At 39.4% G+C, this 118,741-nt stretch overlaps 1 protein-coding gene across 4 annotated transcripts; it reads right to left on the reverse strand.

Annotated features, from left to right (window-relative positions):
- Positions 1-1,961: 1,961 nt before the first annotated feature.
- On the reverse strand, positions 1,962-99,714 carry flnb (filamin B). Of its 4 annotated transcripts, XM_062969842.1 has the most exons (48): positions 99,024-99,714; positions 64,611-64,859; positions 62,819-62,916; positions 60,904-61,051; positions 58,716-58,834; positions 57,166-57,243; positions 55,983-56,145; positions 54,197-54,394; positions 51,392-51,529; positions 49,244-49,370; positions 48,484-48,620; positions 47,068-47,261; positions 46,488-46,601; positions 45,006-45,149; positions 44,424-44,547; positions 44,016-44,176; positions 42,439-42,529; positions 41,800-41,969; positions 37,849-37,966; positions 36,491-36,753; positions 34,122-34,719; positions 33,526-33,699; positions 33,048-33,210; positions 32,462-32,622; positions 30,954-31,121; positions 28,659-28,751; positions 27,747-27,870; positions 27,108-27,264; positions 25,927-26,116; positions 23,702-23,949; positions 22,379-22,456; positions 21,660-21,762; positions 20,852-20,992; positions 19,795-19,923; positions 18,800-18,973; positions 17,977-18,135; positions 17,468-17,671; positions 16,328-16,480; positions 15,365-15,487; positions 13,553-13,783; positions 11,833-12,099; positions 10,950-11,087; positions 10,740-10,855; positions 8,082-8,214; positions 6,169-6,345; positions 4,476-4,694; positions 4,056-4,259; positions 1,962-3,602 (listed from the first exon to the last, which is right to left on the reverse strand). In XM_062969842.1, the coding sequence occupies exons 1-48, from the start codon at positions 99,487-99,489 to the stop codon at positions 3,415-3,417; spliced, it is 8,313 nt and encodes a 2,770-aa protein (XP_062825912.1). In that variant the 5' UTR covers positions 99,490-99,714; the 3' UTR covers positions 1,962-3,414. The 4 variants fall into 4 exon arrangements, with proteins under 4 accessions (XP_062825912.1, XP_003217807.2, XP_062825913.1 ...); XM_003217759.4 differs by lacking the exon at positions 13,553-13,783 and having other exon boundaries at positions 99,024-99,713; XM_062969843.1 differs by lacking the exons at positions 13,553-13,783; positions 28,659-28,751 and having other exon boundaries at positions 99,024-99,713.
- Positions 99,715-118,741: the final 19,027 nt, after the last annotated feature.

Consider the following 118,741-nt stretch of genomic DNA (forward strand, 5'->3'; position numbering starts at 1 on the left):
ATCAAGTTTATGTATATATTTAACCAAACTGAAGTGGGAAAGTTTCCAGTTCAAACTTTGCTGCAGTGTTCGTTTCTATAGCAACTGGCACCTCAATCATTAACCTTTGATGGAGACAAATTCAGTCATGTGTGAACCATCTTACCAAGGAGAATACATGTGTTGCAAAAATTAATCAGCATGCTTATCCTCCTATTCTAACCCCCCCCCCCCCATTCCATTAGGCTTTGTAGCCTAGCAATTCAAAATGATTGTGTCTAGTCCCTGTTGGATATGTTGAGTTGGACCAAAAACATCTGTACTCCCACCACTAGACCAGAACAGGTTACACTATTTAAATATAACCCGAATTGAAACACATCATTATTATAACACCAACAGAAGAGAGTCCTAATTTGGATATTGTTTGGAGAAAAGGCAACTAAGAGAGGACATGATAGCCATTGTTTAATCATTCACGTTGAAGAAGGGGGGCAGGCTTGTTTGCAGCTGTTCTGGAGGCTAGGACACAAGAGTAGTGGATTCAAATTGCAGGAAAAAAAGATTCCACCTACATGTTAGGAACCAACAGTGGAACTCACTGCCTCACAGTTTGGTGGTCTCCTTCGCTGGAGGTTTTGTATCAGAGGGTGGATAGCTATCTGTTGGGGGTACAGTGTTCCCTCAGTACTTCACGATTCACTTTTCATGGATTCACTGTTTTGCGGTTTTTCAATAAACTTTAAAAGAATCATTAAAAAATTACAATTTACAGCCTAAGGAAATGAGGAAGGAGAAGCCAAAGGGAGAGAAAAGGAGCCCAAGCGGCAACAGGAGAAGGAGGCGATTTATCAACAATGATTGGTTGATAAAGACTTAAAATAGTGTATAACTACTAAAATAATGTATAAATATTAAAATAAATATAGTGTCCCTACTTTGCAGATTTTCACTTATTGTGGGTGGTCCTGGAACCTAACCCCCGCAATAAGTGAGGGAATACTGTACTTTGATTGTATATTCCTGTATGCAGGGGGCTGGAATGGATGGCCCTTGTGGTCTCTTCGGATTCTATGATTCCATGGGAAATCTCAATGCACCCCTTGAGGAAGTTGTTAAATTAAAAGTCAGCAACAGCTTACAGGTAAAAAGGATGCTGGTAGGTCCATGAACATACCGTTATATCTTTCATCTGATGACACAATTCTACTAGTTACCTAGAGGCTGTTCATGTGTTAAATTAACCATTTGGAAGCACTTTCATTAACTCATTTGAACTTCAGCGGGGAAGATTACAATTGTCTATACATGTATCAGTCCATCTTCAACTGGATTGTGTGTCCCTCCCTCTAGCACAGGTGTTTTCTAGGGAGACCGCCAGCATCTGACCAGGGTCTCAATCAGAGATTTATTATGTCATGTATTAACATAATCCTTCTTTCATATCAACATTTTCAGACCTAGACAATTTGTGAGCTCCAAGATTTGTATTATGGGATTGTTCACCAACCCTAATCAGAACAGTCAATGATGAGAGATCATTGGAGCCAGTCTGATAATATCTAGAGAGCCACATGTTGCCCATTCCTGATCTAGAATATTCAGTATGTCAAAACAATGAGATGTGAGTAGTTTAGGGACAGACTGAGACATCCCTAGGAGTTAGAAGGCTGCATCTGCTGTTATTACCAAAAGCAAGACTGCAGAAAGGGAGGGAGGGAATATTTTTACACTGTATTTAAAAATGTCTTTTCTGTTATTGGGGCTTTTTGTTATCTTATGTTCCTTTAGGAAAAAGATATAAAGGAATCCCGTAGCAAGTACCTTTCAGACTGAGGTGCTACACCTGACAAAGCTGACTGACGTCTGCAAAAGCTTATGCAACAGACTTCATTTTCCAGAAGTTTCACATACTGGTGCAAAGCAATTATTCCATCTGGACATAAACCACAACGAAACCATTATTGATAAGCCCACCTGAATTTGTTTGTTAACATGCACATTTTATTTCATGAAGCAAACAGTCACGATTTTTAATAAGTTATGAGATACAATATTACAATCCTGCATTTATCCAGTTTATTTTGCTTTTATTTAATAGTTTACAATGTAGTGAGTATTTCACATTAAGGCACACAGCACAGTTAAAATCCTGTTACTTTATTTCCCCAAGAAGCTGTGCTTACTTAGTTCATTGATATACAAACTACAAAAATAAAGTTGACCCAGTAGAATTTTTTTACTAAACAGGGAAAGGAACTAAGTCACTTGCAATTAAGTCTTCTCCTCCATTTGAAGCTAAGAAAATTCTGCTTTAAAAACCAGCAGCTTTGTGTAACCATTGAAATTGGTATTTGAAACCCCTTTTGACGTTTTGAATGTTAGAATAGTATGTACTCATTTCCTTCTGCCAAAACAAAGAATGGGGTTAAACATCTGTGCACGAACACCTTAATTTGAGTTATTAACTAACCAGGAAACAGCCAGAGTTATTAAATGGTTAACTGCTTAGATTAGTTTTCACATAGCCATTACTTGGGATTATGATGCTTGAATCCCAATATACTTTTTACTGGACTGGACTAAGTGCCTGTGTTTTAGGAAATGAAGCATTTTTTTTCAAAATAGCCAATCTGAGTTTCCTGAGCTTTCAGTGGGCGAAAACAGTTAGCAATCTTTTGCAGTAAGACTTATTGCAGGTTGTATAGTGGGCATCACAACTGATCTTGAGCACTCAGAACCCTAATTTGGCATCCAGTCAAGAACCATCATAATTAAAAGCAAGCCACCACCATAACAATAGTAATAAAGGCTTCTGGCAACAGCTCAAGGCCCTCTTTTGAGTCCCTTTAAGGAAAAAAAGGCAAACAGTTCTAATCTCCCCCAAATGTAAACAGCCAAGCATCCTGTAAAGCCTTTTAGTGTTCAGCTGTAACATGATTTTGAGTTTTCATTATTAGATACTAAAAAAAAAAACAAGTATACAAAGGCACATTAGGTACCACTTTAACCTCATTTCTTTACAGATGAACCTTTAACTGGCAAATGCCAACGTGATATTCTACAACTAAATGAAATGCTTCCAGTCTAAAAACACCCATCACAAGTCAGTAGTTTAAGATACCCAATCATCCAAGACAAATTCCAGTTTGTAAAATCTAAAATCCACAAAATAAAAAGACAGCATCCTTCAGTATTACATGATTTTTGTACTGATTCAGAAAGGTAGAGTTGGAATGTGACCATTTGGAGCACACTGTATAGCAGTGATACGTAAGACAAAAGAAAGGGGTACTTTAAACACATTGAATTTAATATGGGGAACATTAAAAATGTGCATTACAGAAAGATACTTTGTTTCTTGTAGGAGCGCTCACAGTATTGCAATGTACAATTTCATTTGTAGAGAGTAGTATCTTTTGAAAAGAGGTGAACTTAGGGAACAGTAACATGAAATGGGCTTCCAGGAATGTGTTCTTCACCCCACTTTACAGCCAGAATGTAGTCACCCTTCTCCTTCACAACATATGTTACATTGTACTGATGGTTTCCCAAGTGTTTCACAGATACTTCTTCACAAGGTGTTGTTGGTCCATGGACTCCAACCAACAACATATTTGAACCTAAGACAGAAAGACAAGGTTAGCACTACCGTAACAACAGAAAACACTGCATCTGAAATTAAATAGTTCCAGAACTCAATAAATATTAAGTGTTTTAAAATGCCTACATAATGTATAATTACTTAGTATATGTATGCATGTATATATGCATGTTTGTTTGTATTGACACATTATACAGCCAAGATATACTGACAAAAACACAACATCAGGCCTGTGTGTGCAACTAAAGTTCCAATATTTTGTTTCCATAGCAATCTGTTCATTTACTTCCTTGCTGCATGCAATGGAGTGACTTGATATTCCACTATCAATTGCAATTCAGGCATTTTTTGCCTGTGACATAAATGCCCTAATAGTTCTCTTAATTCTCAAGATTTTCAACAAAAGTGAAAAGTTCAACTTTGGTTACTAAACTGGTAAGACACTCACACCCTTTTTAGAAAGATAAATTACCTGCTTTGCTGCCGTCAACAGAGAAAGAATTTTTCTGGCCCACAAAAGCTCTAGAGAGCCCTGCCCCTCTGGAGGTGACTTTGCTTGCATCAGATGAAGATTTGGGAATGGCACTATAACAAGTATCAGTTGTTGACCTTGTGACAGATTCCACCATGATAGAAGACATTTCATTTGAGACCCCTGGGCTAACCAATCGCTGACCTAAAAAAGGGAAATTAAATGAAGTAAAGCTCAGCCAAGCAGTATACCTACATCTTCATGTGAAGTCAATAATAAAAGAATTGTCTGCTATTGAAACAGGGACCAGAGTCAAAGCACGGATGCTAAACCCCCATCTTCTTCACTTTGAACCTCCTTCCGCCCAAACAATGCACTGAGATCAAAAGTGAATTTTAAGGACCAAGTCACTTATCTTACCTGTCACTTTTGCTTTGAAAGGGCTGCCAGCTATGTGATTAGGGCCTCCATATTTAATTCCAATTAAGTAGTTTCCTGGAGCCATAGGAGTGTACATGACATTGTAGCCCTCTGGAGCTTCCTGGCAATCCATTTTCACCTTTGACGGGCCCTCAATGGTAACAGCAAGGGTACCTGGGCCAGCTTTGGTGGTGTCTATAGTAAACATAGACTGCAATCCTGGAAAAGAAAAGTGCACATTTTTAAACTTAATGCTACTTTTATCTTCAATTTTGGTTTGTATTTAAGTGTACAGGCGGGGATTTCAATGGCTTGAAAATATTTTTCCCCAAAAACCAATCCCAATGATTTTACTAATTTATAAGTGACATAATTTTACTATGCCATTGTATAAAAGGTAATTGAGCATCCATGGATGTTGGTGTCCTGAGCCAAATCCCAGCAAATACCAAGGGTACACTGTACTTCGACTGAATAGTACTGTAAATTGCTTCAAAGTCTATTATTGGGGGTGGGGGGGTGGGAAATGGGCTATAATTCAAATAAATCCATACTAAATATATGGGGAAAACCCAAAGGTTCCACAATTAAGCACACACCACCTTACCTTTTAATGTACATTTTAATGTAAGGTGACACATTTGTGAAATATGTGCCACAGATGCAGGGTCATGAATAACTGTAGTCCTTAAGTGTCTATACAGAAAGATATTTTTTCCACATCCTCTATATTTTTTACTAGGCTATTAATACTGAGAACCTGAACCTGAGAATCAAGAGTTTCAGACTAGGCCATTCCAAGTGTTGTGCCCTGTCACAGGAATACACATGCAAAGTGGAATCATGTCATCTACGGTATTTGTACTGTCTGAATCATGCCAATCATGTGTTTTTTGATGGCACTACAAATGTGCTTGCAAAACCTATTTCGCACTTCCAACTGCTGTTAGACAAAAATGTGAAGAGAAAAGCAAAACAAAACTGGATGCATTTGCACCCCCCTTTCTTTTAAACATAATTGTGAGCCAAAACAAATCAAAGTTTTCATGGTTACATAGAACCCTGCTACAGATCAGATTCAATCAATGATCATTTCTTTAATGCCCATAGAGGAGCAAGGAATAAGCACAACTGCCATCATTTAATATAAGACTAAAGATCCTTGCTCTGCCAAGCATTTCAAAGTCTCGCTGACCCTTTTAATTGGCCATGCCAAGGGGGGAAGATGTGGTTGTGGGCCAGAATATCCAGAGAGACAAAAGTTCTCCACTCTGGCTTTAAAGGATCCTTTGAAAGAAAGCCAATGCACTCAGGACAATTTTGTCCTTCAGAACTGCTTAACCATAGAAATTATTCAGATAGATTTGGTATCTAATTCTACAATTTATTTATTTATTTATTTACAAACAACATTTTTACCCCACCTTTCTCACCCGAGGGGACTCAAGCCGGCTTACAAAACTGGCAAAATTTAATGCCCAAAATAAAAATCAACAACACAATCAAATCAATTAGCAATACATAATAAAAACATTGTACAAAGCTTAAAACATATAAGTTGCCTTGACATTGGCTTTTTCTGCTCCATAGTTCAAATAACAAACTCAGGCTAGCTAAATTCAAGGAACGCAGTCTTCCTGGAAAATAACTTTTCGGTATTCCAATTTCATAAGAAGATGAGGAAAAGGTTTACCTGTTGTGCCGCTCTCAAGGCCTGGGCCATAGGCAGTAACAAGAGCTGGGCTTTCGACTTGACCTGGTTCCCCAACTCTGACTTTGAAAGGACTGCCTACAACATGGCTCCCATTGAACTTCACATCAATAGAATGAATACCATTTTCACGTGGGATGAACCGTACAGCATATTTATCTGTAAAACATATATAAAAATGTTTATTTAGAACTTGCCACTAAGGTGGAGCACTTGTCATCCTAAACTACATGACAGCCTTTTATGTTCATATGCCTGGCACAGAATGCTTCTGACCCTAAGAATCTGCTGCCTGAGGTCTGCACCTTATTCTGCTTAATGGCATGGCCAGCCTGCCTTTGCAGAGGCCATGTACCAGAATTTGAGTTGGCATATTTAAACCAGGCTTTGTGTCTTCACTTTCAACTACAATGAAGTTGATTTGTTTCCAAGAAACAAAAACTACTGGTAGAAACTCAAGGCCAATCTGCCTTGAACAACAGTTGTACATGTGCACTGAGAGCCAGGTTTCTTTATCCCACAGTAAACATTAATACAGTTGGTTCCCCACATCTGCCTGTTTCACTTATGCGGATTTGATTATTCATGGCTTTGATTAATATGTTCTCTCTAAAAAAAACAAAACCTCAAAGTCCTACAGTGTGATGCTGTGGTCAACCTTCCACCACAGAGTTACACTGGAGGATCTAGTTTCCTAGAGAGAGAGCACTTCTCTAGGCACTTGTAGGTCCTTCAGCATGATTTTATGATCAACTTCCAGTGAAGGTTGACCGCACTGTTCTTAGAGAAGTGTTCTCTCAGGTTAAAAAAACTATTCACCCTTTCCCCCATTTTTGCAACAGTCCTACACACTAAACACCAATAAAATGTGGAGGGCTGATTGTATGACAAGATATGTAAGTATTTCAGTGAGCAAGCGTGGTTTGAGTGCTGGATTATGACTCTGAGGGCTCTTTCACACTGCCCTTTATCCCAGGATCGGATCCCAGATTATCAGCTTTAAACCAGAATATATCAGTCCCCACTGCCAGCTAACCTGGGATAAACAGATTAGATAATGTGGGGTCAGATCCTGGGATATAGGAGCAGAGTTGGAAGGCCCTTCAGAGACCAGGGTTCAAATCCCTGCTCAGACATGGAAAATCAGTGGGTGACTTTTGGAAAATCATACTGTCATGGCCTTATACAAACACAGGGGGAAGCTTCCTCTGAAGAAATATTGTCAAGATATTCCTAGAATAGGATTGCCTTAAGATGATATTGACATAAAAACAACAAGAAGTATATCTTGCTGTACAAAAGGTATCACTGGCCTGATGCTTGTTCTGGAAACATAGCTAATATTTTCTAAGAGATGCAAGTCACACTGGCATTACCATAAGAAGGTAAAGACACTGTTGGACTCAATCTGCAAGTTATACTAAAAACAAGAAGGGACACAATGTGGCAGAATGGGATGTGGTTCCAGCTGAGATACTGTTGGCCACAATATATACAGATCAATGGCAAAGTGAAGAAGTAGTTGTGAGATGGCCTTCTATAAAACAGCACATGCCACTGGGCCATCAACATGTCTGTAACCCTTCTTAGCTAGATGGGCGTCTATATGCACTAGCATACTTTGCCTTTGCATAAAACTCAGGGATGAATTGTCGAATAACAGAAGTTGGTTCTACTCAAGCATTTCTTACTTTGAAGCAAGGGACTAATTTTCAACTTCTTGTGAAATACAGCTTCTAGAATTTGAGCTCCAAAATAACTGCCTAATTTCCACTGAGCACGTTTCTTTATTGGTATATGGTGGTATCTGCTCATTTTGTGAAGATTAATGCACATTGGAATGCTGCAATACTTAACACATTCTATGGTTTCACCTGGTTTTCATGCTTCCTTACCTTGCTCCAGTTCAGAAACATGACACTCTTCTACAGCTCCAATTGGGCTGTGCACTTTAGCATCAATCTTGCCCTTTGCCCCATTAAGTCTAATTGCGAAGGCTGCTGGCTGGTTAACTTTCAACCCAGACTCCTAAGAATGCAACATTGAGATTATCACACAGTCTGACATTTCAATCACAAGGAAAACAGTCTGCAACAGTCCAATAATTCACCGTCTCTGAGGGTGAGAGAAGTATTGTATTGTTCCATCTAAAAAAGCACCTCAGAACTAAGATGTGATATATAGTAGGGCCATACCCCATTTGCAATAAAAAGGACTGTGTCATGGAAAATACATAATCCGTGCTCTTCACAGAAGCATCTCTGGACAGGAACTTACGTACCCATCTTGTACATATGAAGGACTTACTCAATGAGTAACCCTACACCCCCACATTCCTTTTTCTCTCTAGAAAAAAATGCAATTTTTCCTTGAAAAGCTAAAAAATATCCCTGGAAGAAAACATAAGACATTTTCTAAAAGTGGACCTTTATAAAAAATGCTCCACAGGTTTTTTAAAAAATGTTGGACCATACTCCCAGAATCCCAAAGTTCACTGATGACATTTCTGGTAACAGTGAAGGAGGAATCAGAAGCATACCTGAAATACTGCTCAATATTGATCATTACATAGAATCATTGAATCACAGAGTTGGAAAAGACCTCATGGGCCATCCAGTCCAATCCCCTGCCAAGAAGCAGGAAAATCGCATTCAAAGCACCCCGGACAGATGGCCATCCAGCCTCTGCTTAAAAGCTTCCAAAGAAGGAGCCTCCACCACACTCCCGAGGCAGAGAGTTCCACTGCTGAACAGCTCTCACAGTGAGGAAGTTCTTCCTAATGTTCAGGTAGAATCTCCTTTCCTGTAGTTTAAAGCCACTGTTCCACATCTCCAGGACAGCAGAAAACAAGCTTGCTCCCTCCTCCCTAACTTCCCCTCACATATTTATACATGGCTATCATGTCTCCTCTCAGCTTTCTCTTCTGCAGGCTAAACATGCCCAGCTCTTTAAGCCGCTCCTCATACGGCTTGTTCTCCAGACCCTCGATCATTTTAGTTGCCCTCTTCTGGACATATTCCAGCTTGTCAACATCTCCCCTTAAATTGCGGTGCCCAGAATTGGACATGTATGTGTGCATGTATACACACATATACACAGATACAGTTCCAGGTGATATACCTATGTGAGTCCTGTTTTTAACTATTGGGAAAATCAGGTTACATCACCAGGGGTGTTACAGCACAATGTTTTGCTTTAGTGCATAGCTTACCTGCAATTCCATTTACAGTTTTACCCTCAAGAGAGAAATAAATTGGAATAAGCTAAAGCTTAAAGCCAAAATTGGACATAAAGAGCATCAAGCAGCTTATGGAAAAGGAACATATCTCTTCCTCCCACCCTTGTGCTCATCAATTTTATTTCCCTCTTCAGGGTTAAATCACATGACACCACACATTCTGTCAGGAGTCTTTAAATGAAACACAAGAAAAACATCAGTACCACAGCAGCTAATTAGCGTCCTTGTAACTCATTGTTGCAGTGGAAATTTGGCTAGAAAGCTGGGCTAGGCTGGACTGACAGTCAGGAGCCAGTGCACAAAAGCACAGGTCCTGTGTGGCTCTGTAATCTTGTAACTACCTATCCATCCCACCTTCAACACGAAGGAAAACGAACACATACTAGTGGGGCCTGACTAAAACAAAGTCTCTCATCCAAAGTCATTACAATCTAGGTTTAGGTCAGGTCTAAAATGTTACTTGCATCAAGCTGGCTGCAAACCACACAAATATAAAAATAACGATCTACATAGAGACTCAAACTTTGAAAGGCCTGGCATTCACCTTACCTTTGGCAGCTACTAAAAATAATTCAAACCACAAGCCTGTGGTTTTGTGATACCTGCATAAGTGTGAATTACTACTTTGTGCTTGTCCCCTGAGCCCAGTCTCTTCAGTCAAGTACATTATTAGAACCTAGCAACCGGCTTCAATATCGGTTCAAGATCCTATCTCAATGTAGTTATGCTGGAGATGGACAGGAAGTGGCAGTAACTGACTCTAAGAGACTATTTCACGAAGGCCCAGCTTCTGGTGTGTTGTGGCACATCTCCACACTAGCTTTCCCATAGTGTCTCTGCTCTGAAGACCCTAGATGTCAACCAGTCAGGAAACAGACACCTTCTTATTTCATCAGCATTTCTCTCCCACTTGTCTGAGCACAGGCTTGTTTCATGCCTTGCCTGTATGTGAATTATAACATTACAAGTGCAATTGCTAAAGGCAACTGGCTATGATTATTTCTGATTGCTGCCAAATACAATCTTACAGACCTAATCTGAACTACCTAAACGGGTAATGTAATATTAATTTTATGAGCTACTGGAAAATATAGCAACTGGCTTTCTTTTTTCCTGAACAAGTGTTTCATAGAACTATGTACTATGAAACTATGAAACACTGATCTAGGTCAGGAGCTGTCCTCTACTGAAAAGGTCTAATTGACTGTCTGCCAAGGATTTCATCCTAAGAAATTCTGCTACAAGATGTAAGAGTCTGAGAACAAGGATGAAATCAGCCTGTGGTAAGCTGCACAGATATTTCCTTGTGTCTCACCTGAAGGCTCATAACAGTGAGCCTACGCGCATCATCTGAAGGAGCTATCACAGGAACCAAGTAGGGGCTCTCAGGAATATGCTCATCATTGAATTTGACAGACACCTCGTAGTTACCTGAAAAACACAAGAACTTCATTAAGCAAACAAGGAATCTAAAAGAACTGTGTCTCAAATTATTAATATTTCAGGTAATTAATAAATTTTATACCAGGTTCTTGAGCAGTATATGATACACCACAAGATCCATCCTTATGATCTTCAAAAGTGATTTCTGCCTTACTTGGACCTTCTACAGCAATAGAAAGCCCTCCAGCTCCAGCTTCTCTTGTCCATATGCTGAATTCAGCTGTTAACAAGAGACAACAGTGAGAAACAGACATACGATCTTCTAGTCACTTTCTTGTAGCAACTAGGAGAACATATCCAACATGCATTGCAACAGATGTGACACGGTTTACCATCAACCGAAGATAGTAAGCCTTACTATTCCTGGTTTGTATTCTTGCACCAAGATCCTATATGGCAGTGGTTCTCAACCTGGGGTCCCCATATGGTTTTGGCCTTCAACTCCCAGAAATCCTAACAGCTGGTAAACTGGCTGGGATTTCTGGGAGTTGTAGGCCAAAAACATCTGGGGACCCCAGGTTGAGAACCACTGCTATATGGCATAGCACAGCATAGCAATTCTACATGTAGGATGACACTATAGTTAGCCATTTAACACCTCCCTGGATTTAGTGTTGACCCATTGTAGTCCCTCACTATGGCCATTCCATGGCCAGAGACATAAAGATTATGTCATTTGATGAGTTCCACCAAGATCCTCCAAATTTTTTAACAGATGATAAAATTATATCATATCTGATTATAGGGATGTTTCTCTGGTTCTACTTCAACTCATTATCCACCACCACATCTGGTGAAGGCTGTAGTAGCTCAACAGAGAGGAAGAAAATATCAATATCCACAATAAACAAAAAAAGACATAAACAGTCATAATGTAGGCTTATGTTACTAACAGACACCAGTCATTATTCCCCACTGCAAAACATCCAAACTCTTATCATGTATGTAGAAGACAGCAGTCTTACCTGGAATGCCTGCCTCTGCTCTTTCAAGTCCTGGACCACCAGCTCTGACTTTATGAGCTCCTCCTTCACCAAGTGGCCCAACAGTGAATTGGAACGGACTGCCTGGCACATGCTGCCCTCTGTATTTCACATCAACGGTATGGACTCCCATTTCTTGCGGCACAAAGCGGACACAGTATGTGTTTTTATCATGCTCTACGATTTCTGCATCTGTAGTTCTCCCCGATGGGCTAGTGACCCTAGCTGACATGTCACCAATATCAATTTCTAAAAAGAAAGGAAAAGAGCCTGGTGATCACGGGGAGGATTTTGTTTTTTACATGCTGCACTGAATGGTGCAAAATATCAAGGTGGGACTCCATTCACACTGACTGTTTCTAGAGCATCCTATGGATTGATTCACAATGTTGAGGTTCTATTCCAGGTGAATTTAAATGACTTCTAAGTGAGAATACTGACTAAGGACAGAGCTTACAGAGTGAATGCTAGCTTAAACAAAACAAAACTAAGTTACATATGTAAAACTCATATGTGTATCAATTCCACCAGATTTATATAGCAGATCAGAATAACATCGTATAGATACCCTGTTTCCCCTAAAATAAGACATCCCCGAAAAATAAGACCTAGTAGAGGTTTTGCTGAATTGCTAAATATAAGGCCTCCCCTGAAAGTAAGACCTAGCAAAGTTTTTGTTTGGAAACATGCCTGCTGAACAGAACACCAGAGCATGCAGGATTGGTAAATATACGTACAATAGATTGTTGTACTTGGAAATAGTGGTAGTTACAAGAAATTCTTGATAGGATTCACAGTTTGTCTGGTTATGCTGGTTTGTGGTGACAACTACTGTACAGTATATAATAAATATTCATTTTTTTGTTCAACAATAAATGTGAATTCTTCTCCATGGAAAAATAAGACATCCCCTGAAAATAAGACCTAGCACATCTTTGGGAGCAAAAATTAATATAAGACACTGTCTTATTTTCGGGGAAACACGGTAAACAAACAAGTGTTTGCTCAAAACCATTGAATACTGGTGAGCACTCTCTAAAAGGTCATCACTTAAGGATGCTCAAAAAGCTGATAGGTTTTTGCATATCACCTGAAAGGAGCTGTTTTTCTGCTGGCAATGAGCAGGAACAAACAGCACCGCACAAGTGTTTTTAGCAGGAAATTTCTTCTTGAATCCCTGCACACATTTTTGTAACACTAATGACATTAGAAAAATATGGGATTTGATATTGTCCTAAAATATTAAGTTTTATTGGGATCCACATGAACATGTGGAAAACAGACTCCATGACAGTATAATATATACTGAAAGGAGCAAGCATTAGACCCAAAATTGGACACAAGTATTCAAACAAAGATTTTACATTTTAGCCTGTTCCCCTTTTGAATGCTCACTCTACCCCCTAAGGAATATAAGCCTACAAGCATTTGACTATATTCCTACTTACACAGATGGTTTTTATTAGCACAGAGAAAAAATGCTTGTATTTATAACATTATTAGCTGAATGTGAGATTTAGCCTCCAAGCATTTTGGAAAGAAAACAGCCATTTTTCTCCTATCAGTTGAGAATTACAGACAAGACACAGTCTTTGCAATAAATACTAAATGACAAATTTACCATTCATGGGGGTATAAAGCAAATTTTATTGTAATATAGGCTCAGGCTGTATATACAGAACAACCTCAATACTACACATACCCACAATCCCTACAAAACCATGCATGTAATACTTGTGCAGATCCCAAAAACAGACTGACTGGAAACTTTTTCTTCTAGTATTAGCTGGGGCATCAGTAAAAATGGGACACGGCAGTTCTCTCAACTGAGTCTGGCAGTTTTCCTCCTGCTCAGCACACAGGAAAATGGGACTGAACTGGTAGGAAAGATAGGACAGTCTCTCCAGACATACAGCCATCTGGAACCATGTAACTATAAGGTGGCAACAGAAAAGAGAAAGGAACAGAGGAAGACAAAGAACAGAAGACAGGAAGAGTAAGCTTTGATTAGAGCAGCAGAGAAAGGAAGGAAAGAAGGTGGCACAATATATAGTAAAAGGGAGCAACAGCATGCTGAAGGATAACATCTAATTCAAATATTTGAAGTAGACTGTGTGATCTTTCAATTTACTCACAAAGATTTTAGAGAGTTAGTTGTGACAAAGGCAAGTTTAAAAGGCAGGAAAGTTTTACCACTGTGTCTTTTTTCCAGTTTTTCCAGTTGGCTCCACATAAAGAAGAGATGGAAAATATGCATTGCTATACTAGCAATTTCCCCCTCTTTCACATAAAAATTGACAAAAACCCTTTCTGGATTACTGTAACACACACTCTATGGGGCTACCTGAAGCCAGTTATAGGGAGCATATAACTCACTAGCTGAAAGAGCTTCAATGGCTATTAATCCATATCCAAGCAAAATGCAAATGGCTGGTTATGTCTTATAAAGCCTCATATCTGTAATACCGTATCTCCCTATGAAAGCCGACCCAAGTTTTAAGGTCTTCAGGGTTGCTCCTTACTCACTCTCCTTCTGTTGCCATCCTAGACCCTTGGATATAAAAAATCCTTCAGTTTTTAACTGGTTGGGGTGGTGCAATGGGTAGGTTTTAAAGTGTTCTTTAACTGTTTTCAACTAATATTCTTAAGTGGTTCATATTTAACACTTTAAAAATATTTCAGAATTGTTTTCATTGTATTGTTCAATGTGTGGTTTGAGCAACTTGAGGTTCCTTATGGAAGAAAAGTATAATATAATCCAAACAAATAGGCAGAAGGCAACAAGAATCAACCCATTTATAAAGTGGGGAGGCAAATTTAACCAATTTACGACGTTGGAATGAGGAAGTGCCATCACAGTTGATGATGAAGCAGCTGCTCCCCCCTGTGGCCAGAATCGAACATCCTCTCAGGAGAAGGTTAAATTGCCTCTGTGTCTGTCTCTGTTTCGGTTCTATGTGTATATGGGCATTGAATGTTTGCCCTATATGTATATAATGTGAGCTGCCCTGAGTCCCCTTCGGGGTGAGAAGGGGGGAATATAAATACTGAAAATAAATAAATAAATAAATAAACCCTGTTCCAGTGCCTGCAGTTAGAGTGTTATTTAATTCTAACAGACACTCCATTATAATTTTGGTTTACTGGATGAAAACACTACACTTTGCTAGATCTAAATTGAAAGTCAAGTCTCTCTGGGAGGCCTGAGAAAATAGACAAGTGACTGTGTGCACTCTATGCTGGAAGCAACAATAAAGACTACGTTTTTTTCATAGCGACTGGCAATGATCAGACCTTCCATTTTCTAAACACAACTATGCTGAATCCCATTCTAGGAAGAAATATGGGACAGAGGTTGAATAAATAAATCCAAACAACTAACTAAACCAAACATAAAGACTTCTTTGTTCATGCACCAGGAGAAATTAATATAACAGAGAATGATAAATGTATGTTTTACATAGCCCACCTTTCAATCAGACGGCATTAAATCATATCAGAGACTGAAATTTACCTGGAATCTTTAAGTTAAGATCACACAAGCTTCCAACGGTGGCCACAGAAGGAGCCCTTCGTGCACGCGTGATGCTTTCCTTCACTCTTCCTTCACCACTTACTTTAACTGTGAATGGACTCCCTTTAATAAGTACAAACAAGATCACATTGAGCTGGATTTCTCAGAGGAGAAGTAAACAAGACATATATATAGGCAGATGAGAATTTTTGATATGTATAGGTAAAGGTAAAGGTTTTCCCCTGACATTGTCTAGTCATCAACTCTGGGGGTTGATGCTCATCTCAATTTCTAAGCCAAAGAGCCAGCGTTGTCCGTAGACATCTCCAAGGTCATGTGGCCAGCATGACTGCCTGAAGAACCATTCCCTTCCTGACAGAGCGGTAGCTATTGATCTACTCACATTTGCATGTTTTCAAACTGCTGGCAGAAGCTGGGGCTAACAGGGGGAGCTCACCCCGCTCCCCAGATTTGAACTGCCAACCTTTCGGTCAGCAAGTTCACCAGCTCAGTGGTTTAATCCACTGCACCACCGGGGGCTCCTTTTGATAAGTATATTAGCTGCAAAATGTTCTTTTCACAGTGGCTTAGAATTCATTTCTGCGCAGCGAGACTGGATCTCTTCATTTGAAAGCAGACAAGTAGGAGACCAGTGAACAGACATGGCCAGTTTCACATAGCAAACAAGCTATTAATCAAACTGGAAGAGTAACCAGTATACACCAATAGGAGACGCTCTCAAACAACATACCTTCAAGTGACTTTACAAATGCACAGATCTTACCATACAGACTATTGCTAATAAACTATTCCTTCAAGTATTTTCAAATTAGGAACCCAAGACAGTAAAATCTAGACAAACAGGAGCACAATCTGTACTACAAGTGAATCATTGCTTGCAGATAAGTGGAACAATGATTGATCTTACCCAGTTATCTGACCCAGTTTTTCCTTTTCTTTTACCTGGGATGTGTTCATCAGCAAATTTAGTTGACACTATGTAAACACCAGGAACCGTTGGGAAGTATGACACCCTGCAAGTCCCATCATCTAGATCTTCTGTCTGGATATCCACTTTGCTAGGTCCTTCCACTGCTAGTGATATCCCACCATAACCTAGAAAAAGTAGCAGCAATGAGAGCCAAAAACTATAAAGAGCTCCCAACTTAAATGATTTTTTAAATTAAGGTGGATGTTACATTATAGGCAAACCAGTAAGGGATGTAACCTTACCAGATATTCTGTTCATGATATACTTCTATGAATCTTAACTTTCAAAAGTTGTAAGAATGAAAGAGCTTTACAACCTGTTCTACATAGTTTCAAATATTATACACACCAAAAATACAACCCATAAACATAGAGCAAAGGATGTGTTATGCAAGTATGTGTATAAAAATAACCAAACAGATGTTCTGTCTATAACTGGAATTTCCAGGCTCTAAATGTTTTCAAACCATAGCCAAATTTCAAGAAACAAAGGACAAGAGATATCACTGTTGTAAGAGTCAACCTGGTTGCCTGACGCCACAATGGTTACATTTATATATCTGAGGAACAGCATATTATCAGGATTCCTGTCATACATGTTTGTTGTCATGTATCACACATTTATACGTTTTTTCCTGCTTACTTTGCTTAATTGTGCAATATGTGTGTGTGTGTGTGTGTGTGTGTGTGTGTATATATATATATATATATATATATATATATATACACCCACACACCCACACACACACACACACACACTCACACAATACAAACACAGTACATAATTTTTTTTTTGAAATACTGCATTGATTTCTGCATGTGTTTTATCCCCATGTAGGCTAAATTTCAAAGGAGGAACTGGAAAAACCACTTCTGAGTATTCCTTGCCTAAGAAAATCTTATGAAATTCGTTAAGTCAGCAGGCAACATGAAGGAAGACAAACACACAGAGTAAAATCTGCAGGTCAAATGTGAATTCTTTAGATAAGATCTAGCTCCCTTCATTTGATGGAATCAGAGCATATTAGGTCCATCACTCACAGAAGGGTCACTCACTCACACAAGAGCGCAGCTTAGCAGTCAAGGTTTGCAGAATGGATTTATAGCACTAACCTGCATCTCTTGTATCTACAATGAAGTCACACATTTCAAATGTACGCCCTTCCACCAAACCTCGTCCATAAACTCTCGCTCTGTTCGCATCACCAATCTCAGACTGAACCACCATGATAGACACTGGACTGTTTGGTACATGACTTCCATTCTTCAAAATACTGACCAGGTGCTCTCCCACTTCCCGTGGAATGAATGAGATACCTGCCAGAGAGAAGCTGGTAGTGAGACAGATTTTACACCATTCCCCTTTATTAAAAGAAAAATCTATCAATTCTTGTCCCAACCCATGGAAAAAAACCCTTTACAAAACCACAATAAAAACCACAGGAGAATATTCTATATTAATATTAAGGCAGCACCTGAAAACCCCCAAACTAATCACATATTTAGGAAGCTTACAGCAGTTTCCAATTATGACCCTGGCTAATGCACTAAAGGCCAACCACTAATTTTCACAAGCCAGAGCCACCAGTGTAGTGACTTCTAGAAAAGGCTGGGAGACTTACCAATGTGGTTATTCGGTAGTCTTTTCAGAAGACAAGGTTCATCTCTGCCAGATGGCGCTTTAATATTTGCGGTCAAGAGGCTCAGATCAGTCTCATTAATGTCCAGCAAGAAATCAGCAGCAGAGCCAAGCTTAACTTGGGAACGCCTCCTATTGTCATCTTTAGAAAAACAGATCCCATTAAAATATACACTAAACAACCTTTCAGCAATACCTTTACCCATAACTTTGTCTTAAAATTTGGATTAAACCAGTTGTGTCTTTCAGCTTAGAATTTAAAAACAAAGCTTCAGTGATGCGCATACGTCTGAGAGATTTGTGGTGTCACATTAGTTATGCTCCAAGAAACTGGAAAGCTAGATGAACAATAACTGAACAATACTTGAAAGTAATAACTCAGAAGCATTTACTACAGGGAATATATTTTATGATAATTTTTATAATGAATCCTCAGTTTTTAACATCACTTTCCACTTGCCCAAGTTGTCACTTCTCAATGTGAACTGGGATTTTTGTTTATTGTTTGTATTCACAGTAAGCAACTTGGACAGAGCAGTATCTGAGTATCAAAATTCGCCTTCCTTACACATATTTACACAGCAATCCACCAGAGCAGAGTATGAACCTGGAGACCAAGGTTCAAGTCCCTGCTCAGCCACGAAAATCCACTGGGTAACTTTGGGCAAGTCATATATTCTCAGTCCCTGAAACCCCTATACATTGTTCATCTTAAGTCAGAAATTACCTGAAGGCACACAATAACGTCAGATTATTGAGCAAGTGCAACACATTTAAGTCAATCCTTAATGAAAACTTGCTCATACCTGTGATTTTGGCAACAAATGGGCTTCCTGCAATATGTTTCTCATTGTACTTGACTAAGATGCTATAGTTTCCTGGAAGAGTTGGCAAGTAAGTGACTGTGCAAGTACCATCCTTATTATCAATACAACTGATCTCAGCTTTTGAAGGACCCTCAATTGCCAAATCCAAGCCACCTGTCAAAAAGGAGGAGGAAAAAAAACAATTCTAGGATTTTGCAACTTTCATTCCCAAGAGATTAACTGCAATCAGGCCGTTCAGATTTAAGAACAATTTGTGGATTTCTTCTGAAAAGGCAAGCTGCAGCTCCAGCTATATGAGATCCTTCTGGAAAGGTATGACAGAGCATCACAACTTGCATTCTTTGTGTGCAATTTGTATTTTAAAAAACAAAGCAAATTTAACAAAAGTCTGTATCAAACTACTTATCAAATAAGCTCTGATTTCATGTATTAAACAGCAGATTTTCAGAATATGGTTCAGTATCAACTCAATTGTGTTTTGACAAAGGACTCGCTGAATATCTTCAAGCTTAACCATGGAACTTATTTTGTGGCTTTAGTTAGCTCCCAGCTTAATATACAAAAGGCTTACTTCAGGTTTACACAGGACAGTCATAATGCACCATATAATGTACAAAGTGCTACAAAAATGCATCACAGTCCTGGCTAGCAATGAGTAAACATTGTGTCAATTGGCTTGTGCATCCCAAAGGTTAGGCATAACTATACTGATGTATTATGGTGAAACTGGGTGAATTTGGGTGAGAGTGTTTCATCAGAGAAACTGATGAATTAGCTCTATTCATTGCTCTGGGATCTGTTTATAGCATTTGGCTTGCAGATTGAGTTCCAAATAAACGTGTTGAAATGGATCCTGCTTGTTTTGGGAGTTTGAACTTCCAAATAACCGTACTTATTTGACAGTTAAAATTCCCCTAACAAGCAGGATCCATTTCAACATCCATGCATTTGAGATCAGGCAGCTCAATGCTTACCTTCACCAGCATCTTCTGTGACTATGGTAAAAGTTGCTGGCTTGTTTGCTACACCATAGACAAGGCCAGGTCCATATGCAGTCACATTTCCACTATTTGGATAGTTGACATAGAATTGTAGAGGACTCTCTGCAGAGAACAAGATATACTATATTTAGCTTACATTGAGATAGATACTTTTAAACAGGCTGTTTTAATTCTCTAAAGGAGGAAAATTCACACATTTGTTTATTATCCAATAATTTTAAAACAGGCTGAGAAATGTATGGTCTTCCATCTGTCAGGTTGTGAAGCCCATCATCCTTCACCATTGGCTAATGCTGGCTTATGAGAATTAGTGTAGTGAGGTTTCTGTTAGTAAATATGTACCTCTCTTATTTTTCAGTAGATGTTATATTTTTAAATGGATATAATACATAATAAGCATGCAGGATTCTTCATTATAGCTGTATCAGTACACCATGACTTTATGCGCAAGTTCTTAAGCTTTTGGGAATTTACTCCCTATTTAGCTATTCTCCCAGACAACAAAGTATATACAATGTTAAGTGCCAAGTGGTAAACCACAACTTAGCTAATACTGGTTGGTTTCAGAGGAAAGAAAGTCAAAAAGATTTTTATTCAACTTTTTTTTTTTTACATAACCAGCCAGCAATATGATGTAAGCAGTCAAAGTCTGCCATCTTAGTATTTTCTCTAATTGGGTTTAGCTCTTCATAGCCTTATTCTTTCTGCAAGCTATCATATAACAGAAGAAGGTTTGAGATTCTACCCATACATTTCAATTTATCTATTCAACTTTCAATAGGTTTGCACTCAAATTATATGTTTGACTTTGATTATACAGTGAAGGGCACAAGACCAATTCCACAAAAACCAATACTGTTTTAAGCTTGGCAAAGGCTGCCAACCCATTAAGAATTCCTGTGGTGGGGCAAGCAATGCAACCCAAAAACCAGAGGACAGAAATGGGTCACCATCCAAAATAAGTATGGCATAAATGCAGTATCATTCCTGCTCCACCCTACCAGCAAATGCTAAAAGGCAATATACTGACCTGGAATATGGTTGCCCATGTATTTGATGTGCATTTCATGCAATCCAACCTCAACAGGAGCATATCTGACTGTGACCGTGCCATCCTTGTTATCCATAATGTCTGCTGTTGCGGTCTTCCCTGAGGGCATGTGGACTTCCCCTCAAAAAAGAAGCATTAAATACAATTCAAATACACAACATTTTTTCTCAAAAAGCAAAACCAGCTCCAAAAGATATTTTTATTCTCAATCCTGCATTTTATTGGGGTCCCTCTTTCAATCTTCCAGATACAGGCGGAAAAAAAAATGATATCCGATGCAAAGATGGTTTGGGGCTTCTGCTTAGATATTTCCTTCTTTTACTTTTCAAGAGTACAGATACATTTATTGTTTTATATGGTGAACAAGAGTACAACTTAGAAAGAACTGCTTTAGAGAGAAATTTAGTGCATTTAGGACAAATAGCATTTGTTATCACTATCATATCATGGTGGAAATCACACCTGGGATTTGCCACAACCTGCCAAGTATTCTTGCTTTGAACTAGGCTCAAGAAAAATATGATGCACCCATAATGCAGGATTAAGGACAACAGCAGCAATTTCAGAAGGGTTTTGTTTTCCTTCTCCTTCCCGCCCACATAAGGATGGTGCAATTCAGTGGAACAATAATGTTGGGTTGAAAGTTGTTTTAAAATTAGTTCCGTACATTAGTTACGTGAGGGCAAATACCCAGAAAACACGCACACACAAAGGGAGAGAATATGCAAAGAATCTTACTTAGAGTATTTCATAGAGAGTAATCAAATGAGTGCAGACAGTTATTTACCAGTTATTTCTCCTTTTCTTACTGCAAAAGGAATGACCATATCAAAGGGTTTAAATCCTATACCATTCATGGCACCATCAGGTACATACGCTTCTTCTGTGACCTAAAACATTAAAAAGTTACTGTCAATTTTTCTGATTTACTAGAGAATAATCTGCTTGACTAAACTGGTGGGTTCAGACACTTGAAACCCAGAATGAAGAATCATTCAACTACAGAGACCACAACACAGGTTTGCTCTCAATCATACATTTAAGTGGAACATGTTCAGAAGAGAATGTTTTAAACACAGAAATGGAAGAATGAAGACGCAAGACCCTTGGACATGTACAAAATGCAGGATAGCTCCATCTGAAAAATTTGATTATGGTCTGAAAAAAGTAACCTTCCAAAGAAGAAAAAACACCAGAATGTAAGGCCAGAGCAGCAACAATACTCCAGAAGGTGCTGCTTACCATCTTATAAGAGAAAAATCAATATGAGGTCCCCTGAGAAAAGAGTCCCATAGCTGGAATGATTGTGATGTTAGAAGTTGTTCAAAACAGCATTAGCACAGCAATGAAGAAAGATCCAGAATCAAATTGGAATTTTCCCTAGGTAGAGTTCTGACCACCATGAAGATATGATAAGAAAGCAAGCACGAGCAATTCCAAGACACAAATTACTTCTGGAATGGAGCATGGAAGAAAATGTTAAAAACAGAAACAAAACTTTTGTACCCAGGGCTGGAATCCAGGGGGACAGGCTGCATTTAGTGGTTCCTGAGACAATACTGCAACTTCATCTGGATCTGTAGCCTGGTTAGTGGCAAAAAGCAAGTTATAGTTTTTTTAAAAAAAAAAAATCTTCCTTCCATACAGCTAATAAAAGCCATCATAAGGTATGTACATATATAAACATATGGTTCTAGGGTAACACACACGTTGAAGAATGGCAACACTTTCAAGCAAACCAGCTGCACTAAGTAAAGTTGACCACACTTTGTAATGGTCTCTGGTTTTGCATACAGTCCCACAGCTGCCTCACTCCAAAACCTCACCAACATTTTGAGGGAGGATGGGAGTAACATGGCTGGGAGTAACATGGTGATGGCAGCACTAAGTTGACAGATATGGTCACAGAACCACTAGCTTCCAAAAGCCAGTTTAGAACAACCACAATACCAAAACTGAACCAAATGCCAGATTTCTTTCTTGACTGACTATTGAGACCAAAGGCATCTTTCACTCCAGTCAGAAAGGAGCTGGAAGCAAAAAAAAATATCTGGAAAACTAATATTTACTCTCTACTACAAGACTGAAAAATGCTTGTTAATTTAGCTTCTGAAAAGAAGTTGCATGGCTACTCAACTACTAAATAGATGAGGAAGGATGCAAACCTTGCTGTCAGACAGCTGGGATGATGTGGATCTCATCTTGAAACTTCATTTCAAAGTCAAGCAAAACTAGTTAGAGGCTATAATTTGAGATGTTCTGTGACAGTTAGAACTGGAGGGGTTGTTTTTGTAAATTCTTTTGTCAGGATTCAAAGTTGTTCCTTGATCTGCTATGGGGATCACTGAAAAGAAATGTGCTTGCTTAGAAAGGTCCAGCACCTTTGGTATGTTTGCTTGTTCTTGTCTTCCGGACTACACTCATCATATGCTCTCAATCAACTTTGTCCCGTTTCATATGCACAAATTCATTGGACATAAAGTTTTGAGCAGACCTTCTATTCACATCCTACTGACAACAGCATTTCTGAGTAGCTGAGGTTACACACAAGTTACAAGGACAGCAGCTTAAGGGAACAATGGATGTTGAGAAAGTGCAAAAAAGGGAAGTGTTCGCCAGTAAGGTTTGGGTGCATTTGTGTATGCTAGATAAATCACTATTTTTGCCACAAGGAATGTGAGCCAAGCACTGAGCTTAAAGGTACTATGAATTTGAAAAGTAGGCTATTTTGAACATGTGCCAAACTTGTTACAGTTATTCTACCAGCCATTTGTCTCTCAAGTGGAGAAACTCTTGTTCACTTCAAAATTTAGCAACTAGTCCTCTTACCACAACAGTGAAAGGGCTGTTTGGAATATCCACTCCACCAAAGCGGACATAAATTACATAGGTTCCTGGATTAACAGCTGTATAATAAATATCGTATGTTCCATCTTCGTTTTCAATGACCTCTGCTTCGGCTTCTGTGCCATCTGGTGTCAGTACAGTGCATGTCACTTTGCCCTTGCCCGCAGATTTAGCATCTACTACAAAGCCAACTTCTTCTCCTGTCTTCACTGTGGCTGCAATGCCAGGACCTGAAAAGCAATTTGTATGAATGTCAGGGAAGCTTCAGCATTCCTTTGCCAAGGAAGAAGTATGATGTTTCCTCTTGGATGTCTGCGCTATGAAAAACACAGCAAGCAAAACCAAAATTCCACACTCAGAAGTAAAAATATTGATATAAACCACTGGAAGCAGGCAAATACACACTGAGGGCCTCTCCAAGGCATAGATCATGTGTCCCACTGTTGCATGTAAAAGTAGAAGGAACCAGGGAGAAATTCAACTGCCCTCAAGACTTATTTCTCATTGAAATGGCATTCCCACTGCTGAATAATTTTGTCAAGAACCATACTAATCACATCCTTGAAAATGTCCAGTCTCTAGATCTATACACTATAAAGCAATGGTGGGAATTATGCAGCTTTCCAGAATTTAAGGGGGTTTCAACTGCCAACATCACTTGCCACTGACTTAAAGTGGCCAGGACTTTCAGTGCAGTAACGTCAAGTGAACCACACAACACCCATCATAATACAGTGGAAGGTACTTTTGAGATGCTTTTCATATGAAGTATTATTAAAGAATCAAGTTATGTTTTTTTGAGAGAGAGATTCGTGATGTGTCAACATTGCAGAAATTATCTGAATCAATTCCACTGTAGCCTGCAGGATTTATCAATCTATATGGGTGATGTAGATACATACTCACACTTTCCAGCTTCCCGTGGGAAAAGGGTTATTGCAGCATAAGTACTCTCAGGGTAAGGGGAACCTTTTGCCATCCAGATGTTCTGGCACAGAACTCCCATCTCCCCCCCCCCCCACACACACACACACACACTAATGATAAAATTTCCTGAAAGCTGTAGCCAAATATCTGGAGAACCAAAGTCTTGCCACAACAAATGAGAATTGTGCATGTGTGAAAAAAAAAGCTTTCCTCATATGAAGGGAGAAGCAAAAAAGCAACTAGAAAGCACTGAAGAACAAACTGCTTGCCTGAAACTGTAGTTCTTCCAAGTGATCATCTGTGAACTTATAGGTATAAATTGTTCTCTGGCTGTGCAAGGCCTGATTGGGAACGTCTAAAACTAAGGATGCCTCTACACAATTGAACTGATGGAATCATGGAAGCTGTAGTTTGGTGAGGCACCAGCACTGTTTGGCAGAGAAGGCTAAAGACATTAAAAACCTTTCTCAGTTGGGTATTTTTTGGCACCAACCCTTATAGTCACAGAGGTCACAAAAAAGAAACACATGTCCTAGCTTGGACATATGAGGAAACTATATTTATTAAACATCAAACCCTGGCTGTTCAAGAAGAGTAAAAATAAATAAATAAATAAGGCCACTAAAGAGGGTCTATGACCAGTGAAGTCCAATTGTGTTTTTCAAGAATTATCTTGAGTTTAGTGAGACATGCAAAATGTAGCTATATTCTTACACTCCTGTAAGAATTATCATGGGGAAAAGGTCTCCACTGAAGCTTTATCATCAATCTTTGTTTCCACAACAAGCCAAATTTTTCAAAATCCAATGACCACAGGGACAAAAAGGTGAAATCTTCTGAACATGCGCACAGATAGCAAAACAAACACTACAGGGACATTAACCCTTCCCTATGCTATCCAAAGCCTATATATATGGAGTTAACTTTTAAAATGTACATGTTCCAACTTACATACAAACTCAACTTAAGAGCAAACCTACAGAACCTATCTTGTTCATAACTTGGGGACTGCTTGTACTTTAATCAAGTTTGTTATATCTACGTAAGGTATAGCAGTGGTTCTCAACCTGTGAGTCCCCAGGTGTCTTGGCCTACAACTCCCATAAATCCCAGCCAGTTTACCAGCTGTTAGGATTTCCAGGAGTTGAAGGTCAAAACATCTGGGGACCCACAGGTTGAGAACCACTGGTCTATAGGATGTCTGCATGGCTTACCTAGCTCCTACACTCTGTGCAAGTTACTTACAAGGGAAATTAGAAGACACCGAGGTAGGAATTTACCTGTTGCTAGACATTTGCTGGCATCTCCAGCTGGTGATACACGAACTCGGTAAGGAGAAAAAGGTATATCATCCCCACCATATTTAATGCCAACAGAATATCGACCCGTCTTGTCAGGAATGTAAGTTACTGCATAAGTTCCATCATTGTTGTCATGGATATCTGCCTTCTTTGGTTTGCCATCTTGGTCCTGAACATCAGAAGTAACACCAGAATTAACAGACAAACCATATTCAGCCCAAAATTATAGTATCAAATATCTGAAGGATGTTTGGGCTTAATCATTTTCTTTTGAAGGCCTGTTGATTTAAGCAGTACAAAGTCAATTTAAGACTTACACTGAATTAACCCATCAAATTAGTTTGTTGCAGTTCATGAAATCCCACCTCATGATCAAAAAGACATTGGGAATAGGCCTTTGGAAGCAAATATTCAGACTCTTCTGTTGTGTAGTTTTAATGCAAGAGCTGTGATAATAAAGCTCCTTGACTGAAATAAGCTAGTAAATAAGCTTGAAATAAGACTTAATTTTTTCCATAAAACATTTTTCAAAGATGTGCATCAGGCAAAGGATATACCATAAGTTGGGGTACTATGCCTAGTAAATATTCGGCTCTTAAATTAGGGAGTTTTGACTCGCTGCAAGGGTTAACTAACATTTATCTAAACCTATGCCTGTAATTCTAAAAGTTTCTAACAAAGCTGTCCTGAAACTGAGCCCAGAACCACTATGATTAGCTCCCAAGCATGTACTGGCCTTCTGGAAAGCCTTGTATATACTCACTCATGGTGAAAACTGCAGACTGGACTAGTTTAGAGAATTTGAAAAGGACAAAAATAGTCCACATTGAAAATTCTTCATCATGTATTGTGTACAGAACACCCTACATTAGGATCTACAAATTTTGCCTGAACAGTTCAGAGCCAACATGCTGTAGCCATACAACATTTTGCTAATACCCAACTTACGCTTTTTAAGGAAATGTCTGGAAGAACTGTTCTCTGAAAGCTATTTAATCCATGTTGATACTTTACAGTTCATCAGGAGGCAATGTTTGATGTTCCCTATGTGTTAGCAGCCAAGCATCTCAAATATTTACAATTCAGCCTGTAAAGCTTGAGCTTATCTGGTGAAGACAGTGTCCATTTTAGAAGAAATACAAAAAGAAAGAATATCTTACAGTCACATTTACTGAGAGAAGTCCTTGACCAGCATCTTTAGCATCAACAATGAAATCAGCAGGCATGCTGGCTGGGACCCCATGGGCATTGAGGCCAGGCCCACTAGCAGTCACTTTACTGGCTTCATACGTAGGAAGCACCTTCACTTTGAATGGGCTGTTGAAAGAAGGACATTATTTCCAGCATCACAAATCATCTACATTTATCATGGAATTGTCATAATAGCAAATGGCATAAAATGAGAAAACATGCAGGTCTAGCTTACCTATCTAAGTTAAATATTAATTAATCCTGTAGTTTTTTAGACTGAACAGTAGCATAGTTACTACTCAAAACTCTTACATGCGCACAAGCTTGATTGCAAAATTAATGTAGGTCTTTCAAGAGAAATCAGACAAATAGACGGTGTGCCATTTTCTATTCCTCATGACAATGCACATCACTTTGGATCTTCTATGTATCATCCCTCTCCTACAACCACTGAGAAAAATGAAGTTTGTGTGATACAGGCCAATTCTTTCAAGATAGAATTAGGCAACATGGATTACAGATGCAACCCATCCCAAATGTGGGAGCCATCCAATAGCTATGTTTCATTAAAATTGTTCCAAAATTAGGTTTGACTTTCTTCCTCTTACCTTCTAGGAATCTCTTCATCTGCATATTTTACTGCAATTGTATAAGGACCCTCCTGCGTAGGTGTGTATGCTACTGTATGAGTGCCATCACCATTGTCAACTATGTTCACAGGCTCTGCCAGGCCTAAGGAGGGATGACAAAAGTGACCACATTTTAATTCATTTAGCTGCCTTCTTGCCAGAACTTTAGTTCTATATGGATCATCTTCCCACTTTGGAGCATAAGCACACAACACTGATTTAAAGCCCTGCAAGAAATCTGCACAGACATCTGCTCTGTGGCCTGCTTAGATAAAGCCAGTGTATGCCTTAGTCCTATCATTCCCAGTCTGTGACCTCACCAATTAGAAAGAAGTGAAATCACAGGCAGCCTCTTGGTTGGCTCAAGTCCAACAGCTGTAAACTAAGTGCCTAGTATCAAAGACAGATTGGAAGAATGTATTGTTCCAAAATTAGACAGCTGGTTAGATCAGTTATCAGGCATAGTTAACGTATAACGCAACTTCCAATCCAAAATGGTGGCTTGTTAGTTTTGAACAGGCAGTGGTTTTATTCAGCTTGCCACAAAGAAGTTTAAAGAACTGAATAAACCCAGCACTATCAAGCAAGGGGTTATCGGCCAATGCAAGACTGAAACATTTTAAGATCCCAGAAGATGAATTTGTACATGAAGCGTTTCCCAGAATTAGCTGCACATGCATGAAGCTGTGATTAGATATATCTGAAGTCACAATTTAGGTTATATTAGTGGGGGAAAGGAGTGAAAAAGTAACAAAAGGTTATCTCAATGACAAGCTAGTAGCATAGCACCAGAACAGAGTAATTTAATTGCGCTAGTTCAGAGCAACAAAGCACAGTTATTGGGATTAAAAGATTTTCTAAAAGGCACAAGTAATTAGTGAAAGTTCAAACCTGTCTCATTAGATTCAACCTGTGGGTCACCTTTAAAGAACTCTGAAATTGCTTTCAGTGGACTGCGCCATGACTGGGAATCCGGCTCATCAGCTAGAATCAAAAAACTATTAACTTAATAATCCAAAACCAGAACTCCTGTCAGTTGTCCCTTGCTAAAGGGCTTAAACTGTATCAGAAAACAATCAAAGCAGCTTGATGTGCAATAACCATGTTAGATCCATTTGTCACAGTTTCATGGTATAATACAGGTGCAAATTAATTTGGAATACTACTACCTCCCTTTGGGTAACTTCTGTCAAAGGCCCAGAGAATAAATGATTCTACGTAAGAAGCTGAATTAGATCCAGCAGTGACAGGCCTGAAATAAATTTGCTCTGAGAAGTCCTCCCCAAAGTTCATACTAGAAGTCTAGCTTTGAGTACTTACAGAAAGACGGCCAGATATTTGTGAATTTGGCACTAGTATATGATGCTCAATACATTTGATCTCTGTATTTGACAGGATAAGATTTTAACTAGCAAGCAATTGTGTTTTGGTATATGACAGTAATATTTAAAAAAAAACCCTGGGGCCTTTTCTTCCCCTCCCAATCATCCTGGTTGCTTCATATAAATACTTTCTTGGCCTTGGACCTTCACCTGTAATCCATCCTCTTCCAGTATACACATTTGTTTTGTCCTCTCCCCCCAGCTCTCAATAGGCATATTTCTGTTGTCCTCAGCCCTTCACTTCTATCTTTCTGCTTGCTCTGCTCAAGAAACATGAATACTTCAAATGAAGACAGCTTGAGGAGGAAATTGAATACGCTGCTGACATACACTCAGGAATCCCCTGCTGCATGACACCAGGGCAGCTGACTGTCTCAGAGATTAGTCAATTTATCTTTCATCTGTGAATTCCAACACAACATACATTGACTTTGTTCTCCACTCTTCTAGGACATCATTCCAGGTGATGACTCATTCTGCCCACTGCTTCCTATATAAGATGCCCTGGAGTTATGGGTTCATACAGCATGTGATCTGATCTCCAATTGGACTCCAAAGTCAAATAGATATAACCAATGGCGAGGGAAGTACAGAGATTGAAGTCCTAGAACAACTTCTACACAGGTTGTGTGTGAGAGAGAGAGACATGTTACTCAACCAGTTTACGGTGTCTTGTTTTAGTGCTAGAGAGCCATTAAATGATTAGACACCAAACTCCTCCATTTCTAGTATTGAGGTAAGTGTTTTCATTCCAAGTCTTCTTAAATAGCAGCTGAAGAGTTCCTAATCAGAACTTCTATCAGGAATGTGTTGATTACTAAATCTAGTACATTTCTGTTGTAGAGCTTGGAAAAGTTATTCCTGAACTACCATTTACAGAAATCCCCTTACAACATTCCCATCTGATATCATAGCTTTGGGGTGCTGGGGAGTGGGGGAAATCCTGGGGCGGGGGGGAGTTCTGGGAGTTCTTAGTCCAAAAAGGTGTTTTTTTTTTCAAAGCTTTGATAAAAAGTAATAAGCTATGTTACCCAGAAGAATTCAGATCTCTGAATTCAAAATGCAGCAGCCAGATTGGTTACAGGAACATCCAAGAGTGAACATATTACACAGATCCTAAAGTACTCTATTGGCTGCCAGTTAGTTTCTGGGCAAAGTACAAGGTGTTGATTTTGACGTGGTTTGGGCCCAGGTTACCTATAGGATCACCTTCTCCCATACAATCCGCCCCAAACACTTAGGTCCTCTGGGGGGCATGTACTCCAACCAGCCAGAACCCAACTAGTGATTGTCATCCAGAAGACCTTTTCATTGGCCATCTCAAGTCTGAGGAACGACCTACCGGAAGAGCTCCAACAGTTAAATCAGCTGTCGGAACTTAAAGACTTTTGAAAACGTATCTCTTCTGGAAGGCCAACCCAGCCAGTTTTAATCATGAATTTTAAACTTGTGTCCGATGTTTTAACCTGTGTTCTGTGTATGTTAATATGATATTTTATAGAATTATGTTTTAATATGTACCTTTTATAGAAATACATCTTAATTGTGTGTTTATAGAACTTTTGCAGTTTGTGTAACCCGCCTCGAGCCATGAGGAGAGGAGGGTAAGACATCATCATCATCATCATCATCATCATCATCATTATCACCATCATCATCATCTCAACTGTACACAACATTCCTCCCTCTTTGAGATCTATTTTTTCACCCAATGGGTCTGAATAGGAATTCTCATTCATATCTGTAGGTATGGATGCTTATTTAAAGACAGTACCAATACTGAGCTCGGACAGTGAAACTTTACCTCTGGGACCCGTGACAGCAACCTCAAGTGGTGCAATTCCAGCCTTACTGGTGTCCACAGTAAAGGCCTGGGGAATTTTGGCACGAACTGCTGTTCCCAGGCCTGGTCCCAAAACTTTCACTTTGTAGGGGTCAATGACATCTTTTACAGGAACCTTGAATGGACTTCCTGCCAACAAAGCAGAAACAAGAGGTTATAGTCTTGCAGGGAATTCACTGAAGCAGTAATAACCACAACGGGACCATCAAGGATAGCAGACACCCTCTCAGTAGCAGAGCTCCCCTCTCACACTGCTCATTTGGACCCAACTCTTTTTTTAATATAATTTTTTATTAAAGAAAGAGAAAAAGAGAAAAAAAGAAAAAGAAAAAAAAGATTTTATATATATATAAAAGTGGGGGAACAATAAAAGTATAGGAAAGTAGGAAAGACAGCAAAAAAGAGGGAAAAAAGGGGGGGTCAGGTTGGGAAAAGGGTATTTGGTGACTTCCGTTCTTGCTCCTCCTGTAAAATAATAGTTTCGCACTGTCAATGTAAAAACTAAAAATAAGTTCTTTCCCACTTGTATCTTTCTTTGGACCCAACTCTTAAACCCATTTGAGATGCCCATTTTTAATTTGGCATTGCTCCTTAAGTTTAACAGGAATATTTTTTATATGTGTTGTTCTTATAGTATTGAACTCGAGCCTTTTGTGAGAAGGACGGGAGATCAGGGAAAAGAAAACTACACAATTATTTGAAAGCCTCTCAAACAAACAAGATGTACAGGAACAAAACTGTCTGTGAGAGATTAGAAAAATGTATTGTGCTGGAATTAAAACTTCACACATGCCCTAGGGACTGGAACAGCTTAATGGAGCATAGGATGACTATGAAGAAGTCCCAGAAGCACGCAAATGTAAGAACAGTGTCCAGGTTGCTGGATCATTTTAAAAAATAATAAACTGAGGAATATGAATGGAAGAATGGGTGAAGAGCTAGTATGATGTACTAGTGAAGAGTGCTGGAGTGGGATTGGAGCAATGCGGGATTTCCCAGGAAGACACGAAACTCACTGGTAGATTTTTGGCCAATTACTCCCTCTCTGCCTGATATGACTTACATGGTGGTCATGGGGAGAAAGAAAGCTCTACACATGGTCTTGAGTTCAATGGAGAAAAAGCTGGATATAAATTTAAATAATGAATTTTTAGAAGGAGGGAGGGGAAAGATAGCACAGGAAATCTCAAATGCTACTAGGAATATTCTTGCAAAGTCATGCTACTTTCAACTTTTCTAAGTGAAATACATATTTAAGATACAATTTTCATTATATGTATTCAAATTTTCCTTCAACAAGTTAGAAGTTCATCATCAGTCATGATCTTTCTGGAAAGAGTCAAAATTAAAATAAACTATTAATAATATTAAATTATTTAAAACATACATTTAGGAAGAATTTTTAAAAGCATTTAAATAGTGTGATTTAAAACAATATTGTCATCAGTATATGATGCAGATGCTCTTACCAGGGATATGTTCACCTCCATAGGTTATATTGACATCATAGTCCCCTGGAACATATGGGATATATTCTGCACTACAGCTGCCATCCTTGTTATCTTTGCAGCTTATCTTAGATTCTGAAGGTCCTTCAACAGTTATTCCAAGGCCACCAATTCCAGCCCCTCTGTGAAGACAACAAAAGTTTATATGCTTATGTTACTGTGTATCAAAGCACATCTGAAGTCTATTATGGCATTTTATGACTGCAACTATTTCTGCTCAGCTATGTGAACCTAGTGTCACATATTGCAGTTTTAAGCACACATGCACACACTCGCACAAAGGGGTCTTGTAGCACAGCTCAGACTAAGGGAAAGGAATTGGTGGCATAAACTTTCATATAAGTTTACTTCATCAGACGCAGACTAAAGTCTATGAATACTTATGCTACCAACTTCTTTCTCTCAATTAATCTCAGAGGTGATACAAATTTCCTTTGTGTATCTATCCAGACTAACACAGATATGGCTTTGAATTCCACATTCATACCAGATTATGGTCTAATATGCTTTAATGTGAATATTTCACACAACAGCCTGTGATGCTTACCGAGTGACAACAGTGAATGGGTTGGGTTTATTTGTGAGGGCTTCCTGTAGCCCAGGTCCTTGGGCTTCGACGCGTGAAGGATGACATCCCTCTGTGACATCAACTCTGAAAGGACTGTTTAACACGGGGACATCATCATACGTTACGTCAACAGTATGAGGGCCTGTAAGCAAAAGATCAATACTTTAAACATTTGTGGGCTCTTTGAAGATTTACAAAACAAAGATTACATGGCAGAGTATTCTCCTTGCCTCAAGAAAGGGATTTCTTGGTAATCTGGGAAAGTTAGCCTTACTTACAATATAAATTAGGTGATGCCAGTGGTTAAAGTATTTTCAAGATAAAAGGTTATGTTATGTGTTCCAGAGCACTTAAATCCTACAAGTATGTATACAGGTGAAATACAGAATGGTATTGCTTAGTAATATTTACTTTTCTATCCCACTTCCTCAAGTCTATGCCAATTAGCCACATTTACCTTTTTCATATGGAGTGAACTCTACGGCATATGTCCCATCTGCATTGTCTTTTATAAGGCAGTCTGTGGAAGCTCCAGAGGGATTTGAAATTTGTGCTTTGATATGGTTTCCACCAGTTTTGGTCAAAGGACTAGCATCTACAGTGAAATCTGTTGTTGCTTCTCGGAAGACATCTGCAATGTAAGCAGCATCTACTGAGAACAATTTCAGCTAAATAGAGCCACGCTTTCCACCAACATGTAAACACTTGCCTTCACACAAATTAGTTCAACCCCCAACATGGTGCCAAAGACAACCAAATGGTTTACAATATAAACATAACCCACCCACTGGTTCCTCCACCCAGGTTTCCATTTCATCTTTACAGTTCCCTTCAGAACTGCTGATCCAGAAACCATTGTTGAATTGCTTTCTTAGGCTATTGTGAGCTGCTAGCCTGCCCAGAGAAATGAATATTTATAGTATTGTGAGATTGAAAGCAAGGTGAACTGCCAAAAGTAGTTATCTAGTGGTTCTCAACCTGTGGGTCCCCAGGTGTTTTGGCCTACAGCTCCCAGAAATCCCAGCCAGTTTACTGAAACTGAAACAGGCTTACCTTTTCCTTCGATCCCTGGCCCATACACTTGGATTTTGCTTGTGTCCACAGCTGGATCAACCTTGACTCGTGACGGAAAGTTTGGTACCGGTTCTCCACCATACTTCATTTTGAGTGTATGCATCCCAGCAGAAACAGGTACGTATGTAACTGCATAGGTACCATCATTATTATCCTGAACCTCAACATCTGCTTTAGAACCAGAGTCAGACACAGCTTCCATATCCAGTTTCCCAGGCCCAGCTTCGGAACAGTCCACATTTAGCAACCCAGCCTCACCGACTTTACCATGTTCAAGTCCAGGGCCAGTGGCAATTACTTTGGAAACATCAAATGGCATTTCAACATCTGCTCTGAATGGAGAACCAGGAATATGGACCTCTTCAAAAAGAATGTTGACAAGGTATTCACCTGGTTTTGTTGGCAAGTAAGAGACTGAGCATGTTCCATCACCATTATCAGAACACTCTATTTTAGCTTCACACGGTCCTTCGACTGTCAGTCCCAGGCCCCCGGTTCCAGCTCCTTTGGTGTCTATTGTGAATTCTGCAGGCTTTCCGACAAGGCCGCCCTCAAGACCAGGACCATAGGCTCTCACCTGGACAGTTTATTTTTTTAAAAAATGAAGAATTTAATTACCTTGTAAATTAATAAGTAGACAACCAAGAGTTTATAAATATCATCAATTAATATGTTTTTTATGCTGCCAAAGGCCATGACAAAGAGATATAAAATGTACAAACATAAAAGCTACCAAAGACACTAAACAAAATTATTACCAAGCTCACAGAAAGAATAAAAACCTTACAAGTTACAGGTAAATTTCTGACATGAAAATCAAATTAATACTTTGGGTTGCCATGGCAATTTTTGACAATTTTATTTAGCTCTCCCTTTCTGATCTTTTTTGCAGAAAATGCAAAAAGGGCCACCTTATATGTTACACAATCAGTGGTATCACTAAAAAAAATGAACCAATTCTACAAGAGAGTTCTCATTTCCATTTGTTAGCAAGGGTTTCAGAAATTTCTCTAGGGTCACTATCCTGGGGACAGTTTAGCACAGAGGTCCCCAAACTACAGTTCATAGGTTGGATATGGCCAGCCAATGTAATTTTCCCAGCCCCACTACAGTTTGCACGCACACGCTCTGCCACCCAATCCTAAGCCATTCTCCCTTGCGCATTACTACCCAAAGCCTTTTCCACTGGCCAAAAGCCTTTCCCTTCCACTCCACGCTGCCCAGCACCTTTCATGTTTTTTTGCATTGCAAATAAAACATGTGCAGTGTGCATAGGAATTTGTTCATGATTTTTAAAAAAACTATAGTCCAGTCCCCCAATAGTCTGAGGGACCACAAACCAGTCCTCAGCCTAAAAAGTTTGGGGACCCCTGGTTTAGCATGTAATGCACAATGTTTTTCAACTCATATTGACTACAAATACACACTCTATTCTCCAACAAGCAACAGCTATCCTATAATCAGGATTTGAAGTTGTAGCTCAAAACTTCTGCAGAGTAATAACTGTAGCTCAGAACATCTGAAACAGGCCACTTCTCTGCATCCTAAAACTTCATGTGTGAGAAACACATGAATCCCTGCCTATTTGAAGGCACATTACTGTATGTCACCAAAGTTGCAAGTTCAACAAACTATCTGCTGTTTTTAGAAGGTAGCAATACCATTGCATAATAGGCAGTCTAATCTGCATATTGTCATGTTTTATCAACTTGATTCCCATTAGTTTAATTGATTTTGAAAGCAAGAGGGCTAAATCAACAAGGGAAACAAAAGCTGCAGTGATCACAAAAGATTTATTGTTAATTAATTTTAAAGTTCCATCTTTTCTTCAACAGGAACTAGACAAAAGGGGTTTAATCGTGAAGGTTCAATATGCTTTAAAATAGCACAAAAGTTTAGATTATGACAATATATTCCCCAATGAAATCAATCTGCAGACACAGCTGACCCAGCTGACCCAGAACAAATAATATAATAGCAGATATGTTGTGGCTTTATAATGAAGTGGCTTGATATTGCAAATGAATACTTATTTCAAGTGCAATAAGACTAAAAAAGGTGAGTATTTCAAAGGGAATTTCGGGTTTCTTCTGAATAAAATAGCACTGAAAGAAGTTATTAACTCAATCCACTTTATATTCTGTGTAGAATTCTCCATTAGCACAATTCTAGAATTGGGCAGAACAGGTTGTGCAATTTCTGTTTCAGAGGCTTAAAGATCAAACTTGCAAACAGCATAATATACATAACATAATACATATGACAAATATATCACAGATGCTTGAGCAATGAATACACCAGAATTTCATCCAGCCATATAAAGTGGAACTGGCTAGATTTGTACTTACTTTGGTGGGATCCGGTGGCAGGGTGGCCTCCACTGTATAAGGGCTTCCTGGAACTGGATTCCCATCATAATTTACATCAACCACATGAAGGCCCTCTTCCTTTGGGATATACTTTGCAGTGCAACACTCTTTGCCTACTACTGGTTCCACTAAGCATGGCACAGCTTTCCTGGCAGGGCTTAAGATCGAGACATCCAGTTTGCCCTGTCCACCAGCTCCTTTTGTGTCAATCAGAAATTCTTGGTCCCTTCCTACTTCAACTCCTATATGAAAGAAATGGAACACATTGAAAAGTCTGCCTTTCCACTGACTGCAAGTCTCATCTAGAATTCTTAGCAGTAATCAAAACAATATGAGGAATAGGGAGGGTCATGTCAGCATATCAAAACATTATTAGATGTGTATAAATAACCACCCAGAAAAATACTTGTATTAAGTAATATTTATATTTGTGGAAGAAAAGGTAGGATGTAAAAATAATTAATAAAAGCAAATAAAATAAATATTCGATCAGATTCTAGAAAAGTGAAGCTAGTTCACTAAGTGGTTTGCTACTGTTTAGACAGCCTCGGCTTCAGTTAGCCATTGAGAGGGAGCTAGGAATGAAACAGGCCTCTAGTATAAACTCTGATATCCTGCATAAGCATATCGCCATGTGGCATTCAGGATTTTGTCATGGGGATCATGGCTTGCAAACAAAACAGAAATAGATTTCTATTCATAGAATAGTTTTTCTCATCCTCATTTATTTATATTAATTGCAAATTACTTCTCAATATTAGCTCTTCTTGTATATCTCACAATATATCTAATATACACATTTCATTTTACACTTCCAATCTCTAAACTTAGAAGCAATAAACAAAACATGCCGTGAAAATTCAGTCCTGAGAAACAAGTGTTGGGGGGGGGGGGGGCTGCAAAACTGAGATGAAAATTTTAAGTATACACATCCCAAGAAAGGGAGAGTGAGAGAGATGGAAGGGCATTCTCTGCTAAGGTCCCATTTGGATCCAACAGTAAGATTCTAGCAAAATGTATTTAATATAGACACACCATTGTCCAGGAATCTAAACTGCGAACTTGGATCAAACTTGATCTATAATTAAGCCTACAAGTTGTATTTTACTTTCAGTACAATCAAGATATCATACTCCAGTACACTTATCTAAAAAGCTATTCCTTCCACAAATTTACTAAACAGAACAATTTACTCAAAACCTGTGATGTTCACAAGAAAACAAACAACTTAGTTACAACTCTAAATTCAAATGGCATGTTGTTTTCTTTTTTTGAACATCTTGCAGCTAGTTCTCATTTCTAATCTATCTAACACTTCAATTAGAAAAGTTACTTACGATTTTCCAGACCATTAAGCTTAATTTTGCTCAGGTCAAGTGGAGCAGCAACACCAACAGTGAAAGGACTTCTTGGGATGGGATCACCACCATAATTCACCAGAATATCCATATTACCCTAGAAAGGTTGGACAGGTTATCAATTTCATTTCACTTTTCAATACTCAAGGTATCCCAGCAATCACAGAATCCAGTTGTGAGCATTTTAATATTCCTTGAAAGCATTTTCCATAGATCCATAATGGAAGCTAACCATAAGCTTCAGATTACTGTTCAGAACCGCACAAAGTACATGTAAATTTGTCTGCAAAATGCTTGGAAGTAGACAACTCAAACTGGCAAAGGAAGCGGTTTTTAAATGTTTCTCATTAAATGCTACTATGCTTTGGTAAGACACCCAGATAAACTGCTGTGTGTGGTTTAAGTGAAAATCCAAGTCCTTGGTTTTGCCCATATTGTGTTTTGCAATTATTGAATCTGAATCTGAATCTGTGAAATCCACTGAACACCTTACTTTTTACCCACAGTACTGCAAAGCGTAGACTACATTTATCTCATTTTATACCATCAGGGAAAATATTAAGACGGTTCTGAATAAAAGCTGGATTTTTAGAAATGAGAGACCCATTTTTAAATTTGTAGCAGTCTCCTAGTACATAGTCCTTAGCCATGTACCTGGAACAACCGAATCCATTTCAGTACCTGTCGGACTGTTATGAGATACGGGCTCCCTGAACTGAATATTAGGCTCTTTTTCTTTTCCGCTCCCTTCCCCCAAAGTTCACTGCTCTGTTTAGCATCTTGCCTGAGTCTGAATTCTGGAGAACTTAAAAGCTTGCTTAGCATTTTATTAAGTTTGGATGGTGTTAATAAAAACATCACAGTACAGGCTGAACACACATTATTAAAAAATCCTAAAATATTAGAAAACCCAAATTGTCCACATGAGAAGCTGAGATATTGACACTTTTGCTTTCTGATGATTAGCTGTACACAAACTTTGCTTCATGCACAAAATTATTTAAAATATTGTGCATAAAATTACCTTCAGGCTATGTATATAAGGTATAGATGAAACAAATTAATTTTCTGTTTAGACCTGGATCCTATTTTCAGAATATTTTATTACATACATACACAATAAGACTCCCATATCCACGGGAGACAGTTTCCTGCCTGGGCCATGGTTATGACCAAGGGCCATTAAATTGTTTCATTCCTGATTCAAGTATACTATAGAGTTGCACTGCAGGACTTATGGAGTTAACAAGGAATTTGCAAGGTCTTCCAAAGCAGGTCTATGGTTACCTCAGGGGGAATCACCTGGAAGACCTAGAAAATACCTAGAGACCATTTCTTCTAGGCAAAGGTAAGCAAGTTCCACAGTTATGGGGGTCTTACTGGATATATAAATACAGGTATTCCAACATACCAAACAATCAAAATACCAAAGCACTCCTTGGTCCCAAGTATTTTGGATAAGGGATATTCAACATGGAACATAATACATTATATATTTCTAGAGTTTAAAAACAAGGATCAAAAAAGCAAAAGGTCTAAGGAAAGTTTTTTTAAAATTAAAAAAAAACTTTGTATGAACAAAGGTATTTTAATCTGAATCCAAACATCATATATCTGGCAGATTGAAATCTTTCAAAACCCAGTGCTTCACACCAAGAAGATCATTCACTTCTGCATCAAAGGAGGCCAGGTGGATCCCCTCTCTACATACTCTCGGCTGCCTAGTATCTGCTTCCTGGTTCTTGTTCAGTCCTTGTCATTTTGCCAGCCACAATCTCAACTGTACCCTGTCTGTCCCAACAAAGACAGCTAGACCACTTCACTTTTGCTTGCTTCTGTATAGCAGATCAATAATCTGCTAAGAAACAAGTAGTATTTGCTGCTTAGATACTGCCATGCAATTCTCTTGAATGGGTACACAGTAAGCAAATCCAGAATCCATAGCTTTCCTCTGTTCCTTTTCTATGGAACTGTAATTGCTTTGAAAAAACAGAAAATGGCTATAAAAAGGATACTAAGAAATTATGATTTTTCAGCTAAGCCATTTGGGCGAGGGCCAAAACATTATAACACGTTCACTCCCCATGACTAAGGTGCATATCTTGTTTCAGTTCTGGGACTTAATTCCTTGGATAAGTGCCTGACTACGAAAGTTACATTTTCACAGGGCTGGAAGCAGTTTAATGTTTGATAGCTAGTATTTGTCACGGCCATATTTACAGAACTGACACAGCCAAGAACTACCTGCAATGTTTGCTTACTCCACCCTTATTCAGTTTATTCTACTCATTCTCCCCTCCCTTTGTCAGGTTAATTTCTAAAAAAAAATACATCTGCTGATGTACATACAAGTGCACTCTTCAAACAAGGCAGCATTTCTGAACAGCAGCACCACCTACTATAAATTTCAGTCTGTGACAGGATGCTGGCAGAATGCCACTGCTCAGATTCCTGAGTTTATCTGGGTTTCCCTTCTCTAAGCCCAAGGACATGTACTCCATCCATACACAGAAACCAATGCAAGTATTTGTACCATTTCACACTGGGAGGTGTTTGTCATGTTAATGCTCCCATGGTAGCAGAAATTTCCTGCATTCAGTAGGTTAAAGTGTCAGGGAACAGGATAAGGACAGGGAAAGTTAGCTTTGCAAGTTGCATGTGCTCCCTCATACTTTTTGTAATTTTGAATTCCTCTAAAGTCCCAAATAATTTTCAGGCAAAGCACATCCCCAAATAGTGAAAACATTTCAAAGCAAGATTAAAATACAATGGTTTTCCTCTTTTTGTATGCTTCACAACACCCCAAAGAAGGCTGAAAATACAGGAAGCACAAACTGGAAGTAGACTTACAGACACTTCTGGGTCATATTTGCAGGTGTACATGCCCCCCAAGTGGCCTGCCTGAGGAATATGTGAGGATAACAACTGGCTCCTGCTGCAAAATGGCCCTTATTTCTCCTAGGGGTGCTGGTATGCGATAGTCAGGGATATCATTTAGTAAACAACCCTTCCCCTGAATTGGTACTAACTACAGTTTCATCCAATTCTACAGAATATATAAAATGGCTTGACTGACATTAATGTATATCTTAGACTAGATTAGTCTAAGTACTTTGTGAACAGTCAGCTGAACAGAAGAGTTCACTGCCTCCCAAGGGACACATTTGACAAGAGTCAACCATGCTTTTGAAGGCAGCCTCTCAAACCCACCCCACTCTGAACCCACAGGGGTTGCTGGAATACAGTACACAGCACCAACTGTTTCAGAAGCGTTTTTCCATTTATACCAGCCAGTATCCAGGAGTAGGAAGCCAAAGAGAAAGCTGGCATCAGAACTTCCTTTACTAAGATCCAACTAAAGCAAAGCCATCTGCAGAATATTGACATCCAAAAGTTGCTGGGGCAGGCAAGGTACCAGATGAATAATACCAGCATGAAAATGCACAGGTTGTGGGTGCAAGAAAAATGCACCGACCTACAGTGCCTCAGAAGGAAAACCAATGCCAGCTCGTCTATATTTACAATATAATCCAAAATGGCCTGTCTTGTTATGATTTTATTTGCTGATCACTGGAAGAAGACATGCAAAGCCAATAACATCTTCACTCATCAGAAACATGTAGCAATGAACACTCATCCTTCACACTTCTCAGAACAGCTACTATTAAAAGCCGGAACATAAGACAGGGAATACAAAGCAGCCCTAGAAACTGAGCATTGTTTTTTTGTTCAAATCAGGAAGTTTGCATATGCCAACAGCTTGTTCTCTGCAATGTTTTCAACAAATAAGGTATTAACAGCATCCTGCAGAACTCAGAAACATGTTTTTGCCATAACTGCACTCTAGAAATTCCTGATGTTTTGTATTAGGTCCACACTGCTATAGGTTAATTGGACAATCCACTCTTAACACTTTAAAGGCAGACCTACCTGCTGTATTGGAGTATATCTCACAGTGTGAGAATAATCATAGTTGTCAATGATGTCAAGATCTTTGACAGCATCTCCTGCCATTGGTCCGTTGAACTGGACATCGAGAGGGGCCTTCCCAGCACCTTTTGTGAAGACATTGAAGTGTGTAGGCTTCCCATTTTCCACACCTGGGTCAGGGAAGAAAAGAGGTAAGTGTTATCCTTAGATATATTATGAAAGAAGGATGTCCCAGAATTACATAAGCAGCTTGGCTGTTGATCATAACACCTGGGTGATTCTGCAAGTGGTATGTTTAAAAATATCCAACTTCTGATCAAATGTAACACTGATTCACCTAGTATGAATTTACTGACATGTTCCTTTAAGTGCAAATAAGACATTGATTTAGAGAAAGTTCAACAGTTTGATTTGGAAAGTGGGGATTTTTCTGTATTTCCCCCTTTTTATTTTAGTTTAGTTGTGTGTAGTTTTTATTTTCTTTCATAATTTGTATGTGGCAGTTTTAGCTATTTTTTGTAAGTTCCCTTTTGTGTTGTTTTAATGTATATATAAAAGTGTGCACGCATGTGCATATACAGAGAGAAAGAGAGAGAGAGACAGCTCCCATTTTGCCTAGCAAATTACGAGAAATCTTACCTGTTTTGCTGAGACCAGGTCCTTCAGCTTTCACTTTGCTTGCGTCATGTGAAGGTTCCACTTTCACTCTGAAAGGGCTAGTAGGGATTTCCTTTGAGACAGAAAGGAAGTTTTTAAATACAAGTACAGTAGAGTCTCACTTATCCAAAACTCGCTTATCCAACGTTCTGGATTATACAACACATTTTTGTAGTCAATGTTTTCAATACATCGTGATATTTTGGTGCTAAATTCATAAATACAGTAATTACTACATAGAATTACTACGTATTGAACTACCGTTTCTGTCAAATTTGTTGTTAAACATGTTTTGGTGTTTAATTTGTAAAATCATAACCTAATTTGATGTGTAATAGGCTTTTACTTAATCCCTCCTTATTATCCAACATATTCGCTTATCCAATGTTCTGCTGGCCTGTTTATGTTGGATAAGTGAGACTCTACTGTAATAGTTTTCTGCAGTACTACTACAGGTGAAAAAGCACTACTGAAGCATTTCTTTTTCCCACATTCCTTGCACCTTCATTTCATCTAACTTATTGAAAAGTCAAATTATTATTATCATTATTATTATTTTATTATATCCCACTTTATCTGTCCTGCAAGAGACTCAAAACGGCTTAACATAAAAGCACCAGCATACAATTTAAAATATACAAGAATGCAAACATTAGAACAGGATTAAATATAAACAGTATTTTAAAATTTCCCAATTAAATAACATTAATACATGTTCAACATTAAAATTATTGATTTCCTTCTAAACTAAAGCAATAAATGCTAAATAAAAAATCAGTAAGAAATTCCACTTTTTAAACATTTTGCATTACACTTTAAAATCTATTTTATTTTGGGATATTAAAAAAACCAATTACTCAAATACTCAGTGTACATTTTAATGTCAACCTGAAACGTCCAACAACTCCTGGAGGACTAGATTCTACCCACCCCTCCTCTAATGAAGAAATAGGAATGTTTTTTCAAGCAATGACAACAGAAACTGATGCCAAGCTTGAGACACCCGTTCTCAGAGTCAACTGTGCTTCCTACAGTTAGAGTATGAGACTAGACTGCAGCATTTTCTAAAAGGCTTCATATAGCTTTCCTGGAGCTAAATTTCTAAAAGAAACACAAGTAGTTCTTGTCTGGAATCAGTTCTTGACCACAGTGCCAGAGAACACTGAATACATTTTTCCTTTTCATGCCGTTTGCATATTAAATACCAAGATTTGTTCCTAAAGAACAATATGCAAGCTACATTTCATTTTATCTTACGACATTAAGCACCAACTGCAAGGCACTCAGAAACTACTTCTGAACACAAACTAGAAATAGACATTTTTTTCTGCTGCAGATATCGCCAATTTCATAATATAAAGATTTGATGCACTTTATACTTCTTCTTTCATTGTTGTAAATCACTCTAAGCACTTTGATAACAAAAAGATGGAAGGAAGGGAATAACAATTATGAATTAAGGAGTAAGGCTAATGCATAAACAATTTACAGGCAACAAATATAGTGGCACCCTTAGCCTAAACGTCTCAACATCTCCGCCTCCCAAAAAAACAACATACCTCTCCAGCAAAAAGCACTTTGACAGTGTAGCGTCCAGCTGCAGGAGGTGTATATTTCACTGTGAATGTATCATTAGCATTAGGTATGATGCCAAAGTCTATGTCTTGTTCTTCTTCATTGATGACATTAGCATCACATTTGATGCCAACATTCACATCACCTTGAAAGAAAAGAAAAGGATTCATTCATAAATGAATGCTCTCTTACTACAAACTACTTGAAGATTAAGATATGTAATTGGCTTTGTGGATCAGTTCCCACCAAAAATCCAGTTTTCTGGAAGAACACTTCTACTGCAGTCAAGTGTTCCCTTTCAAAAGCAGTAAGATTTAATTCCTATAATAGCAGAAACCCAACCTTGTTGCTCAGAAAGGAATATCAGTAAACAGGCCTGTTTTTTTTTTTACCTTCTCCTGCTTCTGTGCAGTCTACTGTAAAGTGAGTTGGTTCATTAGCTTTCAGTCCAGTTCTCTCCATTCCTGGTCCAATAACTTTCACCTTGTAGGGATGGCTACCTTGTCCAATCTGGATCTAGGGGAGCACATGCATTTTTCAAGTTAATGTGGAATATAATTCACTTAAAGATGCTGTTAAATTGTTTCACAATAATACCCTTTGGTAACACAGTCCTTTGTTTATCTAAGGTCCCAGTACTAGGATGATTTAACATTTGCTCAGAGTTAACATTAATTATATGGGCCCTTGGTATCTGCTCTGTTTTTGTTCCAGGACCCTTCGTGGATGCTGAAGTCCCATTATATACAATAGCATAGTAAAATGGTGTCCCTTAGATAAAATGGCAAAATCAAAGTTTGGTTTTGGGAATTTATTTTAATATTTTTTAAATCATGCTGAATCCGTGGATACAAGGGGTTCACTTTATAACCATCACAACATGCCAGTTAAGTTATAAGTGTGAACATAAAGCTATGATAGAGACAAGCTTGAACTGGAGAACAAACCAAAGGACAGGTATTTCAACTACTTACCCTGTAAGGACTATTGGGCACATTTGCTCCTCCCCAAGTAACAGCAATTGTGTGCTTGATTGGCTTTGTGGGAACATACGAGCAAGCAAAGATGCCATCTGGTTTGCTCTTCATTTGGATATCAATAGGATTTCCATCCCCATCCTAAAAAGAAAAGGAGAACAAGGGTCTACTTGATGTACAAAGTAATATAAACAATTTCAGCATAATTAATAAATACAACTCGTTTATTATAGACATGCAATAAATGGAACCTCATATTTTTAACACAATCTTCCCTATATATATTTAACCATAATTTACATTTGAAGGGTAGTGGGTTAGGGAAGACCAGGCATCCTCAAACTGCAACCCTTCAGCTGCTTTGGCCTCCAACTCTCAGAAATTCAATGGTCAGGCATTCTGGGAGTTGGAGTCCCAAGCAGATGGAGGGCTGCAGTTTGAGGATGCCTAGTGAGGACCCTATCAAAATGCAGTCACGTTTTTCCAGATTGTCCTTCCCATCCACCTCCACCCATTTTTCTCTTCATATAGGTCCATATATTACCAAAGGACCAAAGCTGTCCTTTGGGAGGGCAGGCAAGTACAGATAGCAGACGACTGCTCCCATCTCTGTACCCATTCACTTGATACACCACCCACCAGGCCATTTGCTCTTAACCACTACGGATGGATCTGGATAATACTCTTTTTATTTTCTAGGATTTTATTAATAAATGCCACTGGTACTTTGCAAGCTGCCCTGGAAGAATCTGCATTTGGAACAGTGGGTTAGAAATAACATACTATTTACATTTACTGAATGCAGAAACATTTTAATGTATAATTGACTGAACTGAATAATCAATCATAATAGCAATGGAAAAAAGGAAAGGAAACTGGCATGCCTCCCCCTCCTTTCCTCTCCAATATGGTGAATAGTTTTTCCTGTTAACAACAAGCAAGATACTTTATCTCACCCACTCCCACTCAGAACCAATTCTCAGCTTACTGGAGGGTTGCTGGAATCATTTCCCCATCCCTTTCTCCCATACCATCCAAATAATGTGCAAACACAACAGCTTTGTGGGCAGTGCTAATAAGACAATTCCCCAACATGCAGGAAAGGGAAACAAATGCCACTTGGATCTTTGGTCTTAAGTAAAGGTAAAGGTTTCCTCTGACATTAAGTTCAGTTGTGTCCGACTCTGGGGGTTGGTGCTCATCTCCATTTCTAAGCCGAAGAGCCGGTGTTGTCCGTAGATACCTCCAAGGTCATGTGGCTGGCATGACTGCATGGGACGCCGTTACCTTCCCGCTGGAGCGGCACCTATTGATCTACTCACATTTGCATGTTTTCGAACTGCTAGGTTGGCAGAAGCTGGAGCTTACAGTGGGTGCTCACTCCGCTCCCCGGATTTGAACCTGGTCTGCAAGTCTGCAAGTTGGTCTGCAAGTTCAGCAGCTCAGCGCTTTAACACACTGAGCCACCGGAGGTCTTACCTGTGCATATATCTTCAGAGGAGCACTGCCACCTTCCTTTGTGTCAACTGTAAACTCTGCAGGATTGTTCACAATACAGCCAGTTCTCTCCAACCCTGGACCATAAGCTTTTACCTAGGAAAGAGCAGCAAAAATGTCAAAAATGTGAAACATGGTAATACTTCTTTGTAGATTCTGGTACCACTTTGTAGACTCTGGTGTCTACAGAGGACACAATTCATTTTCAAGACGCAGATGCAATGCCTGCTGGGATATATCTTGCATGTCACAAAGTAGTTCTCTAATATTTTAGGGAACTTCCTTTAACACAAAGAAAGCATTGATTCCTATATTTGTAGCAATACTTCAAAAAAGGAAATTCTCCAATTACACACACCTCTCAGATTAACATGGGGCTTATTTATATTTATTGTTGCCATGCCACAGAATGATGTCGTAACATCTAGGAGAATTGGGGTTGGAGAAGTAAAATAGATATCCTTATCATTACGGCTAGAACTTTGAACATATCTACATGTGCCCACTTATTTAAAATGTATGAATATAGTTTTCTAACAGAGGTGGTTCCTCATAATCTTGCCTTGTTGGAGTCGAAGTTTGGAGAAGCTGGCTGGATGGAAGCCATGTAGGGACTGTCTTTGATGTCTTCATCATCACACATGACGTGGATGGCATATTCACCAGGCTCCTTAGGCCAGTATTTCACATCACATGAGCCATCATTCTGATCATCACATTCAATTTTTGCCTGAGACGGGCCTTCAATGGCAAAGCCTAAGAAAGAAAGGAAGCCAACGATAATACTGTTGAAAGGTTTCCGAAAGAACATATACATGGTCAGCTACCTGCTCACAGTCAGTTTTTCTTTGTGTATCTGTAATACCAACAACAAGCTTGAACTAACCCCTCATTGCACTCAGAATAACCCATATCATGAATTGCAAGGATCCCACAAGTGTGGTAACACTTCTTATCACTTTTGGCTGACACTCTTCATGTTATGGTTAGCAGTCAGGTGAATATCAGAGATCAGCAAGGAAAGCAAGGGGAAAATCCTGCCTAAAGCAGTGAACAGCTATCAGTGCTTGTCAGAGGGGACAATACTGAATTAAACGAAACAGTAATCTGATTCAGTATAAAGTTGTTTCCTATGCCCCTTGCATTATAAGCAGTAAGCCCTATTTGACAGGCAGCTCAAGCAGTTAACGGAAAAGTCACAAGCGCGACTGGTGGGAACGAGGGAGAGGGCCTTCTCTGTGGTGGCCCCCCGTCTCTGGAACTCGCTCCCCAGGGAGATCAGGCAAGCCCCCACCCTGGCAGTATTTAGGAAGAGCCTAAAAACTTGGCTCTTCCAGCAAGCCTTTGGTTATGAACTCCCCATCCCCATACGGCCATTTCTTCATTTACTGCACTTTATTCTGCCCTACCCATTTATAGTTACAGGGTCCAACCCACCCAAGTTGCCCCATTGTCGATGGCTGTATTCATTCAACTACCTCGTGACTCAATATTTACACACTACTTTACCCAGCTCATTTTTATCCTTTTACTTGGGTGCCAAATTCACGTTTTAATATGCTTTTAACATGATTATTTCTTTTGTTCTGTTTTGGAATGTTGAATTTTAATAACAGTGTTGCATTTTGTTTTATTGTTTTATCTGGGCTTGGCCCCATGTAAGCCGCCCCGAGTCCCTTCAGGGAGATGGAGGTGGGGTATAAAAATAAATAAATAATTATTATTATTATCATTATTATTATTATTATTATAAAAATAAACCAGATGGCGCATTGGCTTCTATTATTTCTAAAATAGGTGAATTGCTGATATTGCCAGAAGTATTAGATAAAGAAAGCAAAAGAATTGAAAACAATTCTGGGTACTGGCTTAGAAGCCACATTTGTAAGGGAATCCATGCTTGCTTCGGTTTCTAATGAGGACACTTCTCCCATGTGAAATCATGTAATAATGCAATATAATGCAGTCAAGTCCTTACCAAGCGATCCAACTTCTGGACCAATGGATTCTACCACAAAGTCAGCAGATTTACCAACAACTCCTTCGTGAAGACCTGGCCCCCAAGCTCTTACTTTTTGCGGGCCTGCTTCAGGACCTATTTGAACTTCAAAAGGGCTATGAGGAAAAACATCAAAAAACAAAAATGAATAGAAATAAATGTGCAGATATAAGGTTAACTACAGCTACAGAGGAAGAAGAATCTGAATGGCAGGCCGCAATCCTCGTTAGTAGTGATCTGGATTCAAGCAAAAAATTATCTTCCTTTGTCCATGCTTCCTGAGTTTCATCTCTTCCCAACCCCAATAAAGCAATCCACATCCAGCTGAAATTCAAGGAGCTGAAATTCAAAACTGTAAAGAGCTTACTTAGGACCTTGACAATTGAAGGAGTGGCTCCCTTTGATTCTGCTGGAGGGGCTCTCCTCTGGGAGACAAGATTGCACTTTGTTTAGGAGTGGAAGCTACAATACTGTTGCTAAACCTCACTGCACTGCCAGTTACCTGAAGATAATATGAATGCAGAACATACAGAATTGCACACACTATGATGAAATCACCTTTATCTAGACTAAATCCTCAAGAAAATACACAGACTAAATCTCACAGTTGAATTTTAGTATCATGCAAACTTCTGTTATTTGATTTTGCTCTAAGCAACAATGGCACTTTCTGTTGCCTCCAAAATTTCAGTAAAAATACATATCCACTGCAATTAAAAAATGAAATTTTCTAACTCACCTTTTGGGGATGTTATGGCCTCCCCACAAGATTGTTGCCATGTATTTTCCTGGAATTACTGGGTAATATTCAAATGAATATACACCATCCATGAATTCCTTTTGTTTCACAAGTTCCTCTAAGCCCTCTGCAGAAAAAACACTGATTTAGCATTAGCTTCCAGTAATTACAATACAATTTCTCGGGTTTGGGGTTTTTTTTTTGTGTCTTCTAATATTTAAAGATCAATTGCCAAGAATGATGTCAGGTTTTTTAAAAAATCCAGAAATAGTTTGCAATGAGAATCTACCTCTAGTCATTTAAGAAAGACAGCATAAACATTTCCATAAGAGAATGATGAGTGAGTGCATTGCATTACCATGCTTAATTCATTCCCCTATGTTATTCCTTAGTCTACAACGTTATGTATGTCATATGTTAAAACAAGGAAAGCTTATGCTTTGTCAGACCTCGTGACCACAAGTATTTGGAGAATGCCTATTTCATTTAGTTTTCTTGTGATAGTCTAAATATACTGAAGTTTGTTGATACTAGCCTATTGTCTTTAGCACACAGTTGGCAGCCTTTCCCAACCAATGCTCAAGCATCATCTTGTAAACATTACTTTACAAGGCATTTTTCCACAAGCCCCCCAGCCCATGAGCTTTTCCAATTTGTAAGACATTGAGGCGGACTGTCAATTGTTTGACTTGAGGCCCAGAATACATCAAATCTACTTCAAGGTCCCATCTAATAGCTGAACTGGAATATTATTGAAAACACAGATATATTAGTTTTATTTTTCTAAAAAGCAACTAATAAGTGATATTCATTAGTAACATGCCACTTTGTATTTAAAATTTGAAACTATAAACATTCACTGAAATACTATTCCAAATAATTATTTATTATTAGTTGGTGTGAGCAGTTACACTATATTGCATAATGCTAACTTCCTCAATACTGTAAAAAGTAGCATCTTATAAGTACCAATATTTGAAACATGCTACTCCCAAAGCTCTCTCTTAAAGTATTAAAAAGCTGTTCTGCTGTATGGATTAGCAAAACAGCTAGCACTTCCTATCCATTGTGACTCCCCAGAAGTATAGATATGTTAAGCTGAAGTACAAAAAACCATCCTGGAATTTCAACGAGTACATTTTTTCTATAAGGGTTTTACATCTAGGTTTCAAAGAATGTACAAGGTAACATCATCCTAAATTTGTACATAGTACGTTTCACTTGATCTATCTATTTCAGACGGATAGAGAATGCTTTGGAAGTCTGAAATGGTTCTGCAATTGAAGTGTTACATTACATACAGCAAATTTGACACTGAATGCCAGTTTCTCCATCACTTCCTAATTATCACATTTGGAAAAAGCATTTAAGGTTGTAAGTCATGACAAAAGAAAACTCCTTCAAAGTAATTTTGCTGTAGCCACACGAATAGCTAATTTATGGCAGCATTACTTGCCCAATTTGGGACTGACTTTATTTCTTCCTTTGATCTCTAGTACCAAATAACAAAAGTAAGCTAAACCTTTCTGCTATGGCTTACAATTCAGGGACCCAAAGTACTGTGAAATTATGTTCTGCACATCCAAAGAACTTGGGATTCTGGCTTCCAGAACAGGAGGTCCATGCCTAAGTGTGAAGCCAAAGGGAATTTATCAAAAGTTCACATAACCTTTATAAAGATTGCTTAGTCTCATCTGAAGATTCTTTCCAGGTCATGTAACAACTTTATATTTCTCAAACAGGGCTATAATAAAAGCTTAGCTTATCACAAACCACAGATTTATACACAAACACACACATCTATGCATGTGCATACACTGAAGTTCAAGGCCACAAGACTTTCCCAACCCACTAAAGGAGTTGCACAACTCAAATTACTTTTGCACAAACATGTAAAGCAGATACTATTACATCAAAAGAACTAGCCATTTTATACTTCCAGCCATGTTTATATTTCTACTCTTCTGCAATTAAATTAGATATGCGGGGAGGAAAAGGAGCTCCATTTCACCTCTGGACTTCCCCTGAGGGCAAAAGTCAATATACAGATAGTAGTACTACAGGCTGATTGATACACTTTTAAGCCCTTTGCAAACTCCTTCAACCACACCCCAAAACCCAAGCAATGCTAAGGAGCCGAACACTTACTTGGCCCTCTTACTGCAACATGGATATCTCCACTCCCTGCGGCTTTAGTATCAACCTTGAAGTCTGCGGTTTCTCTGATCCGAACTCCTTTAGGCTGGAGGCCTCTGCCGCTGGCACGGCAGGCATTTGGATTGCAGGCTACAAGCAAATTGCAGACAGACATCAATGCAGTCTTTGATTCCTGGAGATATTTAACTCAACAAAGCTAGACAGAAACAGCTTCTCTCAGCTTGCTTTAAGATGGATGAGATTCTACTTTATGAAATGTAAAACCTGAATGTCATTCTGTAGCATTAAGGAGAAAGGTTATGGCTGTCAAAGAACATTATATTCATATAAAGTAAGGACTACAGTTTGGGATTGAACTCCTATACTTCATATAAGCACATTCCATTAAAATAGCATGAATGTCAAGGAGGTTTCCAAACATCTGAGCTTTGCAGTTTGAAAAAAGGGTTCAGTTTAATAATAGTAAAAGGTAACCGAGTATCTTAATTTCCAAAGCTCCAAACTTGGGGGGGGGGGGGGGGAATTCTCTTGAAGGCATGTGTCTTACAGCATACATGCAAGTGAAACCACCTAATGTAAACCAGATTTTCAGAGTAAGTCCCAGGTTTCGCATCAAAGAGGAAGAAAAAGAAGGGGAGGGTGAAGTATGAGCCAGAGCCCTCCAAACATTGTATCCTAGAGTGACAAAGTATTGCTGATCCTGTCTCCATATGCCTTGCAGAACACCAAGCAACCACCACATCCATGAAAATGTGGGAATCTGGAATGCTATATTAGCAAACCAGATCTCAAAATAAAGGTCTGTGCAGATGTGCTTGAAATGAGCAAAACCATGAGGTGGGATATAAAAAGAGTGTGGGTACTTTCTCGCAACCCACGCTGAAAGAAAGGCATGCTTTGCTAAAATCTGTATGATTAGGAAAGCATGTCACTATGTATGAAAAGGAGAGATACACCAAATACAATGTGGAGCAGGCAACATATAGGATCAAAGTTTACATTAAAACTAGACTAACTACTACCTCTGGCTGTTACTTCACTGTAGGCTAACCTTCATGGATCTCAGTCCAGATTGGGACCCTAACGTGGAAAGACTAGGGAGCTTAAACTTTTGATTGATTTAATGGATACTGATTCAGCAGCATGAAGACCTGGATCTGAGGTGGATCAGAACCAACATAAGAAGAAGATCAAAGTTCCTATACTCATGCTTTATTGTTGTTTATTCATTCAGTCGCTTCCGACTCTTTGTGACAGACCAGTTTACGCCAGAACTCATTCTGGGGGTCCCCAAATCACTCTGGAGCAAAGGTTGGTCAGTTACTGTTAAAAATAACTAATAGAATGACAGGATGCAGCCATCCATAACTGAGTAGTAGTAGGATCCTTTAGGTCCCAGAGTATTATCCTACAACTATTTCATTTTAGACAGCTTTAGCATATCTTTACGTTTTGGAATCAAAATTATGGATTTTGATATAAACCATGGATATCTTGAAGGTCATTCTGCAGAGTGTGGGAAGCACCAATGTCAACTCATGGAGCCAACCACCCCTAGCCTCTACTGTCATTTTGCAACCTAGGCAAACAAAAGACTTGAAGTGGCTGGTAGCTACATCTTTTATGTAACATTTGCTTTGACACAAAGCGTGAAACGTTAGGGCAGGTAGATGACCACTTAGAACAGTGGTTCTCAACCTGTGGGTCCCCAGGTGTTTTGGCCTACAACTCCCAGAAATCCTAGCCAGTTTACCAACTGTTAGGATTTCTGGAAGTAGAAAGCCAAAACATCTTGGGACCCACAGGTTGAGAACCACTAACTTAGAGGAGCTTAAGCGGTGAATCTGAACATCAATATTTATCTAGCCATAATACTGGGGTGTAATTGCCATCCACCCTTAGAGCCTCTGGGATGGAAAGTGGGGGCTCCAAGCACCTCAATCCATGTGTGCCTTCCTTGAGTTAGCAATTCCCTCCATGGAGAGAAAGACAACTGACCATGTGACAATTATCCTATTCTAAGAACTGAGGCACCTCTTTTTATCCAGCCAGTCTGTATTTACCTGTTGCTCTATGCTCACCTGCTCTCTCAGGACAAAAAGGGGATACTTCAGCAAGCTGAAGTTCAAACTCAAGTATCTTGCAATGAAGTTTGGCAGTTTGTGGTTAAGCATTTTGCCTTCTTGCAAGACAGGTTGCAGTAGCCCGTAAGCCCAGCAAACTGCTTGCAACATTTTTGTACAATCCCATAGCTTTTACTTCTAGCTGAAGGCTAGGTGTTCAGTAACCACACCCCAGCCCATACACACACACATGCTCACCCTGCATACCCTCTTACCGACAGAGCTTGCCCAACTATGAAGCCAATAGCAGTGCAGTCCAATATCCCACAAATTGAGGGGAGCTGAGGAGAGGTGAGCAGAAGTCTGAAAGCACAGGAGCAGGCAAAGATGGAATAGAAAAGCCAAGTATCAGTTCAGAAAAAAGAGAAAAAAGTTGTGATACAAAGCAAAGTGAATATAGTAGGTTTAAGAGATAAAGCAAAGAAGAGCTTGAGACTAGAAGTGTCAAAAGGAGCACTATAGCCATTTAGGATGGCAAACTAAACTCATTTCGTTAAAAGACATCAACACTTAGAAGCATTTTTTCTGGAAGGACTTCCAAGCAAGAATAATTAACCTTCTTGCATGTCACTTAGAAGACTAATTCACACTTTAAAAAGCAAGTAACAGAATAAGAAATGTACTTAAACTCTGTAAAAGTGCAAGGAGATAAACATCTGCTCTTAATGCATACCTTCACCAACAACAACTCCCCAAGGGCTTTTTGGAACTTCTTCTCCAGCAAACGTCACTCTAATAGTGTGAGGACCAGCTTGAAGAGGCTTGTACACACAGCGGTGGACCTGATTCCCTTTGTCTTCTAGAAAAACTTCAGCAATGTTCTTCCCTTGAGGGTCTTCAACATCTATGTCTATATCACCAACACCTGCCCCTACAAAATAGTAAACATAACCTTAACAGTCAGTTATCACAATCAGCATTTTCTTCACATTTTGACCCAGAGCCATAAATAAAATAGGGGCAAATAAAGTACTCAGTATCCTGCCTAAAGGTACCTGATTCAGTCTAATTTTGAATATTAGGCAGGATCAGCCCTGGTTAGTATTTGGATGGGAGAATGCAAACAAACATCAGGGGCTGTAGGACTGTAGAAAAGCTACCTTTGAATATTCCTTGCCTAGGACACGGAATGAAATTCATAGGATCACTACAAATCAATCATTCATATCAACTTTTATCAGTTTCCCTACCCAAAGTGTTTACGCAATTTTAGTTTTGGAACAAAACTTGCTTCTCCTGTTAGCAAATTCCTTGTTATATTAAGCAAACAAAAAAGGTGCTTGTTTCTATGTAAAACTAAACTGCAATAAATACTTGTACATCTAGTATTCAAGCCTAGTTCTTGGGATTGTCTACCAGACTCATTGTCCAGCTAGTTTCCCAGCATTTCAGCTATCCCTTTTCTTTGTGTTTCTGCTCTATATTTGTTTTCTTGATTTACCTTTTTGACTTTTTATATACCTTTTAAAACTTTTTAAATAAAGTTAAAACATGGTGGGGGAAAAGGAAGAAAAGTCATTACATAATAGTAAAGCCATTCATATAAGTTGGATATATTGGATTCACGATGAGCAAGGAAACTACTTTTAAAGTTGCTGAAAGACCAATGATGTGCCTGCAGCTGTAGCCACTGCTAAGGGTCTCAGGGACACACAACATACACTGTACAACAGACATGTTCCCCAGCTACCCACCCATTTCCCCCTGTATTCCCAAGAACAGTAACAAAAAAGTGTTAGGCTTAAGAGAACAGCTTCATGCATCTTGCACTACCACCTTATACTTTCTAGAGAAGGAATACACAGGGCAGTACTTAAAAACTGTGTGCCAACTTTCTTTCCACCACTTGGCAAAATAAGTACAAATTCAGTCAATATCTGCATTTTGACTGATTGCATTTTACTGCTGGAACCATTAGTGCTATATTCAGACTTCTTCACTGAACACTAAGAATGATAAAACCTAGGTGTTTGACTGAGATAAAGTACATCTCATATAGCCAAAATAAAAGTGTTAAAAAGTAGCACTGTGGCGATGAGTTGATAATCTCAAGTATCCAAAAAAAAAACTTCAATTGGCAATCAATTATCAAACTTAACCCACAGAACATCATGCACTTTTCACACCTTCAGGTATAGTCGGAGTAAAGATCATTTAAGCCATCTTCAGGAGAGATCTTTAGAAACAAATTCTGACCCTTGCAATGAGGAAAACCAAGCTGGTGCAACTGCTCACTTGACAGATTACACAGTGAGAGAGGGAGAGGGAGAGGGAGAGGGAGAGGGAGAGGGAGAGGGAGAGGGAGAGGGAGAGGGAGAGGGAGAGGGAGAGAGGGAGAGAGGGAGAGAGGGAGAGAGGGAGAGAGGGAGAGAGGGAGAGAGGGAGAGAGGGAGAGGGAGAGAGAGGAGAGATAGATAGATAGATAGATAGATATATCAATCCTCCTTAGCACATCTTACCTGCTGTATAAATGTCAAAATAAGTAGGTTTATTGGCTATATTTCCTGTTGCTTCCAAGCCTGGCCCTTTGGCTGTTACTTTGCTGGCATCTCCCTGTGCCTTGTCAACATTGACTTCAAATGGGCTCTTTGAAATATGCTGACCAGCAAACAGGACTGTAACCTAGAAATACAGTTAATAGCATTCACATAAGATATGCACGATCAAAACTGACTGGCACTTTTCATTTGCCTGTTCACATAACTGAAGGAATTATGACTTTGTAAACTGCCAATTAAACACCCTTAAAATTTAAAGATTCAGGTGCTTTTAGGCATATATGGAGTGTGGTGCATGGGCTACCACAAGTAGATAAATCACACAGGTTTCAGAATTCCTGTTTATTCCAGTCTACATAAATTGCCATCACCTCCAGCACTCCCTTCCACCAACACTTGTTAGGAACTGCACGAGTTGCTGGCTGCTCCTCAGCAGCAAAGCCTCTTTCTCAAAACTGACATAGGAGAAAAGAGTCTTGTCTTCACCATGTTTTTAAAGTTCTAAATGTAATCATTGGGTACTCAATTAATGGAACAACTTACATGAAGGTTATTGCATTTACCAAAGAAATGCTATCTGATACCAATCATATACATCAAGAGATGTATCTAACAGTGCCTTATCATGCCCTTAAGGGTTCCAAAGGCTGCTAGAAAAATTAATTTTAAATTCATCCTTAATTTTTACTGGGAAAGGACAGTTTTAAATTGCGGAAAATAACTTCTCTTAGGAGCTAACTCAAATGCACTGTCGGGTCTTTTAGTGGGTTAAATTGTACGGGGCAGAGTCTAAATAGATCCAGACACTTCCCATTTGATTTGGGATGAACTTCCAATATGCATACCTTTCTCAGCAAAAAAAGTCAAAAGAGTGCAAATATATAGAGACACATTAGGCATTTCTTTCCTTAGGTGGCCATTAGATCTTGCCTCTTCTGCACGTTTTATCTGAACAAATAGTAGATAAACCAACCACCTTTTGACATGAGCAACTCCTACCATGACAGAAGTGGGGGAAGTTGTTGCTTCCAAAAATGGTTACTACATTATGTTAACTAGATCTAAGATAACTGTAACAATGTCCTGAATAACGGTCATGATTTAATCTCAAGCATCCCTCCCTCCAAACCCTGGATTTTCTCACCTTGTGTGGTCCTGTAACCTTTGGCACATATTGAACAGCATAGGTCTTGTTCTTGTCATTTTCTGGAGACACCATGGCCTGAGAAGAGCAAGGCATTAGGACATCTTTCCAATCAGAATCTCTTAATGGCTCTTGTCCCCTTCACATTGAAATGGTATATTTGGGGGGGGGGGGGGGAATGCTCATCTGCAGCAGAATATGCTTGTCAAACCTAGCCTTTTTTCTTGCCAACAATTCACTGTCTCTACTCTCTCAGGAACAATGTAGACTCCTTATTTCTATCAGGACATTACAATATATGCTTAAGAATTTACTTAATTCGATGCATCTGTGTGGCTGTTTTTATGTTATAACTTTTCCTGTTTTTATCTTTATCTGTTTTTAATCTTGAGAGCAGCCTTACATCTCAGCTTTGGAAGAAAGGATGGACATGAATAAAAAAATAAAAAATCCAAGAACTAATGAGTTGTGAAGACGTCAAGTTTCTATCCTCTCTCTCACTCACACTTCAGGTTCCTTCCAATGTTAGTTTAGCAAACTGAGAACCATTTAAGCTCATATCCTCTCTACATAGTTCTGGAAACGTACAAAGTCATTAAGAAAGAGTAATCAAGGATAGCCGCTTCCCATGCAAGCATCATCCTTTCTGGCTGGGAAAGAGCACACTGAAGACCTCCTCCCAATGAAGCTGAAAACTTCTGATGTCCTGCACAGGTCTAGTACAGACATATGCTGTGTAAACTGCTTTTGTGTAAAGATACAGTTGTCCTATTACTAACTAATATACAGAATAGAACAATGGTAACAAACAAAATATAATCCTTACTCATGCACCTGTAAAGATTATATTTTGTTTGTTACCATTGTTCTATTCTGTATATTAGTTAGTAATAGGACAACTGTATCTTTACACGTATTATAGATTTCTGTGTACTTTAGTGTAAACTGCTTTTGTGCCATTAAAGTTGTGGGTAACTTCCATGCATCCAGGTGCCAATTAACCCAAACTGAAGCTTGCCAGGGAGACACACTTTTGATTCCAAAACCAACTGGCAGTTGTAAAGAAACACCCACTTCCAGCTTAAAACAAGATGCACAGATAATATGTCCCTGTTTAAAAGACATGCTTCCTGGGGTATTTTTCAAGCAATAGAAATGTGTAGGATTTTATCAGTGGTACTGGAACCTCAGCAGGCTGGTTATCCCTTCAATTATGGCCAATTCAGTTAATTTGCTCTTTATTTCACAGCCCTGTTTAAGAGCGTCATATCATCAAGGTCTCACTACAATAAGGCCAACCTGGATTATGTCTCTATATAGTCTACTACTGTTTGCTCTGATAGACAGCAGCTCAAGAAGAGGTCTCCTCCCCTGAAACATCTACTATCAAATCCTGGTAAGTGGCAAGGCCAGCATTTGAACCTGCTGCCTTCCATAGGTACCTTGCTACAGAACTATCACCCAAACTCTTAAAATCCCCTCATTCATCCAAGAAATCTAAGAAAACCAACCAAGTCCTCATCTTCCCCATTACTTCCTGATATGCACACCTCTTCTCTGTTGCCTTCTGGGTCTTCTATAAAAACCATGACTTCACCCTGGCCAGCACTGATAGTGTCTACAGTAAATTTGGCAGGCTGCTTCACCATATTTCCATGTGGTTCAATTCCTGCAAAGACATAAATGCAATTGTCAGGTGGCACCAGAAAGCCTCTGCATATTAAAACCTCAGTGAGAGGCAGCATTTCCAAGATTTAACAGCAGCAAACTTTTAGAACTACCCCTGCTGTTAAAAAATAGCCTCGGGACAGAGATTCTCATGCCAAGACCCTGTTTGTCCACAGTACTTAACCGATTATGAAACATAGACAGTAAAGATGGAGATCATATTTTTCACTCATTACAGCTAAAAGCCACTGGCACACAAATTTATGGAGAACAGGTTTAAGTTTTCTTTAAAATAATCTAAGCTAGCAGGTTAGCAACTCTTCTTCAGTTGTGAAAATGTTTAGTGACATCATTTAGTCCTGAACCTATGATTCCCAGCTGTCTGAGATTTATTTTTCTTCTTCCCTATACTTTGCCCCGGTGGCAAAGTGCGTTAAAGCTCTGAGCTGCTGAACTTGCAGACCGAAAGGTCCCAGGTTCAAATCCCAGGAGCGGCTTGAGCGCCCGCTGTTAGCTCCAGCTCCTGCCAACGTAGCAGTTTGAAAACATGCAAATGTGAGTAGAATAACAGGTACTGCTCTGGCGGAAAGGTAACGGCGGTCCATGCAGTCATGCCGGCCACATGACCTTGGAGGTGTCTACGGACAATGCCGGCTCTTCGGCTTAGAAATGGAGATGAGCACCAACCCCCAGAGTCAGACATGACTGGACTTAACGTCAGGGGAAATCTTTACCTTTACTATACATATCACCTCCCTTTTCTCCATTTGCAATCCATAAAAACCAAAGTAACCCCAAATGCCCTAGATCAGATGTGGGAATCATGGTGTTTTCCAGGCATCCTTAGAATCAAACCACCATGACCAATGCTAAGAATATGGGGAGTTTCAGCGAAAAAAGTATCTGCACAAATGTGGCCTCTACCTTAAAAACCAAGTATACAAAAGCAAAACTAGAGAAAATAAATGCTGAAAGTGTCATGTCAACACAACTGGAGGAATGATGGCAATTTTCCTTAGGAATATATATGGATCTTATATTTACCATTTTTCAGGGCTATCCTAAGCCTCAAGGAAAACTGCTTGTGTTTCTCCACTGAGACTTATACTGATGCACAGCTGTGCAATTTTATAAACTCTGATCTTCACAAGAAAGCACATTAACAGCAATGAAATACGTAAAAACGAAGTACTTAGGCAACAATCCCCTAAAATCTCATCTGCTATCAGACTAGCAAGAGGCATGCTGGAAACCATTTGCTAAAAAAGCCTTGAAGAATTAAAAAGGGGAAGGCAAGAATGCCGTACTCCACATACTACTGGACTGCAACTCTTAGAATTCTTCAGCTCAGGAAATTCTCTCTAAGACTGCTGGGATTGACAATCTATCAACATCTGGAGAATTTGATACTTCTTATAACAGTGATTCTCAACCTGTGGGTCCCCAGGTGTTTTGCCTACAACTGGCCCATCCAGTTTACCAGCTGTTAGGATTTCTGGGAGTTGAGGGCCAAAACATCTGGGGACCCACAGGCTGGGAACCACTGCCTTATAAGCTTTTCAACATTGAGACAAAAGGAAAACTTGCTTTGTTTACTAATCAGCTACTTCCACATTTTCATCCATTAATCAAAGCTTCCTATGAATTAATTATTTCAAACTTAAATATGCTATATAAATGGTATTAGCATGCAGTTTTCATCCAAACAGCAATGTAACACTTTCACATTTTCCAGTCCACGCTCTTTAAGCAGTCATGTCCTCACTGAGAGTGCTGGTTTAAGTTCACATGATAAAAAGATGTACGGGGCATGGATAATGCGACAACTGAGGAATATGGGGCAAAGAAATCGGAAAGACACAAGGTACAAGCCTTGCCAAACTGGTTCTCAAAGATCTGGGAAATTGATGTGAATGTAGGAGTGGCTCTTGGACTAGTTCCACATCTCTGAATCTCACCACTGCAGCAAATGAGTACAATGGAACTTGAAAATCTCCCAACAAATCGGATTTAAATCAAGCAAGATCATGGTTGTGAACACTCATGAAAAGCAAGTATTTTAAGCCTTACCTCTGCCATATGCTCTTGCCTTCTTTGGATTAAGTTTAGGTTTCAGAGGAGCACCTGGTTTCAGCTTGGCTTTGGGGAACTGTGACAAGTACGTCATTACAGAATGCTCATCCACATTAGGATGTATGATTTCTTCTGGAGTGATGACCTGGGAAACAATTACAGACATGCTCAGCAGGATTAGAGTTCACCTTGTACATTTCTACCCCTATGAATCATTGCCCCCTTCATTCAGGAGTAAAGAAAGTGCAGCCTGCTGTGATCACAAGTTGCTCCCAATACCAAGCCATCTTTTTTGCACATAATCCCTAAAGCTTCCAACCCTCCCAATTTTTATCACTCAATGGATTCCATAGTTTAAAGTTTAACTATTTCTGCAACTTGGGAAATATGACCAAAAGAAAGCTTTCTTAAGAATAATCCAGTTTTCTAAAACAAAACAAAAATACATGGTATTGTATTCATATATATCTTAGCCAACAGCTAAAGGTATTTTACAAAAGAAACCATTACTGGTAATCAAGAAAGCTATCTTGCCACCTTCATTCCTTGAAGAACTCAACAGAAGCTGGCCTCATAGGGCAAATGCAACTTCCTCCAAAAGTTTAGGCCGGGATGTCAAACTCATTTTCACCAAGGGCCACATCTGCCTTATGGGTGCCTTCTAAAGGGCTGTTTTTGATTGTAAGGCTGTATAAATGTAACTATGTTGCCCTGGCATTGAAAGTTTCACAGGTCACATAAAATAACACGGTGGGCTAGATTCAGTCCACAGGTCTTGCGTTTCACACATGTGGTTTAGGCCCACAGTCCCTTAGGCAGTGCTGCTTGTTACTTCCTATCCAAGGCAACCTCTTGGCTCTGTCCTTATAAAACTTAACAAGCACCACAGCAAAAAAGACAGTCTCTCATGCTTGTATAGTGCAATGCTCCCACTGGTGGGAGGCAGAGGAGGACCTTTCCAGCAAACTACAATCCTTGGGCAGTCATATAAAGGCAGTCATTCAAACTCAAGTGTTAGTCATTCTAACACCTTTAAAACTGCTGCCATACAGTTTATATATACAGCCAGTGATGTAGGTGCTTCCATTTTTGTGACTGATGGCAGTTTCTAAGTTATCTTCTGCTGTAATGCCACATTAAATGCAATGTAGTAGTCTGAATGGGAGGTAACCAATGTAAGAACAACTATGGACAGGCCTTCCTGCTCCACAAAAAAATTCCAAACCAGTTCAGGCTGGTTCTAGACACTACAAGCCTACAAACCTATAGTGATGAATGGAATACTAAAAGGAATATAAAGCAGTATCTGGTCTTTCTATTGAGGAAATCAGTAACTTAACTGAAGCTGATAACAAGCTCAAGCTTGCCAGAGAGGTTAAAAATAATAATAGGCAGGGTTTGGCTATATTCAAAGAAAAAAGAACAAGGAAAAGGCAGGGTCAATACAGAGTGAAGATGATGAACTGCTTGACATCTACTTGCTTCAATCTTCTCCTAAAGAGAAAAGAGTGCTCCATCTGGAGCACATAGAATAAATGATGCAGAAAAGGGACTGCAGCCCAAAATACAAAAAGGTAGTAATACTTCTCTGTATATTCTGGGCTGCAGTCCCTTTATTGCATCATTTATTACTGCATCTTCCTGTTGCTCTTAATGAGATCAAGCCTCCAGGGACAGAGGAACTACATCCAAAATTACTAAAGGAACTTGCAGCTGTAACCTCAGAACCAACAGCAAGGTAGTGACTTTGAAACTCACCATCAATTTTAATTTTCAATAAAAGCCAGAGCATCTACTGAAGAAAGGAGGCAGAAACTCCCAAATGCTAGTGGCTCAAAGTGGCTCAAAGTGATCACTTTGTTTATTTCCTGCCACCTGTGAAACACCAGAGAAACACCAGCCCTTAACTTACCTGAGGTACACCCAGCCAGTCATCTGCTTGCTGCATGGCTTCACGGGCATTATCAACGGGCTTCTTAGGGTCCCAGGTTTCCCAATCTGGGCAAAGACCTAAAGAAAGGGCATTGCAAAGATTAAGACTTTAGGATTTACAGGTGATAATGTATTCAACCAAAATGCTGCATGGAAGTAGGATAACACAAACTTCATAGTGCTCTACACTCGCACTGCATGAAAGGTACAAAGAAGAGAAATCAAGAGACAACATATTCAGAGGAAGCATTAATCTGAAATGCATATCCAACAGTTCAAAAAGCACTGCCAAGACCACAAAAGCCCTGAACGGTTTGGGACCATCCTACCTCCGTGACCGCATCTCCATCTACGAACCCACGCGTTCACTTCGGTCATCTGGAGAGGCCCTGCTCGTGATCCCGCCTGCGTCGCAAGCGCGGTTGGTGGGGACACGAGACAGGGCCTTCTCTGTGGTGGCCCCCCGACTCTGGAACACCCTCCCCAAGGATCTCAGACAGGCCCCCACATTGGCAGTCTTCAGAAAGAACTTGAAGACCTGGCTGTTCCAATGTGCCTTCCCAGAGTAATAGGAAATCTCCAATACCAAGTCCCATAAGCACTTTATTAGAACTAAGATCGTATATCGCACTCTGCACTTGCCCTAGAAGCCTTATATATCACCTGTCACATCAGCACTTTTAATCTTGTACCCATTACTCTGGCCCGGCCCAGTTTTATTGTGTTTTAGCGTATTGTTTATTGCTTGTTGTTTATACTGTTTTAATTGTTTTTAATTTGCCTTTTGTTTTGTATTGTTATATTGTGTGTTGAGGCCTTGGCCTTTGTAAGCCGCATCGAGTCCTCCGGGAGATGCTAGCGGGGTACAAATAAAGTTTAATAATAATAATAATAATAATAATAATAATAATAATAATAATGCAGTTAATCTAACACAGAACTTGATTTAAAAAAAAAACCTAAAATTTTAGAAGGTATCAACAAAAGTTTTAGGAACAGAAATGAGAAATTGACAAGAGTTTGGAGGCCAAAATGTAGAAAAACCACCCTCAACTCTGCAGAGGATGGCAAACCAAGTATTTAAAAGTATTATTTCATGTAAAAATGCTATGGGCTATCCATGACCTGCATGTCACACCTTTCTCACTGCTGATTTAGAAAAACTAGGTAAAACTGAAAATGAGACAAGTAAGTGAGATGCATCCACATGCTGGACTGCAACTCGCACGAGCCCTAGTCATTACAGCCAACCATGAAGGCTTACAGAAGCTACAGTCCAACTACACATGGGGTACATTTCCTATATTTGTTTTATATAATACTATTGAGAATAGCAGAAATGTAACTTTGAAATAGTTTCCTCATCTGCTTGTGAATTGTGTGCAACAGCAGTACTGTTACAGCATTACCAGCCACTGAAGTGATACAACCGCTCTCTTGGAAGAGATGTACTTGCATCTCCCAGTACAAATTTCAAAGATTTTGTAGAAATACTTCTTAGAATGAATGCAATATTTCCTGATGTTAAATAGTTGCTTAATGACTTATTGAGCATTTAAGAATCATTATTTATTCACAAAAAACTGTATACAGTAACATCCAGGCTATCTAGTAATTTTTAAACTTTGTGAATTATCACAGGGTGTTCACTATATGTTACTAACCTTTATAGCTTCTATGTTGGGGCGGGATGTCTTATGGCAAAGGAATTTCATTTACATTAAAGTTGATAAGATAAGGAAGAAAAAGAGGAAAGGTCACAGGAAGCTTACCAGGAGCACAGCTATCCACAAGGGCACCCAGTGCTTTGCCATCTTGCCAGTTTTGGTTAAAGTTTGTAATTGGCAAATATGGGATTTTGTTCTGAATCCATCCCAAGAGTCTCTGTTTTGGAGTCTGTTTCTTGGCATCATCATCTCCTTCATCTTCCCAAACGGGCATAGAGATTGAATAATGGAGGATAAGGGTCCATACCAACCCTAGGATTAGCTTCAAGTTCCCATCAACAATAGCTTTACTGTCTGAAATCAGAAGAAACAAGTTATTATTCACATTGCTCTTAGGAATCAAGTTTATCAAGTAGAAAGACACAATTTTCAACTGCAATTCCATTTGGAGATTTTTGCTATATTGAACCATCTATTGAGCCATTATTTTCGCCTATGTGTGTCTGTACACAGGAATAAATAATGTTGCAGCCAGATCTAGGTCACATACTAATACATATTAGATACGACTGGGTAGAAAATAAACCAAGAATTTCTGGTGGATCTCCAGGTGGGGTACAACTCATCAGCAAGACCTCTACTTTTAATGATGGAATTGTAACAAAACCCCTTATTTCTCTCCAAACAGCTCACTTCAAGGAAGGGGCAGATTTTAAGGGAAAGGTTGTGTGCCCAACATGCCCTCAAAGGTACTTTTGGTGCCAATGCTCACCTTCCTGAACTACTGCTTTGCAACTGCTTCCAAGTGGGATCTGAGTGATACAGTGATAAGAAAAATACGCCCACTGAAAAAGTAAAGTCTGGCTAGGCAATAAACTATGACTAAAATAGCTACTAAGATCAGCCTCCACATTATATCAAGGGAACTGAGGAGAAACCAACTCAGTCCAAAACCTTCCCATGCAAGATGAAACAGTATTTATACTGCTTAAACAGATATGGTACTAACAAACTGGCAAGCTTACTTCTTTGATAATAGCCCCAAAAGGTAAAACTCAGTCACTTGGACTGGACTGCAAACTAATTAAAGTTTTACTATTTGTTGTTAATGGCCACCAATTTACAGCAACCCTATGAATGAGAGACCTCCAAGTCACCTTGTTATCAACAGTCCTGCTAAGGTATTGCAAATTCAGAGCCATGATTTCCTTGACTAAGTTTATCCAGCTGTAATGTGATCTTTTTCTGCTGCTTTTCATCTTTATCAAAGATCATTTCTAATAAGCATGTCTTCTCATGATATGGCCAAAGGACAACAGTCCCAACATCGTCATCATTTATTCTAGGGAAAGTTCAGGCTTGGTTTGCTCTTGAAAATCATTTGACTTGTATCCCATTCCCAAAATGGGTCACTGTCAAAAATGTTAAATGATTCAAAAATGATAGCTGCACAATGCTCAAAATTTGGTTTACAGTGAGTAGCAAAGAGATGTCACTCTTTCCTAGCACATTTTGGAGATTCGAGGGATTGGACCTGGGAACTTTGGGAGTAGAGCATGTGCATGGTCCTTGCGTTCCAAGACACAGGCATTTCATATGGTGGGATGAATACAAGATTAGAAATAAGACTGGTCCAGGCTTTTTCCAGACGTCTTGAATCTATCAAACAAAAGCAGCTTTTGAACAAAGTCACTTTTCTTCCCCATTGCTTATTTAGGGCTACTGCTTATTCACATCTGTATGAAAATTTTACTTTTTACAGAAAATATTTCCCACTCTTATCACTGAACCAACAGCGCATGCTAGAAATTCCAGTGTCTTATAATAAAAGTTTGCCTTGGACACTTAAGTGTTTAGTGAAGCAGAAAGCAAAACAAGCATGCCCCTAAAATGGCATCATACTGAGAAGCTGGACTTTAAAAGCTAGCCTCCCTACCAACAAGTTCAAAGGCAAGGACAAATGTTATTTCTTCTAAATGGAATCGCTCTCATTATCCTCTCTAAAGTGGTATGTCAAAAAGGACTAGAAATCAGAAACTTAACAGGAAAAGGAGATCAGAGAAAATCAGATTAAATCCTTTATGAAGGTGTTTGGAGTTCACCAGTGCTCTATCAAGAAAATAACTGAAGTTACATCAAGAAAGTTTACAGTCATTGAGTTATGAGAACAAGTTATTGCTGCACCATGCAAAGCAACCCCTGGAGGCTCCTATAATAATATTTTTAAATGGTTACCAACCAGACCTGCCTTGCTAAAAGATGGACTTTCAAATTATTCAGACTAAAGCAATGCAATATCCCACAATCAGCTTCACCCAATCTACACACCTTCCTTTCACTAGAAGGATTTATAGTTATGTTTCTAGCCTCAGGCATTGATCTATTCCACAGGCAATTAACAATATAACCCATATCCAGCCACTGTAGTTTGTTAATTAAAGTTTTATACATCTTAAGCAACAAGCTATTAATCTAAAGTAATTAAAGTATATAGTGTAGAAATAAGGTTTAACTATTTTACAGCATTTAAGTACAAGCATGCAACTAGACTTTTAATGCAGAAACTTTATACTGATGGTACGTTAGCTTTGTGGCCTAATCCTGGCTATTTAGTAGGTGCATTCAAAGCTATTATACTCCAGCGAACATTTCTCAGTTCAGAACAAGTCATAATGTGCTCAAAATTGGAAGGAATTGGTTATCATTTTTATTCAAAGCACCAAACTTGATGGAACTCCATTAGTAAGTCAACTATTTCACACATGATAGAAATTCATTTTGCTTGGAGAAAGTCCAACTCCAGATATACGCTTGCTCGAGCTCTGTTGGAGTGACATCCTCTATGGCCATTCTTGGGAGCAGTGCACTGAGAAGACATGAGAAGACATGCCTTTGCAGCAATGGCACCCCACTTATGGCATATCCTTCTCTTAAGAGGCCTGCTTGGTGCCAATGCTGATGTCATTCCAGTGGGGTCACCTCGATCACACCAGCATCAAGTCGAAATAGGTTGTTTTATTAAAATTATGACGGTCTAATTGATTTAATCCAAATATGCTCATGTGTAATGATTTAAATTATTTGAAATAATTTAAATAGTCTTTTAAGTGTTAAATGGGTTCACATGCTTTTATTCTTTCAAGACCATTCTTACTGTATTAAATTGTTCTTAATTGTTCTTTTATTGTGAGCTGCCCTACTTGTGAATAGGATAGCATGTAAACATTGCTATTAATAATCTGTTGTTGTTGTTGCTTCTTTTAAAGGAGGTTTGATTTCTGGAAACTGATGCTTGCTACTTGCAGCTACTTGATATATTCATTTCCTGCTCCCAAAACAGAAGGTTTATGAGTCCCATGTGAACTCAAGAAATATTCCTACTACACGAAAGTGGCAGGTATTTCCAGTTCCACAGGGCCATCTGCTAGCTAACCCGTATTCATATTTTTCAGCCTCAACAGTTTCCTTTTCTGTGTTATTTTATGACTGGTTACACCTACCATCTTGCAATGATAACCACATCACTGTCTTCATATTCTAGATATGGAAACTAATTCATGAGGAGAGTATGCATTAGTGGAATAGATTAACTGCTATCATGATGTGCCCAGCCACCTTGAGTCCCTAATATTGGGAGAAGGGCAGAATTAAAATAAATAAAATAAATGTGCAGCATGGATCCTACTGCTTTGAGAAAAAAATAGTTCAAACAGAAGAATGGATAGAGCACCACAACATAATAAGTTTACAAGCTGCAGTTGCTTTCACTGGGCTAACAAGATATTTCCTAGCCCACAGCAAATGCAAGGAGGAAACCTCTGCATGATCCCATAGAGTAATCTCACTAGCATCTGGAAGAGATTGGACCACAGAGTTATCCAAAGAGAAAACAATGTTTGTTGCTGTTCTAAGGAATAAATTATTCAAATATATGGGTAATCATGCATTCATTTTTCAAATGTAAGTTCTACAGAAGTACAGTATTTGCTGAAAACTATTCTAATATACCTTTCATCATTATCCAAACTTTTGAAAATAGCATCAATACTCAGCCCTACACCTATTCACTGTGAACTCCACATGCCTGATCAATACCGAGAGACTGAGCAATCACATAAGTATGCACTTGCATCTCTGAGAATTAGTCAGATCCTGGAGACCAGTGTTAAATATTTACTAAAAAAATCCCAAGCAGAATGCTTATTCCGGTTTATTGCTGGCACTTGCTTGTCGATTCAATGAGCTCTGAGATCTAATACACCAAAGGAAGGCACCCTGTAGGTAGCATCTCCTGGCTTTTTATAAACACTTGCCCTAGTGTGTTCCAGTGCAAACTATTTTGAAGTCCCTTTAAAATATATGGCACTGTTTACTCATTATTCAGCAACGCTGCCATTCATAACCAACCTTATAGCACCGTTTCATCACATAATTGCCTGGATTGTGTCCCAGAGCTTAAAAATCCTGAGCAAAAGAGCTGCATAAGATACTTTTTTGAACTTTGTCCTGCTGCAGTACAAGGAATTTGCTGTTAGACAATTAACGGAAACATGATAAGCTACTGTAGTCTGTTTCCTTGGCAACTGGAATACACAGAAGAGCTGTGCTCTTTTCGGACACCAAGCGAGGAAATCAAACCACAGACAAGAAAGAACCATGTGAAGTAGACTCAGCAGTTTGAGAGGATCGGGTTATCTCCCAATCTTCTCCACAAAGCCTGACTCTGGAGGTTATCTGACCAGAACAAGGTACAATGATACTGAAAACGGTTTTGAGGCTGTACTGCTGAGCCATCTGTGGGGGGTTTTCTTCCAGGTGCAATTATCCTGAATAAGATTTTAAACATACGCTCAACAGGACTTGTTGGACAAAAAAGAAATCTTCAGAGAAAATTGCAACTGGAAGTCCAAAGTGCTACCCTTTAGTTTAAAAAAAAAATTGTCTCTGTCCTCAAGTGAGACAAATGACTGAATTACCACCCCACTATAACTGTTCTGTTCACATAGATTTTCAAAAGACTAGAAATTCAATAGTTGAAACAAGAGTCACAATAGGCCTAACACTTACTGGTATATCAGAAAGGATTTTTTTTTATTCCCAAATGCTTATTGATAGCATCAAAAAGCAAACACACACACCACTGAAATTATACTAGAGAGATGAAGAAAGCTTGTGGTTAAGAGTAGGTCTTCAGTTCAAGAACTCAAAAACAGGTTTCTGGGCTTAGAAGACTTTTGTTGTAAATGCACGTTAATCCCACCAGGCTCTGGTTGTCAGGTATTTTGAGGCTAGTAAAATACCCAGTAATGCTCATCTCATATTCAGAGAACATGGGCTCGTGAAACTAATTTTTTCTGCCATTAACCATTCAAAATAGTGCTCACATTTATCCATTCCACTACAAGCCATTCTTATTTTTATTAATTCTTTGACTGTAACTAGTGTGATTATTCAAGCACATACATTCACTTATTTGAGTTTTGAACATGGTTCCTGTAACACAGAGACAGAATAGTAACCTCTGTTTGTTCAAATAGTTCTATAAAGCTATTGGTTAAGACTTAACCACTAAGTAAATAAACCACCATGTCCTCCTTGTCTAGCCTTTAGAATTATACTCTGGTATCCAACAGAAGGGACACAAATACATATGCTATTCATGAACTTGGAATCTATTGTGCAGGATTACAGGCATTCAAAAAATGTGAGTATTAACTAGGCTTCTGCCCATGTACAGCATTCTACAATCTGCAAGGGTATTTTTTTTTACCATCCAGGGTCCCACAGAACCTCTTGTGCTCTGCCAAATGTTGTAGCTGTCATTACGTATTGCATTTTGCACACTGCAATACTAGTTGCTATTCTGTGAAGCAGAGAAAGGGAAAGGAGTTTGGGATTTTGCAAAGTATCCCAGATTACAATGATTCCTTCAACAAAAAGGAGTTGAGTATTATCCACCACAGTACAACTGTTTTGCTAAGAAAAGTAACCTGTGAGATTCAGTACAAACCATATAGCATCCAGCAGCCAAGAAGACAAAAAAAGTCTCCTGTTTTCTATACTACCAACCCTGTCGTCACTACCCTGGGGCTATCTGCAAAAAACGGAAGGGCTAAGACCCCAAATGTGTAATATTAGATCATCACAAATGTGTTCACTGAAATGGTTTGTACCAAGGAAGCATATTGCTTTAGGTCCTGTTAACCAATACTTTTTTTTTTCAAAAGCCAGTATTCAGTTTGGAAACTGAGTAGAGATTACAACATGCCTTAAGGGGGCAGAGAAGGCTCTGTTGCAATTCACTTTGTATGCTCACATACACAACCTGCCATTATTCATAATCTCCATGGGAAAGAATTATCCTTAAATCGGTTGGAGGAGTGTATGTCCTTTTCAGTCCACAGAGAACACTAGCCAGCAACACTAAATCGTAGCTGTTTATGGGAAGAAAACAAGTAATTGTAACTGGTGCAGCTTCATAACTTCTTTCACAGGTAGGTATACGAACTTCTGGACCTAAGACAGAAAATCTACTCCAAACAGTGATATATTGTGATTCAAATGGGCAACTCATAAACACAGAACTTGAAGGGACCTCATGGGTTATCTAAATCCAAACCCCAGCAGATGAGGAATATATACTCAAAGCTCAGGCAGTTGAGGAATATATAACAAAGGTGAGCATCCAAACTCCAAAGAGGCAGAATGAATCACTATGAAGCAATCCATTCCACCATCAAATAGCTCTTTCCTGCTAGAAGTCTTTCTAATATTTAAGTTGAATCTTTTTTCTCAAAATATACTTGCCCATTACAAGGAGGTCATTAGCAGAAGCCTTTGAGCTTGCTTGTCTTGGACTGATGCATTGAGATTTGGGTTCCAATGCTTCCCATGAAGTATCCATTGTGCAGGGAAAGAGATTCCACGTAAATATTAGGAAGAGTGTCCTGACAGTAAGAGCTGTTTGATAGTGGAGTATGCTGCCTTGGAGTGTGGTGGAGTTTCCTTCTTCAGAGGTTTTAAGCAGAGGCTGGATGGCCATCTGCCGGGAGTGCTGTGACTGTGTGTTCCTGCATGACAGAATGGGGTTGCACTGGATGTCTCTTGTGGTTTCCCAACTCTACGGCAGCAGTGAACCCAATACATAGCAGCTAACGGCTCTAAGGGCATCAGAGGAATGACAAGATCTCCCATGTCTGGCATAAGCCGTCAAAGCCCTTCTTCTGTTTGTGTTCAGATGGATTATTCTGGGAGGACATCTTCATTCATACTTCAGTTATAATGGGCACCAGGAAGAGATTCCCAATAGCAACCTCATCAAATAACACAAGGTACTTTGTAGCTGGTGAAATATAATATACTGGGAACTGCTTCTTGCATTAGTCTGTACAAGAGTCATTCCCATATCATAAATATTCACTTATAGGATTACTGAAAGAAATGTTTTGTTGTCAGAAGGGTTTTAAAGTGAACACATGGGTATATTTAGAAGACCAGCATTTTGCCAGGAACCAGTACCATATTTATGCCCACTCTTTCTTTCTACATCAATCTACAGACCACTTTGAGTATAACTGCTTTAAAGTATACATAGCCTTCTTGGTGTAACAGAACCATCTTGAAAATACTGTTTACTTTGCTACAGTAAAGGCTCCACTTACACATATAAGCAGCTCCATGAATATATCTGGCCTATGGGGTGGGCAAAGTACAGACCTCCAGATGTTGGCAGAATGCACATCCCAGTAGCCTGCATCACCTGGGCACAGAGGGATCCTGAGACGTGGAGTCTAACAGTATCTGAAAGACCACACTCTGTTCAATGCTTGTTTATTCGTTCAGTCCTTTCTGATTCTTCATGACTTCATGGACCAGCCCACACTAGAGTTCCCTGTCGGCCATCGCTACCCCCATCTCTTTCAAGGTCAAGCCAGTCACTTCATCAAGAATAACATCCATCCATCCATCCATCTTGCCCTTGGTCAATCTCTCTTCCCTTCATTACCCCCCAAAATCATTATCTTCTTCAAGTTATCCTATTTTCTTATTATGTGGCCAAAAGTATTTCATCTTTGCCTCTAATATCCTTCCCTCCAGTGAGCAGTTGGGCTTTATTTTCTGGAGTATGGACGGGTTCAATCTTCTTCCGGTCTAAGGAACTCCCAAAATTTTCCTCAAATACCACAGTTCAAAAGCATCAGCCTTCCTAGCGGTACAGGTCTTCTCATCCATAGGTTACTAAGGGGAATACCATTGCCTTAACTATGAGGATCTTCGTTGCCAGTGTGATGTCTCTGCTTTTCACTATTTTATCAAGACTGGGCACTGCTCTCCTCCCAAGAAGTAAACGTCTTCTGATTTCCTGGCTGCAGTCTGTGTCTGCAGTAATCTTCATGTCTAGAACTACAAAGTCTGTCACTGTCTCCCCATTTTCTCCTTCTATTTTATCAATTAGTTATCAGTCAGTCTGGTTGCCACCATCTTGGTTTATTTTATGTTTATCTGCAACCCAGCTTTTGCACTTTCTTCTTTCACCTTGGTTATAAAGCTCCTCAGCTCCTCCTCGCTTTCTGCTATCAAAGCCATCAACCCTACTATAAACCAATGGGGCATGTAGTCACCAGGCCAATGCAGTTGGAACAAGCAGTGCAAATTCTCAAAAAGAACTGCAGCTTGAAGAGAAACTATTTATTGGTCTACTTACAGATAGCAACACTTGTCTTTTTTACAAAATTTAGTTGCCACACCTAAAAGTCTAACTGAACTCATGAACTATGATCAAGTAAACGTATTCCTTAAAAAACCTTTGTGCTCTCTTTCTTCATTTATTATTCTCATGTTATTACTATCATGAGGTAAAGATCTCCAAATATGAAAAGTTTTTAAAAGCACAAGAAAGCTTATATCATCTGATCCACTCCACAGTCTTCCATTTCACAGCAATGCCAATTCTTGCTCCATTAACATATTAATAAGCTATTACAAACTCAGAAAAGATTAATTATCGTCTAAATTATTTGTGTTGACATGTTACTTTAATAATGATACCTAATATGTGCATCTAACAGTACTTAACTTTTAGTGCAGTTAAGCCAGTAAGTACAGTTACCTCACATATGCACACACTGGAATACAAACCTAAACTACTTCTGGAAAGGGAGTAATTTTTAGAATCTTTTACAAATCTAGGCCATTTTTCATTTGAAAACAAACAAAAAAACTGATAACATCCTTAAGGACTAACAATATAACACACCTTTAAGACTAACAACAATTGTTAGTCCTTAAGGCAGAGCTTTCCAAACATTTGATGTTGATGACACATTTTCTACATGCTTCATTTTACTAACAAACTGGAAGTTACAACCACATACATAAATGGTAATAATGAAATGTATGGAGGCAAATATGTCTCATGAAAATGTTTCATTTATATTATTTAATATATATATATATATATATTGCTTATTTCACAGACTCAAAGGTTTCTCATTATGTTCGTGCAACACACCTACACACTGTAGCCAACACATTAATGCAGTGGTTCTCAACCTGTGAGTCCCCAGATATTTTGGCCTTAAACTCCCAGAAATCTTAACAGCTGGTAAACTTGCTGAGATTTCTGGGAGTTGAAGGCCAAAACACCTGGGGACCCACAGGTTGAGAACCACTGCACTAATGTCACGACACACAGTGTGTCACCAGTCTTTTAGCTGCAGAGGATTCTTTAGTTGCATGGATTCTTTAGAAACCTATCTTTTCAGAAACCAAGCAAAGTCAGAGTGCAATGCTGGCATCAAGCAGTGCAAGTAGTTTCATACAGCCCTGTCAGCAGTTTTGAAATGGGCCAGACAGAACTACTATACAAAATACTATGAGATGCATCCTTTAAGAGCCTGCAGCAATGACAGAAGCATCTGTTGCATCGTTTAATGCTTCATACACCCAATCACCACAAAGGTCAATATTATGCCTATTCTCTACAGCTCTTTTAGCAAAAATCTTAAGTTAATCAACAAGTTTTAGTAAAAAGTTCCAAGGACTCACTTAGTACAGAACTGCAGAATACATTGCCACAGCTGTTTGTCTTCTGCAGCTGTAATACAGAAATACTTTCCATCTTTGACATGAACGCATGCTTTTAGCCCTCACAGCTATTCTAAAATAGTTCATGCAGGCACTGTGTGAAACATTGTGTTTCAAGACAGTATTCGCAATCACTCCAATTTAACTGACTTGCAGGGTACTGCCCTGGAAAGATTAAATACTACTGGAAACTTTCCATCGCATGCCTCCAAAGCACACCAAGAAGCAAAACTAGGAAGTTTGTTTTCACAATTTACTGTGGTCACAATGCAAACTAGGCTGCATGTTAAGCTGGACTAAGCTTTTAAACCATCCTGCCATAGTCAACGACTGCTACGTAGGCTACTAACCTGTGCCTCAGGAGATGCTGTGGCACGTGTAGACCACAGTAAGATGACTGACATGTTGGCCTTGGCAGCTGAGCTGTCACCCCTGTCCATGCTTCCTGTGCTATAGTATTCCTTGCTCCTAACAGTCAGGACAGACACACGCCAAGGCAAGGGTACTGTGATCAGAGACAGAAGTGCTAATTTACTTATCTTCCCCTGCCACTTTTTCTTCTTTTATGTTTTACTGTAACACCCCAAGCACTGGTCATGCTGGCAGGGGGATTACTAGAAAGATAAGCCATGCTGTAACAGGTGAGTACAGACAGTCCCCAAGTTGTTGTCGAAGGCTTTCATGGCCGGGATCACAGGGTTGTTGTATGTCTTTCGGGCTGTGTGGCCATGTTCCAGAAGCATTCTCTCCTGACGTTTCGCCCACATCTATGGCAGGCATCCTCAGAGGTTGTGAGGTATGACCCTACCTCACAACCTCTGAGGATGCCTGCCATAGATGTGGGCGAAACGTCAGGAGAGAATGCTTCTGGAACATGGCCACACAGCCCGAAAGACATACAACAACCCAGTCCCCAAGTTATGAATAAGATAAGTTCTGTAGGTTGGCATAGCAATTAAACCTAAACACTTAACTTGCTTCCTCAACCTCATCCTACTCCTGGTTCTAGTTTCCACATCACACTTGTCACCATGGTCTGAATTAGAGTCTTTTGGTTGTTAATATCTGGCAACAGTGGTATACCAGGAGTCCACACCTGGTAATGCTTCCTTTTCCAGTAATTTTCTTCTCCACCTCGCCCTGAAGTACTTTGCTTCCATTTATTGCTAAAACAGAAACTTCCAACTTCCCTAAGCTCTTCCTGTATCCTTACAGCCTGCTCCAGCATGCTTTGGATAAATGACATCATTGAGAAACTTGTTATACTGACAATAAGTCCCAGGAGAGCAGGCCCCCCTCTTATACTTAGCAAAGCACATTCCTCATTAGTGAGGTCACCTCTTGCTCCCCATGTATGTGAAAAGCCCCCAGAAGCTGCAGATGAGATCAGTTTGCTTTGTTATTCCCTTGACTGAAATTCTGCCTTGTGAAGCATCTCTGAATATTGATGCAAGTATTCCAGGGAGATTTTCTTGGCAGCCATTCCAACCTATATGCGCAAATGTACAGAGTTACTTTCTCAATACTGCTGCTTGTTTCTAATGTAGGTTTAGATTTCTGTTTCCTTCAATAAACTCTCCAGTTAATTTGAAGGCTTAGTTCCAATGAGGGATACTAAAGGGTGCCAACAAGCCCACCTAGATCAGAAAAAGCATCAATTTCTGTTAGGTATCACTTAGGAAAGATTTATCTTATGCAGCTCTGGAAATCCTAAAGGTAAACAGGTCAAGACATAACCTGGAAACTATGACCACCAATCATACTGTCTGTGGAAGAGTGCAAACCGTTGTCTAAGAAGTAATATTTCCACTCTGAGCAGCGGGCATTTAACTTCTGGCTAGAATGCCTTTGGACAAGCATGGACAGAAATCTGGGGCCACATGTGTTAAGATATACACATTTCCATGACTTTAACTAAATAAGCCCCTTTGTATCCCTTTTAGGAGACACCATAAGCTTGTTTTAGTTTGGCCGGTAAAAATACGACCCCACCTTCTAGCAATGCCAGCTGGATAGCCAACCAATGGGGCAACGGTCTGCAGTGATAGGTGGTGTGATGTGCTAGCTGCAAGTACAAACAATCACATCAACCTGTCAAAAACATGACTTTTTTAAAGGAATGCCCAAAACAAAGCCATATGGAAATGACAGGCACAGGGGGCCCTACGAATTCGTGGGATAAATGTGAGGAGGAGGAGGAGGAGGAGGAGGAGGAGGAGGAGGAGGAGGAGGAGGAGGAGGAGGGCAGCTGCAACTTGTTTTAGTTTAAATATTGTGAAGATTTGGTTTAGGTACACCTAAAGCTTCCTGGGTATAACATACAACTTGTAGACTGCTCTTTGTTCGCCCTTACCAAGATGATCATATGTCTGTATTCACTCTCAATCGATATTTCCAATAATCTGGTATACACATGCATCAATACACTCTGTGAGAATGTCATATTTTACCAAGGTAACAATTCAGATTAAGGCAAGGACCCTACTGGTTAATTCCAAGTAAACAGACCAGTAAACATGCAGATTAAGTCCTATTGACTCAAGCCCTCACATTACAATTGTGCATTTCCTTTCATCTGCATCAGTACCTGAGTAAAGAGGTACTTTCCATCCATATCTGCTGACTAGTATGAGAACTCAATGCCCCTTTGAGTCTGCTACTCAACATTACTGCCTGGAATGTTTAGTCATCAATCCATTTGCACCATCTTGTTCTTATGAAATAAAGGAATGTCTACTTATGAGCAAATTGCATAAATCAGCAAGTATGTAGTAGAGGTGTATGAAGATGGTAATAATGAAAAATAATAAATCAGAAGGAAGACATTTGCCAATAGACAAATATTCCAAAGAGAGAAAGCCTGATCTGAACTTCATAAATACTCTGTTTCTTCCAGGGACTGACATCACAACAAAAATGTCAACAGTCAAACCCAAGTGAAGAAGTAGTTGAATACCAGCAAAAAGCTTATGATACTCATTTTTAGAATAACATACTTCCATTACCTCAGACTTTGTTTTGAAGCCAATATAGATAATTGTTTATGATACTCCAACTTCCATTGTTATTAAATTTGAATAACGAAGCCAAGTTCCTTCATCAGGAAACATTAGTGTTTAGGGACATTACACTGGGATTTCCTGTTCCAGAGCAAAAAGGAGAGTGTTTTTGCTTCTCAGGAAAGAAGGGAGGCAGAAAACATAGGGCCTAATAGGCAGTAGAGTGCAATGGAGCAAGCTCCACCATTCAGTAACTCCCCCACAAAATACCAGGTGATGGTTAGATATGGGGAGGACACTGGGTAATGGGCAGAGGTCTGAAGGACACTTTGTACTCTCTCCCACAACCCTTCCTTTCACCAGGAAAAGGCCATCAACTGGTATGGGAGCTGGCAAGAACAACAAGCTTTGGCTTGGCCAGGAAGACCCATCAGACATTGTTGACTCCGGATCATTCAGCACCCATCTATTAAGCTCGCAGCATGAAAACGCTGGAATGAGTTAGCCCATTTCTAAACCCGCTTAGACAATTAGGTATTTCATTTAAATGCCTCTTTCACAGGCCACATGCTTTAGTCTTCAATATAGGCAGGCCAGTTTTTCAATTTGACATTTGAGAGGCTTTGTCAGAAAACAAGTCTTCCAGAAAGACTAGGCAGAAGAATGCTGGGCTGTGGGCTTGAGCAACCCACATGGTCTATGTATGCCATATTTCAGTGCATATTATTCTGCTGCAAATAAACATCTTTAATGTGAGTGAAGGCTTTCCAACAGGATAAGAATAGCACTGCCTCAGACCAAGGCTACAAGAATTATCCGTATCACTCTTCCAATTCACTAGCCTCAGAGAACAGACTCTCGATGAAGCTGGCAGTTATCTTTTAAAACAGGCTTGGCTTTGAAAATGTGGGCAAAGTTAGAGCACAAATTATATCAGCTTGAAATGAACTGCTTGCCTTCTCATTTCCCCCTTCTCAAAACCCCTTCATTTGATAATACTAAGTCTTGTCAAAATATATGCCTTGCATAGACACACTGCCATTTACAGTTTTATGTGCACAAATCATAACTATATCCTAGGGATGCAAAAAAATAAAGTAGTAGTAGAAATGTTGCTTGCTAAGTATGCATTATGTGGATGCATGAACATCTTTTATGTTTTTTTAATTAATTTTTATTTAGGTTTTTATAGGTGTATACATCTAAAGTAGTCAGGAATGGTGAGGAGAGAGGGTGGGTGGAGGGAGAGAGGACACATGGAATCCATATAGAAGAGGGGGGGAAAGAAAGAAGAAAAAGTATATATATATATATATATATACACACACACACACACACACACACACACACACCGTGTTTCCCTGAAAATAAGACAGTGTCTTATATTAATTTTTGCTCCCAAAGATGCTCTGGGTCTTATTTTCAGGGGATGTCTTAATTTTCCCTGAAGAAGAATTCACTTTTATTGTTGAACAAAAGAAATGAACATTATACATTATTATATACAGTAGATATCATCACAAACCAGCATAACCAGACAAACTGTGAAATCAAGAATTTCTTGTTACTACCATTATTTTCATGTTCAGCAATCTATGGTACGTACATTTACCAATCCTACATGCTCTGGTGTTCTGTTTGGCGGGCATAATTCCAAACAAAACCTTTGCTAGGTCTTACTTTCAGGAGAGGCCTTATATTTAGCAATTCAGCAAAATCTCTACTAGGTCTTATTTTCTAGGGATGTCTTATTTTCAGGGAAACAGGGTATATAAAAATTTGACTTGACTTTTCAAGAGTTAAAGGGTCTTGAAGACAAGAACATCTTTTATGTTTGTGCAGCATCTCCCACAGAAGAAAAACCAGAACCTCAGTTATGAATACAGCAGCAGGTCCAAGTATCCAAAAAAGTGACTTCCGCAGAACAAAAGTCAGTTTAAGTCCCATCACTTTCCTCTCAATGTGCTGTAATTCTTTTTCTGTTTTAAATGAAAAAACTGGTTCATATACATGAGAAGCCTCTCTCTTAAATTTAGCTTTTACAAAAACAAAAGCCTTACAGATATCCATCCAACTATTGCTCAACATTTCAGGTAGCAGTCTAGCTAAACTTTGAACAAGCCATCTGGCTAATCCTATTCAGTTTGACAGTTTAGTTGCGCTCCATGGATTCTCTTCTCTTATAAGCCATATAAGTCACTATTCCAATGGTGAGCAGGGCACTAGGCTGGTACCTGAATGGGAGACAGGAGTGACATGTGTATCTAAAAAAATGGCAAAGCAAGTCTCAAGCCAGACCTGCCATTCAAGACAGGATGTGGCTACCACAGGCAATTGATTAAAATGTCAAGAAAAAGACATTTATTGTTGCTGTGCTTTTTTAAAAAAAAATGCAAAGCATGAGGAAAAGCCCTTGTGGATCTTTTGCTTCAAGTACTAAAATAACTTGATTGGCCTTGGGGATTATTTGCTTCAAATCTGGTGTAAGGAAATCTTTTGCACCTAGAGAAAGTCAGGCTGGAGTGACCATAAGAATGTGTTTTTTATTGCCACAGACAACATTTTAAAAAGCAAACTATTTGTTCTTGCTTTGGTTCTCATTTATTATCCCCAGTCCAAATACCTTGTATTTTTGCTCCATGTCATCCAATCTGTGCTGCAGGCATCTGGTGAAACTTATTCTCAATGAAATTTCACCAGATCCCAGTTGCTAAACTACAACAACTGGCCTTGGGTTGCTGGCAGCACGAAGAGGCTCCATGCTAGTGTGAAGGACTAGCAAGCTTCCAAGACTAATGTCTTCGGCATTAACAAGCATGTTTACTCACACTGGGTGTGGGTCAAGATGCTTCTAGGCAGCTGCCGCCAGCCAAGGACTGCAGCAGATAAGTGAAGCTATTCAGATATGGTTCAGCCAAATATCTTCTCCGCAGCACACGCCAAGCACTGCAGCCACAGTGGACATGGATTCCTGGAGCCAAAAGCAACACGTTGGAAGTAATCAGAACTGATTACTGTTTGGGGAAATCCTTGACTACAATGTACACTTTGATTCAGTTTTTCCATCCGAATCCATCCAGAGTCACCACACTCACAGGACTGGTGAGAGGAAATCCCATTCATGCAAATGTCTGCAGTTCAGCCAGACTCCATCACAGACAGCATTCAGGGAGAAAAATGAAGTGCTCTCATTCAAGGAAACATTTTACAATTAACAGCCTGTCACACCTCTTTAAAATTTGATGCCATGAGCTACCTCCTCATATGCTACCTACTTTCAAAACATCTTGATTAAATTTACATTGCCAACTTGGCACCTGCAATATAAACCCCAAAGCCAATCCCATTTTTATCTAGCTAATGAAAAGCTGACGTGGTGGTTTGCTCCTGTCACTCTTACTGTGAGCAGTATATTATCTTAGGGGGCAATTTAAGAAGTAAAGGAAGCCTCTTGCCTTTTTTCATATTAGATACAACACTTTGGCACTGACAACTTTCAGTCTTAGCTTTTAGAAATTTGTGTATACTCTGTCAAGAGAAAAGCAAAGTATACATTAAATAAATAAAATAGTAATAACAATTTCCCCAGATCAACGAATGCGTAGGACTACAATAAGTATCATCTAACTAATATGGCCATGGTTATGCTGACATAACATGAGGGAAATTTAATCAAACACATTGGGGTTCCTGAGTTGCAAATTGCAGAAGGCTTTCATTATATCGGTGTTGGTCTGTGTTGTGTATATGCATTTTCATAGTGTTTTGTTTCATCTATCTATTTTAATCATGTTGTACCCCACCTCAAGTTGCAAGGAGAAGCGGGTAGCAAATATATTGTCATCATCATCTCTCCCTCTCACAATGTTATATACCACTATATATAATATACCACTGCAGAATCATGTTTTTTAACCTGTCATATAACCTCCTAGAATGAGAGGAAGTCCAGCTGTTTCCTCTAACAATTGGTAGCCTTGTCACATCAATGAAGCACAAAACCTATTCATCTATCCTTACATACAACAATACAAAATTTGTCTTTGGAAAGGGGACTTTAATGGAGTTTACATAGTAAGCGTGAGATACATCTACTCAGGTGTTACCATGTGAAAATATGATCACAACATCAATCGTATTTGTTAATCAATAGTTTTCAGTTTTATTTCTTAACTGAGATTTACACAGGCCAAGAGTTCATATAACACTTGCAATTGGCAAAGCAGACAAACACACTGATCTTCAGAGTTCACATCCAGTCACATCTTTAATAATTTGATTGCTAACAGTAAGTGATCAACTGAGATGGCAAACAGGACTTGTAAAATTACTGGAAATTTATTAGGCCATCCATCTAACACAGTAGTTCTCAACCTGGGGTCCCCAGATGTTTTTGGCCTTCAACCCCCAGAAATCCTCACAGCTGGTAAACTGGCTGGGATTTCTGGGAGTTTTAGGCCAAAAACATCTGGGGACCCCAGGTTGAGAACCACTGACTAACAAGAGCATTGACTACCATCTGGTAATTCTGTTGCATCTCCAAAGGAGGCTATGGGACAGCAGAGTTCTTCCCAGTCAGTGTAAACATTCTCCAATCCAGGGAGAAGAGCCCTAGCATGAAGCTCTTTTTCGAAGGAAAAAACTTTTAAAATTCACAGGCAGGCAATACCTGTATAAGGACCCACTAAAATTCCACATGAGTATATGAACATTCAAATTCTCCAAAAAGTGGGCAACCAGGCAGACTCATCATACACAAACCAATGATATTAGATGCTTCTTATAATTAGATAAGGTAATGCATATTTAATTATTCATTTGTCCTTAAAAGTAAGGAAGGTTTGGGAACTCCTTTTCTGCAATGGTAGGTTTGCAGAATTACTAGTTGCCATATTCACCTTAGTCATCGTGAAGATTTGAAACTACATATTCTACACTGACTAGAGATTTCTCCTGTGTGCTATACAGAAGGTGTGCTGGTATTTTCACGGGTGATACCTACTGAAAATCTTTAGCAACTCCTGTCCCTTTCCAATCACAGATGCACTACATCTTAGGGCTTCCACAGAAAATGCTACCACTTCATCCCAGAATAGAATATCCAGATATCCTGGGAAAAGTTTCTACTATATAATACACATGGTGCTTTAAAGTGAATTCAGAAAAGAGTAATCAGAAGTATTTTCAAGCTTCCAACCTTTGTGGAGATATTGCAGGCCAACATCTCATTCAATCATAACTAAAAATAGAAACTTGTTTGGCATTCATCTTCCTATTTAACCACCCAGTCACCCCATTTTAGCTGCACTCAGGACCTGCATCTATTGTGGCACTCAAGCAACATTTTGGATTATGCCCAAGTGCTATTCAGCTGCCAAGTGGCAGCAAACAGAGGCTTGTTACCAAAGACATTAAAACATTTTGCAACTTGTACATTTCAAGTAAAGCTGTCTTCTCATCTCTTCATCAAGTCAGACATCCTGCTGTGACAGATGAGATCGGTAAGTATAGTTAGTACATGGGATGGTCAGATTGATACCACTACCTTCCTGACACCAAAGATAAGAATCCTGGCTTAAAGCCCAGCAAGCTTGTCTGATCCTGATGCTTGTTTGCCCATCTTCTTGAGCTATTTCCAAAATGCAGTGTGCTACAAGACAAAATGTACCTCTAATACTGCTTGCCCAGCCTTTCTCCCTCCTCACAAAGCTATGTGGCAGCAACACAGCAATCAAACTTCCATATCACACTTCATACTGACTTTGCTGTGCTACCTGTCTTAAACTGATAGAGTGAGGTGTAAGATACCCATGCCTTTTCAGACATTACAGAGGTTTCAGAGATTACAGTTAGCCTTCTGCATCCACAGATTCTGCAGCTACAGTTTCAATCACCTACAGCTTGATTTTTTTTAAAAAAAAAATCCCAAAGCAAACCTGGATTTTGCAAGTATATACGAAGAACACAATGTTACTACACCAATGTATATAACAGGACTTGAGCACCCAATGGATTTCAAGGTTTGTTTTTTTGTTTTTTTTGTTTTTTTTGGGGGGGGGGGTTGGGGGGGGAGTACCCTGGAACAAAACCCCAGCAGATACTAAGGGTGCACTGTACATCCAAATTAGGGTCAGCATATATTAGAAAAACAGCTATCTTTTTAAAACCCAGAAGTCTTTCATTTTTTTCTCCCTACAGTATGATCTTGCCAAGTTTGAGTATTTATGGTTGTTAAGAGAACTCTGGCAGCAGGGAGGAGAAAAGAGAAAGTCTCCTGCTTCATTGTAGCATTGTGGAGAGTTCAGAAGTAACTGTCATAGTTCAATGACAGAGGAAATTATTTGCATGCAGAAGGCATGAAAACATATCCCAAAGAAGTCCATCGGTGGCAGGCATGGACAAACTTTGACCCTCCAGGTATTTTGGACTTCAAATCCCACAATTCCTAACAGCCGTTTTGGAGCTGAAGTACAAACACCTGGAGGGCCAAAGTTTGCCCATGCCTGATCTATGGGCTAGTAAATCATGTACAAAGAGATAGGCAAAGTGCAGCCTGTGAGGAACATGCAACCTCCTGGCCATTTCTGTGGCCCCAGCAAAATGACCTCCTGCTTTGCAAATGGCATCATGTTTGGATGTCCCCAGGTCAATTAATGCCTGGAAGTCTTGTTTGGCACCTGAAATGATTTCTGTGCACTTCCTGCTCTTAAATAAAGGCCTCTCCAGGACAGAAATCCCCAAAACATGGTGACAACACCATATCCTTTATATGTGGTGATATATCGAATTGGAGGATGCAGCCCTCCAAAGTCTCACGGGAGGCAAATACAGTCCCCTCAATTTCCAAACGTCCACCTGAAGCTCCAGAGCAGAGACAGACATCCTCTATTCTTATCAGGAAAGAGATGTTCACAATTTTGACATAATATTCAAAGAACTCGATAATGTAGAACGGTACACAACAGTACATGAAAATGACATACTGATCTTGCTGAAACTATCTGGGAATCTTAGCTCCCTACTATTCTGCCATATCAATTTAGATAATCTACTTTAAACTGGATTATATAGCATGTAGACTTTTATAAACCAGCTCAAAGCAGATAATGTGGATTTTCTGCTTTGTCAATCTGGATTTTATGGCAGTGTAGAAGTCCCCTTCGCTAAACTATGCTGTATTACAATCAAAGGAAAGCAAAACATAGGCTCACTCTATGACCTCTCTTCATTTAAGCAACAGTTGGCAGATTTAAGGTTATGGTTAAAAGTGGTGACCAAAATCATGAGCTCTTAAGTGAGAATTAGTGGGTAAGCCCAGCAAACAACTGTTGAGTGGAAGAAAATTATTTCATGGCATCCAGTGGCACATATTCTCTCAGCTGAACTAACAGTTCCATATACCAGAAGCCTTGGCCTTTTAGTTCCACCATGACAGCTTAATTGCCCCAAGAGTTATGTCAAACCTACAGTTTTCTCCTGCAAAACTCTAGAGAAGCAGATTATACTTAGTAATAAATTGAAACAACTCACTATACCATTTTTTCAGACTAAAAATCCCATTCAATATAGATGATTCAATTTCTGCAGGTATTGGTTATATTGCCAGAAACAGCATAGCCAGAACAATTCTATTTTTGGCAGCCACTGAAGAATCTACAGGATTAAACTCTTGGCTCTGTAAAACCTTTATGATATACTTCCTTCTTAAAGGAGAAGCTCTTGAAAGTAAAACCAAGTGAGAAAAAAAACCCCAGTGTTTTAGTGTCCCACATAGACAGCCACTCCTCAGTGAACATTTAGAGCCCTAGACAAACATGAATAATGGCATCCAGTCATCGCAAGCAATAATCCCTTTAGTGCTGAATCACTGTTTGAAGTCCTTGAATCCTAGCCCCTGAGCTGGGCAAAAAAATGCTTTCAATAGCTATTCTGTCTGTGCTGGATGTTTTTATCACCCATTATCAAAATACAGAATAACAGAAGAATTATAGTATGGTCTGCAGGAAGTATACTTGAAATAAATCAGAGAAAGAATTGAAATTCTTGTGAGATAATATTTTGAAGATAAGCAATCTAGCTTTACAAGGTAAGAACTAAAGGAGTTTCCAGTGAACAAATGATTACAGATTTAGTCATCAGGTGGAGATCAACCGATTGTCCCTTCACACATCATCATGTCCCTTAAATCACCATTTAAGAATAGGGCTGGAAAAATAGGCAAACTTCCCAAAACTGTTGGGGTACAGTCCTCAACAGCCCTAGCCAACGATGAAGATGATGGAGACTGTAGTTTGACAACATCCGGAAAGCCACCTAACATCTAACATATTCTAGCAGCAAAGGTGTTGAGTTTCCATTCTGATAACCTACTAACATGTATTATTTCCATGTCACAAGTCTTTTCAATAATAACTTTGTGAATAAAAAGCTGCCACATGTCTTTCAACAGCAAAGTAAAGGATGCAGCTGGAGGGACTACATAAGCTAGGAACCAGATCCTGTCTGATCACAGAAGCTAAGCAGGCTCAATCGTGGTAATTACTTGAATGACACACTACCAACAAATACCAGGTGTTGTAAGGAAGGTGTTCAAAGGAAGGGACTGGCAAAACCACCTCTGAGTATTTCCTACCTGTCTTGAGGCATGAGGAGAGATGAGTAAGAAATAAAATTATTGTTATTATCTTTTAAAACCCCTGTGAAATTTATGGGGGTCACCATAAGTTGACAAGAAACTTAAAGGTACAGAAACACACATGTGTCCTGAACAGGCAGCATGGAAGAGAACAATAGTTTCACTGCATTTTTGTATACAGTGTTTTCTCTAATGCCAGTTTCCATGCAAAGCATAACTACCAAAGACACAATATTTTGAATAACGTGTGTCTTCATTTAAAATTCAATAGCTATACTTTAAGAAATGGAAGTTCCAGTAGTACAGTATCTTCTTTGAAAAACTAAGAAACATGTTTGAGTGTCTTTGTCTCAGTGCCCAGCAAGTAAGATATTAGGTACTGCAACAAAAAAGGGATCAGTACAGTTGTGTAAAACTAGGAAATCAATGGATTGTCAACAATATATTTATTCCCACTATGCTTCAAGAAGTTAAAAAAATCTCTCCATAAAGAACACAAGCTTTTTTCATGTCAGGAGTGACTTGAAAAACTGCAAGTCACTTCTAGTGTGAGAGAATTGGCCGTCTGCAAGGACATTGCCCAGGGGACACCAGGATGTTTTGATGTTTTTAACCATCCTTGTAGGAAGCTTTTCTCATGTTGGGGTTGTTGTATGTCTTTCGGGCTGTGTGGCCATGTTCCAGAAGTATTCTCTCCTGACGTTTCGCCCACATCTATGGCAGGCATCCTCAGAGGTTGTGAGGTATGGATAAATTAAGTAAGGAAAGGAAAGAATATATATCTGTGTATAGTCCAAGGTGTGGCAAGAGTTCTTTGTCACTGGGAGCCAGCATTGATGTTTCAGTTAATCACCCTAATTGGCATTGGAAATGTTTTGTCCCTTGCCTGGGGGCATCCTTTGTTTAGTCAAGTCCTTATTGTGTTGGTTCCCATCTACTGTTTTGATTTTGGAGTTTAGTAATACTGGTAGCCAGATTTTGTTCATTTTCATGGTTTCTTCCTTTCTGTTGAAGTTGTCCACATGCTTGTGGATTTCAATGGCTTCTCTGTGTAGTCTGACATGATAGTTGTTAGAATGGTCCAGCATTTTTGTGTTCTCAAATAGTATTCTGTGTCCAGGCTGGTTCATCAAATGCTCTGCTATGGCTGATTTCTCTGGTTGAATTAGTCTGCAGTGCCTTTCATGTTCTTTGACTCTTGTTTGGGCGCTCCTATGTAGACTTGTCCACAGCTGCATGGTATCCGGTAGACTCCTGCAGAGGAGAGAGGATCCCTCTTGTCCTTCGCTGACCGTAGCATTTGTTGGATTTTCTTTGTGGGTCTGTAGATAGTTTGTAGGTTGTGCTTTTTCATCAATTTGCCTATGCGGTCAGTAGTTCCCTTGATGTATGGTAAGAACACCTTTCCTCTGGGTGGATCTTTGTCTTGACTCTCATGGCTTGTTCTTGGCCTTGCAGCTCTTCTGATGTCTGTGGTGGAGTATCCATTGGCCTGTAGAGCCCAGTTTAGGTGGTTGAGTTCACCTTGGAGGAGGTGAGGTTCGCAGATTCTTTGTGCACGGTCTGTCAGGGCTTTGATTGTGCTCCTTTTTTGACTTGGGTGATGGTTGGAGTTTTTATGAAGGTATCTATCTGTGTGTGTAGGTTTTCTGTAAACTGTGTGGCCCAATTGTTGATTGGGTTTGCGGATGACCAGAACATCTAGAAATGGCAGTTTTCCTTCCTTTTCTTTTTCCATGGTGAATTGGATGTTTGGGTGGATGCTGTTAAGATGGTCCAGGAACTTGCTGAGTTCTTCCTCTCCATGGCTCCAAATTGTGAAGGTGTCATCTACGTATCTGAACCAAACAGTTGGCTTTTTTGGTGCTGTTTCTAGGGCCTGTTTTTCAAAGTATTCCATATAGAAATGTTTCTCATGTTCATGCATGGAGCTGGAGTTGATAGAGGGAGCTCATCCAATGCGCTCCCCAGGTTGAAACCTAAAGTAACTAACACATATCCAAAAAGCACTGCTCAAATAGTTCTTCCTTGCCTTCTCAAGAAATTCCCAGGAAGAAAGGAAGGCGGAAGGAATGCTGATGTATCATTGGTGTAACTGTTTGGAAACAATAGGGAGCGCAAAGGGCGTGATCTTGCTATTTAATATCTTTCCACAGTCATTGGATATAGTCATTATTGACTTTGGGAGAAGAGTCATCAGCATTGCAAATATCACTCAATCTATTTCTCTATAACATCTTAGGAATGGCAATGCTCAACCTGTGCTTCAATGTAGTGCTGGGATCGATGAGGGTCAACCAACAGGACTGTGAGATAGAGATTATGTGAGTAAGTGCTTCATATGAGTCATTCAGTACTCTACCTGTCTTGGATGTACAGCAGGGCTGAATCATTTTGTTAACTATAGGTTCCATGATCTTCAGTCAGGATCAGCCATGGGGAGAAACTCTGGGAACTACAATTCATGAACATGTGGATGGCCACACGATTACCGCACTACCTACTGTACAGGACATGCAAGCAGTCTCAGACTGCTCTGTATTCATCTTTAAGCACATAATACCAGCTTCAACTGGTACAAGACAAGAAGACTATTTCCAGATAGGAAAAACCTTCACAGTGATCCATGCATTAGGAACCTGAAAACTAGACAACAGTAGGGTTTAGGTTGGACTGCCCTTGAGATTGGTCCAGAAACTGAAGGCGACCCAGGTTTTTCTTTGCTTTTTTCCTATTTCCTTTTCAGTATAGCTAGAAATCCAATGTCACCCATGGTAGTGTCTAAATCTGCACACAATGTCAAAGCAGCACATCCTAGGTAATATAGTCCAATTTTGATAAGGCATTCAAATTGTGATCCCTGCACAGAAATGCGTTGTTCACTTGTGAACCTCGCTTAACGTTTTCCTTGGTATTTTGTGCCACTTCTGTACTATTAGAATTTTTAATCTTTTTAAGGGCATATAGTTTTTGAAAAAACTACTAAAACCCCAGAATTATAAGCTTTTATGGGTGTATACATATGGGGGGACACCCTATATATATGTGTGTGTGTGTGTATTTAAACATATACACAGGAGGTGTCGACATTAGATGTCAACAATAAAACCACCTTCTGTACTCAAAAGATACTGCTTCCCTTCACTTGAGTAACACCATGTACATAAATCCATAAATCAAACATTTCAGATGTGTTACTCCACCCAAATATCCAAGGAGGGTACAAGTTGGCCAACTGGAATGCAATTAGCACACTCATCTACACACCCAAGTGAACTACTGATAATAGTACAACACTTGCACCTTTGAACTGCTGAGCACCTAATGTAAACTAGGCTTGGCAGAAACTCCACGAAATGTCATTTTCTCACTGCTGCTTATCAATGTTCTTGATAAACTGAGTCAGTCTTTACTAAATCAGCATAAGTACAGCAGATGCATTTTAATAGGAAATTATTCTTTGCCATTAAAGGAAATATGGAACAATTTTTATTCTATGCACAGCATATTATGTGTTTTCAGATTTACAGCTGACACACACTGATACAATGTACTCAGTGCTATGGGCCTTTATTCCATAGGTGCTCCCAGGCTGGATCATAAAGGCAATATGAAATTCAACTTTGACCAGCAGACTTCTGCATTCGATGAAATAGTTTTCAATTGGTTGACCCAAGAAGTCTGGTTCATTGGAGGCAATATGACTGTGTACATGAGTGATGTCTTCAGAATGTTAGTGCTGCCACTAAACTAGCAACTAGTATTTTATTGCCCATGGAAAATAAATCCTCCAGGTTTACTGCAGGAAAGAATTCTCACACAAAAATCTCGCAGTACACTGCACAAGGCACACCATAACCTGAACTTTGGGAGTGGCAGGCTCAATCATGGAGCAATTACAATGATAAATTCAGATGAACTCCCATGTCTGCAACAGTCACTAGATTTCCGACTGACACCCTATTCTGGGCCTAAGAAAAAAGCTACACTATAATTTGCTTGTAACAAATGAACTAGAATGGCTTGGTAAAATGTCAGTTATTAAATTTGATAGCTAGTCATTAGTTGCATGTAACTGCCAAGACACACAGGTGTTTAACTGTACTCTTCCAGCAAAAATGGGTCTGGTAGTTAATATGTTTTTTTCTTGTCTGGAGAAACTTAGTATAAAGCTGTTCACTGAATATTCAGGTGAACACACATATGTGAAGAGTCAGAAACCAGTCAAAATTACTCATACAGCTTATTTGGAGTGGGGGTATCTTGATATAAGTAACACATTAGAACAGTGGAGAAAAGGGAAAGCAATCACACATTATTCTTCTACATCAATAGGTCACCAATTTGGACAAAGTTGCTAGAGAGAAACACCACTGAACAGAATAATGACACTAGCAGCATATAGGTGTCAGGAATCTGTATGTTTGAGACAAAAATGGCTTCATGAGATGGAACTCTAGCAAACCTGTTAACATTGCTTACTTAAGGCACCCAGAACCAGACAAGATCAAGGTGATATTGCAATGTTTGTGGGCTCTGAAGTTTTTCTGGTTCTATCATATGTTCAGTTACATTTGGGATTCTTATAAGTAGTAGTAGTAGAAATTATTTCTCACTTATTTTCTCTAAAAATAGACTCAATGTGGTACATTTAATTCAGTCGGATTATGGGTACATTTACACTGTAGAAATAGCAGTCTGTCACCAGTTCAGCTACCATAGGAAACCTGATTGTTGTTGTTTGATGATACACCAGTTCTCTTTGGCAGTGAAAGCTAAAGACCTTATAAAACGATACATCACTCAGTATAAACTCACTCTCGATGTATTGTTGCAGGCTTTCACCCACTCTCCTCTCCCAGTTTCACCAAAATTTGATCTGGAATGTTCTCTAACCTCCCTGAGTACCCCCAAGAAGTGCCCTTCAACCCCCACACCTGAGGATACTGTGAAAGAAAACAGAAGCTGAATTAGTCCCACATCTGATTCCACTAACAAAAATTACTTGATTAGCTGAATGAGTTAATCAAATACCATCATTCCCAAATTATTTCATATCATATTGTCCAAATATATACAGTACATAAATTTGTTCCAGGGTAAGGACAGCCATGTCAGCCTACTTAATTGTATCCCAGCAAAGACCATATGAAAATCCAAAGAGGTTCTTAAGGAAAGCCTGATCTTTTGACATATCCCAAGGCTGCTCTCTAGACTGCAATCAAGAATCTAAAGTGATCTTAAAATAAGCTTGTGCATTTCTAGGGCTACCTTAAAATAAGTTCACACATCCACAGCTATCTACTTAACACACCAAATCATCAGTATTTGAGAAATCATACCCTTGTTTCAAGCTGAACTAAAGCAGATATTCCAGAATTCATGTTGTCTCTATAAGTCTGGTATAATCCTGTGTTTTACTACTATATGATTTGTATCTATCTTACCCAGGAGAAACACAGAAACTATGCTTAGCCAAGACATTAATCTAGACCAGTGGTTTTCGACCTGTGAGACCCCAGGTGTTTTAGCCTACAACTCCCAGAAACCCCAGCTAGTTTACTAGCTGTTAGGATTTCTGGGAGTTGAAGACCAAAAATATCTGGGGATCCACAGGTTGAGAACCACGGGTCTAGAGCTTTCTGAATATTTCATGTTGGTGACACACTTTTTGGACATGCATCCTTTCGCAGCACAGTAATGCAGTTTTACTAGCAAGCCAGAAGTTAAACCAACTCCTTTTAAAATACATAAACTATAATAACAAAATGTAAGGGGACGCAACATATCTCATATTTTTATTCATACACACACACACACACACATATATATACATACACACACACACACATATATATATATATATATGTGTGTGTGTGCGTGTGTGTGTGTGTGTGTGTGTATATATATATATATATATATATATATATATATATATATATATATATATAATTTATTGACAATTTTCATAGACTCAGAGGTTTCTTGTTACATTGTATGACACACCTACACACTGCAGCCAACATACAAACGTGTCGCGACACACAGTCTGGAAAGCTCTACATTAGTCACAGTACCACTTTATAAGAGGAAGCACATCTTCCGTGTGCTATATAGAAGGTATCCAGGGGGATTTTTTTGTGGGGCTTTTGTAGCACACATTTCCCCACCCATGTCAACAATTCTGTCAACTTTCTGCTAGTTCTTTACCAGCAACACCCAGCATGAGTAGGACAAAAGTACCCATGACTCTTATTGTTAAATTAGTTGGCACTTTGCACAATATATTCTGCTGTTAATATTTAAACTGAAAGAGAGTAGAGTGAAGTAATTCCTGGAAACGCAAGTTGTAGCAGCTGTCGGAGGTATTTTCCCACAAGGAGACTGATTCAGAGATCAGCAAGGTTCCCCTGCTTCAAACCATATGGGTTACATGCAGAAAACCAACATTCCTTCTCCTATGCTTTTTCTTGAAGCCTCAAGTCTATTTACACAGACACAAGGTCTCTGAAGTTATGCTTCAGGTCTCTAATTCAAGGTCACGTTTTGCTCATAACAACATACTTCTATACCCCAGAGACACACTGCAAAGAAAACCTAATTACTTCCTTACTTAAAATTCAGATAGCCTTCCACCAAACAGGGTAACAATTATTTAAAAGTTATGTTTCAGCTCCCACAGGCAGGTATTAATTTTATTTTCCTTTACTTGTTAAGCATACTAATTCTATGCTACCATTTGGCTGCTGATTGAGAGCACAGCAAGATTTGGTTAAAGAAAATGAATTACTGTTAGCATCTTAAATTTTTAAAAGGCAACTTTCATTTGCAGACCATGTGTTATGTCTTCATCCCTACTCTTCCTTTGGGACTCTCAGAATACTATCACTTATTAAACCTAATGTTTGTTTAAGAATTGACAAGATTAGACTTGCTTGGCTTTAGTAACTCAAGAACAGTATGTTTTATTAAAACCATTTTCTGAGTCCATTCACTTTAAAAAGATATACACATGTTCTAACAGCAACAAATCTTCAATAAAGATTGGTCACAGAGTGGTTTCATAATTGAAAGTGCACTAGTTTGAAGAAGTGTGAAGTATCTGCCCAGGAAACTAATCTTGTCAAAAATGGTATGTCCTACATTGTTTCATCTTGCAACATTAGGGTTGGTTGTTATTCTAATGTTATGTATGCACATCCAGCTTCTAAAAATGGAGTAACAGGACCAACTAGGATACAAGCTCCACCTTGGATATCACAGACTTCATAAAAATTCAAGAACAGGTTCTACAATTAGTTTCAGGAGATGTTCTGTTTTTGGACATGGGGCAGATTATTGTTGCTGCATGCCTTCAAGACATTTCTGATTTTTTGTGACCCAAAGGCAAAGTGAGCATTGGGTTTTCCATTGCAGGTTTTGTGGAGAGGGTGCCATTAACTTCCGCTGGGGCTGAGTGGGACTTCTCCAAGGTCACACAATGAGTTTCTATGGCTCAGCAGGGATTTGGATCCTGGTTTCTCAGGCCCCTTCCACACAGCTGTATAAAATTCACAGTGAACTGGATTATATGGCAGTGTAGACACATATCTCAAAGGAGATATTGTGGATTATGTGCCTTAATATTCTGGGTTTTATGGCTGTGTGGAAGGTCTCTCAGAGTCCTAATTAAATACAAACTACTATACCAGGCTGACTCTCAAGTAGAACAAACCCCATTGAATCAATGGGATTTAAGTAAATATTGACTTAACATTCAAAACATTGATTAATTGGGTCTGACTTTGGGACTAGGAATAGGATGCAGGTCTTACTCTGTCAAATAAATTGTAGTTATACATGAATTGAAAGTTCTGAGCTGAAGCTGGAAAAAATGTAAATATGAGAAGAGCTCATACAGAACTAGGATATAAAAACAATATAACCTAACATAGGGCCCTCCTAGGCAGATCCTATATCCCAAGATCTGATCCCAGGTTTTCTGCTTTAAAATGGATTATCTGAGTCCACACTGAGATAAGCAGCAAACCTGGGATCAGATCCTGGGATATAGAGCCTGTGTGGAAGGTCCCTATGTTAGATTATATTGTTTTTATATCCTAGTTCTGTATGAGCTCTTCTCATATTTACATTTTTTTCCAGCTTCAACTCATAACTTTTAATTCATGCATAACTACAATTCATTTGAGAGAATAAGACCTGCATCCCATTCCTAGTCCAAAAGTCAGAACCAATTAATCAATGTTTTGAATGTTAAGTCAATATTTACTTAAATCCCATTGATTCAATGGGGTTTGTTCTACTTGAGAGTTCTGGCAGGATTCAGGCCAGGACTAGTTACCTGACTTGGGAAAGTGGTCAAGATGAGAGACTTAACTAGAAAAAAAACTTGTTTTGCTAAACAGTGACTACAATCCTGCAAACACTTACTTGGGAGTAAGACCCAATTTTGTGCCTGGGACTTATATAAATGTTCAAGGACAGAAGCACACATATTTCCCCACTTTAAAGAGTTGCGATTGGCAACCAAAACACAAATACTGCTAAGCAATAAAGCAGCTCGGCTGCTGAGAAGTACTAAACAGTAAATTTCACAGCCAGAATAAGGTTTTTTTTCCAACCAAGTAAAAAAATAGTCATTGAGAGCAGGAGGCTCACAGTCTGGTTAACTTTTGATATACTACTGTTATCCTGAACTATGAATGAGTTGTATTACGCAACCCAGGAGGTGTGACCCATAAGCACTCGCCATAATTTGTGGGACTTCCAACTCCCAGCATTCTTCGCCATTGGCTACATTAGCAAGGACTACTGGGAATTACAGTTCAGCAACAATCCCCAGCCTGTTCACATGAACACTGACAGCATATTAGTCATATTAGTTAAGTAAATAGTCCCTCATGACTGGACCCAGACTAAACTTTTTAAACTCAGTGTCTTCCTTCTCTGGCCCTACCATTGCTCAATTTTGATAAACGTGCAAAAGGCATCCCTAAAAAGAGGACATTCTAGTTTTCCCAATGTTCAGTTTCCAAAGTGTTAGGAGTATTACTTCAGCTATACTGGCAAAAAAAAAAACCTACAGTGCCAGTCCAGTTATCAGTTTCAACTACAGCAGACCCACTAAACCAGGCATGGGCAAACTTTGGCTCTTCAGGTGTTTTGGACTTCAAATTACACAATTCCTAACTGCCTACTGGCTATTAGAAATTGTGGGAGTTGGAAGTCCAAAACACCTGGAGGGCCAAGGTTTGCCCGTCCCTATACTAAACCATAAGCACCAAGCTTTCCCACTTGAATCGATACTAGTTAGGAGTTAACAACTGGATATAGGCCTTAGAAAGGTGTGCTCTGAACTTATTATGGCATACAATTATATAGATTGTGTTCAGTTTCATTTTAGGTGCTATGGATGCAGATGAAAGGTTACACACATACCGATAGCATAGTATATACATAACTGTGCAACTTCACAGATATGTTGAAACTTTAAAATGGGAGGAGAAATTGTGTGGCCTACCCGACACACCAGTAGCCTTCTGCAAATTTGTAGTTGCTTATTCCAAAAGTTTAACAGTTCAATAGTGGAAACTTCTCCAACCCATCGCAAATTACATTGCTAAAAAAAACCCATGGAAGAAAAGGAGTATTTTTGCATGAAATGTTGCATGTGAACTTAAGTCCTTGTGCTGACCACAAACCTCTGGGCTGGCTGATCTGCAGCGAGGCACCCCATCCCTTAACGTATAGTATATTATCATCTCAGTTTGCATCTGGCACCAGCATGTAGACCTCTGGGTTCAGAGTCAGAAAGAAAAGACTCCCACAAATCTAAAGACTGCCTGTCTCTGGCCCAGCAATCTGAACAGCAGGAAGCAAGTTGTAGTCTACCCCATAACAACCTAGTTCTCTTGACTGCAAAGTAGTAAAACACTGTCTGAAATATATGAAACTGCTACTGTTGAATTAGATTGAGAGATAAATATAAAACCCAAGAATTCAGTATCACTGTATTTTTAGGCTACTGTTTACACTATGCTGCAGGCACTGTAGAATGTTCGTTAAGCATTTCAGATCTGGCAGGAATCAGCCAAACCTTAAAGCTGCAATGCTTTTCAATGCTAATCAAGGTGATTAATTGCAAATTTACACTTGCCTCCAACAGACAAGAGTTCTTCCACCCTGGACCTTCCACAGATATATAAACCTCCCTTGCCTAGTTTCTAATACACCTCACAACCTTGGAGAATGCCTGCCATAGATGTGGGCGAAACGTAATGAGAGAATGCTTCTGTAACATGGCCATACAGCCCAGAAAACTCACGACAACCCATTTTAGATTAATTTATTTAAAAGTCTGTTCTTTTAATGCACCTGCACACACTGCGTAACTAGTGCACACCCAACAGCTTGATTTGTTTTTGGAGATCCACGAGTAGAAACAAGAAGGGAATAACCTGGTGGGTTTTGTTGTTGTTTTTTCTACAGGCATATTTCGCAATGCCATGTAGAAGAGATCACCGAGACCCTTGCTGCTGTTTCTTTTTTTCAAAAACGCATACATGCATATGTCTATCTAGAAAGTCAAACTGGCAGTCAAAAGCTTGAGCTCTCCAAATGAGAGGCTGCCCTTTTAACAGAGCAAGCCCTTCATAAGCCTCCGGCACAGAAACCAAAGTCCTGCAGCCAAAAGGAAGTGGCTCTACCTGCTGGGAGGGGAGGCACCTCAGGAAATCCTGTCTGAGCAGCGCCACTGCTTGGCTTTTCCCTGATTAGCTATCGCCCCTGCTACAAGGAAGGAACAGAGGTCCCTAGATGGCAAGATCATATGGAGAGAGGCTATGCCAGCAATTGATGGGTATAGTGCAGCCATGGGCAAACTTTGGCCCTCTGGGTGTTCTGGACTTCAACTCCCACAATCTCTAACTGCCTACTGACTGTTATGAATTGTGAGAGTTGAAGTCCAAAACACCTGGAGGGCCACAGTTTCTTCATACCTGTAGATCTACAACAGTGGTTCCCTACCTGTGGACCGTTGACCACCAGTGGCCCCCAAGACTAAAATATGTTCTGCGGCTTCATCGTTACTACACAGTTGCAACGAGAACAACTGGTAATGCAAAACCTTCTTATAGTGCCAATGTAACAAGGACGTCGGGAGGGAAGAGGCTGACTACCCACGAAAGGCGTGACAACAAGCTTCCTGACTGCTGCTTCTCCTCCTCCCTCCGAGCGGAGCCCTTCCATGTGGCACCTAGAAGGGGGATGCCTTGGTGTCTTTGTTTTAGGCCTGTTCCTGGGGTTATCTGGCGTGCTGATTCAGAAAATTGCATTGGATAGACCACATTGGATAGCTCTAGATTATTAAATATGGTTTTCTATGGGCAAGCAGATGGCGACTACTGGAGGGCACATGTTCTGTATCAGAAACTAGAGCTGATGTGGTCTATCTAATGCAATTTTCCAAATCAGTGTTAGAAATAACAACGTCCCAAGCCTTTCGCTATTTATTTGTTAATGTATATATTTGCTAACCTGTATTCTATGTGTATGCTGATTTGCCAGTTTAATTAAATCTTTGATGTGGGAGGGGTTACAGACATGTGATTGTACTGAGCATGTTCAGACTCAAGACTCCATTTTGTATTCCCTTTTGCATCAAACCTCAATGGAAGTGGATGCATGTATGTTGTTGTTTGGACTTCAATGTAGAAGTGTGCTTATGGACTTCAGTAAGTACAAATATACTTAAAGACTATGGACTTAAGACTTATGGATTAAGAATGATACCCTGTGTACTCAACCCAGAGAAGCTACATCCTATCTGTAACTGAACTTCAATAAGAAATGTGCCTGTGTGGTAAATATGTTTATGAGTAAACAAGATATTATTTTTCAAAGAAGATTGTTGTTGTTTTTTATCTCTGAGTGCATATTTTAAACTATAAGGTTTTTAAAGGGAGTGTATATATTTTGGGCAACTGCAATTTCAACTTTAAAGAAACAACCATCCTCTGCTAACCCAATATATTTTTGTAGTGGCATGTCTTTGTCCTTGGCAGTCCAAAGACGTGGTTGTTCAGTTTAACAGCGGAGTTACCTGTGTGCCATTACATTAATGCTTATGAATATCACTTGTTGAAGGAGTTGACTTCTAACAAGGCCATGCTTTTCTTGACTAGTGGCTTGTAGTGGGGGGGGGGGGGTTCAGTTTTTTTTAAACCTGGTTTACTCGTGAATTTTAACTGATTAACCAAATCCCCACGAGTATCCACTGAAGTTAATCGGTCTTGAGTGTCCACTGGAGTTTATCAATGGAGCCTGATTTCTAAATTATTTTGCATTATAAAACTACTCTTCATGATTCGCTAAAAAAAAAAGTTTCAACCCCCTCTCCAGGTTTTTTTTTTCCTCCCTCCCACATATACACAGTTGCCAAAAGCATATGTGCCCTGAGACTGGGTGCAGTTATTTTTCCAATACTCAGGACCCCAAATAACCAAGGTGAATCTAAAGTTGGCTGAAAACGGAGTCGTAATCCTTTTGGTACAAATGTTGGAGAGTGGTCATTGGTCAAAGTGGTCCCTCGTCAAAGTGGTCACTGGTCAAAGTGGCCTCTAGTCAAAATAAGTTGGGAACCACTGACCTACAAGGTGGATGCATATAAGGATATGATGCGATGGGGATAGGATGCTACAAGCAAACCCCATCCCGAGGCCAGTGAGACCACCTCCGACCCACCCGCCCAGCAACATGTTGCAATCCGCCTCCTTGTCTCCCTCCTTCCCTTTGGCTCACCGATGGAGACGAGCTTGATGTTCTCCCTCTCGAGGAACTCGAGGGCCACGGAGACGTTCTCCAGCTGCATCTGGCGGAAGGTGGGGCGCTGGTGGTACTTGCGGTACATGCGCTTCTGGCTGAGCACCTCCAGCAGCGCAATCAGCCGCAGCCCGTCGCTCAGGTCGCACTGCAGGTTCCCGATGCGCTTGTTCACGCAGCGGAGGTGCTCGTTGCACCAGCGGGTGAAGGTGTTCTGCTGGATCCGCTTCCAGGGCGCGTCCTCCGCCAGGTCCTTCTCCGTCACCGGCATGATGTCGGGCTCCGAGGCGCGGGGGACAGCGACAGAGGCGACAACGTCCTGCTTTTGCTGCTGCTGCTGCTTCTCCAGCCGAGGAAGAGCAGGCGACTGCGAGTCAGGGCTGTGCGCGCGCCTCTCGCCGCGAGCCGCCTGGACCTGGACCCGCGCCTGCGCACTCGCGCTCATGCCGCCACCAAGGGCCCCGCCTTCCTCAACTCCTCCTCCTCCTCCTCTTTTCCTCTGGGTCGCAGCCAAGCTACAATGAGTGCAACTGCTCAGCAGCGCCCTTAGTTACTCAGTCAGTTCAGTCAATTTAGCAACCTCTGCTGCCACTGCCTCTTCTTCTTTGCCTTCTCCTCCAGCCACCGCCCTTACCTTTCTTTCACACGCGCTTCACTACTACACAATCACTATTGCGCTCCTCTTTGGGGGCCCGCGCCTTAAATACTCCTTTGCCGCTCCGTGATTGGAGCCCGGCCAGAAAAGGGGCGGAGTCCCGTGACGGGAAGGACAAGCCTGTTCAGACTCAAGGGTTAATTGGACCCCCAAATGGATGAACTATGGGAGGCGTTCCTTTTCCCCAAAAAAGTATTTTATGTTCTGATTGCTGTATGGTTTTAACTATTGTATGTTTGCTGTGGTATTGGAAACCGCCCTAAGTCCCTTGAGGAGATAGGGCGACGGTATATAAATAAAGATTTATTTATTTATTTATTTGCTAGGCTGCCCAAGTTATTTGCAAAAGTCATTTTTTAATTGCCCCAAATGCATAAGGTTATGGGTGAACTACAACTCACATCATGCCAGTTGAACCACGAGAAAATCCATCATTACCTAAATTGTTTTATGTTGGGCAAGTTTGCTCTGGATGCCATCAATCAATTAATGTATTAATGCATAGTTTTAAAAAAAAAATCCCCGTAGTAACCTATGGATGTGAGAGCTAGACCATAAGGAAGGCTGAGCGAAGGAAGATAGATGCTTTTGAACTGTGGTGATGGAGGAAAATCCTGAGAGTGCCTTGAACCACAAGAAGATCCAAGTAGACCAAGAAAAGAAACAAATTGGCAACAGAAAATTACCTTGAAGTTAATAAAGTTATAAAAAAAGATTAAATATATATATACAGTAGAGTCTCACTTATCCAACATTCTGGATTATCCAACGCATTTTTGTAGTCAATGTTTTCAATACACCGTGATATTTTGGTGCTAAATTCATAAATACAGTAATTACTACATAGCATTACTGTGTATTGAACTACTTTTTCTGTCAAATTTGTTGTATAACATGATGTTTTGGTGCTTAATTTGTAAAATCATAACCTATTTTGATGTTTAATGGGCTTTTTCTTAATCTCTCCTTATTATCCAACATATTCGCTTATCCAACGTTCTGCCGGCCCGTTTATGTTGGATAAGTGAGACTCTACTGTATATAGATCTTATTAATTCTTACTAAATATAAAAATGGAACACTATATTAAGACCCAATAATGGGTTGAAACCTCCCACCAGAACCGTGAAGAAGACAACAAATAGTAGAAACAGGGAATAAAGAAGCGAGTGAAGATAAAGAAGAAGAAATCCCTAATAGAGGAAGACAGACCTATCCGTCAGAGTTGTGGAAGTCAAACCACCTTTACTCTTACCTTTCTATCTTTCTTTCTATCTTTCTTTCTTTCTTTCTTTCTTTTTTTCTCCTACCGGTCATTCTTTTTATTTTATTTTATTTTTTTTCTCTCTTTGTGCAATATTTATATTTATGTATAGTTATATGTGTAAAACTTCATAAAAATATTTAAAAAAAAAAAAAAGAAGATCCAACCAGTCCATACTCCAGGAAATAATGCCCGGCTGCTCGCTGAAGGGAAGGATATCAGAGGCAAAGATGAAGTACTTTGGCCATATCATGAGGAGACAGGAATGCTTGGAGAAGATCATGATGCTGGGGAAAATGGAAGGAAAGAGGAAGAAAAGCCGACCAAGGGCGAAATGGATGGACAGTATCCTTGAACATGTTCATGGCACTCACTATAACCTGCAATGTCATTGGAGGGAGGTGCCATTGGTGTCTCCTGAGTAATGGGAGCGATAGCTGTTTGTGGAGGCAGGAGCTTGTTTGTGTAAGTGGACAGCCCAGCCACATACACACATACATATTTTCACTTTTATTATATGTATAGATCTGAGAAAGAAAGAATAGTAAAACCAATTGTGCATTTCTACATAGTAGAATGAATACCCTTTGGCAATGTTCTAACTGCCTTGGCTCAATGCTATGCATTCCTGGGAGTTGTAGTTTTACAAGATATTTAGCCTTCTCTGTCCAAAAGGGCTGGTGCCTCATCAAACTACAAGCCTTAGCCTAGAGCCCTTGCAGGTAAAAGAGCTATCAAACTTCATTAATTCTACAATGTAGATGCACCCTATATTACGTATTACAACATTTTGTAATACGTAATATTAAAACTACACCACTACTTTCCACCTACTACTACCAACTACAATCCTACCATTTACAGAAACACAGCACACACAAGGACTACACTTAACAGTCAGGACAACAATTCTACCAACCTCACACTCTCATGGTTTTTATCCCTTATTCCACTCGATTTAAATGATATTACGTAACTACAGTAATGTTTTTGGTAAAACTCTAATTAATAAATCCTACAATTGGCAACTGCTCCCATCATTGTTGTGAAAAAGTACATTACAGATATTTGTGAAAGGTTGGGAATAAAGAGAAAAGAGTTGTGATAACTTGTGGGTTTTGATCGTTAGTGGGTTTGGATTACGAGAAGAAGCGGATGAAGTAATGCTTAGCTAGAGAAGTAACATTTTATATATTTGGACTTATAACCACCATAAAGAAAGCCAAGCACGATTATGTTCTCTTTTCTGTTTCTAACTGTTCTGTGTTTTCTCCTTTTTTGGCTTTCTTTTCCCCCCTATGTATTTGTAGGGGTTTTTTGGTGTGCTTTGAAATCCTTAATAAAAATACAGGAGGGGAGTAAAAAAAAAAAAGGCAGCCTTCTGTGGGGAGTACCAGATCCCCTTAGCACTACCCAAAAGTATATCAGAGTCATAGCTTGCCTTAAATAAATTCTGTTAATTATTTTCACCACAGCTCAATGAGATAGAGGAGAAATAAAGTGAAAAACTAGCCCAGGCATTTATTTCCTAAAAGATAGCCATATTAGTTTCAATTTAAAGTGGAAAGACAAATTGTAGTGTTGCTGCAACTTTAAGGGCTACATTCAAACCAAATTGTACAACTGGTTGCTCTTAAAAGTTCAGCAGAATTCTTTTCCCCTTCTCATTAACTATAATAGACAGTGGATGCAAACCACTTTCAATATAGGGTGGAGGAGCATCCCATAAAGATTTCTCTTCTCCCTGACCTAGTTTTAGTTGTTTGATACATATGGGGCTGTCCAAGATATTTTGCTGCCTGAGTCTGAGAACTTAATGTCCCTATTCAGCCACTGCTTCAAGTTTTTTAAATTATTTTATTTTTATTATGTCAGAAGCAACTTGAGAACATGCTGCAAGTCACTTCTTGTGTGAGAGAATTGGCCGTCCACAGAGACGTTGCTCAGGGGATGCCAGGATGTCTTAGCTGGGAGGCTTCTCTCATGTCCCCACAAGCTAGAGCTGACAGGTGGGAGTTCACCCCATCTCACGGATTCAAACCGGCAACCTTCAGGTCAGCAACCCAACCTTCAGATCAGCAGTTCAGTCGGCACAAGGGTTTAACCCATTGCACCACTGCAGCTTCAAGTCAGTGCATTCGTTATCCAAGGCCAGGGTGGTTTATTTTGACCCCCAAGACACAAAATCACTAATGTTCCTCTAATAATAAGTAAAAAAAAAGTCAGTGTTGTGTAGTGATTTGAGCGTTGCACTCTGGAGACCACAGTTCGAATCCATGTTTGTTTGTGAAACGCACTGGGAGACCTTGGGTAAAATGGTACAAAGATGCAGAAGAAAGCACACAAGAGCAACAACAAAATAGGCCAAACATGCAATCATATTTTATCTCAGAATGGTTTTACTCTCAGGCCCCTTCCACACAGCTGAATAAAATCCCACATTTTCTGCTTTGAACTGGAACATATGGCAGTGTGAACTCAGATAACCCAGTTCAAAGCAGATATTGTGGGATTTTCTGCCTTGATATTCTGGGTTATATGGCTGTGTGGAAGAGCTCTTAGTTTATATATCCTCCCCCCCACACACACACACACACACTTGTTTTCCCAATGCAAGATCTTCAGAGGAAGGCCTGCAAGGAACTCATCAGCTGATTCCCATGCCTTCCTCTTTCTTGCAGTTTCACATACTTTTTCCCATTTTTGTAAGTGAGGAAGAAGTGACAAGAATGAGGCAAAAGGAACAGCAATCTCCTTTTTCTTTCACCTCTCTTTCCAAGCAGACTAGAAGCCCTTTGGCATTAATTCTGCCACTACTTTGCCTTTCATCCTGTTGGTATTAGATTTCTAGTTCTAGAAATCACTGAGTTCTTGAAGAAGAGTATATTGTCCTACATATCTTTTAGTAGCTGACAGGTCTTGAACTCAACGTTCCCAGACTCAACAGATCCAGACCTTTGTTCATTTTAGTTGCCCCTCTCTGGATACCTTCCAGCCTGTCAATATCTTTCTTGAATTGAGATGCCCAGAATTGGACACAGTATTCCAGGCGAGGTCTGACCAAAGCAGAATAGAGAGGCACCAGGACTTCCCTCGATCTAGACACTAGATCCTTTTGATGCAGCCCAAAATCCCATTGGCTTTTAGCTGCTGCATCACTGTTGACTCATGTTCAACTTGTTGACCATGAAGACTCCCAAGATCTTTTTCAAGAGCCAGGCATCACCCATCTGTGCATTTAGTTTTTTCTGCCTAAGCGTAGTATCTGATATTTCTCCTAATTGAAATGTATGTGATGGTTTTGGCCCAACTCTCTAATTTTTAAGGTTATTTTTAATTCTGATCCTGTCCTCTAGAGTATTAGCTATCCCTCCTAATGTAAGGTCATCTGCTAACTTGAAAAGCATGCCATCTAAACCTTCATCTGTGTCATTAATAAAGATGTTGAACAGTACTGGGCCCAGGACCGAACCCTGCGGCACTACACTAGTCACTTTTTTCCAAGATGAAGAGGGACCATTGGTGAGCACTCTTTGTAATTGTAGTCAATCGCTTAACCAATTACAAATCCACCTAACAGTAGTATTATCTCGCTTGTTTGCAAGAAGATTATGAAGGACCTTGTCAAAGGCTTTACTGAAATCAAGATATGCAACATCCACAGCATTCCCTGCATCTACCAAACTTGTAACTCTATCCAAAAAAAAAAGTAAGAATAGTCTGGCATATTTGTTGTTGAGAAATCCATGTTAACCTTTAGTGATAGAATCATAGAGTTGGAAGAGACCTCATGGGCCATCCAGTCCAACCCCTGCCAATAAGCAGGAAATCACACACTTTTTGAAGTGATTATAGACCATTTCCATACTGATACTGAGGCTTTACCAACATCATGGGTTCTTGAGCCTCAGAATTTATATCTAGTTGACTTCTGGGTAAGCTTAGGCCTTCTAGACACAATGAAGATCAGAAACCTCATTCTTTTACAGCAGTATATAGATAAAATTCATGGGGTCACCATGAATCAATAGACATCTTGAAAGAACGTGTAAATACATAAAGGAAATAAGTTCAGCTGGCAAGTTTCCTCTCATTCTCTTAATGCAGCAGTTAACACAATCACCATCATTCTCTGGAAGCAGCTGGGAAGAGAGCAAGAACTCTTCTCTGTAAGGGCAGCTCCTTGTTATCCTGCAAGTCATGAGTCAAGTCCCCATAGGCCAGTGGTTCTCAATCTGTGAGTTCCCAGGCATTCTGGCCTACAACTCCCAGAAATCCCAGCCAGTTTACCATCTTTTAGGATTTCTGGGAGCTGAAGGCCAAAACATCTGGAGACCCACAGGCTGAGAACCACTGCCATAGGCAGATGCAGTGAGAAAGCTGGAGTCATTTGAAAAATGTCCATAAGCAGGTTGAGATTTATCAAATCTCAACAAATCTCACTTATCAGAGGCAATGCTGCTGACCACAAAAAGAAGAGCGAGGCCCCTTCTACACTGCCCTATATCCCAGGATTTGTTTGCAGATTATCTTCTTTGAACTGGATTTTATGAGTCTGACAGATAATCTGGGATAAAATAATCAGGGGTGGATCCTGGGATATAGGGGCAGTGTGGAAGGGGCCTGAGACTGAAACTAAAGGGTTGGTCCTAGGTTGTTTGTTGTTGTTGTTGTTTTTGTTGTTTTTAAAGAGTGAGCTGTAAAATCTCTCCAGGCTTAGTTAAGAGATATTCCAAACTTCTCCCGCTTCAAGACTTCACTGAAAATAATTAGTGCCTGATCTGTTGTTGTTACCAGTTTACTCCCAATTTAAGATGACTCTGTTCTAAGTCTCTCTTGGCCAAATGTATTCAAATGAGGTTTCCTGTAGCCTTCTACTAAGGCTGAGACAATGTGATTTGCTCAAGGCTTCCATGGCTGTGCAGGGATATGAAGCTTAATCTCCCAGATCCCTTCTGCAGCACTCTCAGTACCATGGTACCTCTCCTGGTCCTTTCTTTTAACCTGAGGAAATTTCAGTCTACACACAGTTTTCTTCTCATCTGCTCACTAAGAGGTTAACACATATTAACCCACCTGTATTTATGTTTGGGCAGGTACTCCAGCTATTTCCTGCCCTCTTGAGCCCCTTTACCACAAAAATTCAGCCTATGAACTTTATCCTTTTTGAGGCAGGCGTGCATGTTCAGTTTATTGGTCTCTGAATTTAGCTCCCTGTCTAGTCAGAAGCTTATTGTATAATGATGGTCACTAAAGTACCTGCTGTATTGCTTGTGCAGCAGTTTTCTAAAGCACAGGGTGAAGAGCCATCTGCAATGAGAGTGGCTGGCATATGCCCAAGACAGAGACATACACAGTGCCATGTGACTAAGGGGCCTGTGCTACATGTAGCCAGTTGTCTATAATCCAGTGCATGCTCCTTTGAGTCCCAGGAGTAAAAAATGAGGCTGGGTAGGAAGGACTCCAGCAGCCACCATCTGTGATTTGATTTGATTTTGATTTTGATTATTTGGTATGATCCCGGAAGCCCTTCCCTGAAGTTTCAGGGAATACGTCATACTTGGACAATCCCTTTCCTGTCATCATGCTAGTTAGGAACAGTCATTGCATGTCCTAGCCAACCATTCAAATGGCACAAAGAGCAATGTCTGTGCTGTGCCCTCTGAGGGGATGCCAAATCCAAAGTGTTTATGGAAGTAGGAGATCAAGCCATCCCAGTCAGTGTATGTCTCAAGTCATGGCATTTGTGATGTTTGGATCTCAAGTGCCATTTTTTAAAAATCATCTGTGTAGCTAAGGAAATGAGGATCAGTTATAGCTGGATGTAATTGCCAGACCCTTTCTTTCTATGTCATTCCAAATAAACATATACAAGCAGGCTAGCAACAAGTACACAGAACTGAAGTAGCAAAACACATGATGTTTTTTCTCTCCCCAGAGAACAGGGAGGCAACAGCTTTGCAAAAGAGTCCTCTTATAATGGTGCTAACCAGAAAATCTAGTCTGCCAAATCTGTCGGTTTTATCCTTTGAAGGACAAGTTATTATCCATTGGTGCTCTGTTTTGGTCGCACACTCTTCCCAGAAGAATAAGAATATAAGAATAAAGGTCTCACCATTTTGTTCCTCTCACGCCCATATTCACGGTGCTTGGGGGGGGGGGGGGGGCATCAGTAATCTCAAACAAATTTATCCATTCCAGACTCAGAATCAGGCAAACAGCCATGGATTGCTTATTTTCCAACCCGGCAATGACAAAAAGGCATATCGATATGGCATGCCTTCCTCATTACAAATGAAAAAAGATAATGGGAGTGGATGTGGAATCCCCGACACACAATGCCAATTCAGAGCCTCCTGGAAAGTTTGTGGCATTCACAGATCTGCCATCCAAAAGAGAGAAACATCTGCGAACTCATGACAAATAGCCAGTAAATTGCCCCCGCTGCCCTACAGCATCTGCCACTTGAGGCGATCACCTCCCCGCAGGTCCTCGGGGGTGGGTTGAAAATTTGACAGGCCTGTCAATATTTGCTTGAGATAGTGCTTGTAGTTCTGGAGGGACTCTTAATTTTTTTGCGCCTCATAGAGTTAGCATGGGATTTGGTTAACCAGTTAAAATTCATGAATAAACCAGGGTTTTTTTAACCTGAAAAATTTCGGGGGGGAGGTTGAACCCCTAACTCACACCCCCCCCCCACCCCCGTCTACAGCCCTGCCTCCCCGTGCTTAACAGTTGGGCTGGTCCCATCATTACTAGAGAGGGAAATTCATTTGATGTCCCTATCGATAGTTCAGGCCCCTTCCACACAGCTGTATAAAATTCACGTTGAACTGAATTATATGGTAGTGTGGACTCAGATAGTCCAGTTCAAAACAGATATTGTGGATTATCTGCCTTGATATTCTAGGTTATATCGCTGTGTGGAAGAGCCCTCAGTAAGGCCCCTTCTACACAGCCATTTAACCCAGTTCAAAGCAGATAATCTGGATTTTATATGGCAGTGTAGAAGGGTCCTAAGAGAATGAAGAAGCAAGGGATTCATCTGCCTTTTCTGACTGAAGTGCAGAGAGGAAGAGCAATGCCACTACTGCGTAGAAAATGTAATTACACTTGGCACACTATATCCACAGATTCAACCATCCCCTCCAAAAAAAATCCCCAAAAGCAAACCTTGGTTTTGCCTTTTGTATAAGGGACACTATTGTATTCTGCTATTGTTTATTACGGGACTTGAACATCCACAGATCTTCCAAATGGGTTTCTGTATTAATTAGCTGCCTTCCCTGTTTGATATTGTTTACTTGATTCAGCTTTTGTTTGGCAACTTTTGTTTCATTGTTGTTGCTGCTGCCGTCTCTGGTTTGCTAAAAATTATTGGTTGTTTTTAAATAATAGTTTCAATGCTGATTGCATGGTCCCTTTGTGGTAGAAAATTACAATGTTCATAAAAATATAATAAGTACCTTCATTGTCTTGTTAAATTATCAGTGGTGAAACAGGAACATACTCTTATTTATTTTTATTTGTATTTCAACCTAATAAAAATATTTAGAGGCAATCAGCACTGAGCAATGGCAAAACTGCCCCCGAGGACTTGGCGGGAGGTGTGGGAGGTGTTACTCTTTCCACATTATCTGAAATTCAAATTGCTTTACAAATTTATCTAGGAATATGAAACATTAAATCCAGTACATACTTCGAATAGACAGGGATAGGAATGCATTTTGATGCAATCCTGTAAGTGCCTTGCTGAATTTAAAGGGATTTGCTTACCTTACCCAATTAGGATTGCAATCTTAGCATTCAAAGTGGTGTATATTATACATCTTAGAACAGTAGTTCTGGATGGTGGTGATTTTCATAATGTGTAGAATGTTTAGCAGAATTTACTATGATCTTCTCCTATCATAAGAACCTTTTCAAATCAGAACACATCCCTCATTCATTATGTTTTAATTGTAGTTCCCTTTCAATCAAATGCATTCACTTCTTATTAGAACTATGCATATCCTTGTCAGTTTTAATGTTGTCACATAGTATCGAAGTTCTTTAAAAGTGCACAAGATTAATATAGGTGTACCTCAGGCAGTCCCCTTCCACACAGCTGTATAAAATCCACATTGAACTGGATTAAATGGCAGTGTGCGCTCAGATAACCCAGTTCAAAGCAGGTATTATGGATTATCTGCCTTGATACTCTGGATTGTATACCCTGTTTCCCTGAAAATAAGACATCCCCTGAAAATAAGACCTAGTAGAGGCTTTGCTGAATTGCTAAATATAAGGCCTCCCCCAAAAGTAAGACCTAGCAAAGTTTTTGTTTGGAAGCATGCCCACCGAACAGAACACCAGAGACTGCAGAATTGGTAAATGTACGTAACATAGAAATACATTGAAATAATGGTAGTAATAAGAAATTCTTGACAGGATTCACAGTTTGTCTGGTTATGCTGGTGTGTGATGGCAATTACTGTACAGTATATAATAATGTTCATTTTTTTGTTCAACAATAAATGTGAATTCTTCTTCATGGAAAAATAAGACGTCCCCTGAAAATAAGACCTAGTGCACCTTTGGGAGTAAAAATTAATATAAGACACTGTCTTATTTTCGGGGAAACGCGGTAGCTGTGTGGAAGGACACTCAGGTCCCTTCCACATAGCTGAATAAAATCCCACATTTTCTTTGAACTGGAATACATGGCAGTATGGACTCAGATAACCCAGTTCAAAGCAGATATTGTGGGTTTTTCTGCCTTGATAGTCTGGGTTATATGGCTATGTGGAAGGGTCCTCAGTTAATAAAAACTTTTAAAATGAAGTTCCTTTCACAAAGGCTTGTTTATATCCATCACTTATTATTAATTAGCAAGGATAATGTTACTATGAATATATAATTTGATATGTATATTGAAATGGTGATGGATTTTGATATTATTCTATCAGTGTTTACAATAAAAACATATTTTAAAAACTTATTATTATCCCCCATCTAACTGTATATTTTAGTGGGTTTTTGATAACAGTGTTGACTTTGGAAAGATGATGGTAAAAGATAGCTAGAAACACAGATTGTTGGTGTCAGGTTGCAGCAGGGTGACTGCAGTAAATAGTGCAACAATAGAGTTTAAGCTGTGAAAGAACAGGATTCTGCTGTAGCTGATTCCCCTGTAGCTGCTTTGGAGCTTTCCACATAACCATATAACCCAGAATATCAAGGCCAAAATCCCACAATATCTACTTTGAACTGAGTTATCTGAATCCTCACTGCTATGTATTCTCGTTCAAAGCAGAAAATGGGATTTTATTCATCTGTGTGGAAGTGGCCTGTGTGTGTCTACAACAGGCAAGTTAAACGGCAGCTGTCCATTAGACTCTCTTGAGTCGCTTACTGACCATGCATTAAGAGGAAAGCAGGTTAGCCTCTCTCACTAGCTACCTCCAACATGTTAAAAGAAGAATAAATCTATAAAAATGCACAGATATAGATTTGGCCACCAAAATGCAAATTTTAATAAAATTGGAGGTTTTATTTTGTAGGAAGAGTTATTATCTCCGTTCTTTCCATGCTATTTCTACCATGTCTGGGACCAACTTTTCTAATAAAGAAGTAATGCCCAAGAACACATTGATTTCACTAATGAAGTTAATATGTGTGGTGGCATTTAATAACTTTGATATCTATACTTACCATCTGTTCTTTAGAAGATACAGGACTGTGCTGCTTGCTGTAGTTCACGATTCAACATGTTCCCACCATAATAATTCAACTCCTGTTTCTCCAGTTTCTTTTAGGAAGGACAAAAATTGATTTGTCTTGGAAGATGGATATATTAATACAAAAGTAAGAGGTGGAGCCTGCAGGTGCAGTTAAACTGGATTTCTTTACCAGTTTATGCAACAAACAGATTTGAATTTGATGAACTAGGAAGTGTGTTTCAACCGCTAACTCAGCTTACCTGCACTTACTCCAAAATGTTGTGCCTGTTGTTTGTGGGTGGTAGTTTTATATCCCTTTTGTAGAATACTGACAAAGGAAGTCAGTCCATCATTATGGGCTGGATCTACACTGCCACATAATCCAGTTTCTGAATGCAGTTCATAGAATTATACAATCATAGTCCATCTTGTCCAACCCCCAGACAAGAAGGAAAAGCACATTCAAAGTACCATTGACAGTTTATCTGCTTTGAATTGGATTATATTAGTCTACACTGCCATATAATCCTATTCAAAGCAGATAATCTGGATTCAGAAACCGGAGTATATGGCAGTGTAGAAGGAGTGATTTCATTATTATTAAGTGACTTCCTTTTGGTGTTACCGTTTTTATGAGCGCCTCAATTGAGCTATATCATATAGGCTTCTGTTATGTTTGTTTGTTTGGCTGGAAAGCATCCTTTTTCAGGTATGAGCTGGGCAGCTCTAGATGTTGTTGGGCTTCAACTCCCAGTATATGTGAACATTGGAGCTTCTAGGACTTGAAATCCAACAACATCTGGAAAACTGCACAACTTTCTCCAGTAGATGAAATGTACCAGTTAGGCATCCTATGTCTTTCAAACTTTGTTTTTCATGGTTTCCAAAATCTTGGGTTCCTTGCCTGTCTACAGAGATACTCTGTCTTTTTCTGGCTGAATTGAACTCAGTTATTAAGATCATTAGTAGAAAATACAATATTAGTGGCTATTCTATTGGCATCACCACAGAACAACTAACAGAGTCAAAAGCATAATTTTTAATGAGAGATCTGAAATGAGAACAAGTTAATTAGCTTTCCAAGAAAAAGTGAGTACACCTAATATATTGAGTGCTATCTTGACATTTAAAAGGTTCCAGGCATCAGTTCCATCTTTTTTCCTTTCCAGCTTTTATCTGTTAAGAAAATAATGTGGGGAAAATGAGAAAATTTTAAGGGCTGAAAATTGAAAATACATCACTTGAAATGCTCTATAAATTTGCATACATTTGCATAAAGGGCTATACATTGTAAAAGATTCACATGGAAACACCATTAATGATCTCAAGATAGTCTAATGAATGACTTATCAATGGATCGACAGTGCCAAGGTTAGTATCTCAATGAACCAAAGGCTCAACTCACTAGGCAACCATGGACAACTTAGTTGATAGTCTTTTCAGAATTAATTCCGCATTTGGAAACTAGAAATACTAATGAGCAACCTAAGGCAACTTATTTAGTCAGTGTAGGGAAACACAAATCATGAGCTCCTTGACACAGGGCAAATGTGTCAGAAATAATTTTCTATCCAAAAGATGTTTCTGTGGTTCCAATTTTCCTTGCACCAACTGCAGCATTTCATTCCCACACTCAAGTGGGTTACTCTTTAATTTTGAGACAACAGAATAAAGAGATATTATTTTCTTGACTCTTTCTTAAAAACAAAAATTCTTATGTTGCATTAGTAACTGAAACAGCAAGAGCACTTGGGTGAGTTGAATAGAAATGCCCCTGGGAATTCCTGTCCCAGTTCCATTGGAACTGGGCAACAAGTCTGTGAACAAGCAGTTCTTGGTGAATGGATGAGAAAGGAATGCCTTATAAAGTCATTGTGAAGACCATAGCATGAGTACTTGCCCTTTGGTTTGACAAAGTGCTTTATGGGGTTGACTTGCCAGCTGTTTATCAGCTTCTCCTTGGTGTTTGGATCATGAGATATCTCCATAAATGTCTTAATTTTGTACAATAATTAATTTAAAACACACAACAACTTGTGACATTGGTTATTTAATAATCCATTTTAAAAATAAACTTTTAAAATATACCTTATAGGAAACAAGAGTAATGTCATAACTACCACACTAAAATGACAATGAACTGAAAAGTGAAAGCAAATAAAAGTAATGATGTGTGATGACTATCAGAACCATGCCTCTATAAATACTTAGTGATACATGTTTCCTGGTTTTTTTATTTTTGCAGTTAGAAAACAACTAAAAATTATAACTGGAATAAATTATATTCTTAAAAGGTCAACTGCTGATAACCAAGATCCTATATTGCTGGCCCTGAGGAGGGTGGATTGGAGAATATGCCTCCTGATCAATTTAACATTATATTCTCCTGTTTAATCCACCCAGCACACCAGTCCTCTGAGTCAAAGTTTGGTGAGGCACCAGCACTCTTTGGCAGAGAAAATTAAAGACCTTGTAAAACTATAACTCCCAAGATTCCATAGCATTGAGTCATGGCAGTTAAAGTGATGTCCAAATGCATTAATTTTTCATTTTGGATGCACCCATCTCTGAAACTCAGAGAAGCAAACCCCTCTGAACAAATCTTGCTAAGAAAACCTTGTGATGGGTTCAGCTTAAGGCCATCAGAAATGATGTGAGGACACACAACAACCATAGCAATGTCCCCTTCAACTATATTATTCAAATTCAAAACCAGCACTTTAGGAAGGCACTTTACAAACATTGTTTCTTTAAAAATGCTAGTGATGTATGTTCCAAGCAGACACTGTTGAAAGGATCCAATTGCTGTTCATGAGTAATCTTAAACCCCACATGCAGCAGTAGTCAAGGATGCCAAAATGAACAAATATTCCCCTCCTTCACAGAAGAACCTTATCCATATTTACTTGGAAGTATGTCCTGAGACACCTTGAATCCCATTCTTGGAAAATGTGAGATATAACTAAAATCATTGATTGTCTGTCCTGCTCTTTTCAATGGAGATTATCCCTAGGTGTATGCATCGGAGTTCAGCAAAAGTGATTATTCAAATATATCAGCACGACAAGGCTGCAGTCTCAAATCAAATTAGGATTACATAATCACATAGGATTACAGCCAGACTTTAGATACCTTTCTGTGTCCCAAAATGCATGATTAGTTGATATTATTCCATAGTGATCAGTAATTCCGATTCATGACTTTCTGTTTCACAAACTACTGAAACATCACTGTGACTCATGTATTCGATATGGTAAGTTAATATGTGTTGCATATGATCAGCTAGATACACAGTTAAGTCAATCAAGGACTGTTATCCTTTGTAGATCTTTCCTTCTTGTTGCAGATCAAAGTGAGAGCTGAGGCAATGTAGGTGGCAGCTCTTTGGCTCCAGTGCTCTCCAGAGATGTATTGGACCTCCCATGAATAAATATACATCCAATGTAAGTGCTGTAATCACTGCTTTGAGACTGGAAAGAGGGGAGAGTTGGAATTCCTACCCTCGCAACGATGCATAGATGGCCCAAGCGTACTGTCCATGATCTTTAGCCAAGGTTTCCCCCCTCTCCAAAAAGTACTATTAACATTAGCTAGTGAGCTGAATTTGAATGCTCAAAAGCAAGAAGCACATGTTCCAAGTTATGTTTTCATCAGGAGACACTGAAACAAAACATGCGTTGGCACTGCGTATCCAATTTTGCTGGGATATCTTCCTGAGTCTGTATATTATTACAACTGAACTAGCACACATAGAAAGACCTTGGCTGTATATTTTATGAGCAAATGTTTGTGTATGTGTGTACATTGCACACACATGCATTTCAGCACTTTAGTCAGCATCAGATCCTGTTCCTTTTTGTTTGACTTCTATAGCAAACACCGAGGAAGAATGATTTCCTGTCAATCCTTGCATATGATACAATTAAGATATGTTTCTTCTAGGAGGCATTTTCCACTACGGTAATCTCATTTCTTCCTTGAAATAATAGGGAGATGTGCTGTTTTAATTACTAAATAATCCAGCCAAAAGATAGCCACAAGGCATATGTTTCCTTATTAATAACATCTCTCCTGAATAGCCCTGTTGACTGGCTGTCAAAGAACTGTTCAGCGCATTGTAGATCAAGGCTGTTAAGATGTCCTGCTGGGTTGCTGGCATATATTTATATGCTCGTAAGAGTGAAGGAGACCTCCAGTGTCGTCAAACTGTATTCATTTCACTGAGCCAACATTTTCTAAAACTAAACCATCTGAGCAGCAGACGTCTACGCAGCACTTCTTTGAAACCCCTGACCCTCTTCTCACACTACATTCTACTTACAGAATTAAACAGACTAGCAGTTTACTCTCCAACGGAATGGGGCAACTCTTATTTTTGCCTCCTTGCATCTGTCACCTATGGCAGCTACTTCAATCTGCCTAACTGTTGTGCCGACCCATTTTCCATACAAATCGATAGTAATATTTTTGAATTTGCCAATAATAAAATGGAAACAAGCAAAATATCTTTAAGAATGAGGGCAGGATCTTTCCCATTCATGAACATTAACTAAATGCACCGTATAAATAGCTACTATTGACCAGCTGGGCACTGTACAGAGGAGGGCAGCCAAAATGGTATAAGGTCTGGAAGCCAAGCCCTATAAGGAGTGCTTTAGGGAGATGGGTATGTTTAGCTTGGAAAAGAGAAGAGTAAGAGGGGACATGAAGGCCATGTTTAAATATTTGAAAGGATGTCAGAGAGAGCAAGCTTGTTCTCTTCTGCTTCAGAGACTAAGATACAGAGCAAAGGATTCAAACTACAGGAAAAGAGATTCCACCTAAATATTAGGCCACAAGAGTCATTCAATAGTGGAACAGTCTACTTCAGAGTGTGGTGGAGTCACCTGCTTTGGAGATTTTAAAGCAGGGAATGGATTACCACCTGCGCTGTGGCTGTGTCTTCTTGCATGGCAGAATGGACTTGGACTGGGCGGCCCTGTAATCTACAAGAGTCTGTTATTCTATACTTGTCAGGTCAAGATTTGGACTTCTACTATATGATCTTCATATCTTTTCCCAGCCTCAAACTGAAAGGCAAATGCAAAAAGTATCCAACCAACTTAACTGTTTCATGACACTGAACATCTGCCAATGCGTGGCCATGATGCTAACAGGAACTCTAAAATCCATCTCCCTGGTGGCAGAGGTCCAGCTCACTACTGTGGGTTTTCAAAATGAGCTGGAAAAAACGCTGTATTTGCTTGTTGACAGGCACAACTAAAGCACATCATTAGCGAGAAGGCCAACCCACCCAGTGGGCAAACCCTCTCCTAGACATTTTTTGTTTGGTTTAGGAGGTTTCAATGGGAAGGTTTAAATGATCTATTTGTAAGCCAAAATAGTTCAAGAATTTCTTTTCTCTCAAATTAAAAGTTTTCAATTCCAAAACATAGCTAAAACCCTGCAAGAAAGCACGAATGCCGGAGACATGTGTTTATTCTTTCTTGAGGATAAGAGAGGATAATAACAATTTCATTCTTATTATTTCATTAAGGAGTGGCTTTTCAGCTCCATTTCCAACGGAAGAAGGGTGTGGGAGAGACAACTATTGTTGGCATTCACTGATGCTAGTTAAACAAGAGCACATGATTGTGGCTGACTAATGCAGTCTGAGGTTTACTTCACGCTAACCAACGTTTATCATAATCTTTTGTGATTACATATATCCCTGAAGTTCTCAGTATCACAGTCAGCTTGTAGAACAGCCCTTGGGCATGGTGAACCCAGTGTCTCTTTTTCCTCTGCAAACATTTGATATTCTGCAGCAACGGTTGCCATGATCTTGGGAGATAAAGTAATCAAGATTAATATCAAAACGCTAATGTAACATCTGCAAAGTTTTAAAAGGATGAGAACTGAGGTTGCAAGAAAAGAGATTGGTCTTTATCTTACTGGCCAAACATAAAAACAAACCAAAAGCTTCATTCCTTTTGCATTTTATACAACTATGTTTTCATATGTTGTGTTAAATACTTTAGCAAAAAAGAGATGGATACAGATTATATAAGTATATCAGTTATCCAGCAGACATAAAAAATAGCTTGTAAGAAGGCATCTAGCTTCTTTGTCAAAAGATGTCAGAAGCAATAATTTGTATAGCAAAATGTGGTATTATATCCTTTATTCTTTAACAAAAAGACCTCCCTGGAAGATCCAACATCCAAGGAGAGATTCATGCCTTGTTTTTGGTGACTTGTGTGCAGTCTGAGTATAGCATCTGAAACAACTGAGGCAAAAAAAATCTTGGAACCAGATGTCTTTGGAAAATTAACAGTTGACTTAAATTATTTATAAGTTTTCAGCCATGTAAGAATCTTGTGCAAACACAGGAGTCCTTTGTACATTTTCAACAAAAGCACATCTATATCAACAGATACAGATCTCAAGTCATTAACACATTTGGTGCATTACCTTGCAATTTAAACTGTTTTAGCTTTCCAATCATACTTGCCTGGATACCACATATTTTATATATTTATTTTAATTTGGGCGAATTAGGACATGCAGAGAATTTAACAATTTACTAATACAAGTGGTCTATGTGCAGCCTTACAATACAGTTTTATGAATATTTTTACATTGTTGCTTCTACACTCACAAGATAACATAAAGCACCCTTAAGACCCAAAACTAGAAAAATATGATATTCTCACTCCAACGTGAGGACACACCCACATAACTATAAAAGTAACTTTAAAAGTAACTAATGTAGTGTGAAAGGCACTAGCTAATGAATAACTAGCTGTTTTTGTAACAAATTATTTCCTTGGTCTTGAATTGCATCGGTTATGAAATATAATTATACCACAAGACTATCTCTGAGAACAGAAAGAAAAAAATAGAGGCAATGGGCAATAACGTTGTTCTCTATCCTTGCCTCTACTGCTCTTTTATCATCTGACATAGAAAGAGAATGATAATGGCTTCCTATTTCGTGTTAGCTATCCATAATATCAAGATAAAGAACTATAGTAAATGTGTTGATATGCTCTGAGGTTAATGGATACAAGCCAAAGGTTATAAACCAGATTATTAAAGATAATAGATGGCAAAGAAAACCATACATTTATTTGTGCTAATAGGCTAAGTAGGCCAAAGGCATGTTATTTTATAATTCCATATCCCCTCCTCTGAACTGGAATGATAGCAAATCAAAATAATAGGTCCAGTTAGATTATATCTGACCAACCGACTGGAGTTTATCACACAAACCTATTATTCCATAGAAATTTCAAGATCACTGATACAGGATACATACTAAAATGAGCACCTCTCTTCATTTGCGCAATTGCTCTGATTCACTGATCTATGGCCCCACAATAATAATAATAATAATAATAATAATAATAATAATAATAATAATAATAATAAACTAATTATCAGACAGATCCCAAATGTAGATGAAACAATAGATCACATCCTCAGCTGCTGCAAGAAGATCGCACAGACAAACTACAAGCAGAGGCATAACACCGTTGCTCAGATGATTCATTGGAACTTCTGCCTGCAACAAAGAACTGGTGGGATCACAAGCCGCAAAAAGTTACAGAGAATGAACATGTCAAGCTACTCTTGGGAAGTGTCCAACGTGTGATCCAATACAACAGCCAGCAGAGTGTCTGCTGTGGACTCATCTTGTTGTGTTTCAAATCTATATATATAAAAGGGTAATGGAATCACGGCACCGGACAAAACAACTAAACTAAATGCCCCACAACTTTGAAAATTAACAGCACAACCTCTCATCCACGCCTCTACGTTCATAGAACAAAAAGAAAAGAAAAACTAAGTCCTAGCCACAGCAACGCGTGGCTGGGCACAGCTAGTAATAATATACTTTATTTATATTCCACTCTATCTATCCGAGGGGACTCAGGGCAGATTACAGAATACATATTTGGCAAACATTCAATGCTGTTATACAATTCACAACACAGTACATAGACAGAGGCAAGGCTTCCCTCTTTTTTATCTCTGGCATCTGGAGGTTGTGCTCAACTTGGCCATGGGAAGGTGCTGTTTTTCCATTTTCCAC

Source organism: Anolis carolinensis, chromosome 2 (assembly GCF_035594765.1).
Source record: "Anolis carolinensis isolate JA03-04 chromosome 2, rAnoCar3.1.pri, whole genome shotgun sequence".
In the NCBI taxonomy this organism is placed as follows: domain Eukaryota; kingdom Metazoa; phylum Chordata; class Lepidosauria; order Squamata; family Dactyloidae; genus Anolis; species Anolis carolinensis.

Excerpts from the sequence above, each read along its gene's own strand:
- flnb (XM_062969842.1), bottom strand. The coding sequence starts at position 99,489 with ATGAGCGCGAGTGCGCAGGCGCGGGTCCAGGTCCAGGCGGCTCGCGGC. Across the intron at positions 16,481-17,467 it reads TGTAGATACAAGAGATGCAG|GTTATGGTGGGATATCACTA; the intron begins GTTAGTGCTATA and ends TACTTTTTCTAG. Across the intron at positions 8,215-10,739 it reads TCACTGTTATGAGCCTTCAG|GAGTCTGGGTTGAAAGTTAA; the intron begins GTGAGACACAAG and ends TTGCATTCTTAG.